At 44.6% G+C, this 144,179-nt stretch overlaps 1 protein-coding gene across 1 annotated transcript; it reads left to right on the forward strand.

Moving 5' to 3' along the window:
* The first annotated feature begins 50,875 nt into the window (after positions 1-50,875).
* KCNK12 (potassium two pore domain channel subfamily K member 12) lies at positions 50,876-106,874 on the forward strand. The gene is made up of 3 exons (XM_077335173.1): positions 50,876-51,220; positions 51,854-53,087; positions 105,652-106,874. The coding sequence occupies exons 2-3, from the start codon at positions 52,745-52,747 to the stop codon at positions 106,545-106,547; spliced, it is 1,239 nt and encodes a 412-aa protein (XP_077191288.1). The 5' UTR covers positions 50,876-51,220; positions 51,854-52,744; the 3' UTR covers positions 106,548-106,874.
* The last annotated feature ends 37,305 nt before the right edge of the window (positions 106,875-144,179 follow it).

Below are 144,179 nucleotides of genomic sequence, written 5' to 3' on the forward strand. Positions count from 1 at the left end.
ATGTCTGCTTCCTTACCACTCTGCACCACAAGAGGCTCTTATAGATGCAGAATAGTGTAATAGTAACAATGGTTCTTGAAGTCTAAGGGATAGAGTTCCTTTTTAGCAGCACACAGCCTCACAGACTTTCCCTTAAAAAAATAGGATGAGTTAGCTTCTACTCTTCCAGATAAATATGTCCCTGCAGAACTCTTTCATCAGGCAGTTTCACTACTGGCTTGGCCCTCTGTGCAACCCTCAGCTGAACTCGGCTTGACCATCAGCTCAATTTATACCCTGCAAAGAATAAATACTCAGGTATTGTTTGATGTACACTTGCTCTTTTGTAACATGTTATTCTGACTCTTACTCCTGTTAATGAGTTACTCTTATATGTTTATTATAAATTGTTACTAAATTGTTACTAATACTGATCTGTATGAAAGCTGAAAAAATTATTTGTAACAATTAGTTACAAAAAACTACAATAGTTTTCCCCCTTTACTTAATTTTCCCTGTGGGTTTTTGAAATCACTAACTTAAAAAAAATGTTGTTTATCATGTCCCTCTTATAGTTTGTCACTAAAGACCATATTTTTGAAAACGTATAATTACCGGTCTGCATTCTGGCATACTTGCATTTGGGGATAAAAGAGGACTTTATTGACTTCAGTCAGCTTCCTTGACTGTTGGTCTCCAGACTTCAGAGATCAGTCCCCTTGCAGCAAAAGGCACTCCCCTCCTCCCCAAACCCGGCTCTTCCCATGTGCCACTGTACAAGAATTTCTCAACATAAAGTTGGCAACCCAATCTACATATTACAAAAATGTTAAATGAAGGAAGAAAAACCAACAGGTTTTCAGACCCTTTGGCATCTTCAGGCCCTTTGGCATTAGTTGCTAACAGGCTCTCAGGTCCCAGTTTAATTGCTGAAGGTATTAGATGGCAGCACGTGTTTTGGGAAGAGGGAGCAAGCAACAGAAGGTCATCTCCTGTGAGAAAACAGCCCAGCAAAAACCTTGCCTCCTCTTAGCCACACGTTGCTCTCACTTTAGAGAAGTGAGGGTGTGGCAGGAGCAGGTAGCCTGGCTCTGCCTGCAGATGGAGGAACTGGCACTCTCCTGCCCTCTGCTCCTTGGGGTGTTTCCTTTGGTTTATGCCGTGCTGGTAGTGCTCTTACAAAAAAGGGGCCATGCACTGCCCTACACTAGTGAGGCAAGCAAAGTATATCACAGAATGTGCATAGAATGGCCTTTGACTTCTTCAGAGCTTAAAAAAAGAAGTTAGTAGTTGTAAAGCCCAGCACTCCTATTTACTCTGTTAACCCCCTTCCCCCTGTTGTTATGCCTGTGTTTCTTAAAAATCAGGCTTCTCTTTCTTCCCTTTCTACTAGCATTCCCAGCTCCCAGATGGGACAGTCCTGGAGATTTGGACAGGTGGAGCCTGAGGAAGATGGAGAGGAGAGGAGTGAGAGCGCATATAATGCCATGGGTAGAGTCTGTCCTTCAAAAGAGCCATCTTCTCCCAAGGAACTGATCTCTAGAGTCTGGAGATCAGTTACAATTTTGGGAGATCTCCAAACCCTGCCTGGAGGTTGGCAATCCTATCTTCTGCTGGGATCTTTCAGGAGCCTGGATACTGTTTTCTCTGTAACGTTAGAGAGGGTTTTCAGCAGAAATCAAAGCACATCCACTCAAAAGTAAGTTCCACAATGTTCAGTGGTGCTTCTGACTCCCACCCTGGGAAATAATGTGCATACGATTGTTTTGACATTTCACAACATTCCCATTATCTTTTTAGTTTGAATAGTATTAATTCTATATGATATATCAATTCTAGTTAAGAATATAATCCCTAATTAGAGGTTAGTGGCCCTGTTTTTACTTAACGAGTGAGGCTGCATTCTTCATGGATGTGTCTTTTTGGGTTACCGATGTATCTCTGCTTCCTCAAGGAGGGATGTGTCCAAAAGCACAATAAAAAATGATTTAACAGCCAATTAGTAGTAGTAGTAGTAAAAGAAGAGTTGGTTCTTATATGCCGCTATTCTCTACCCGAAGGAGGCTCAAAGTGGCTTACTATCACCTTCCCTTTCCTCTCCCCACAACAGACACGCTGTGAGGTGGGTGAGGCTGAGAGAGCCCTGATATCACTGCTCAGTAACAACAGCTTTATTAGCACCATGGCAAACCCAAGGTCACCCAACTGGCTGCCCGTCTTGCCAGATTAGAAGTCCACACTCCTAACCACTACACCAAAACAGACCTCCTGTATTCGCCTTACATACCAAAGTACTAATGGAACAGAGCATGCTTTGTCAGTTGTAAAAAGCTGTCAAAAGAGAGAGTTATAGTAGAAATTAGATTAGATTAGAGATAACACCCTTTTAGATTAGAGATAACACCCAATTAGATTAGAGATAACACCCTTTTCTTTATTCTTTGTCCAATTATTATTACTATATGCACATATAATGCACATTTAAGACTTTTATTCAGAGATCTGATTGGGACACACCTCAGGGATATTGTGAAAAAAAAGTTGGGCTATGTTAAGTAGGATGCCAAGTCACTTACTTTATACGTCTTTCATTTTTATTACATGCATACTCATCTGGGTAACATATGTTATTCCTTGTTGCTTAATTAAGAGTTAAATTAAAAGACTTAAGAAGTCGTTAACTGAATAAAGAACATGATCCTTATATTTTGTCCAAGGCCTCTCTAGACCCCTCATTGTTTGCTCTGAAACCTCCAGTATGCTGAGCACATGGCAACCATTACTTCCTCCTTGCTGCAGTGGACTCCTCTAGGCTTGAAAGATGGGCATAACACATGGTCGTTCCCGGCCCCAGGGAAGCACGCCTGGCCTTGACCAGGGCCAGGGCCTTTTCGGTCCTGGCCCCTACCTGGTGGAATGAGCTCCTGGGAGAGCTGCGGGCCCTGCAAGATCTTCCATCATTCCGCAGGGCCTGCAAGACGGAGCTCTTCCGCCAGGTTTACGGTTGAGGCCGAGGCTAACATCTATGCCCCCCCCCCCGGGGACCCGGGACCTGGGATTGAGATTGGGGATTAGTACCATCAGTATCCCCTCTCCACCTGCTTGTAGTAGGAGGGGGAGGTTGATTAGCCTATCTTGCCAGGTTAGCTTGCTAACCGATAATGTTATATTGTAATTGTTGTTGAGGGATTTTAATGGATTTTATTGGGGGGTTGAAAATGTTGTAACCCGCCACGAGCCATAAGGGAGTGGCGGGCAATAAATCGAAAGATAATAATAATAATAATGGCCGATGTGAGGTCTCAGCTAGGAGCTCCCAGATTCACAGCTTTCTCTCAGCTGCTCCAATGAGGGGTATGGACAAGGGCATACAAAACCAAGTACACAGTGAAGTGTGGGATGTCATCAGCCATCATCAGCCTTTTTCAACTTTTTTACCTGAAACGTTCTTCAGGCTTGCAGAAACCCCTAGAAGTGGCACAATCATGCAGAATATGATTGCGGAGCATAGCTGTGTACACACCCACCTGGGGACCTTCCCCTTCCTACCCCCTCTAGGCCCATCATTGGCCGTTTTGGGAGGGGGGAGATGGTCAACATGACCATATATGGTTATATCACCCAATAAATGTGTAGTAAATTTTTTAAAATATATTAAATATATTAAAATCAATTAATTCCTACCCAATTCCTAGGTCATCAAGAAACTCCAGGGTTTCACAAAGCCCTGGTTGAGAAAGCCTGGTTATCATAACCAACAACAAAATTGTCGGTATTCATACGGTGGATTCCCAGACTCTTGTCAGGCTTCCAGGTATAAATAATGGAATTGGAAAGGTCAACAAAGTAGCTTTACAGATTTATGGAGATTCCCTCTCGTACATCATTGAGAGGCAGCATGAAAAATTTTCAGCACTTTTCAGCCGACCGTGGATGCTCCATGTTTCTAAATATTTAATTTGTCTCTGCATGTTCAAGGCTCTTCCCTGTTGCTAGAGGCACAAATGATCTATTTTGAGAAATGCTCTTTTTGTCCACTGGATAAATTCACCCCCTCCCCATGATAAAATATTGATATGCCTAAAAATAGCAGGTGCAAAGAACTGGAAGCAAGTTTACCTCCCTCTTTGTAACTGCGTTGCCTGAAACTGGCGCTTCGGAAAGAGAAACCAGCTGGCAAGTCTGTGGGATCCAGAGAACAGGTGTGGCAGGGAAGCAGCCCATGCTGGCTCCAGCCAATCTCCCTTCTATGGACCGGCCACCTGCCATGACCAAAAGAATTAGGAAAGCCATGGGCATGTGATGATAAGAAAACTTGAACTCTATAAACACTTCCCAGGGAAAAGCAATATCGTATTCAGTTTATTCATTGCAGTTGCATTCCCCCCCCTCCCAGGATCCTGATGTTAACTGGATTATTTATGGTGCTCTGTAATTTCTAAACTACATTGAATTCGGGGGTCCTAACTGCAAAAAGACAGACTCAAAATCATAAGGTATTTTTTTAAAACCCCAGAAAAATATAACATTTTTATGGAATGCAACACGACTATTCTGTATGAAGGAAATAAACGCTGCCCCATGTAGACTTAAACCTTTCTGAACATATTTGCTTCAGTGGATATAAAAGGATGCAACTTTGTTTAGGATTGCACTGTAAATTACCATACGGCATGCAGGAATAGGCTGAGAGCTAGTCTTTAAAGCAGCAAAGATGGAGAGGTCAACATGGGGCAGTTGATTTTTTTTACTTTTTAAGCACCGATATTTACACGTAAAGCTGCAGTAATTTCCACCAATTATCTCCTTAGGCCTTGGGAGAAAGCCCACCACCACCAAAAGGAGCCCAAACTCAGTACTGGTAGGAGCCATCACATTGCTTTAGGATGCCTTGGGCTGATCCTGCGTTGAGCAGGGGGTTGGACTAGACGGCCTGTATGGCCCCTTCCAACTCTATGATTCTGTGATTCTGTGAAAAAAGCCCTACTAAAATTCCCCACTGACCTCCAAGCAGTGGTGGCTAGTGTGGGTGCAAATTCCCTGCTCCCACCAAGGGCTCAACAACCTTATATCACTCAAAAATTTAGTAAAGATTATTCAAGAACATCTGGGAGCCCTTCTCTTGATGAATGGTAACTTTATTAACTTTTTTGGATTTCCCTTCTTCTCAAATCTCCCCTTTTCTTCATCCTTTCCACAGGGCACGCAAATGTTACTTTGTCCTTTGCTTTTGTGAATGAGATCACACAGAGTTGCTTCTGATGAATGATGTCACCCTTCCCTGTTCAATTTGCCAAAGACATGGCAGGAATTCTAACACGATTTGCACTTACAAGTTCAGTAACACCGTGACTGCTGCCTGTAGCTGCTTGGTGACAGGCTGCGAAGCGGTTCCATCTGTCCCGGTTTGCTTCGGTACTCAGAAAGTAACACTCCCAAGAAGAGTCGGGTTGGGCGCTTTGGCGTCCAAAGCGGCTGTTCATGCCTGAAGCAACCAGCAGCAAACTCTCTGAAGAAGAAGAGCTGGTTATTTGGTACCCTGCTTTTAATTTTTTTTTTATTCCACTTCTATCCCACCACTCCAATGACCAGCTGGTGGCAGTTAACAATCTGGGTAAAACCACATTAAATCCCAAAATAAAACCTCTTAAAATAACAACATAATCCAAAAAAGCCAATCCAATAGGCCAGGGTCCCCAACCTTTTTCGGGCTGGGGACCAGGAGGGGGAAGAAAGGGAGGCCCGGGGACCGGGGGGGGGGAGAAGGAGGCATGGGTGCCACAAACCAGCAGGCGCACCTCCCCCCCCATGGCACGGGCTTGCTATGCCAGGAGCAATCGGCCGCCTCCCGGTGCAGCAAGCGCTGCGCTGCGGGGAGGGGAGGGGAGGGGAAGGCACCCGTAAATGCATAGGCATGGCAGGTCCACGCCAGCACGTTTGTGGGTGCCAGTGCACCTCCCCCCCCCACAGCGTGGCGCTCGCTGTGACGGGAGGGGGCGATACCGGTCCATGGCCCGGTGGTTGGGGAACACCACAACAGGTGACCTATAACTCTCCCTGTCCCCTTGCTCATACAGATAGATACATCTCGGGGGGGGGGCAGAGGAGCTGCCTAGATCTTAATCAATGATATAAGGAAAAATAAGGAGGGGATCCCAGATCTTATAGCCCCGGCCTCCACCAAAGACCTGGCAGAAGAGCTCTGTCTTGTAGGCCCCACAGAACTTTTGTTTACAATCACCTCCCCTTCCTTTCCCCACAATAGACACCCACTGAGGCAGTTGAGGCTGAGAGAGAAATCTGTAAGAGAACTGCTACTAGCCCAAGGTCACCCAGCTGGCTGCATGTGGAGGAATGGGGAATCAAACTCAGTTCTCCAGATTAGAGGCCACCACTCTAAACCATGACACCAAACTGGTTCCCAAAATTCCAATAGCACCTTAAAGTTCAAAGACATTTTCAAGAGTCAGGGGCTTTCCGCACTCCTCCAAAATTGCACAATGGTTACTAATTGAAAACGCTACAGTTTTGCCGTTATGCACAACGTCGTTGACAATCTGCATCACTCCTGAAACCGATCTGCAAAAAGCACTTCGCTGTAGCACTTTCAGGGAAATCCCAAAAAGTGGATTCACCCTCCGGAAAGCGCTACACTCCTGCAACCAATCTGCAACACTAGCGGGAAAATTCTGTCCGTTACCATTGTTGTGGTTTCTACAAAGTCCCACCCCCTGGCTCTCTCCTCTGATCTTCCGGCGAAGCGATCGCCATTTTTTTCTCCGAGCGAGCGGAGATCAACGCACCGGCGAGCCTCCGTTTAGCCAGTGAGGCTTCCCCGTCTGCAGTCCTTCTGTTTACAGTCACTAAGCACAAGCAACACAGAAGCCCGTTTGCTGATTTATTTTCCCTTTATTTTTCACACTGTTTTCGGCTGAAAATCACGCCCGTGAGGGGGGGAGATTTTTTTTCTCACTCGGGGGGAGCGTGGAAACGATGAAACGGCAGCTCAAACACCACCTGCTAGCTGGATGGGTCTCTCCGTTGCAACGCAGATTCGTTGCAACGGGTGTGTGTTGTTGTTGTTGTTTTTTTAACCTTCCTTAAAGGGAAAAGGGCTGTTTGGGAGCATGCTAACGGCCGCCCATTGGCTGCTTGACGGCCAGGGGCAGGACGAGCTTGGCAATAGCGCTTCCTGGCTAGCGATTTTTGCCGAGACCGGAAGCCTGTGGGAAACGATAGAAACGCAACTGGATTCCACTACAAAGGCAGGTATGCATAACGACAAATTCCACTATTTTAAATGGCGATTTTTCGTTCAGCAAACAATTTGCTACATGGATCTCGGTGCGGAAAGCCCCTCAAAGTTCCCTTTATCTGATGCTTTGACTCTCAAAAGCTTATGCCTCAAAATCTTGGTTGTCTTTAGGGTGCTATTGGCTCTCATTTTGTTCTTCTACTGAAGGCCAGCGGGATTGCCACCCTGAAACTTTTGCGCAAGCAGCCTTTGGCTATATGAAAACAGTCCTTCTCTTAAGGCCACTGTATAGTTTGCTAAATGAAGTTTGCTAAGTACTTGCTCTGTGGCCTTTGATGGGAATGACTAATAGCTAAGGTACAGGGACCTGATGCTTCACTCCAAGCATATGCATAAAAATATACCACTTTGCAATGTTGATTTTGCACTCTGTGAAATCAGAGGCAAGTGGTCAAATCAAAAGGTTGAAGAACATTTATTTTTATTGTCTTCTAAATTCAAGTCCACCAAGATAGCTATTCTTATGTTAAAAGATGCAGCCCAGAAGAACAAAGGATGGTCCAGATTTCCAAAATAGCTGCAGGTCAACAAAGGAGATTGAGCATTCTAACAAGAATCTGCCAACAAATATGAAAAATAAAACTCTGGGCCATGGACAGGAAATGGTCAATTTACGTTCCAGTTGTGAACAAAGAAGTAAAAGATGGAATCAATGATTGGAACATTACATTAATTTCTCATGCGAGTAAGATGCTCAGGCAGGGAGTTACCTATTTAGCTTATCTCTTAACAAGGAGATTTCCCAAGTTCCCCTGCTTCCAGGTTGGGTATGGAGTAAAGGTTGTTTAAATGAGGCATTTTTTAAATTGCAGTCCAATTCAGATGGTTTATGTCCTAAGGTATCTGCAGTTGCCCTCATTGCACTCCACAATCCTCCATGACTTTGTCAATATAGCACTCACAACTTCAAGAAACATCTTTTGGTAAGCTGGAAGGTACTGTTGCCGGGAGAATAATTTTAGGAGGAAATGCATCCACCAGTGCTTTCCATTGGCTCCAAGCCAAATCTGTGCTCTGTAAGATGTTTTGCCTCTTAGATATTCTAGTGTAAGAATGCGGATTCTTAAAAACGCAAGGTGCTGAAAAAGTCAGCAGGGCTGTTACTGATTTATTACTCCTTGGTATTTATAGTCATAAAAAACGCAACGACTTGGTTGATGAACTACTACAATAATTATGTCATGAGTCTAAAAATACTCATTGGCATGATTCACTGTGATCTATAAATTATCCCAATAAGATCTACCAGAAATTGTAGCCTGGCACTCCAGTCAAGCAGAGATTAATTTTTTCATACTCATTAGGGCAGTTGATCAGAAATGTGTCCCCAAGGACACATACAATGCCTCACCATTTATTTTGACAATGAGCTGAAAAATGTGGACACCCACCTCTCTGTAAAATAAAGGACAGATTGTAAATTCATAAGTCGATACATATCAGTACACCTTAAAATAAGGGACAATATACCAAAATAAGAGAAACAACATGAAGCAAACACTATTTTGTGATTCTTGAGGAAGGGACCAAGCCCTACGAAGACATTTAGCTGCACTGGATGAGTTCAAATCCCCTGGTCTGGATGAAATGCGCCCGAGAGTGCTCAAAGAACTTTCCGGAGAAATTGCACAGCGCTTGTCCATCATCTTCAGGACCTCTTTAAGGACTGGAGATGTCCCGGAGGACTGGAAGAGAGTAAACGTTATTCTGATCTTCAAAAAAGGGAGGAAGGATGACCCGGGAAACTACAGACCAGTGAGTCTGACCTCTATTGTGGGGAAGATAATGGAGCAGATATTAAAGGGAGCGATCTGCAAACATCTGCAGGACAATTTGGTGATCCATAGAAGTCAGCATGGGGACAGGGAGAGTTATTGGTCTTTATTAATTGCTAAAAAAGCAATGTGAAAGCAGAAAAGCCAGACCACCCACAAACAAGGAAGGGGTCATTGTACCAAAGAACCTGAATACTTGAGCAGATAGCTTAGAGCAGTGGTCACCAACCCCCGGTCCGGGGACCAGTACTGGTCTGTGGATCAGTCAGTACCGGGCTATAGCTCCTCCTCGTCCTCCTCCCTGGCTGCTGCCTTGGGGGCTGCCCTGCAACTCTGCTGCCAGCTCACGTTTGGTGCTCTCCAGTGGCCGCCATGGCTGGGGCTCTCCCTCAACGTGGCACTGAGCAGCTGCTGCTAGCAGTACCCCCCAGCAGGCAGCGGGAAGTCAGGGGCGCCGGCGGGAAAGCAAGCGGAGCAGGGGCTCTGGCAGTGGCGACGTTCCTCGGCAAAAGACTACCCCCCCCCCGGGCCTCAGTAAAATTGTCAAGCGTTGACCGGTCCCCAGCGATAAAAAGGTTGGAGACCACTGGCTTAGAGAATCTTGGAAAATGAGATTTTGAAAATAGGACCCTTCTGTTCACTGAAGCTACTGAAGCTAGCCCCTGGTTTCCCCTCTTCACAGCCACCATGGCGTGAGCTCTGGGGCTCCAGGCTTCAATAAGAGAGAAATGGGGGGGGGCACAAATTAATACTATATCTAACCTTAAGAAAGCTGCTTCCTTTTGAATAAGAGACTGGGGGGGGGGAGGAAAGCTAGCAATCAATCTTATCTTTGCATGTTTTCATCATTCTTTTGCAGTTATGTAGCCTTCTGCCTGTTTTCACTTGCAGCTCTAAACACAGCATATATTAGGAGGACCTAATGGCCTTATAAAACGGGAAGCAGAGCAACAACCAAGAGATTTATATACAAGAGTTATCTACTGAATTTCTTATTTTATTTATGGAGAACCAAAGCAGCTCACAAATATCCTTATCCATTGGGTCTCCTTAATAGTTGGAAAACTGCCTGGGGGGGTGGAGGGCGTCTGGCCCCTGGACAGTGTCCAGACTCGAAACCAGCCCAGTCAGGGTGCGGCTGGCCAAACAGCGAGTGGGCGGGAGGGTGGGGAAGTACAGCCATTGGAGGCCTGCTTCCTGAGCCCCCGATGGGGTGGCCATGAGCAGAAGCAGAAGCAGCTCTTCTTCTTTTCTCCCCTTCTTTGGGGGCGCAGGAGTGGTTGGGGCCCTTCCGAGCATGAAGCCCAAGGCAGCTGCTCCTGTTGTCCATTGGCTAAGACCATCCCTCCCATGCTTACAAATGCCTGCAGCAGGAAAGAGACAAACAGTTTATATATTCCAAGCTCGCAGGCTTGAGACTGGGGGCCCTTGTCATCAACTGGAAAGATACCAGATTTGTAGTCTAGCATGTAAAATAGTTCCCCTTAACTCGGTTACTCCAATGTGGATGCATTCCTATTTGCGGAATGGCATGGGAAAGTTGGAAGAAGAAGAATTTTTTTATACCCCACTTTTTATTACAGGGAGGTCAGGACCTTGGGATCCCCTAGTTTTACAGCTCATCTTCAAGCAACAGAGATCAGTTCACCTGGATAAAATAGGTGCTCTGGAGCAGGGGTAGTCAACCTGTGGTCCTCCAGATGTCCATGAACTACAATTCCCATGAGCCCCTGCCAGCATTTGCTGGCAGGGGCTCATAGGTATTGCAGTCCATGAACATCTGGGGGACCACAGGTTGACTACCCCTGCTCCGGAGGATGTATTCCATGGCATTATACTCTATTGAGGACTCTCCCCACCCCAAATTCTGCCCACTCCCAGTCCAACCCCCAAAGTCTCCAGTTGGGTATTTCCCATCTCATAGCTGGCCACCCATCTCATAGCTGGCCACCCAAAGGACTCCCAAAATGACTTATAAACAGCTTTCCCCTCCTTTCTCCATGACAGACATCCTATGAGGTAGATGGGGCTGAGAGAGCTCTAACAGAACTGGTCTGTAAAAACTGCTCTAATAGAACTGTGACTTACCCAAGGTCACCCAGAAGGCTGCATGTGGAGGAGTGGGGAATCAAACCTGTTCCTCCAGATTAGAGGTTGCTGCTCTTTAACTGCTACATCATGCTGGCTCGTTAGGGGATTACAGAAGGAAATCAGTGTAGTACTGAACATGTGTTTTGGGTGGATATTACAAGGTTAATAATATGAATAGGGTTGCCAGCTCCAGATTGGGAAAACCTGATGGCTTTGGGGGCAGAGTCTGCAGAAGGTGGGGTTTGAAAAGGGGAGGGACTTCAGGAGGGAATCCACCCTCTGAATGCTCATTTTCCATTTTTGCCTAGTGATGAGTTTTAGTTCCAGGGGATTCCCCGATCCTACCTGGAGCCTGGCATCCCTAAATATGAGGGTAATTTTTCTTTTTATATTCAGCTGGCTGCTTAAGATGCGGAAATGTTGGCAGTCAGCACTGGTTTTGTCCTTTTTATGAGTCCTTCATTTAGAATAATAAAACATAATGTAATTATGTTTAAAGATTATTTAACTGATTGGTTTTAATGGGAAGAGGAGATGAAATCTGTATTTGGACTGTTGCAGCCACTGACTCAGAATCCATTATAATAATAAACTGTTTCCCAAAAGCAGAACAGAAAAACCATGGTGAAATTCAGGTGGCTGCTGCCAAATGTCAGAAATACCAGCTCCATTTTCTTCAATTAGCGTTAGGAAATCAGGTGTGTCTTCAGCAAGTTGCCCCTTTGTGTTTTCCATGTGGCTTCACTTCAGCAAGACAGATCTGTGCACGGAAACAGGGTTTTGGACACAGAAGAGGAACACATGTAGGGCATTTCCACACATTGGTAAAAATAGCAATACGCTAGCTGAATGGCGTAAAGTTAAATATAATTGTGCCTCCTGGCCTCTCCTCACCTTTTTGATGTCTCGCTCTTCTCTGCCTTTTTGCGCTTCTCATCCTCCACAAGTGCTGCTGGAAACGGCGGAAGAGAACAGCGCGGTTTAACAGAGTTTTATCTGTAGGCATTTTCTTGGGCAGAAGGGATAACAGAGGTTTATTTTATTACAGTTCGGTTTAATTTAGAATTTCAGGCCACCCTGAGTCATAAGGCAGTATAAATGCTTTAATAAGTAAATTAACAGATTAGACAGATTTGTGGATAATAGGTTCCTGAACTGGCTTATATGACTGAGGTCAGAGCTGGCGTTTGTGTTTCTGGGAACTGACTGGCCACTGCCAGAAGTAGAACATTCACAAGATGGACCTTTTTTTCCTTATCCGGCATGGCAATCTTTATATTCCCGTCTTCACTCTGTACGTAAATGCGCACTTTGCTAAAAAGGGTAAGACAGCATTTGTAAGACTGATAGCACAACGATGCCTTTGCAGTTCTAGGGGCAAAAACACAGCAAAAGAGAGAGGTTGAAAGAGAGGTCTGTGATAACAATTGAGAATCCTATATCTGTTGAGAGAACAGACCCCGTACGGCTGCTTTATGCAATTTCTTTTCATTTCTCGTTAGGCTACAAGACTCTTCAGGAAGCAATCTGAAGCAGGTGGTCTCAGAAAGAAGTCCTCTTGAAACCAACAGGACTAAGATGTAAGAACATCAGATTATGTGATGGGAAGAGACACGCCTCTCGCTTCCAATATGAATATTAATTCTATTTGCCAAAACAGAGCAGGGCAGAGCATCAGCCCATTCCGGTGGCAGCATAATAAAAACAAAAAGAATGGCACTTCCACAGCCGGATGAAAGCTTCACGGCTCCCACTGCATTTCTGACCCTTTTATACAATGTCTTTAGCTAATAACTTCCCTCTCCAAAATTGCTGTATTGCATGATTTTTCTCAACGCCAAACCAAATGCTATATTATAGCCATGGCACATTGATGCTCTCTCTGTCCCATCTCCACTTTTTTCTCCTTCTTGTACAACTTTTAAAATTCTCCCCTTCCATGTCATTCCCTCCCCCTTTGCCAGATACGTTCCATTTGCTGATGGAGGCAGTAGAAGAGAGGAGCCCTAGCTCAGGGATTAAGTATCAGATTTGCATATGGAGGGCCCTAGCTTTATACCTGGTGTCTCCAGATAAAAGTGTCAAAAGCCTCCACTGGATTCCCTGAAGAGCTGTCATTGGTTAGCCTGCTAGACAACAGGCCATTGGCCTGACTCATTTACCTAATGCATGTATAGCCTGCCTTTCTCTCCAACTGATGCTCAAAGCCCCTTGCATCATTCCCCTCTCCTCCATCATATCCTCACAACAACCCTGTGAGGTAGGTTAGGCTGAGAGAGTGTGACTGGCCCAAGGTCATGCAACGTACTTTCCTGACACAAGTGGGAATTCAAAGCTGGGTCTCCCAGATCTGACACTCTTAACTGCTACACCACACTGGCTCTCAAGACTGACTCATTATACGGTGGCTTCGTGTGACCTGCCATTCATCCACCAGGTAACCTTGTATAAGACCAGGTTTTCTGGAACCATTTTTCCAGCCAATTCCTCTCTAGTGACAACACAATCCACCTCCCAGAATGCCAGCTGATGATAAAGACATCAGTCAAAAACAAACAACTCGGTTTGGCTTTCCTGTCTGTAGATAATTTACAGAGAAAAAACCTGCAGGTGCCATATTTTTACCAGCACAACAGGCAGAAATTGAACACATTACCTTTTTTTCATCAGGAAAACCTTCCCAACAGAGTTTCTGCCTGTTGTGAGGCTGCTACTGGCACTAGCTCTTAGGAACTAATTATCATAGAATAGAATAATAGAGTTGGAAGGGACCTCATGGGTCATCTAGTCCAACCCCCTGCACTACGCAGGACACTCACATCCCAATCGCTCATCTACTGTAATCTGCTACCCCCTTTAGTCTTCACTGAATCAGCCTCTCTGTCAAATGGCTATCTAGCCTCTGTTTAAAAATCTCCAAAGATGGAGAACCCACCACCTCCCGAGGAAGCCTGTTCCACTGAGAAACCACTCTAACTGTCAGGAACTTCTTCTGGATGTTTAGATGGAATTTCTTTTGAATTAATTTCATCCCATTCGTTCTGGTCTGTCCCTCTGGGGCAAGAGAAAACAATTCTGCTCCATCCTTCATATAGCACCCTTTTAAATACTTGAAGATGGTTATCAGATCCTCTCTCAGTAGTCTCCTCTCTAGGTTAAACAGATCAAGCTCCCCTAACCTTTCTTCATACGTCTTGTTCTCCAAACCCCTCACCATCTTTGTTGCCCTCCTCTGGACACGTTCCAGTTTGTCAACATCCCTCTTCAACTGGGGTGCCCAAAACTGAACAGAGTACTCCAAGTGAGGCCGAACCAGAGCAGAGTAAAGCGGTACCATCACCTCCCATGATCTGGACACGATACTACGTTTGATACAGCCCCAAATCCCATCTGCCTTTTTAGCCACTGAGTCACACTGCTGACTCATGTTCGATGTATGGTCTACTAAGACTCCTAGATCCTTTTCACACATGCTACTGCCAAGACAAGTCTCCCCCATCTTATATTGGTGTATTTGGTTTTTCCTACCTAAATGCAGAACTTTACATTTGTCCCTATTGAACTTCATTTTATTCAGTTTAGCCCACTTCTTGAGCCTATCAAGATCATCCTGTATTCTGTTGCTGTCTTCAGTCGTATTTGCTACCCCTCCCAGTTTAGTATCGTCTGCAAATTTAATAAGTATCCCCTCTAATCCCTCATCCAAATCATTTATAAATATGTTGAACAACACAGGCCCCGGGACAGATCCCTGGGGTACTCTACTTGTCACTCTTTTCCAAGAGGATGATGAACCAGTAACAAGTACCCTCTGGGTACGATTTGTCAACCAGTTATTGATCCACCTGACAGAATTAGGATCCATACCGCATTTTACCAACTTGTCAACAACAATTTCATGTGGAACCTTATCAAAAGCTTTACTGAAATCCAGATATGTCCACGACATTCCCCTGATCCAGATATGTCCACGACATTCCCCTGATCCAGCAAGGTAGTCACTTTCTCAAAAAAAGAGATAAGATTGGTCTGACATTACTTGTTCTTGCGAAACCCATGCTGAGTCTTAGAAATCACAGCTCTCAGTTCCAGCTGCTCAAGGACCAAGTGTTTGATTATTTGTTCCAAAATTTTGCCAGTTACAGATGTCAAGCTGATGGGTTGAAAATTACCCAGATCCTCCTTTTTTCCTTTCTTGAAGATGGGGACAACAATTGCCCACCTCCAATCATCTGGCACCTCACCTGTTCTCCAAGAAGTGTCAAAAATAATGGACTGAGGTTCAGAGATGACATCTGCAAGTTCTTTAGTACCCTTGGATGCAGTTCATCTGGCCCAGAAGACTTCCTCCCTGCTTGCCTCCTGAACAGGCAGAGTAAGTCAGAGTCTTAGGACTCTCTCTTCTCTCTTTCTAGGCAAAGTCGTTTCTCTTCAGAATAAAACTGTTTTATTCTTTTAAGCGGTTTGGCACTTGACTTCCCTTTGCATATTTCAACTCTGCCAATTCTTCCCTCCTATGATAGGCACTGATGGAATGGTTTTGATAGCAAGCAATAGGTATTTGTGGTGAAAAGACAAGGGAGCAGCCCACAAAAGGTTTTAGAAAAGAGTGAAAAGGGAGAGGCATGCTGATTCGAGAGCTAGGAGGGTATGAATGGGTAAAATTAGGATAGGCAATTGTCTGCTGAGGCACTCCTCAAAATCCCAGGGCTTCCTCTGAGGCCCTAACCATAGCTGCTAATCCCAAGCACATGCCCCATGTATTAGATTTCTCATCTGCTTTTTGATAACCTGATACATATACAAAGGGCCTTGACCAGAGGGAACAAAATCAGGGGCTTTAACAGAGTTCCTTTGTCCACTGATCCCTCCTGCTTTCAAACCAGGACAAATGCAAGCGGGACCAAGTGCTGAAGTGCACCCTTTGCAAGAGGAAAGCTGTCTGCAAAGCCTCCGTTGCTGTTCCTGGAGCAGTTAGGAACTCTTTGGCCAGCATCTCAACTCCCATGGACCAGTGTGCAGAGTCAAAGTGATGTATCCCTTTAGCCTTTGATTAGTTCAAAACAGCTCCCCTGTTTCAAATGCTTTGCCAGCTGAAGGAGCCAGAACAGGTTCTTGATCTCAGGTACCATTACACCCTGCTGTGTTGCCTTATGCCAATGTTGCAGCAAACTGGCACGACTAGGATGTGTAATCCAATAGCAAGATCACCAGCTTTGTTCTGGCAGAGCTCTCGCGCCTTTAATACCTGCCTGGCAATAGCTGTAGAAATTCATCAGGCCTCTAAAGGATGGCGGTAAAACTTCTCCCAATGCCTTTCTCCCTGCCCTGTGGCTGTTTATGACCATGGTAGGAAACAAACAGGCAGCCCTCCCCTCTCAGGACAGTGAGCAGCCATCCAAACAGGTTCAGCCCCATGAATTCGATGCAGTTTTTCCGGGAGGCAGGTGCAGACAACGAGCAGAGTTAAGAAATAGCTGCCTGAGAAACCTCAGTGTGGATTTGCAGCGTCAAATGCAAGCTCAATGTTTTCAGTAGATGGGAGGGGGCCAGTCTGCTGACAAGTACCTTGGTACCTTGAACGCATGATGGGAGAAGATCTTGTTAATGCTCCCCACTCATGCCCTCAGGGGGACGTTCCTCAGGCAGTTTCCTCTGAGCAAGAGAGGGGTATTTGCTTTTCCTACAAATGTACAAGCTGAACATGGGGGCCAAGGGGCACTCCAGCAAAGTGTATCCGGTCAACCAGGCACGTGCTGGGAGCCCCATGTGGAGAGTAAGTGCTGCCAAGTCACTTCGGACTATGAATTAATAACCTCTGAAACGTCCTACCTGTAAGAGCCTTGATCAGGGCTTGCAAACGGAGGGACTTAATTCCCAGGCAGGCAGAGGGCTGATTCAGATCGGCATCATGTCACATAAGGAAAGGGGACTTAAATCCCCCCCACACACACACACGCACACATGCACACCTAGTTTTCACTGCCCAGAATGACCCCACTTGCCTCACTGGGGATACTTACACCTAGCCCATCAATACACACAAGTTTAGCCAAGCAGCACATCCATGGGGCTATGGCAGGTGGGGCGGGGATTCCATCCGTAGACGTCCCACACAATGTATCATCTGGCCCTGCTCTTTTACTTCTTTGCTTGCTTTATTTTGCTTACCATGCAGCTCAAAGAATTTTATTGAACTCAAGGGCTTGCTCAACTCTTTCAGGATGCTTGCAGGATAAAGAGCACACGCCGTGGGAAATCCACAACTGGAACTCCTGACATTTCTTTCAGGTTCTGCAGGATTTGGGCCAGACCACCACATAGGGAGAGAGCAGTTTATTCTTTTCCTTTTCCTGGTGATTTTCCGACAACAATAAATCATGTGTCAGTTCTCCTTACTAATCGCAAGTCCAAGAAGCAATTGAGAGGAAAGGTAGGGAACCATCCAGATCAAGCCCCACATCTGCATTTTAAGGCAAAAGAGAAGCCTAGGGAATATTCCTAAGAAGATCTGACTGGAAGTAAATCCCAATTTATTCTAGGGAGCTTGCGGCCAGAAAAGAGTTCTTGGGATTGTATGAGTGGGTAATTTGACACTATGCTAATCTTGATAACGGAATCATGCAACTGTTACTTTGGGATTTTGTCAGTGTTGTGCTTAGTAACCAAAATGAAACCTGCCTGGATTTCCTCTTCCTTTCTAGATTAGATCAGTGGTTTGGGTCCTCAGGTGTCTCCCCCCTCCCCCAGTTTTTGCTCATTTAATTAGTGCAGTGCAATCCATTCAGGTGCCGCCGCCAATGTTCTTGCCAAAGATGACAGCGGGGACAGAGCCTCCCTATGCTGCCTGCCCGTGGTGTATTCCTGTCTGTTTCAGAGACGTTGTTGCATAACTGGAAGCTGCAGTGAATCTCTCCCTTGCCTCTCTCCAATATAAATTTTGGGTTTGTTTCTCAGTTGTCCATAGGCAAGCTTTTTATTGTTTCTTCTGCCTTCAGGGGATGTTTCTTTCTTCATTGATTTGTATTTTGCACTAGAAGCCATACTAGAGATGGGCTTGAGCCAACCCATGGGTCTCCTGTTTGGTGTAGTGGTGAGGAGTGCGGACTTCTAATCTGGCAAGCCGGGTTCGATTCTGCGCTTCCCCACATGCAGCCAGCTGGGTGACCTTGGGCTCCCTACGGCACTGATAACATTGTTCTGACCGAGCAGTGATATCAGGGCTCTCTCAGCCTCACCCACCCCACAGGGTGTCTGTTGTGGGGAGAGGAATGGGAAGGCGACTGTAAGCCACTTTGAGACTCCTTCGGGTAGAGAGAAGTGGCATATAAGAACCAACTCTTCTTCTTCTTTTGGGAAGTAGGGTGAAGGATCACAAATAGATCCTGATTTCTAGTTACTTTTGTACAAAATGCTTTTGGGAGGGTCTGGGTAAAAGCTGGATTTAGATGATTTCAAATGGATCCTCATGAATTCATATGATTTTTATAGTGAAATGAAATAAAACCATCTTCATTCTGTAGACCAGTGGTCCCCAACCCCTGGTCTGGGGACCGGTACCAGTTCGTGGATCAGTCAGTATTGGGCCACAGCTCCTGCTTGTCTTCTTCCCCAGCTGCTGCCTCGGGGGCTGCCCTGCTTCTCTGCTGCCAGCTCACCTTTGGTGCTCTCCAGCGGCCACCATGGCTGGGCTCCCCCTCGGTGTGGCACTGCATAGCTGCTGCTGCCAGCACCCCCCAGCAGGCCGCGGGAAGTCAGGGGTACCGGCGGGAAAGCAAGTGGAGCAGGGGCTCAGACGGCGGTGGCAACATCCCTCAGCAAAAGACTATCCCCCACCCCGGGCCTCAGTAAAATTGTCAAGTGTTGACCGGTCCCCAGTGATAAAAAGGTTGGGGACTGCTGTAGACCATGTCTTAGACTATAGGCAGCACCTCAAAAGTCATGCATCCACAGCATTGTGGTACCACAGTGGGGCAAAAATATAGTTAAAATACACGGATCCTCATGATTTTTGCACTGGTCCACCCCAAACTCACCATAAGGTCACTTCTTCTATCAATAGCCACAGTATACACCACAAAAATCACAGATCCACACCTTCATGGCAATGCCACAGGGCAGAAACAGGGTTCCAAAGCACGGATCCTTGGGGGTTTTGCATCCAGTCACCTCAAACTCACTCTAAGATTATCCTATCAGTCAAGATTATCCAATCAATACCCACAACAGACACCACAAAAATCAAGGATCCAAACCTTCAGGGCCATATAGGTATGGGGGGTTCATCGCCAGGAACAGCTAATTGCAGTCAAGATAAAGAACTGATTTAGTAATAAATACAGGTAAGATTAAGAGCCTCTTGTGCCGCAGAGTGGTAAGGCAGCAGACATGCAGTCTGAAGCTTTGCCCATGAGGGAGTTCAATCCCAGCAGCTGGCTCAAGGTTGACTCAGCCTTCCATCCTTCCAAGGTTGGTAAAATGAGTACCCAGCTTGCTGGGGGGGGGGGGGGTAAACGTTAATGGCACTGGCAAACCACCCCGTATTGAGTCTGCCATGAAAACGCTAGAGGGCGTCACCCCAAGGCTCAGACATGACTCGGTGCTTGCACAGGAGATACCTTTACCTTTACCTTTACAGGTAAGATTGGAATAAGACATTTAGTAAGATATTAAATAGGCATATATATATATAGTGTATGAATTAAAGACAAGGATGAAAACAAAGTTTGAGTCCAATAGCCTCTTTAAGACCAGCAAAGTTTAATTTCTTGGTTTAAGTGAGAACTGAGGAATTTAGCTTGTGTAGTGAGATAAAAACCAATATCTCTGTTAAGCCCAGAGGGTTTTGTTAAGCCCATTGTTCTGAGTGTTGTAATAACTTGTAATTCAGCAGTCTCCCACTCCAGTCTCCATTTTATGATTTCTGATGTCAGATTTGCACCCATGTATCCTTTAGAAGGCCAGATCCTGAAGATGAAACTCAAATACTTTGGCCACCTCATGAGAAGGAAGGACTCCCTGGAGAAGAGCCTAATGCTGGGAGCGATCGAGGGCAAAAGAAGAAGGGGACGACAGAGAATGAGGTGGCTGGATGGAGTCACTGAAGCAGTAGGTGCAAACTTAAATGGACTCCGGGGAATGGTAGAGGACAGGAAGGCCTGGAGGATCATTGTCCATGGGGTCGCGATGGGTCGGACACGACTTCGCACATAACAACAACAATCCTTTGGTGTAAGATTTGATCTGTTTGACCTATGTAGAGAACTGAAGGGCATTGTTAGCATTTAATGGCATATACAATGTTAGAACTTGAATAAATGAAAGAGCCTGAGATGGTGTCATTGATGTTGTTAGGTCTAGTGATTGTGTTTTCAGGATGTATGTAGGATTGGAACAGATGTGGTTGTAGTTTAGAACCTGGCTGTATACAATTGATCTTTTGGTATGTAGCTGGAGGCATGTAGGTGTATTTATCAGTCAGTAGGTTTCTGATATAAGATGGTGTCTATGAGTCTAAGTGTATTTTTTCTGCAGTGTCCTGAAAATATATTTTGCATAGATTGCTTCGTTGTCAGATTGATAATGGGGTGAAAGTTGTTGAATGCCTGCTGGAATACATCCAGGGTTCCTTTACCAAGTTCCAAACCATAAATATGTCATCAATGTGCTGCAGGTATAAGAGGTGTGAGTGGGTGGGAGTTTAGGATGTCTTGCTCCAAGTGTAAAGTCAATTATGCAAATGTGCATAATCTATACCAGTCATAGAATTCCTTCCTTCCTTCCTTCCTTCCTTCCTTCCTTCCTTCCTTCCTTCCTTCCTTCCTTCCTTCCTTCCTTCCTTCCTTCCTATAAAGGGGATGAATGTGAGGTATGGCCATGGTATGAAATCATTCTATTACAGCACACTCTGAATATATCTATACTCCTTACAACAACCCTGTAAAGTAGATAATCACCATTGTTGCCCAGTGCATTATTCCCATTCAACTGCAGGTAGATGTAGTGAAGGGGCATGGGGAATGATCCATCTAAAACCATCTAGTGAGTTCAAAGTGAAAGTATGGCTGGATATTGGGGCTCCTCTCTGTTTGGCACTCTCTAACATTCCTTTACCTTTACCTTTACCTTTACCTTTACCTTTACCTTTACCTTTACCTTTACCTTTACCTTTTAACATTCCCCAAGCATGCTTATTTTGAAGCAGTTTTCCATCTGTTTCAGGCACCATTGACACATGCTTATGGTGCCATGGGAGCTGTTATTGTGTGGTGTGATCCCAAACGGATACCGCATGTGTGTGTGCATGCAAGTATTGGAGTCATCATCATCCACCCTCCTGCTCGAGTGAGGGTTAACCAGGTTAACCAGGAAAGAGACTTTAATTGGCTCTGGCCTCTACACCACAGTCCTGAATTGCAATATGGGAAGGGGATTTTCTCCCACTTTTGAGGGCGTTCTGTGTGGGCGTGAATGGCCTCACTTTGCAGTGTACCTGAGCCTTCTGTGGTGTCTTTGACAAAGGAGAATGCCTATTGGATGTCAATAGTGCAGTGTTGTCTTTTTAGGGGTTTTGTTGGCGGCTCTTGTATTATTCATGTGAAGAAATAGCTGTGTGTCTTCTTTTTTTTCGCATTGTTTTTAATATCCGCTCTCCTGGGAGGCATGTAGGAAGGGAACAATCCAGGAATGAACACTGTCACTTGGTTTTTGAACTCCCTGGGTTTTACACAAAGCAGAATGTATGCTTCTTCCACTGTTACCATGAGCATGCTAGATTCATAAAAAGCCCTCTCTCTCTCTCTCTCTCTCTCTCTCTCTCTCTCTCTCTCTCTCTCTCTCTCTCTCTCTCCCCCCCCTCCCCAATCTATGACACACCAGGCAGAAGCTAAACGAGGAAAGCAGAAAATGCCAAGCTGACTATGGCTAAAAGTTCTACAATGGTTATTTTAGATGTACCAGAGTCAAAATGAGTCCCGGATTATATAACTCATTTATAACAATATAAAGCATCTTATTCAGTCACTCTAAATACTTTGAATAGACTCCTCATTCACGTAACAATTGTATTGGAAACAATATATTTTTACCTAATGATTTTCAAGGACCACAGTGATTCGAAATACAATCAAAGTTCGGGGATCGAGTGGTAAATAATACCTCCATTAGCAGCCCCATAATCCAGGGCAGAGTCTGCACTTACTTTTTTTATTCCATTGTCAATCCTGTTGAATTCAGATCGCTTTGAACTCGGGTCTTCCTCTTCCCCCCCTCCCCATTGAAACAGGAAAGTCTTCTGCACGTGGTTAGGGAGGCTCAGAAGAGGGGGGGAGGCAAATGGAGACTCTTTCTCTGTTTTCTTGAAGGGGGAGAGGATCCAAGAAGTCAGAGGAGGGAGGAAAAAATCCTTTCTTTTCTTGAAAGGGGGGGGGGGAAACGAAGAAGGCACAAGAAAAAATCCAAGGCCGACAGAGAGAAATTAGGGGCTTCTCCTTTGAGGCAGGCTTGTCACATGACCACCTGTAGCCAATCACGGGTCTTCTACCACGGAGGAGAGCCCCGATTCAAAACAATGCGATTTTATAATATATTCAGGCTTAAGAGCAGTCTGAGGTGTAAACTGTATGGAGCTTTTATTCCACTCCCAGGTCGATTCAGTCCCTCCCATCTGCACTGAAATTGATTTCCAGTTGGATTTCCATCAATGGAAATTTTCCATCTTCAACCGTCATGCCTTGACCTGCATTCACCATACCTTTGCCTCGGAATATCAGGGAGCGCTTATTTTCCGGAATATCCACCAATTCGCGCCGGATGCACCAAAGGATCCACGTGTAGATGTCCTCGGCACTCGGATTAACCGGCATTCCTCCCCCCGCTCCTTCCCAATGGTGACGTTACGGAACTGTCTTTTGCTGATTGGTCAACCAACCCCCGCGTTTCCAATGCTGACACTGTGTGGTTCTCTCTTGCTGATTGGTCGACAACCCCCTCCCCCCTTTCCAATGCTGACTGAACGTGTTTATCTCCTGCTGATTGGTCGACTTGCGGAGTCAAAAGAAAGGGGGAATAATTGTTTCACGGGTAAATACGCTGTCCAGCTCTGTTTTGAGAGCTTAGATTGTTTGAGACAGCACAGAAATGGAAAAGTGTACAAATACGGTAATAAAAAAAACATATCCAGGCGCACTCTGGTGGGAAGTACGTCAGAACATCAGGAATCGATTTAAACTAACGTGATGCAGATGACGCAAGTATGTTAAAGCTGTTTCGTTTCGGAAATAATGTTTGTTGCAGATCACTCATAATGCCCGAGCCCGAATCGGGTGGAGATCGGCAAGAATAAAAGCGGGAAAATCAAGAGATGCAGAATAGGCCCTGAGATATCGCACAATAAAGGTAGGGTCACTCCGGATCAATCCTTCTTGCTGCAGAAGGAAATTTTAAATCGCCCAAAATCCAAATGGAAATCGCATTCTGTGTAGAGGGCAGGGACTGAATCGACCTGGGGTTGGAATAAAAGCTCCGTGCAGTTTACACCTAGATCTTACCCCCAAAATGGACTGCCTTCTATTGTTTTTAGCACCCACCTTCTCTGTCTGAAGTGATGCATTAGTTGGCTCAGCTGAACATCCCCACCCCTCTCAGCTTTAATATATATATATATATTATGAATTATGTAATCTGATTTTACAATGTTTTCTTTTCATTTCTGCACCATCATCTATTTGGGGACATTCAGTAAGGCTGATTAGTTTGCAGTGCGAAATCCACAGCAGAAGGATTTGCATGGCGTAAAGAAGAACCTAACATCATCAAAGGAGTAATTTTGTCTCAGAAAGCACCGTCTTGCCTTTAGCCTCATTTAGAAAAGCCTACTCTGGGGTTGGAATAAAAGCTCCGTGCAGTTTACACCCAGGTCTTGTTTTGACTCTGGCACATCTAAAATAAACATTGTAGAACTTTCATTTTGTTTGTTTGTTTAGCTTTCCTCTGTGTCAGTCTGCCTTTCCTTGACAGAAGCTAAAGGAGGCCAGCTATATATTAGAACAGGCATGGTTGTTTCACGGGCAAACAGCAGCCTCCCAATCACTGCATCACCTGACTAGGAGAGAAGCAAGAGCTCTGGGGGCCACTGAAACATCCCCAGCAGTGAAGACTGCCTGCCTCTTTTTACTCGGCTTTTACTTTGATAACTGGGGCCAGTTGTTAAACTGTACTGTTTATAAGTGAAATTGTTCCAAGTTTCACAGTCCTGCTGGGGGTGAGAAGTCCAGGGGCACTGCTGCAGGGTCTCCCTCCCTTTGCACAGCTTGGCATGAGTCCCTTTCATACAGGCTCTTTAACCCACTTTAGCTTGTGAAGGCAAATAGGTGGTTCAAAAAGGTTTCACGTGGCTTGTGAGTAAAATGCAGACCTCCTGCAGTTAATGAAGCCTTAATGTGAGTTGTTCCTCCTGTTTTGATCGAATTTGTTTTTTGTTTTCTCCTGAGCTTTACCACATAGGTGTGAGAAACGTTTTTTAAAAATCTGTTTGGCTTCAGAAGCCAAAGTGTGTTTAAAGTACTCTTATGAAGCGAGCAATGTGTCTTTGTGATATCTGTTTCCTACCTGCACTCAAGAGGAGCTTGCTGGGAGAAGACAGTCTCCTACAGCAGTGGTCCCCAATCTTTTTATCACCGGGGACCAGTCAACGCTTGACAATTTTACTGAGGCCCAGGGGGGGGGTAGTCTTTTGCCGAGGGACGTCTCCGTGGCCACCTGAGCCCCTGCTCCACTTGCTTTCCCACTGGTGCCCCTGACTTCCCACCGCCCGGTGGGGGGCACTGCCAGCAGCAGCTGTGCAGTGCCACACTGATGGAGAGCCCCAGCCATGGTGGTCGCTGGAGAGCACCAAAGGTGAGCTGGTGGCAGAGTGGCAGGGCAGCCCCCAAGGCAGCAGCTGGGGAAGAGGACGAGGAGGAGCCATGGCCCAATACCGACTGATCCACAGACCGGTACTGATCTCTGGACCAGAGGTTGGGGACCACTGTCCTATAGTAGATGGCAAAAGTTATAAAACTGGAAAATATGGAATCAGAACTTTGATCTACTAGCTACTTTCCCTGGCTTTCTGAAGTATCAGGGCAGAAGTCCTGTGATCTGAAATTCTTTACTAGCCAGGGAATTGAGCTTGGGATTTTGCATGCAAAATTTGGTTCTGCTACTGCCGTATGGGTTTTTCTTGTGCACAACAGCTGATCCTGTCTCAGATAGCCTTTGCCTTGAGACAAGTCCCTCCCATCCTCTCCTTCTGTTTGTGTTTCAAATTCAGAGTTCAAAAACTCCTTTTGGCTGTCTCTAATATTTCATTCCAAAAATCATCAATGAGAATACATGTCTTTTGTTGAATTGATAAGCCATCAGACAGCTCTTGAAAGGAAAAGTAGAAGGACACGCAAATTCATGCTAATCGGGATATCAAAACTCCTCACATCTGATGCAGGGAACTCTGATTCATGAAAGCTTGTGCCATAATAAATTAATTAGCCTTTTTTTCTTATTTTGGCTGTATCAGCCTCTGAAACATGTTACTATTATGTTTCTTAACTAAATTTGGAGTTGTCATCTTTAGATAAGGTTTTCTGGGCAGGGGGAAAGGGCACAGCCAGGACAGAGAAGCCAAGAGGACTTCTTGGTGAGTTTAGAATCTTTATTGTTCACCCCTCCATATAATGGCCCAGAGAGGCTCACAAGGTTAAGAACCAAACACATAAAATGAAAACCATGAGCAATGATCAAAGCAGCAGTAGGACAATATAAAACCAGGAATAAAAGAAACACTAAAAAAGGCATAAAATTGTAAAAGTAATAGAAGGACACCCTGGAAATACCACTATATAACTTAATTTGTGTGTGTGTGTAGGACCAAGCCCTATGAAGATAGGTTGAGGGACTTGGGAATGTTCAGCCTGGAGAAAAGGAGGTTGAGAGGGGACATGATAGCCCTCTTTAAGTATTTGAAAGGTTGTCACTTGGAGGAGGGCAGGATGCTGTTCCCATTGGCTGCAGAGGAAAGGACACGCAGTAATGGGTTTAAACTACAAGTACAATGATATAGGCTAGATATCAGGAAAAAATTTTTCACAGTCAGAGTAGTTCAGCAGTGGAATAGGCTGCCTAAGGAGGTGGTGAGCTCCCCCTCACTGGCAGTCTTCAAGCAAAGGTTGGATACACACTTTTCTTGGATGCTTTAGGATGCTTAGGGCTGATCCTGCGTTGAGCAGGGGGTTGGACTAGATGGCCTGTATGGCCCCTTCCAACTCTATGATACTATGATTCTATTCTATGTGTAATTTGATTTTATACCTCCACTCTCTGCAAGCAGGCTTACAATAATAAAGGAATAAAAATATTGTTATAACAGTTTAAAACATAATTCAACTAATCCATCCCACCCCTCACTGCTATTTGTTTGTCTGTCTGTCTGTTTGTTTAAATATCTGAACAAACTGAGAATGGCACGAATGCCATCGCTCCATTGAGCCCTGTGAAGCCTTTCTGCAATTTAAGGGGTTCTCCAACAGAAAAGCCATTTAATTTGAAGGAAAGCCTAAGGACCTACATTCCTCTAGCTTAAGGTTAGAAATATGCCAATGGTTTGTTTGATGCTTAAAACTAGACACCAAATGAATTGCTACAGTCAACCCACTTTACAAATGACACACTTTGATAGAGAAACTCCAGGTCATGAAATTTAGGGACTCCAAGTGCTAAGCAGCCCTATGCCTTGTATTCTACCTTTCTGAGCTGTTAGGTGATTGTCAGGAACCAGGACTCTAGCGCAGGAGCAGTCCTCTCATAGACGAAATCCAGTACAACTCCACAGAGTGAAAAGGCATTCAGTCTTTATTGAGAAGAATAACACTGCAGATCAGAATTCGCAGGTACAAGCACGGAAACATTGATAGAGACAAAGAGTGGTGATCTTTGTAACCTTATATAGGGGCAGAGGTTCGGACGGAAAAACTGGTTCACACAAGAGGCTTTTGATCCATAAGGGCAAAGCTCTTCTACAAACAAGGACACTAAAAGATAAGACAAGGCTCCCAGTAGGGGGGGATGGGTCTGCAGACTAGTCTGCTGTAAACAACAGGATGAAAGAGAAAATAGGAATTTGGAAGAAGGGGGTGGGCTAAAAGTCAAGCTGAAGGATTTATACCATTAAGCCACCTTTCCAATGCAGACCAGGAGATGGGATATGACAGTGATGGAGTGAGCCAGGAAATATCTGCTGCTTTCCCATCGAAAGGTAGTAGCTCTAGCTAGAATTCATCCCTGATGATGGGGGATGGAGGGCACCCAAATTACATGATACTCCTGATACCCAACCCTACCTGTCCGTACCAGTCTCATGCTTCCTTTATGCCTTACTCAGTTCGCTTCACACTCCTCAACCCATGACCATCTTGAGTGGCCACTTATGTCCTTGCTAGGAGAAAATGTCCTGATGGGGTTCAACCAATTCTGTGCCAAAACCTGAGGAACATGGAATCAATAAAGTTGATGTGTGTCTGTGGGCCATTCCGCACCAGGATCTATATAGCAAATTGGTTGTGGAACGAAAAAAACGCCATTTTAAATAGTGGAATTCGTTGTTATGCATACCTGCCTTTGTAGTGGAATCCAGTTGCGTTTCTATAGTTTCCCACAGGTTTCTGGTCTCAGCAAAAATCGCTAGCCTGGAAGCGATATTGCCGAGCTTTGTCCCGCCCCTGGCCATCAATCAAACAAGTAGCCAATGGGCGGCCGTTATCATGCTCCCGAAAAGCCCCTTTCCCTTTAAGGCAGGTTAAAAAAACAACAACATACATTGCAACGAATCTGCGTTGATTCGTTGCAATGGAGAGACCAATCTAGCTAGCAGGTGGTGTTTGAGCTGCCGTTTCATCGTTGCCACGCTCCCCCCGAGTGAACCCCCCCCCCCACACGGGTGCGATTTTCAACCGAAAATAAAGTGAAAAATAAAGGGAAAATAAACCAGCAAACGGGGCTGTGTGGTGCTTGGTGCTTGGTGACTTAAAAGAGCTCTGTGGAGGGACGGCAGCTGGGGAAGCCTCGCTGGGTAAATGAAGGCTCGCCGGTGCATTGATCTCCACTTGCTCCGAGAAAAAAAAATGGCGATCGCTTCGCCGGAAGATCAGAGGAGAGAGCCAGGGGGAGGGACTTTGCAGAAACCGCAACAATGGTAACGCACAGAACTTTCCCGCTAGTGTTGCAGATTGGTTGCAAGAGTGTAGCGCTTTCCGGAGGGTGAATCCACTTTTTGGGATTTCCCTGAAAGCACTACAACGAAGCGCTTTTTGCAGATCGGTTTCAGGAGTGTGGCAGAATGTCAACGACGTTGTGCATAACTGCAAATTAGTAGCGATTTCAATTTGCAACCATTGTGCAATTTTGAACTAGTGCGGAATGGCCCTGTCATTTTACTCTCCCCCTCCATGGTAAGGTGACCAGATTTTAACTTTGGTAAAACGGGACACCATTTACCGGGGAGGTTCTTGATTAAAAATTTGGTCTATATGGAGCAACAAAAATTATCATAGAATGCATAGAACACAAAAATAGTATTGTAATATATATATTTTTACTTGCAACAAGTACAATTCGCCAGATGCCCCCAGATGTCCCTCCAAAAGTGGGACAATCTGGTCACCTTACTCCATGGGCTGGTGCCCACTCCAGGCACAACTGCAATTCTTTGTGCACTGGACAATGCTTTTAGAAATAGCGATACTTCCCATACATGGTGCTCAATAGGAATGGGTATGAATTGGCTCATGAGCCAAACTTTGGACTGAACTTAGATTAGCTCGGAGCTCAGGAACCAGTGTTCAACGAAGTTGCATTCCCCAAACATTTACTAGACTTGTGGTCAGTTCAGCTTTTTGGGGCCAACTATGTAAACTTAACAGCTGATCAGCGCGGGGTCTGCTATTCAGCTGTTAGGTTTAAATGGCTGGCAGCCATTTAACCCTTCGGTTTTGCTCCTTCGAATGGGGGGGAGCAAAACCAAAGGGTTAAATGAAGCCCCTTCCTGGGCGATCCCCACCCCCTTTCTCCTGACTCCAACAAGCTGTGGCTGGGGGTGTAAGGGGGAACTGAACTTGCCAGACTGGTTTGGTATGAATGGGTTCAATTTGGTTTGGGTTCTGCTCCAAACTGCCTTTTAAAGGTTTGTGTTCATCCTTAGTGCTCAATTTCTGGATCATTCTCCTATTCATTCCACTTGGAAACCAAGCTTCATTCATGGGTGAACTATGCTTTCAAATGCTCCTTTCAAAATGCCCTGTGGTTCTGAGGCTGAGGTAGGATCCCATTCAACAAGCTCTCCAGTTCTCTGTCACTTGCTGTTTCATTCCCTTTTGAAAGACCGGAGAGACGTGCCTTTGTCCTTGCAGTATAAATAAGTCCAAAGTCCTTGCAATATAAATAAAGGGTAACTTTTATCTGTGTGCTTTGTCCAACTGAATTTGTCCAGCTGTTGTTCTTCTGCCAGCTACACGCCCCCCCTCCCCCAACCTCACCTGCTTTTAACCAAATTCAAACTGTCAGCTTGGACAGACTTATGTGAAAGGGGCTCCTGACCCAAGTATTCTTAGCATTCAACCTTCATTGAAAGAGTCATCAGAAGCAAGAGGCAGAAGCAAAGAGTTAAGGAGCTTGCAAGTCTAGACAAATGACTTAGGTGGATCAGGATTTATGAATAGAGTGACATTCTCATCGAAATAAGTTGTAAAACGGAGTTCTAGGTGATCCAGTATTTATATCCAGGCAGAGAGCCATCACTCCCCTGCTGTTAAAGCTTTGCTGTCAGCAACATAAGTCAGAAAGAAGCAACGTCATCTGCATGTCGGGTTTTGTGCTTCCACAATTAAATCTGCCCCTTTCTTAGGAGAATGGAGCTCATTAAAAGAACCACCCTTCCAAGAAGCTAAGGAGTTATGTGTGTAACTTTCGATTAACTAAAAATTCTGCCAGTTTTTCTTGACAGTAGCTGGAGGACTGCCACTTTGAAACATGCTCAGAGCTGTCTTCCTATATCAGCCAATTTTACTGAATTACTACTCCATTTTGCTGAAGCCTGTGACCTTCAGTTTTGCCGAAACTTCTCAGTTACAGCTTCCTTGGAATTTAATTAATATTGCAAAATGATATTAATCTGCATCCCCATTCATGGCCAACTGTTCTGGAACCCCTTCTTTCCCTTGGCAAGACTGGAGGGCAGTCTGAATCACATTGGGCATGGCTGTAGGCCAATAGCAGCCAAGTTGTCTATCATTGCCTGTTGAGGATGAGCAGGGGTGGTATCCATACGGATACTGTTCTTTGAGTAAATCTTCTTCCTGCTGCAAATGAAGGAGAGCATCCGCACAGAATTTGTCACAGCACTTTCCTTGTTGTGGCTACCGTTCCCTTCCTTGCCACTCTCCTGCAACAGCTGGATCACTATAGCGTTTTGATGATTTGTTGCAATAATATATTATTTTCCATCTTTCATTTTTTTCAAGTAAACCTCTAGCCCTTTTTGTTTTTGGATTATAAGGGGCAAGGTACTGTATAATTTCTCAATGAAAATTAATTTTATATTTTAATTAGAGCTGGGAAATTGTGCATTATCTTCATATTACACGGGGAGAGGCTGAGAATGAGGGTTATAGCATAATAATTATTATATAGTATGGACTCAGTTGAACAAATCACACTCAATGGTTGCTCCAAATTTGTGTCAGGAGCTTCAATTACATTGCTGATTATATTGGTTTGTCCAGATGGGGGTAAAACCTGAGCCAGGATTTCTCAAAGAGAGTTAAAGGAAAGAATACTTTCTTCCTTGGTCTAGCAAGCACCGAGTCATGTCTGACCCTTGGGGTGACGCCCCTAGCATTTTCATGGCAGACTCAATATGGGGTGGTTTGCCAGTGCCTTCCCCAGTCATTACCGTTTACCCCCCAGCAAGCTGGGTACTCATTTTACCGACCTCGGAAGGATGGAAGGCTGAGTCAACCTTGAGCCGGCTGCAGGGATTGAACTCCCAGCCTCATGGGCAAAGCTTTCTGAGGGCTGCCTTACCACTCTGCGCCACAAGAGGCTCTATAATGCCATAGAGTATAATAAATATAATAAATAAGAATCCACCCTCCACATTAGCCATTTTCTCCTGGAGATGAGCTGCAAAACTGTGGGATCTCTAAGTCCCACCTGGGAACTGGCATCTCTAGTGACATCCTGCATCTGCACAATGCCAAAGAGTCCTTCCACCCAATTGTCCCCTTGCCAGTCTGTGAAGTGGCAGGTGGGGGCGGGGGTCAGTAATGCTGGGAGGAAACCACCCCCCAGATCTGACTACCAGATGGTCACACTCCTTATCGTAAAGCTTCCTCCTCTCTTCTTCCAAGGAGCTCAGCATGGGGTTCATGGGTGGCGGTCTCAGCCTCAGAGGTGGCCACTGCCCCACAGATCCTTCCCGAGCTCCATGGCTGAGTGAGGATGTGAACCTGCATCTTGCCAGTCCATTCCCCCCCTGGGAGAGCACAGCTGGTGCTGTTGTTTGTGCTGCAGAGATAGCCTGGAACTCTGGAAGCAACTGATACCTTCGCTTGGCTGAAAACATTTACTAGTATCATCCTGGAATAAATCTTTGTTGGTCTTAAAGTGCTACTGGACTCTGATCTTATTGTGCTACTTCAGACCAACATGGCTACCCACTTGAATCTATGGATAAACCGGTACTGCCTCCATCTGCCACAGGGCACAGGTTTCATATCACAGGTAATGTCTTGGCAAAAATGTTTGTTTATAAATGAGTGCCACTGAGGCATGGAAAAGGTAGTCTGAGTTGGTTCTTTTGCAGTAGCAGAGCTTCAGAAACTACATCCTGCTTCTGCAACTTGTTTGATAAATTACTTATGCAGAGAACTTTATGCTTGTTTTCATCCAGATCGTTAGCTGGGGAAATGAGTTTTTGATGCACTATAGACTTGTCAATACAAGTAGGGAGCCAGATATCAAAAGTGGGGGGGGGGAGGTTGGGGGGGGTGTCAGGATAGGGGAGAACAGCAAAAACTCATTCTTCTTCCAACCTACTTAGGGAGCACCTCTGATACTGTTTATCCAGAAATGTTAGCCATGGAAGTTTAAAGCTGCAATTGTACCGAGGGCTAAAAAAAGCATGGTGCTGAATGAATATGCATATTTTGTAGTGTGCATGATTTAACAGCAAGAGAAGAATACCCTGAAGGGGGCATCAGAGCAGATGTGTATTTAGCATAGTTAGATTAGAGAGCCAGTTTGGTGCAGTGGTTAAGAGCAGCAGGTTTGATTCCGCGCTCCCCCACATGCAGCCAGCTGGGTGATCTTGGGCTCGCTAGAGCCCTGATAAAGTTGCTCTGACCAGGCAATAATACCAGGGCTCTTTTAGCCTCACCTACATCACAGGGAGAGGAAAGGGAAGGCGACTGTAATCCGCTTTGAGACTCCCTCTGGTAGAGAAAAATGACATACGAGAACCAACTCTTCTTCATTAGGAATTTTTCAAATGATCTCCTCCAATTTCCTGATTGGGTCCCTGGACACTTCCTGCTCCTTTGAACATAGTCCCTTCCTGCTTGCCTCTAGTACCAACAAACTGAATGAACAACAAAACAGTTGGTTAGATCTCTCTCTTCTCCCTTTCTGCACAAGGTTGTTTCTCGTCTTAATAAAAACTGTTTTATTTTTTAAGCAGCCTGGTGCTTTGCTCCTTCACATATATACACTCTGCCAGCACTGAAAGGTCAATTGTGAACAGTTCCCAAGCTGTTGCCCGAGATCCCAGTTTGGATTAAGGGCAGAACAGGTTAGTAAAGAAGGGATCTAATAATTCAAGCTCCAGACCATTTCACTAATTAGGTTATTAGCCTCATGAAAGGAAAAAGAGGGGCAAAGAGAGAACACTTTTATTTCAGTTCCTGAATTTGTGCAGAAACAGAAGGGTCAAATTACACATCTCTCTAGGCCATAGATTTAATCAGAAAAGATTTAATCATATATGCTGAGAATCTTAATTTTAAATGCTGAGAAGAACCTGTGTGTTACTTCAACTGGACTCTGAGAAGTAGAAATTAGCTTTAAAAAGAGTTCTAGAAAGAAATAACACAGGATCGTGGGAAGCTCTTGGAGAATGGGGGAAGGAGCCTGGGAGGACAGGGACCTCAGTGGGCTACAATGCCGGAGAGTCCACCCTCCAAAGTGTCCGTTTTCTCCAGGGGAACTAATATCTGTAGTGTGGAGATGAAATGCAATTCCAGGGGAACCCCAGCCCCCCCCCCCGGGGACCAACAAGCTGATTATAGGGATGGAATGAGATGTAGAGCATAGTTCTGCCACTGTTTAGCATGCACAACCCCCCTCCACCCCCCCCCTCCGTTGGATGTATCGGCCTTGCAGTTTCTGAGAGAAAAGGAGATTTCAAAAATAAGGGGGAGGGAACTAAGCGTGTCACAGCCACATGGGGTGTGAAATCACCCAGATGCTTCCCTGTAGCGTGGGGGCTTTTTTCTTTCCACACAGGGGAAATCCTCATGTGGAAGCAGCCCAAGGCTGCCGGTGTACCACACTTAAAAGAGAAAATGCAGATTACCAATGCACGATTGCCACCGGGCTCAAAGACAGTGCTCCAGACTCCAGTGGCAGGGGAGGGCTGGGACAGAATGGAAAGTGGGGAAGTCTCCGTTTGCTGTCAAGGGCTACCATTTGATTTATGAATGACGATGCCCTTGCTGGGCTCTGTTGTTCCTTTGTTTATTAACAGGCACGACTGAAGTGTTCGGAATGCTTTGGGAGGCAGATGTGTGCATCTTGCTCTCACCGGGTTCCTCCCTGTGGGGATGCTGAGAGCTGTAAAGGAAAGGAACTCTGTGTTATGATACCGAGAGCCTGTTTGGTTGATCAGCAACAGCAACGTCTCAAGTTGTGTTTTCAGTTCATCTCAGCTCCCTGCTTGCCTCTTTGATCTTTTTTTGGGGGGAGGGGGGTCTGAGTGCTGGGACTTTGATCATACAAACACCTGAAGCATCTGTGAAGGGCACCCCGGAGGCCCAGAGTGCAGGCGTCAGCCTTCGGATAAGAGGAGTCCGCCTGGCTCTCACGTTGGAGGTTTTGTACCTGAATGCCCGCTGATGTTCTCTATCCCGCAGAAGACAAATGGGAGACATGACAGACAAAACGATGGATCAAATATTAATTTAGCTCCTTCATCGCTAAATCCCAACGGCTAATGCAATTTCTATTTGCTCATTGCTGCTAGAATGAAATTAGACGCTGCAGAGTGTCGGGAGCATTTTGTTAAAACATCTCAGCCATCTTCTCCACCCCCCTCACACACACAAACAGTGTAATTGCTAATAAGCTGAAAGGGCTCATGTCAATCACAGGACAGGAAGAAGGGGCAACATTCCCTAGACCTCTTAGAACAGGGGCGTCAAATGTCAGGTCCAAGGCCTGGAACTGGCCTGTCTAGGACTCTTTTCTGGCCAATGAGCAGCTGGTATGAGCAGCAGGAGGCTGCCTGTGGAGGGGCGGAGTGGGTGGAGCCGCTTCAAATGTCGCTTAAGCTCTACACAACGACCTCTTCTGCAGCACTCAAGCAGAACCTCTCCACTTCTGTGGCAGCCTTCGTGGAATACTCCGGAAGATAGAGACAGAGTTCAACGAGATCCAAACACAATGGAAAAATGGGCAAATGAGAACAAGATGCAATTTAATAAAGATAAGTGTAAAGTTCTGCATCTGGGTCAGAAAAATGAAAAGCATGCCTACTGGATGGGGGATACGCTTCTAGGCAACACTGTGTGTGAACGAGACCTTGGGGTACTTGTGGATTGTAAACTAAACATGAGCAGGCAGTGTGATGCAGCGGTAAAAAAGGCAAATGCCATTTTGAGCTGTATCAACAGGGGCATCACATCAAAATCACAAGATGTCATAGTCCCATTGTATACGGCACTGGTCAGACCTCACCTGGAGTACTGTGTGCAGTTCTGGAGGCCTCACTTCAAGAAGGACGTAGATAAAATTGAAAGGGTACAGAGGAGAGCCACGAGGATGATCTGGGGCCAATGGACCAAGCCCTATGAAGATAGGTTGAAGGACTTGGAAATGTTCAGCCTGGAGAAAAGGAGGTTGAGAGGGGACATGATAGCCCTCTTTAAGTATTTGAAAGGTTGTCACTTGGAGGTGGGCAGGATGCTGTTCCCATTGGCTGCAGAGGAAAGGACACGCAGTAATGGGTTTAAACTACAAGTACAACGATATAGGCTAGATATCAGGAAAAATTTTTTCACAGTCAGAGTAGTTCAGCAGTGGAATAGGCTGCCTAAGGAGATGGTGAGCTCCCCCTCACTGGCAGTCTTCAAGCAAAGGTTGGATACACACTTTTCTTGGATGCTTTAGGATGCTTTGGGCTGATCCTGCGTTGAGCAGGGAGTTGGACTAGATGGCCTGTATGGCCCCTTCCAACTCTATGATTCTATGATTCTATGATTCTATGAGTCTATGAGTCTATGATTCTATGATTCTATGATTCTATGATTGTTGGGGGGACCCACAATTGCATTTCTTCCTGCTCCAAGCTTGGAGGTGAGGTCACACATCTCTCTGCTTAGCCTGCAGCTCCAGGGATGCTGTTCAGCATGGCCGTGGGAATTGGCATTTGCATTTTGGGGGTGCAGAGGACCCTTATTGGGGCCTGCTGGCAGACAGTGCCACTACAATATTTCAAGTGTCCCGTGTGGCAGCTCTGCTTTGGCATATAGGTGATGGTGTACTTTGGCAATTTCTTCTACACATTGGGGGCCTAGTCCTGCCACCGAACATGCAGCCCAGTGGACGGGCCTCCCAGTCACTCAGCACACCTGGTGGCCTTCAGCCATGGGCAGCTGCTGCCTCAGGGGGGCTGGTGCTGCGACCTCCAGCTATATCGGTCACTGAGTGCTCTGAGATCTCTGCCTTATGAGTGCCCTTGTGCACCGAGTGCCCACTTCAGATGGGGTGGTGATAACGGGCAAATGAACCCTGTTTAGGCCACAGGCTGTCCTTGGCCTGGAACTGCTGCTGCCGCAGGGGGACAGCACAGCTTGCCCATGATCTCTAGCTTGAGCCCCCAGCATTGGCCTGCCATAGATCGCCTCCAGCCTTGTCCAGCTGTTGCTTAGTGGACTGTATGTGGCCTGGATTCCACCATGCATGTGGCCTTGCACCTGGGCCCCCTCCCCATTTCTGCAGGCAGGGAGGGCAGGGAGGAGCTTGCAACTCCCAGTTGCATGACGTTTTTACCTTGGGGCCCAGGCTCACAGCATTGGTGGTGGGGCTGGACTGAGGAAAGGGTTTGTCCCCCCTCCAGGCAGCATGGGGGTGTATTCAGACTGCATTGCTGGCTCTCTAGTCCACCCATGTGGGTTTTTCTCCACACGTAGGCATTCCAGTGAGGACACACCAACTCGGAGCTTACCACCTGCTGTCATTTATAAGATTTGTATCTCGGGTACCTGACATTACATTTCATGGTGCACACAGCTGGACCCAACAAAGAAACATTTATATCAGATCCAGCCCTCATAACAAATGAGTTCAACACCTCTGCCTTAGAAGCCTCAGAGCCTTCCAGGCAGATTTGCCTATCAGGATCTCTAAATAAAGGTTGCACAAGTCAATGAAGAAAGCTGTACTATACAGTTTAAGAGAGTTGCTGTGCAGTCTTAAGCAGAGCAATCCCCTACTAAATGCATTAACTTTTATGAACTTAATGATGGAATATGCAAGATCTGAAGGGTGCATGATTCAACAAAATATGGGGAATGTCCTGCAGGGGACATCAGATGAGATGTTTAGTTAGCATAGTGAGAATAGAAACTCTCAGATGTTTTTCAAATAATCTCCTCCAGTGTCCTGATTGGCTCCACTGTAGGCTTCCTGCTCCTTTGAGCTCATTTTCTCCCTGCTTGCCTCCAGAACAGACAGAATGAACAGAACAGTTAGACTGTTATGACTCTTTCTCTTCTCTTCTCTCTCTCTCTCTCTCTCTCTTAAAAATTGTTTCCCTTCTAAATAAAACTATTTTATTCTTTTAAGCATCTTGGTGCTTTACACCTTTACATGTTTAAACTCCACCAACACTTAGAATGGGGCGATTCCGTCAAGCCTTTCACGGGAGAGTTGTGATTGAGGAAGACTGCTGAAGTCTGTCCACAGCCAGGATGTTCACTGGGTGACCTTGAACCAGTCATTTTCTTTCAGCCTGACCTGCTTCACCGAACTGTTGTGATAATAAAGTTGAGGTGGGGGAAACTGTGTGTACTACTCAAAGGTCCTTGGAGGAAAAGACTAAAAAAGAGGTAGGCAGGAAAGAATAATACACTGTCTTCAAATGTTCTGAAGACTAATTTTAGCAGGCCCTGTGAAGGGAATGCTGTTCTCCTAATATTACCCTCGCCTTGGATATAAAAACTTGAAGATGATATCGGAGAGATTTCTCCATTTGCTCAAGATTGTTGATCAAAAGAGCTTTAATCAGATGAGAAGAAAGAAGCGTTGGCTCAGAGTACCTTGGGATGAATTTAGATCAATGTCTGCTGAGTTATATTACATTATATATTACATTATACATCTTCTGCCATTCCTCTTTTTTAAAAGAAGAAGACTGTTTACAAGTTTTAGTTAACATTCACAACAAAAGAACAATAAATCCTAAGAACCAAGGCAACAGGACCAACTCAGCCATGCTTCAAATACAGTCACCCAATACAAGTTAATTACTATTGACAGCTTGGTTGAAGAAGACAGATTTCGTGGGCATCTGGGCTGGCTCTGCACCCAAAGAATAGCTTGGAATGTCAAGTTGGTCTTACCTCGTGCTCCTGTGCCACCCGGCAGGGCTACAGTGAAGGTGGGCATCCTCCATGCCTCTGCCATGGCGGCTTTGCTGAGCTTTAGGGTAGGCCACAGCACTTGTGCTTCTGCAGCCCTCCTTGTACCCAGAAGGGGCACCATGGGAGGAGGACTCTTGGAGCGGTAAAATGCTCTAAACTGCCCATTTCAGTGATGGTACCAGGCAAATTTCTCTGGGGAAAAGTCCCGGTCCATCTGGTTTGCTGCTTTCTTGTCTTTATTTGAACTTGCCCAGCCTCAAAACCTGTTAGTTAAATTCAAGGACAAAGTTAGGGGCTTTCTGCACTCCTTCAAAATCGCACAATGGTTGCCAATTGAAAACGCTACTGATTTGCCATTATGCACAACGTTGTTGACAATCTGCCACACACCTGAAACCGATCTGCAAAAAGCGCTTTGTTGTAGCGCTTTCAGGGAAATCCCCAAAAGTGGATTCACCCTCCGGAAAGCGCTACACTCCTGCAACCAATCTGCAACACTAGCGGGAAAGTTCTGTGCGTTACCATTGTTGTGGTTTCTACAAAGTCCCTCCCCCTGGCTCTCTCCTCTGATCTTCCGGCGAAGCGATCGCCATTTTTTTTTCTCCGAGCGAGCGGGGATCAACGCACCGGCGAGCCTCCGTTTAGAGGCTTCCCCGGCTTCAGTCCCTCCCCAGAGCTGTTTAGTCACTAAGCACAAACAACAGAGAAGCCCGTTTGCTGATGTATTTTCCCTTTATTTTTCACACTGTTTTCGGCCGATAATCGCGCCCGTGAGGGGGGGGATTTTTTTTTTCACTTGGGGGGAGCGTGGCAACGATGAAACGGCAGCTCAAACACACTCGCTAGCTGGATGGCTCTCTCCGTTGCAACGAATCAACGCATATTCGTTGCAACGGGTGTATTTTTTTTAAAGCCTTTCTTAAAGGGAAAGGGGCTGTTTGGGAGCATGCTAACGGCCGCCCATTGGCTGCTTGACAGCCAGAGGCGGGACGAGCTTGGCAATAGCGCTTCCTTTCTAGCGATTTTTGCCGAGACCGGAAGCCTGTGGGAAACGATACAAAACGCAACTGGATTCCACTACAAAGGCAGGTATGCATAATGACGAATTCCACTATTTAAAATGGCGATTTTTTGTTCAGCAAACAATTTGCTACATGAATCCCGGTGCGGAAAGCCCCTTAGAGTTCAGTGGTACCTTTAAGACCAACGAAGTTTTATTCTGGGTGTAAGCTTTTGTATGCGGGCACTCTTCTTCAGATACATTGAAACAGAATTCACCCACCATTATGCATAGGTATAGGAGGATGTTGCCAGGGAGGGCCAGTTAGAGCTAAGTTTGAATTAAGGCAATTGGTAAACCTGCGAATAGCAGCAGATTAGCATGCAGGATAATAAAAGAGTTCACAAACAGATGTGAGAACTGAATTATATTAGCAAGTGTAGTGAAACAAGAAGTTGATATCTCTGTTAAGCCCCAGCGGTTCCATTGTCCTGAGGTGTTGTAATGACTCATAACTCAGGAATCTTTCATACTATTCTGTTTCTGAAATACTTTCCCCATAAAACATCTACTTAGAGGCCCCCCATAGAGTATCTTGGGAGGTTGACATGTTCTCCAGATTTCTCCGTTTGGTGGTTCTTGATGTCAGATTTGTGTCTGTTTATCCTTTGGCATAGAGTTAGACCTGATTGCCCTGTGTAAAGAATGGAAGGGCATTGTTGGTTTTTAATGGTATAGACAATGCTAAAATGCGAGCAAGTGAATGAGCCTGAGATGAGGTAGTTAATGTGATTACGTCCTAACGCTGCTGGGTTAGGTTAATTCAAGAAAAGCTAGATTAAGGTGACCAGATTTCAACATTGGTAAAGCGGGACACCATTGACTGGGGGGGGGGGGTCTTGATTAAAAATTTGGTCTATTTGGACCAACAAGAAGTTTCATAGAATGCATAGAATGCAAAAAATAGTATTGTAATGTGTATATATATTTTAATTTCAACGTAAGTACAATTTGCCAGGTACCTCCAGATGTCCCTCCAAAAATGGGACAATCTGGTCACTTTATACTAGATGTTCTGCTTTATTGACTTATTTGGGTTCCCTCATGCGTGGGGCATCAGTGGATGACTGCAACATTAACTGGGTGTCTTGCAGATGTGAAATCTCCATCACCATTTAACGGGATAGAGAGAACTCCCACATGGCCCAGTGCTTCCTCTCTCATAATAGAGCCCACTTAGCCATGTCTGTTCAGACATTTATGTTCATTATCCGGCATTTATGTATTTATTTTGCCTGCGGGGGTTGGGGAATCCTGACCTACGCATAAAGATCTGATGCTCAGAAATGAGCAGCTGAAGCTGATGTGACCTGATGATTGCTGCAAATCAAACTGATATTAAAGGGGTAATTACAGGGATCAGATGAAATGAGGGCCATTCAAGGTTATCTTCTCATAAAAGTTTGTAGTTTCTAAATACAGTCCCCCCCCCCTTGGTTAAGGTAAAAGCTCTGCCTAAACCAGATAAGAGTCCACCTCCTTGCATGTAAGGAAGGGAGCTTTGACACTTGAAGGTTTGTACCCCCAAAGTCTTGTTGACCTGTAAGATGGACTCCAGCTCTTTGGTTCCAGTCAAGGTCCCACTTTCCATACCATGCAAGCTCCTTTAATTTAAAAGGTGCATTTGAAACGCAGGAGGAAGCCAATTTACTTTGAGGTGGTTGTTTCTTCTGATTCACAACAATTAAATTTGCATTTCATGAACCCCTCGATTTCCAAAAGGAATGAGAACATAACTGTTGGGAATCAACCTCACCCTCATATTCCTTTATGAAATCTCTGGAGTAATTGGCCTTAATAGTCCCACCAGTGCTGGTTTGTCTGTCTGTCAAATAAGATTCTGCTACTTCGAAGTCTTCTCAGCACTGCAAGGCAATTTCAGCACCACACATGACTTGCTGTGTTTTACCCCCTTGCATAGAAATTCATAGGATTTAACCCTGCTTAACTGGGCAGAATCACACCCAATGTTCCTATTGGACAGAATAGAGCAACAATCCATTTGGGAGCTGGCAACTTGATCGATGCCATCCCACATTGCCATGTGTAAAATGGCGCAGCCATGTGATTACGTGCTATTGCTGAGGAAAGAGAGGGCCTTTCCCCTTCTCTCCTGTATGGATAACAGAGGGAATGAGTTGGGTAGCTAGAAGGTGTCTTTCAATGAGCCGTGATGGTTGGTGGCTCTTAGCGAATGGAAAACACACACTGGCTGCTGGTGTGGAAAGAAACAGTTTAGGATCCAGACAGGGAAAGAAAGAAATCTGTTTGACAAGAAGCAATCTGTGAGAGTGGCAAGGGAAAGGGGTTTGCTTTTGAGAAACCAAGTCTCCCTTGAGGGCTTGTTTTGCACCTCTGGGGGCCTTTTGCCACCTTGGGCCCAATATATATCGATTACAAAAATGCTATATGTCTGCTATAATTTCACAAGGGAACAAGCCCCGTGGCAATTGCCCTTGTATCTTCCTCCTGTCATTTATCTTACCATTCCTATGGAATGACCCCAAAATAATTCAACAGAGTTCCACATGTCATATCTTATACATTTCCATAGACTTAATGGTGCAGCAAGTCTGTCGCATATGTTACTTCATGCATAAAACATCTTTTCAGTGCTACAAAGGCTGGGGGGGGGGGAGAGATCCTTCTCTGGGGAAATATTATCTCCTTCTTTATAAAGGTAATTCTTACAATGCGCTCCTATAATTTAAGTGGTTCATCACAGCTGAAATTAGGGAGCTTTAAAGATACAGTTCTTTTTGCATTTAACCTCAGTGCCAGCATGTAAAAGGTTTTTTAAAAGACAGACACTAATATATATGTTTCTTTCTGCATCAACTCTGGGGTTGCCAATTTATTAGGATAAGGGCCATTGCCTTCTCCTGAACTGAGACCTCAACTGGCTGAGGCTGAAGAAGAAATTGAATGCAAATGTCAACTCAGTGGGCAGCAGGGGTGAAAGAGAGGCAACCTCCATGCTGGGGATCATTAGGAAAGAGATTAAAAATAAAGTGGCCGATGCCCTTGTGTGGAGTTACGAAGCGGCCTCATCTGGAATATGGTATCTGGTCACTGTGTCTCAACAAGGGATATTGCAGAGCTGGGAAAATGACAGATTATGGCTTCCAAGATGGTCAAAGGTTTGGGCCACTATGAGAAAAGGCTTGAAGAGGCTAGGACTTTTCTGTCATGAAAGAAAAAGGCTGAGGCAGGACATGATACAGATGCATAAATGTGTGGGGTGAAGCAAATGGATTGAAAGAGCCTTTCTTCCCTCTCCCATAATGCTGGAATTCAGGGGGTACTGAATGAAGCAGATGGACAGTAGATTCAGGAAGACAAAAGGTAATACAATAGGAGGTCCTTTAATAGCCATGGTGACTGAAGAGAACCTCCATATACAGAGGCAGCAAACCTACACATAGAAGACCTGGGAGTCAGCATCAGAGGAAAGTCTTGGGCTGCAAGCAACTAGTCATTACCTTTATTGGCCAGATGACATATTGTCCCAGGCAGTGGAAGCAGGAGGGTGGGCATCAGGAAGATACTTTAAGGACATACTGTTAAGATTCTTAATGTTTCAAGCACATATATATTTTGAGTTAAAAAAATAATATTGTTCCTGGGGTTTGCCTGTGTCTTTTACAACGATTAGATCGCCTGTAGCTACCATTACAAATTATGGCACAAATGGCCCACCCGGACAAAGTGACATTTATGTCAGGTCCAGCCCTCGCAAGGAATGAATTCAGCACCTTTGTGCTAGGCTTTGAAGCGTTTGGACTGTTTGCTGATGCTGCCACCGATCTGACATGGAAAGGAACGTCTATTCTGAGGGAACCAAATGAACAGAATGGGAGAAATCCCTATTGCTGCTTGGTGAGGGGACAGGAAGGAAAGCAAAGGGGGCAGTGGAGTCATGGGCACAGCCCTCCACAAAGGATGACACATATTTAAAATTTTCTTCTACACTCATGAGGACTAGAAAATTATTTGTATGTAAAGTGTGGCATCACCTCCATTGTGCTGGCAAAGAGGAGGCACTTGCATTCTCTATCAGGCTTCCAGCCTGGACTGCTGTTACTCGTTGCTTCATTGTAAGAAAATCAGAGGGATGATATTGAAACTGTTATGAATGATTGAGTTACTGTTGAAAAGAACGGGGGGAAGCAACATGGATTGCCTGGCAATTGTGGATCATGATTGGCCATTTGAAAGCAGTTGAAACAAAAGGAGAGGCAGAATTATTGTTGATAACTACAAGAACACTGACAGTGGAAGCCTGGAAGTCCAAACTGTCAGCTTCCAGATTAATTAGGCCTCACTAGAAACCTGGAGGGGATGCCACTGTATGTATCTGCACCCCCTCTACTTCTTTGCGCTAAGTAAACTCAATCTGTGACGTGCAGGTGGGACAATATGAAGTGTGCTCTCTTCGCAGAGCAGTTACAGGGGGAATAAAAAGTGAGGAGGCAGGAAGGGGCCTATGTAATCTCTATTGAAGCAGTAATTTATGGTAGCAAGGGCAAATTTATGCAAGATGAGGGTTCCCATCTATATATCTAATAGTGGCATGAGCCCCCCCTTGCAGATATCTAAATCTGTGGATTGGGGTCACACTGATGCTAAACAGGTTTTCCTGAAAATTTGGGGAACTCCCCAGGTTTTCAGAAAAATCTGAAATTAAAAAAATAGATATGGGAGAGGTATATCCCATCCCAAAGTCATTGCATTGTTTGTGTACATGCAGACGATGCACTTAGGGAGAAGGAGTCTCTTAGCTGCTGCAGGTCTGCACCGAGTAGAGGAGGAGGATGGCAGCTGGGCTCAGAGGGCGACATCAGCACTGCAAGCCAGGTCATTATTGTTATTCCAGCATATTGGAGATGAAAGCACTAGGCTCAGAGAAAGAAGCCTGCCTAAGATTCTTGTGACTGAGATAAGATTTTAACTTCTGGGACTTCCTGACTCCTAGCCTACCTTTTCCAATACTACACCACACAAGGGTTTTTGTGATTGGCGGGGGGGGGGGAACGGGGTAAGAGATTATTTATTTATTTGTTTATTTATTTATTTATTTATTTATTTATTTATTTATTTATTTATTTATTTATTTATTTATTTATTTATTTATTTATTTATTTATTTATTTATTTATTATTACATTTCTATGCCACCCCTCACAACAAATCATCTCAGGGCGGTTCACAACATAAAACCAATAAAATACAGCATCTATCAAAATTTCTAGCTCCTAGATAGCCTAAGATCCCAGAGCTATTTCCTATAAACAATAATCTAAAGTTGGGGGATGTCATTTTTTGTAGGCTGATTAATCAACTGGAGCTTTGAGTTGGTTAATCTGTATGAGACTACTGTAATCACAGTCAGATTGCCACACACTGAGTTTTTAAAAACAATTTCGGTTTAGGTGTTTTACTCCAACTCCATTATCTAGCCCAAATTGAAAGATCTCAGGCTCATGTAACAACTGTCAAAAATGCCTCACTGCTACATGCCCTTGCTGGCCCAAATGGATGTCTCTTTCATTAATCTTCCCTAATCACAGGGATGCTCCAGAAGAGCACATGTGCAGCTTATGAAAGTTATTTCACAGTTCTTCTTTATCAGCAAAAGCTGCTGACTAGGGAGGAAAAACTGAAAAATATCTGAAAAATAATACCTCTCTGTGCTAAAAGTAATTCCTGCTCCTAGCTAGCTAAGAAGGCTGGAAAATGCAATTTGTGGGTTCACTGGGGCACTGCTGATGAAGAAATCCTGCAGATACCTTTGGTGCACTGTGCCCGGGTTCCTCTGAGTGCGTGCTGAGATAGGAACTGTGGGGGAGGTATATTTCTAAGAGGCAAAAGGTTCTTTTCCACTGAGGGATTCAGAAGCAATAAACACACAAGTAGTGAAGGAAAACAGAACGTTTTATTGCAATCTCTCTGGTAATGTACAGAAAAGAAAACAACCAGCCATTAAAAAACAGAGAATATATCCTTATGCCCTTTCTGTTGATTGAGAACCCTAGGAACGACTGCAGGCAAACACCTACAAATGTGCCCAGGTCAGCCCCACAGTCCAGTATGAGCAGAGATGCAATAATAGAGTGGGTGCCAGGAAATTATATACTATTTAGGATTGCAGGCTTTTCACCTGTGTGCATGTGTGGGTGTTTGTCCCATAACTGACCTTGTAGAACTGATAAGCAGTGCGGGGCAGTAAGTGTCCAGTACAGATATTCTCTACTTTTCCATATCAGGTACAAGAGCTTAACATGAAAACAATCCACTCCCAAAAAGTACAATAGTAAAAGATGAATGAACATTTTTTAAGTATGTTTTTAAGAGAGAACATCTCAAGTTTCTGTATTCCTTTCAGATCTAGCTAACAGGATATCTTGAGTACAGATGGAGGAACTGTGGTTTACCACTAATTTCTTGAATTTACAATAGTCTCCCACAGGTGCCACCACAAGAAGAAGCAGGCTCTTAGTAAATTATAAAACACTCTGTTCTTCTGCATGTCTATCAAAATAATTGACTGGATTCACAGCTAAGGCCATGCAAGGACCATGAATAGTCGCATCTTTGCCCTCTTCCCCAAGCAGTCCTTTCCAACCCCAGGAAACTTTATTCTTGGAGTCACAGGATCATCATGGAGTCACAGCCTTGTAGTGGGGAAGGAGATGAGGACCCAGTGGTCTATGTGGCCAGCCCTACAGCTCTGGAAATAAAACTTTCCCCAGGTCAGAAACAATGTGGGGGTGGGAAGAGGTGGAAAATAGGAAAACCAGCAACTACCAGCGCCTTTGTTGAAGGATCATGGACTCCAGCTCAACATAACAATGGGTCTAATGAAAGTCTCTTTGTCAGTGAAATGTTAAGTTACTATTTTTAAAAGAACAAACCCAAATCCAATTTTATTTCTTTTGAAGCACGTGTTCTTCTGCAATAGGACCTGCTTTCAGATGGATGTCCTTGTGAATTACAAATGTGTTCGAGGGGTTTGATTGGCTGGTTTGGCAGAGAGTTATCATGTGGCTGTGTTTGGATGCTGTGACACAGTTTACTAATGTAACAAGATTAACTTTTGCTTATATATTCCTACTGTTATGATGGTCAGTTCTTAGTCTGATGAAGAGTGCTTGCACTCGAAAGCTCATGCCTTGAATAAATCTTTGTGGGTCTTAATGGTCCTACTGGACGCTGGTTTTATTCTGCTTTTCGATGGACAGCTTAGTTCCCTATTAAATGAGTGCATCTTCTTTCGTTTGTATCCATGTTTCTCCAAACCACCAAGCTAACACTATTAATTATTCTATTAGCAAAATAATTGCTTTCACCAACCCAGACCTCCTTCTTAAAAAAAATAGAAGGCCAATGCAACACACACAGGAAACCACGCTTCTGTTGTGCTCATATTTGCTCTCCAGTTAAAACATGTTTAAATAATAAGATGACTGATTAAAGAGGCAAGAAGAACTGAGCACCACACGATTAGCAAAAAAATACGGCCCTGCTAATTCTACATTATCTTGGGCTGTACACCTCATTTAGCAAAACGATCAGAAGAAACCACCAAAACATTTGATTACTCTTACCCAAAACTTCTTTATACCATCATCCTCCCAGAGATAAACTATCCATTGCCTCGCCAACCCTTAGATTTGCCTGCATTTGAAGTAAATTAAAAGGGAAGAGAAGAACCCTTGGGTAATCAGGGGGCATCCTTCACCTTGAGACAACTAAGAACATAAACAGATACAACTGAGAATACTCTGCAAAGTAGGAAAATCTGGGTCGAGATTGCATTTCATGGCAGATCCCCAAACTGGTCCCTAAATGACTCCAGCTAGTAGACAAAGGCCTTGGCTAGCATCTCTTTGAATTTTCAGCACCTTGATGGGATTGACTGTTCTTTTTCTTCCTGTTGCTTAACAACCTCCGCATTTGTGCATGCCTTTTGAAATGCCGTTCAGCCCCCTTCTCCTTGGAGGTGTGCCCAGATGTAAAACAGAAAGATAGTTCTAGATGTGCCTGCATCAGTTTTCCACAGTCATACAGGGATGTTGATTTACAACCATATTTCAACATGCCCATGCCATATGGTGCATGTGGGACTTCGATTTTTCTGTTTGTTTTCTTAACCAAGTACAAGCATGGAAAGTGACAAAATGGAGACATGAATTCAGTATTGTTTTGCAAAGGGTTAGAGCACCATAAGCCAGCTTGGGCTAGAATGAAAATATGTTAGTGTTGGAAACTTGGATTTCTGTTTAAGAGTTGGACAAAAGAAGACTGAAAAAAGGAGAAGACTTACCATGCAAGACTTAACATACAATATGAAGCAGAGCTAATGCCCTTGAAGTCTTAGGAGGGTTTAACTTGGAGGCTTAAGAGTTTAACTCTGCCTAGAACTTCCCTATTAGTAACTGTTTGCCTTCGCAAATGTGTTGCCAGCTGTACGTCTTCCCCACCAACTAGTTCAACCCTCACGTGGAAATCAGATCCTCCAAACTGCACTCCTTTGATTTCAACCCCTGAGGATCCTCCAGGACTGTACCGTGCTGGAATTATATCTTCATGTCAGGCTCAGGGATTTCAAGTGAGGTTATTCTCAAGTTGTCCTTTTAAGCCATGACTGGTGCCAGCAACTGGCAAAGCAATGCAGTGATCTAGATTGATGGACTCTCCAAGGGCCAGAGGGCCAAGTTTCTGATATGGAGCAGTCCCCCTTCTACTGTCTCAAACTGAAAATCAGCAGTGGGGGCTAAAGGATCATGTGAGTTGTGTATTCTCTCCAAGGTCTCTTTTCTGGAGAGGAGGAGTTACAAGGATATTTGTCATTCTCTTTATCTAAACTTTATCCACCTCCTTGATTCTAAGAAGAAGAGTTGGTTTTAATTCTCTACCAGAAGGAGTCTCAACATGGCTTACAATCACCTTCTCTTCCTCTCTCCCTAACAGACACCCGATGAGGCAGGTGAGGCTGAGAGAACTCTGACAGGACTGCTCTATGAGAGCAGCACTATCAGGGCTGTGATGTGCCCAAGGTCACCTAGCTGGCTGCATATAGAAGAGCAGGGAATCAAACCCAGATTGCCAGATAAGAAGCCACCAGTCTTAACCACCACACCAAGCTGGCTGGGTGGGATCCACTGCATTGACATCATTTCTGGGCTTTCCTAAGGAATCCCCTCACATTCTAAGACCTGGGCTACATCTGCATGGAGCTTTTATTCCCATCCCAGGTTAATTCAGCCCCTGCCGTCTACACTGAATACAGTTTCCATTTTGATTTTAGGCAAATTAAATTTTTCATCTACAACCAGCATGATTGATCCGGAGTGACCCTACCTTTTCCCCGCAATGTCCTGGAGTGGAGATAACCCTTGGTATTTGAAAATCGAGCCTCCGATGCTGTAGAAAAGTCCTGGTTCAAAGGGCTTTTCAGTTCAAAGGCTTCCTCATCCCCAGGTTGCAAGGCTTCCCTTAAAGGGGAAGCCCTAACTTCTTTCAGCAGAAGCTCCAGAAGCCATAACTTCTCTCAGCAGAGATTTGCCTCTTGGATTTATTCCTCCTCCTCTACACCAGTTTGGTGTAGTGGTTGGGAGTGTGGACTTCTACTCTGGCATGCCAGGTTCAATTCTGCACTCCCCCACATGCAGCCAGCTGGGTGACCTTGGGTTCGCTACAGCACTGATAAAGCTGTTCTGACCAAGCAGTGATATCAGGGCTCTCTCATCCTCACCCACTTCACAGGGTGTCTGTTGGGGGAGAGGAAAGGGAAGGTGACTGTAAGCCGCTTCGGGTAGAGAAAAGTGGCATATAAGAACCAACTCTTCTTCTTCTTCTTCTTCTTCTTCTTCTTCTTCTTCTTCTTCTTCTTCTTCTTCTTCTTCTTCTTCTTCTTCTTCTTCCTCTGCTGACTCCAATCCTCTTCCCCCACCCCTTCAAGAAAAGAAAGAAAGATGCTCCTGCTGCACTTGGCTCCCCCCCCTTCTCCCTAATCACATGTAGAACACTCTTCTGTTTCAATGGGGGGATAGAGGAAGACCTGAGTTCAAATCGATCTGAATTCAGCAGGATCCACAATGGAATAAACAAAGTAAGTGCAGATTACTTATCTACTCTCTCACCAGGCACTATCTATAACAGTTTTGCAGAGAAGAAGCAATGGTACAACTTTGGGCTCTCTCATCATTGAGATACTCTGGCAAGAAGAGCCACACCAGGCATGCTGCCCCCTACTGCACACCTGTTCAAGAACATAAGTGCCCTTCAAGGAGCTTCTGGTCTTACAACTTGCATTACCCTACCCTCAGCCTTCTTGAGCCATCAGGTATCTTCCAAGTAACTGCAAATTGGTAGGGGGAAGACAAGACTTGAAGAGGGAAAGTGGTGAGTGGGCAAAGAAGCGCTGAACCATTCCCTTTCCCACTTCTTTCCCCACCAACTTTGCACTCGCCACTGACTTTATTCACACGAGGGGTCCAGATCTCTGCTTGCCACATCTCAGGTGGGAAGGGGCTGGGACTCCACTGAGTGGATTTAGTTCCTGCCTGCCAACACTCTGGGGAAAAGTTAGAAAACATCTTTTTAATTTATTTTTGGGAGGTTACTGTTCTGCACAGCGTGTCTCATGGCACTTGGTGCATTGGTTTATTTTCATATCACCCATTGCACAATATTGCACACAAGTTCAGATGACAACAAAGACACAAGACACCATGTGCAGCAATGGACACGTATGCATTAGTAAAGGCATTGTTTGCAGATTAGGCTGATGATGAAAGCAATTAAGACCTTGCCCACACATAGAGACTGCCTGGATCAACCAGCCTCACTTTATTTATTTATTTATTTATTTAGCCCATTTAGACATTTCCCTGAGAAAGCAAGAATAATTAGTCAATTTTTTTTATATAAAAAGAGAGAGATGGAAGGAGCGTGATGGAAAGGCAATATCACCTTTGATATCTATCTACACATTTCTTTTGTTCCACTGTTGCCTTGTGTTAAATACGTCTTGCATGTTTTAAAACTACAGGAGCCTGCAAAACTTGTTTACCAGAGCAGACAGTGCATACGGAAAAGTGCAGCCAAATGAAGCCTTTTTCAGCTTACCAAAAATAACTACTGTCTGTCTGCAGCCCGAGCAGGAAAGTGGGTTGATGGGGGCGGGGGTGATGAAGTGGGTCTTTTTATTTCCTGGATAAAATGTGTTACACCGGCTTTTCTATTTGATACATTCTCCCCCCCCCCCCCCATAGATCCATTTCCACACCCGCAAGCTAGCTCATCTATCAAAATATCTCTGTGAGCCACATCAATATTGATTAGGTAAGATACAGGCACTCCGAATCAAGAGACGGCTTTAAAACTGTCCTGGAGTTTATATTCAGGTGAAAGTGATGCTTCTGATTCCTGTTGCACGATTGAAAGAAAACACGGGTCCCTTTTGCGGCTGGATCCTCACTGTTGCTTCTGGATATAATTCTGCCGCGGACCATCCTTCTCCACCCCAGAAAACCCCCGGCAGCAGTAGCATCGGAAGACGCCGCTCTAGCACAAACAGCAACCGAATAGCAAAAAGAGAAAAAGAAAGGGGGAAAAAAAAGGGGGGGGGGACCACCTCCCGGTTCTTCGGCAGGGCGGGCACAACCACCATTTTCCCCTTTGCTTCGGATTGGGCGCCCTGCGTGTTTTTCAGTCAACAGATCTGCCGCGAAATAAACGAGGAGGTGGAAGCGACCATTGCTCCGCTCGCAGCGCCGGAGCCCGAACAGCCCCGCAGCCCCCTCGGCTCAACTACAGGCGGGGACAGGCGGGAGTCGCGGCGGGCGCACGCGGAGCTGCAGTGCGCTATCCGCGGTGCTGAACAGCCGCACTCCCTTCCCCAGCGATCGCCGCCAGAGCCACAGCCAACAGCCCCCGGCCGCCAACTCGCTCCGGAGACGCAAGGGACCCTTGACGGGAAGCTGCTTCAGGGACGCCCGAGACTTAAAACTTGCACCTTCGGGGGGGTCAGATGTACTTTGAAAAACAACATGGTGTGTGTGTGCGTGTGTGTGTGTGTGTGTGTGTGTGTTTGCTCACGGTTCGATTAGAGGAAAGTCTTTTGTCAAAGGCTGGGGCGTAGGGGGTCAGAAAGGGGGCCACTTGACCACAAACTGAGTCGGAAGAGAGAGCTGTGCCTGAACTAAAAGAATGGCACTGGGGGGGGTGCTAGGGAGGGGGAGGACTCATCGGTAAAGTACATTTTGTTCACTCCCGTTCTTTGCTTTGGACACAGTCTGATTTGCATTGCGGGGAGGGATTCTGTGAGCAGGGAGGTGCTGGTGTTGGTTTAGGGAAGGGGTTGGACTGGATGACCTTCTGATTTCAGTCTGTTTTCTGCTTTAAACCATCTCCAGGTAAAAGCCCACGACCAGTTCATCATTTGTTTTGGTTTTGGAAGGGAATTTATTCTTTTCTCCTTGCAACCCCCTCCCCCCCAAAGCATGTTTCATTTCAGGGTGATACTTGTAAGCTAGTAAAAGAAAGTCAATTCTGATAGTTGGGGATGTTGTGTTAGGTATGCCAAAACTAGAGCAAAGGTCCATGTTGTGTGTTTAGATCTATGTAGATGTGTAAGATATTTACTAAGACCTCAATTAAGTTCTATTGATATTCCATTGGTCTAGGTTTTTCCAAGTCAAGGAGATAGCTGCAGAACCAAAGCAAATGAGAAACACAGAGGCTGGTTGGATGTACTGGTGTAACATAACTATGGCTGGCTGTTTCTCAGTAACAGTTCGACACATCTGCACTCCTACAACCTCAAAAGATTGTCTTGAATGCAACTGGCATCTGTTCTCCTACCCTTACTTCAGGTATCTTTCCAGGGATATCTAGTGAACAAGAAGGCAACTTGTATAAAGACTCTAGTCAACCCAACAAAGGAAAAAGATGTACTTTTGCAATGCTTAACCGAAGGAGTTTGTTTTCCAACTGTATTCACCTAAAAGGGGAGGGGGAATGACCAGAAGCTGTTTACACAGAGATGACTGAATTCACTGAAAATCGTTTAGGAGAAAAGCACAACAGATTCTGATGGCCTTGCCTGCCATAGCCCAGCACTACAGAAATAACTGGTTGAAATTTTCTGCAAGGTAGTAGGTGGCAAAAGAAGCAAAGTCCATATGCTTTTAATTTGGATAAAGGCTGAAATGCAAGAAATATGGCCCTGAGGAGCAATCTGGGACTGGAGAGTAAAGCCATGTTGTACAAGCAAATGACCACTGCACTCCAGAGCTCAGTGATGGGCTGGGGGCATCAAGGAACTCCCAATGTGGATTTAACGAAGTCCCTGTCCCTAGGCTAATGTGGGAGACCCCTATGGGACACAGGTTAGTGGAATTATGCACTGACATTAAGCATGATAAGCCAAGATCAATGACTCAGATGAGAAACCTTTCTGGTGAACTTGGAACCAAGTTTTCCTCTTGGACTCTTTAACTAGACGGTAGCTCCATGCCAGTGTCTCCAATGAGGTGTTGGTTGCTGTCCGTCACCTCTGTGGTGCTGAAATTTGGATGATGTCTATCAGGAGACCAAAGGGCTGCTGCTGCGTGTCGCATTTCAATGAGGACAATGGCAGGTTCATCCTCTTAGCAGTGCTCATTGTGGCATATCTGACCGCCGGAGCCACTATTTTCTCAGCCATTGAGAGCCCATCTGAAGCAGAAGCTCAGCATCGTTGGAACTGGACCCTTCAGAACTTCAGCCAGATCTTCAACATTAGCCTCCCCGAGTTGAGGGCCTTCTTACGAAATTATGAAGCAGCCATGGCAGCAGGTATCAGGGCAGATGCCCTCCGCCCAAGATGGGACTTCACAGGGGCTTTCTATTTTGTGGGCACAGTAGTGTCAACGATTGGTAAGTCTTACTCTTTCTTTGCCACATTCAGAGCCTACCTTATACCACCTACCTTCTTAACTGGTGCATGGTTTCAGTAATGATCTCCACCAAATCTTATAGAAACAGCATATGTGTGAAGAATTTGGGGGAGCCAATGAGAGTAGCACAACAGGGCTGAATGTTTTTCAAGCTGATGTCCTTCAATGAATAGTATAGTATGCATTATTTAAAACCTACCTACCTCTCTGTGCCAGCATCTGTGATTCCCTTTCCCTCGTTCTTTTGCCTTCTCCTTTTGTCACCTTTCTGTCTGTCGTCTCTATTTCTTGACTGAGCTGTGGCAAGACAGCAGTATTGCTAATGTGGATTTTTTTTTAAAGAGAGTAAGTTCAATATACATTCATATATAAGGATGACATTGGCTTGTGCTTAAAGCAATCTATAAAATAATAAATGTATAAGAAATATTCCATTCCATTTCCTTAATAACAGGCATGTGATATACAAATATTACATGAGATACTCAGATGGCCCTTTTGGGTGTCATGTGTGAAAATGTTGTTAATAAAAGCAATACAGTAGGGCATGCGTGAAAGAGGAGGATCCAGGAGCCAAAGCGATTCCGAGGGGTGCGGTGATATTTGGGGAGATCACATATATGCTATTTTGCAGGCGTTGCTTTTTTCCAAAGGGAAAGGGAAACCACAGACTGAGTAACATGCAAGCACCTCCTCCTTTAAAAAATCAGAACAAAAAATAAACAGCTGCTATGCTCTGATGAAGTAAGTTGGATGAGGTTCTCCACTGTGGAATGTTGTTTTTCTTTCTAGAAAGCTTTCTTAAGTTGCTATAGCAACAGGAGTTTGGAAAGTAGTTTGAAAGTAAAGATGCCTCTGAGAGGGAGGGAGGGAGGGAGGGAGGGAGGGAGGGAGAGGTGGTGTTCCCCTACTTTGAGCAACTGTCTGCAGTTTACATCCAGGGAGATTTTTTTTTGGGGGGGGGGAGTTAAATGCTAAAATTCCGGTATGTTTCCACCTTTATAAATCAGCCTTGTCAGTTCAATGGCCAAGTTCTCACTGAAACACTAAACTTGTGGCTGAGCTATACCACCTCAGGTTGCAAGAGGCTTAAATGATGAAATTCTCTGCCTGCAAAAGGAAAGATCATATCTCCCATCGGGAGAGTAGGCCAACCAACATGACACTTTATCTGTCGCTGCCCCAACATAAATCCGAATGTGAAATTCTTATTTCAAGCAAGACATAAATAAACAGTCCATCCTACAGAAGTGAGAGTCAGACAGATTTTGTATTTCTTTGGGATGTTAATATAAATTGGGTACAAGGGTTTTCCTTGTGGGGTAGGATTTCCAACACCAATGGCTCACAAAATAGGTACATAAAATGTGTGGTCCATTGCACAGCATAATTCAGTGGCAAAAATTAAATTTAAATTAGGATCTCACACTTGTCCATCATTTCTTTAGCATCTACCCTGGAATATAATAGGAACTGTGTTGGGCCAAGTGAAGAAATAATCTTCTTTAGGCTTTTGAATCGCTCACAGGGCAGAAAAATGATTATTTGGCCCTTTGATGACTGATAGCTACTATCTAGTGAGCATTCCTGTAGACAGTAGCCACCAGTCATCAAAGGGCCAAGGACTCACAATTTGGGGGGAGGAGTATGCTGATGTATGAAGAAGGCATGTGTCTTGCTTGGGGGGGGGGGAACTGGTACTACCTTGACAGCCAGCTTGTTGTGGTGGTTAAAAGCGGTGACCTTTAATCTAGGGAACTGGGTTTGATTCCCCAGTTCCTCACATGAAGCCACTTGGGTGACCTTGGGCCAGTCACAGTTCTCTCAGAGCTCTTTCAGCCTCACAGGGTGTCTGTTGTGGGGAAAGAAAGGAATTGTAAGCCACTTTGAGACTCCTTCAGGTTGTAGCCTTTCTTGATATTTGGGAACAAAATATGCAAAATATACCTAATAATGTAGTTATGATAAAACAGTATTACTCTGTTTCACTAAGAACCTGGAGTTAATTCTAAAAAAAACATTATCTAAAAATGCCACAATGCAAGAGGTTTGTACAGGAGCAGTCTATTGACAATTATTAGTTCATTCAGTTTAGATTGAAAAGTGGACAATAGATTGTTAATCAAAAAGGGAGTTCAGGGAGTTCAGGTAGTAAAAGGGAAGAGGGGTTTACAAAAACCCAGCTCTTTTTCTTCTTCTTCAAGTCTAACAGTATCTGTGCTGATACCTGTCTGTACCTCAATGCATAACCTGCATGCTGCTACAAAACAAAGGCACTTCAGGACCATCACTGCTCAGTCTTCATACAGAAGCTATCTATCTATAGCTTCTCAGCCCTGTCCTGGTGGAAGATTCTGCCACAAGACAATAGGCCCTTGTGGAACCTTAGACAGTACTGCGGGGCTGTAAAACAGCTGTTCTGCTGGGCCAATGGCTGACACTAGCCACTGACTACTCCACCTGTAGCCATCAGGCTATACCCTCCAAGTGAGGGCTAAATTACGTGGACCCCCCTTCCCATATAAGAACACTATTAAGGGCAATAGTAGCTGTCTAATTTTAAGATATTTTAACTATATTTAACTAATGTTAATTTTGGGGGTATTTTTTTAGAATGTATGTATTTCATTGACATTGTAATCCACCTTGAGTCTTTTTGAGAAAGGGCAGAATAAAAGTCAAAACATAAATCAATATAACAGCTAGGCCCTCTCTCATCTGAAACTTCCTTTTCAGGGAGCATTTCAGCGAAGAAACTGCATGTGGCACTGGAGTTGCCTGGTCACCTGTGCAAGAAACAGAGTACAAGCCCACAGAAGGGGGATGTAACCTTTTCCTCTGCTGTACTGGTTTTCCATTTGTTTTTTAACCTGGAAAAAGCTTTAAAGCTGGAACCTGCCAGCTGTATTCTGAAGAAGCCCAGACCAATCCACCACTTCAGGTCTCTGCCACCTCACGCTCCTTCATGTACGAATCCAACCTCGCTCTGGCCTTCTTCCCTTCTGACTGTTTAACTTTAGGGGCTGCTCGCTCAGCAGTAGCTGTATAACTGCACAGAGATGAGCACAGCATAAAATCATAAGAATTGACACACTGGGTCATCCTGATGTTCTCTCCAGCTGAGCATTCTGTCTGCTGGGAGTCAGCCGGCTGCCTCAGGGAGGTTCGCAAGGAGGCCAGGATGGCAGGACTCACCCTTTGTTCTTATTTCCTAGCAGTTACCTTTCAGTAACGCCAACATCTATTTAGGGCAGGATGAGTGTGTGCCTCCATCGTCTCCAGTGGGGCTGAAGGATGCAATTACAAAACATTTCTTCCTAACCCTTGGTACAACAACTGAGGATTTGGAGGGAATGCCTTCTGATTGCATCCTTTTATCCCGTTGAAGACTGTGAGGTGCATGCTGATCCGGTCCCAAATAATGTATGCTGGTGCTGAGTGTCACCTTAAACTTCTGCACAACATTAGAAGCTCACTGCCTGCAAAATCTTTTGTACTTCTCAGCTTCATTGACATCTCTCTAAGTAATCTGGACCAAGGGCTGATTACAAATGTAACAGATAGATTTTTCAGTGTAAGACTCAAAGTTTTGATCGTCATTCTCATATTTTATTTGGTTAATCAGACTGTGGGCAATTTTAATCCAGAAGGCTGAGGGTAAAAGGCAGGCATGTTTGGTTAAGGGGTTGCTGTAATTTTGGTGTCTTTCATGGGGTGTGGGGGGAGATATGGCATCTCTCTTAATCAGCTGACCCTTTTCTTTACCGGATTGCAAGCTATCTCACTCTTCCCTTAATTTCTCAGAAGGGCTCCTATGCTGAAGTTGCAGTAATATGGATATGTGATGGACTGTACTCTTAAAAGCTTAGAAGTGCTGTGTAAACAGATAAAGGACCGTGAAAGGTTAATTTGTCATAGAGCCAGAGAGCCCTGAGTGACAATATGTTGCAAGAGATCTGATCAGTTAACATCAGCTGAACAGACTTTTGAGCTGGATGCTGGGGAGAATTCAGTCTGATTTCAGCCCTGGCTGAGACTGTTTTCACACTAGCTATATTGTTTGGATTTGCCTTTTTAAAGAGCTGCAGTTTCCATCTCTTTCCACATTAATATCCACCTTTCCAGGTGCAGACCTTACCATGCGTTTTGGAAATTCTCAGTTATAACGATTTCATCAGTCGGCAATCTAATTCAGGGCTACCCAGTAAAGAAATACATGCTTCCGGGGTTTTCCCCATGGCTGCCATTCTGAGTCATTTGTGCATGCCCCTTTCCTCATCACCATCCTACCTCCCCCCTTTCTTTCTCCCACTCCCTTCCTCCATCTCAAAACATAAGCCTTTTTTTAAAAAGTGGATTATTGCATTACAATGCTGTTTCTAGCAGGAAACAGAGACAGTCTTCCACATTGCACTGCACTGGCATTGTAACATTAAAAATTCCACTTCTAGTATACTGGGGGGGAAGAGGGGAAGGCGATCAAGGGCACTCAATGGTGGAATTAAAGGGTGGAATTAAATGAAAGATTCAAGCGGGCACCATTTTGTAAAACAAACATTTTTGGGAAAGGGAGCAAAGCCTAGAGAAAGCCTAGAGTCAACTCACAGCATCCAAGGGAAACCCAAATCAAGGCTAAAATGAAGTATGTATCCTAATGCAGAAATGGTCTAAGAGCAGTTTAACACAGATGGAAGAATTGGGGGAAAGTTGTCAAGGAAGTTCGGGAAATAGATGAAGACTCTCATTTGGGCCAAAGAAAGAGGATAGTTCTTCTAGTGAGAGAAGAATTTCCCAACCTAGTCAAACAGTTAGCTCCCTACCCAGTTAGCTCCAAAGAAATCTGGTGTGGTTAGAAACTTCCTTTAGAGACCTTAAGAGTTAGTTGAAAACTTAAGACAAGTACTGGTGTTTCAAAAGAAGGGATTTGGGCACTAAAAAAATGTACCAGCCTTTTGGAATCCAAAAGAGTTAGAGAAGTGTTTGTACCTGAGGGATCGCCTCTTCACTTACACTTCCCAAAGAGCCTTACGCTCTAGAACTTCCAAATTCCTGGGGATCCCTGGCCCCAGGGAAGCTCGCTTGATCTCATCCAGGGCCAGAGCTTTCTCTGTTCTGGCCCCTGCCTGGTGGAATGAGCTACCACAGGAGCTCAGGGCCCTGTTCAGCAGGGCCTGCAAAAGGGAGCTCCTCCACCAGGGATTTGGTTGGGGTTGACCTGTACCACCACTTCCCAAAGGCCTTCCTCCTGAGCCTGCCTCCCATGGCACCCACCATAATTCCGCCCAACCCACTGGGCTATCAGTATGAGTTAATTTAATGTTTCCCACATTTTTCTACTGTTCCATGTTGCTTGTTGTTTCACTTTATTATTGTTAGCCTAAGTTATCTGTACCGTTCTGTTTTATGTGAACTGCCCTGAGCCTTTGGGGAGGGTAGTATATAAATATAACAAATAAATAATTTGGTGAAAACATTGAATCAAAAACCTCTCAAGAAAGATACAAGTCACTATGAAAAGCTTAAGAAACTCTCATTAGTCTGAAACATAATAACTAAAGTCTGTGCATGTACTGTTTTTATCTCAAAAATTTCCGCCCCTGATTTCACCTCTATCTCAAATAAAATATTTCATTACTTTTTAACTTTCAAAATGCCTCCAATGCTATTTAAGTTGTTTAAGTTAAAATGGGGTCCTGATCCTTCCCTCCGATTCCTGGGCAGAGCCAACAGCCAAATTCTCATACTGTGACAGGGTGAGACATACAGAGTTCTTCAACAAAGACGAAAACATATTACTAGGGTGGCTCAGTCATAGGTGGGAAAGAAAAACAGAGGAAAAATGTTTCCTCTGAGGGCTGGAAGTAGATGGGGCTGTCATGCCATGTTTATTTAAATTTAATAGATTAATTATTTTATTAGCCAATTAACTCTCAGCTGGCTAACAGACAAAAATCTTTAATCAACACCAGCCCAAATAACAAATACATTTTCTTTAACTTTTTTAGTTGCACCTCCTGCTAGGTAAGTGACATGCTGCTTTTCTCTTGCAGTTTACTCAGAAGCAACTGACAGCATTCAGGATTGTAGCCTTGGGATTCCAAGCTAGATTTATCAGTTTAAATCTATGGAGATGGATCCTCTGCAATTGCAGGGGTGGATGCTTCCTGCCTTCCCCCAGCAGCTTGTTTTGAGGAATGTCAGGGATTGGGATTCCCATATAGACTAAAATAGATGTCAAATGGATGGGTGCAATTGAAAAAAAATATTACCAAATTATGGATAGAGAAGGTAAGGGAAGTACTTTTCTCGCTCACAATACTAGAACTCATGAGCACTCAATGAAATTAATGAACAATAGAACTGATAAAAGGAAATACTTCTTCACCCAAAATGTACTTAATAGAAGTAATTCACTACTGGTGACGGCTACAGGCACAGACAAATTCAAAAGGGGACTGGATATCCATATGGAGCAGAGGTCGATGAGTGGCTATTAGCCACAACATATAGGTGGGATACAGAGGATGATGCTCTGTATTCTTGGTACTCGGTGTGTGTGTGTGGCACGCAGGCTTCTGGAGTTCTTGCCCTGCTGGTGAACTTCCTGAGGGCACCTTGGTTTTAACCACCATGTGACACCGAGTGTTGGCTGGATGGGCCATAGACATAAATCAATATGGCTTCCCTTCGGTTCTTTTTAAAATGTAGTTGTTGAATATGCCCCTCCTTTGTCAACAGAGCCTTTTCTACCGGTGGAAGACATCCTGTGCTGGAAGAAATGAGGCATTCAATCATAATCCTTTGCTTTTACTAGGTTGTAGCATGGCTAACTAAAGACATGAAAATGTTTTCTAGTACTAAGAGGACCAGAGAATATTATGGCTCACATTAAAATGATTGCCCCCGACCTTTGCATGGCCCTTTCCCAGGGGTTGCAGCGGTGGCCATGGCCACAGAGGTAGTGGAGGCTGAGGCGGAGGCTGTGGCGGCAGTGGAGGCTGCAGCGGCAGCATAGTGCTGGCCTCCTCTATGCTGCCTCGGAGCTTATCGAGACTGGGTGGAGGCCAGCACCACAGAAGTGGCCACAGCTGGGGCAGCAGCATGGCACTGGCCTCCTCCGCACCGCCTCAGAGCCACTTGACCTTTTAACTGGGGATGTCGGAGATTGAACCTGGGACCTTTTGCATGCTGAGCAGAGGCTCTTTTCCTGAGCTCCTCCCCTTGAGAGTTCAGTAGCATCATAAAGAAAAACAAGAGTTCCAAGGTATAGGCTTCCAATGGAGGTCCAGCTCTCTAAAGCTTATACCAGCCTTTCTCAACTTTTTTACTTTTGAGAAATCCCTGAAATGTTTTTCAGGCTTCAAAAAACCCCAGAAGTTCAGAATATGTTTGGGAAACATAGCTGTGTACATGCCCACCTGGTGTCTCCCCCTACAGTCCCATCATTGGCCATTTTTGGAGGGGGAAGGGTCAATATCACCCGATCAATGCTTAACAAATTAACTCTCACCAATTTGGGAAACCCTTCCAGTGCCATCAAGAAACCACAAGGTTTCACGAAACCTTGGTTGGGAAAGCCTGGCTTATACCCTGGGAATCTTGCTGGTCTTTAAGGATAAGAAATTATATGATAGTTTAATTTTGGATCTGGGATTGCTCCTTCACACAAACCCCAGGGGATAACAGAGTTATGAGCGATGAACATGGTTGTCCAAACCAGCCTACAGTACTCTTCCGAGGTACAAAAGGGTGACTAAGATCTGCAAGTTGCCCTCCTCTTCCTGGGCATTTGTATTCCAAGCACATACACAATTTGTATGCCGTTACGTATGTAACTTAAGACTCTGCAGTCATTTACTTAAAGCAACTGACAGCTCCCTGGGAGAACAATGGAAAATATACCTGAATGATGCCCTGTAATTCTCCCATATCACCAATAATACAAGAAAGAATCTGGCATATGCCTTCTTGCAGGCAGACAATGTTTTAATGGGCATACTTCTTTCCTCATCCGATATTAAAATGCACAGAGAAACAAAATGAACTTAAGGGAAGCTTCTCCCCAAATAATGGTGCCGTCTGTGATTCTAAAAAAGAATGCAAAGCTCAAGATAGGTTCCAATAAAAACAAAAGGCTCCAGCATATTCTGTGCTCCCTCAATAGATCATGGATTATAGTTAAAGATGTTTTGTCCACTTTTTCATTCAAGCAGTAATCTGAACAGAACAGCAGTTTTGACTAGGGGCAGGGGAGGTGTATTAGAAAACAGTACCACTTGAGGAAAATAAGTCAGAAGTTATGAAGATAGATCTGTGGCTATTTTGTGCAGTTTCATTCCATTTTTAATATTGTTTCATGCTACTCTCCTTCCCTGTCAGTGGAAGAATACGAATACAAAAATGGCCTTGCTGAATCAGACCAAATTTCCATCCAATTCAGCATTTTGTTTCCAGCACTGAGCAGCAAAATGTGTCTCAGCATTCAGAAAGAGGGCACAGTGGCAACGGCTCTCCTTTGTTCTTTCTCTTCGAACCACAGAATCGCCATTAAACTCTTGTGGCTAGGACTGAGTCAGATTCTTTCGAAAGCTCCGCTCCGCTAAGGGGCTTCCTTTGGTCATGCCGAAATTTAATGATCCCAGATTCTGCAGTTATTTCCTTCCCCTCATCTTCCCACATCATAATCAGTTTGATAAACCTCTTGTCACACCCTCTTCCTCCAGCACCTGTACTGTCTAAGAATGCTTTCCCCTTCCCTTGTGACAAAGGTGTTCCCTACCATCTCCTAAAAGGAAACGGGAAAACATTCTAGGCTGCTGGGGAAGGGCCGGCAGCTGCCCTTTGACAGGATCAGGTCCCCTGTGAGAGGAGAGTACTGGAGCCAGAGGACCACACTGGCAAGGCCCCTGGAAACAGCAGGAGCGGCTCATTCACACTGGCCTCTCATCACTGAAGGTTGCCGCTAGGAATCTCCAGAGCTTTGTCTGAGTGTGTTTTGTAAATAGTCACTGTGGGGAACCCCAGTTTGAATCAAGACCATGGCACAGTGGAGGGGGTTCACGACTTCTCCCTGCCTGGCAACCCAGCAAGTGTTCCTGGTAGAGTGAGGACTCAAACCCAGGTCTGACCCTCTCTTCACCATTCTTCTGCCCAAGAAGTACAGTCTGCCCTGTGCAGAAACATAGACCAAGAACCTGCTTCATAAAAATGTTTATTCTCACTTGAATGGCAGTGAGCAATATAGCCCAGGAGGAAATCTGAAACTCCCGCTCCCCCCCCCTTCTTCCTGCCACCGTCCTGATTCCTCATCCTTGACAGCTACTTTTAGCATTTAAGAAAAAATAGAAAATCAAATCACGGATCTCTTTCAGTCACTTCTAGTTTGCAGTCATATTGAATTAGATTTCTTGTAATCTGTTCACTGGGAAATATGTAAGTCGAGCAGAAGGGAAGCAGCCAGGCACACACGCAGATAGTGCTAGTTCCCCAATGCACCATTCTCCCTTCCCAACAGATGTATCTTAGCCAGAAGAAAAAAATCCAGACTACTGCTTCTCTGGTCAAATGCTAGTTGTAACATACTTTCTTTCTGCCCCGTTCAGACAGGTGGGAGGTGATATCGGTTCCAGCATCATCATGGCTCAGCCCCTTCATCTTCCTGGGCCATGAACTGATTGCTTTCTGCCAGCAAGCCATAGGAATGCCTAAAAAGGAGGCTGTTTTAGTGTCGGAAAAGCACACGCTTGCAGCAGTCCTTAAGGAATCCCACCAGATTTTTCAGTTAACAATATTATTCTCAAATCCACATCACGTCTCTAAGTTGCAAGATCATGTTTTGACAATTCTGTGAGGAAAAATGATAGCATGGGAGCTTCTGGAAGTGTTTCTACCAGTCAAGCAGTTAATCACTGAGAAACAAAAGAAAATTATGACTATGGCTGTATTAATATGGCAATGTTTCTTAACACTGAATAATGCATTAGTGCTTTCAAACGAGACACATTTGTACATTCTGGCAGTCTGAGGGCAACAACTAGAAGGCCATCTAGGCAGGGTATTAAAGGTCCACATAGAGCACCATCTGCCAAGGCCCAGAGTCTGGCAGAGGAGCCCCCACCAATTGGTACCACTTTGATTATCTGCTGCTACCAGGAACAGCAGATCACAGAGACTTTTGGACAATTTCCCATTACATGAAGAGAACAATGCCTGGAGGGGTGCCAAGCATGAGCCCTATCAAGCTTCTCTAGCCTTGCCCAGGATCAAAGCGATGAAAGATCATGTTCCCCCTCCACCTTCAAGGCCTTCCCTTGATCGCCTCCTGGCACTGGAATTCAGAGGTTTACTGCCTCCATATGTGGAGATTCCCTTTAGTCACCATGGCTAGGACCTATCCTCCGCATATCTGTCTGATTCCTTTTTGCTGCCTTCTATGCCCAGGCCAGTGCTACACCTCTGGCAACAAATTGTTTATTTTCATCATTTGTTGAGTAAAAATGTAATTCCTTGTGTCTGTCTTGAATCTACTGCCCATTTAACTTTGTCGGATATACTCAAGTTCTAATATTTTGGGAGGCAAAGTTCTCTCCTCTCCTTCCTAAATTGAAAAGTTCCAGGCTCTTTAACCTTTTCTCATGGGAAAGACACCCTGGCCCCTTAATTGTCTTGTATCTGATGAAGGGACTTTTTACTGTCAAAAACTGATACCTTGGAAATCTTGTTGGCCTGTGAAATCCTACTGGTCTAGCACTTAATCATCTTGGTTGCCTCCTTTTGTACTCTTTTTGGCTCTGCAATATCTTTTTGAAAATATGGTGCTCAGAATGGTATACAATATTCCAACTGAGATCTATCCAAGTTCACCTCCAGAACAGATTTCTGTAACTCGCTCTACGCGGGCCTTCCCTTGTCCTTGGTCCGGAAACTCCAGCTAGTGTAAAACGCAGCTGCCAGGGTCCTCACTGGTACACCTTGGAGGGCCCACATTCAGCCAGTGCTGAGGCAGCTGCACTGGTTGCCAATTGCTGCCCGGATCCGGTTCAAGGTTTTGGTTTTAACCTTCAAGGCTTTACGCGAGTTGGGACCCACATACCTGAGGGACCGCCTATCGCCCTATGCCCCCCGCAGAGCCTTACATTCTGCGGGAGAAAATCTGCTGGTCGTTCCCGGCCCCAAGGAAGCACGCCTGGCCTCGACCAGGGCCAGGGCCTTTTCGGTCCTGGCCCCTACCTGGTGGAATGAGCTCCCGGGAGAGCTGCAGGCCCTGCAAGATCTTCCATCATTCCGCAGGGCCTGCAAGACGGAGCTCTTCCGCCAGGTTTACGGTTGAGGCCGAGGCTAACATCTATGCCCCCCCCCCGGGGACCCGGGATTGAGATTGGGGATTAGTACCATCAGTATCCCCTCTCCACCTGCTTGTAGTAGGAGGGGGAGGTTGATTAGCCTATCTTGCCAGGTTAGCTTGCTAACCGATAATGTTATATTGTAATTGTTGTTGAGGGATTTTAATGGATTTTATTGGGGGTTTTAAAATGTTGTAACCCGCCACGAGCCGTAAGGGAGTGGTGGGCAATAAATCGAAAGATAATAATAATAATAATAATAATAATAATAATAATAATAATAATAATAATAATAATTATTATTATTATTATTATTATTATACTATTGGCAGTTTTACTTTCAGTTCCTGTCCCAATGATCCCTGAAGACTCAACAGACTTTTTCACTGCTGCAACACACTGGGCTGACATTTTTATTTATCTGTTCACTATGAGTACAAGATCTTGCTCCTCATTCTCAGCAGTTCCAAACCCCATTAGCATATACTTAGAGATTTTTTGTTGCAATGTGCATCACCTTACACTTATCAGCACTGAACTTCCTTTGCCACATTGTTGCCCAATTACCCAATTTGTGGAGCTCTTAGAGCTCTTCACAGTCAGCCTTGGTTTTCACCATCTTTAGCCAAGATATGTTTGGTTTGTATGTGGATGATTGACCCTCCATGGAGGGGGGGTGTCACCAATACAGAGAGGGCACTCCCCCACTGAGGACCAATCATGGGTCTTCTCTGCCCCCATCCTCCTCCTCCTTACTTCCCCTTCCAGGCACTTGGGAGGAGTAAGAGCCAGAAGAAGGTTGGCCAGGGAAGAAGCCAGCCACTCTGGGCCGCAGCACTCCTAGGCCCCCTGGCTACCAGAAAGCAGGGACAGCCACCGGCCATGCTGAAACCAACACAGTCCCTCACTTCCAGATAGACAGTAATAGACCTTGCTGGACATGGGGAGGGGAGTTGGTTATATATGTATTATCCGCCATCGTGATATTGTGTTTTAATTACATTTTAATGGGGTTTTATGGGATTTTATTGTTCTTATGAATTATGTAAACTGCCGCGAGACATTTGAGAGCGGTGGTATATAAACAAACAAACAAATAAATATGCTGTGGGTGCAATGTCGGCTATGGCAGCCCAGCCCCCATGGCTAGACCACCTCTTGCCTACCGGCAAGTGGGGGAAGCTGGACTGTAGTGGCCCAGCCCCCATGGCTGAGCCACCCCACTCCCAGGCCTCTTGCCAAGCGGCCACTGCACTCTGTGGGAGCCCTTCTGCCTGCCAGACAGTTTTAAAAACAGGCTTTGATACTAGTCCAGAATAATTCTGCGTCATCTGATAATGTGGCCACTATACCACCCACCCCAAGTTCCCAATCATTTATGAACAAATTAAACAGTGCAAGAACCCACTGCTTAATTCCCTCCATTTCCTATTTTCTGCTTCGCCAATTCTTAATCCATAAAAGGCCCTATTCTCTTATTTCATGTACACTAAATTTAGTCTGGAGTCTTTTGTGAGGTAACTTGTCAAAAGTATTTTGGAAGTCCAAGTATATAATGCCTGTTGGGTCACTATTCTCTACATGTTTGTACAATTCCCCCAAAACTTCAAGAGGTGAGTTGGCAGGACTTTCCATTGCAGAAGGCATTTTCCCTCAGGAGGCTTTGTTGCTCCATGTATCTAATAATTCTATCTTTGCTTACAGTTTCTACTAATTAAGTTGGGACAGACCTTAGGATAACTGACTTGTAATTTGTTGGTTCCTTTCTGGACCCTTTTTAAAATGACTGGTGTAATGTTTGCTACTCTCCTGCCTTCTGGTACAATGGCTGATTTCAGTGATAACTTACATATGCTTGTTAGCAGACCAACAGTTTCATTTTTGAGTTCCTTAAGAATTCTCGGGTGTATACCATCAGGACCTGCAGATGTAATGGTTTTTAATTTCCCCAGTAGATCTAGAATTTAATCTCTTCTAACCACAATTTAACTCTGTCCTTTAGACTTTGTTCTCAAGATAGTTTCTCTGACCTGGGTACATGACCCACACTTTCCATAGTGGAGACAGATACAAAGGATTCATTTAGCTTCTCTGCTATCTCCCCCTCTGACTTTAGCAATCCTATTATCTTTGGTCAAAGTCCCCAACTGCCTCTCTAGCCAGTTTCCTACTTCAAATATAGAAGAAGAAGAAGAAGAAGAAGAAGAAGAAGAAGAAGAAGAAGAAGAAGAAGAAGAAGAAGAAGAAGAAGAAGAAGAAGAAGAAGAAGAAAGAGGAGGAGGAGGAGGAGGAGGAGGAGGAGGGTCATATATGCCACTTTTTCTTTACCCGAAGGAGTCTCAAAACGGCTTACATTCGCCTTCCCTTTCCTCTCCCCACAACAGATACCCTGTGGGGTGGGTGAGGCTGAGACAACCCTGATATTACTGCTCGGTCAGAACAGCTTTATCAGTGCTGTGGCAAGCCCAAGGTCACCCAGCTGTTTGTATGTGGGGGATCGCAGTATCAAACCCAGCTTGCCAGATTAGAAGTTCGCACTCCTAACCACTACACCAAGCTGTCTTCTTGTTTATCAGTCTGCTCCTCAAACTCTGTTCTTGCTTGCCTAATTTTTAACTTACACTTATTTTGCCAGACCCTTCACTCCCTTCTGTTCACTTAATTAATCATTTCCACTTTAAAAATAAGCCTTTTTACCTTTTATGGCCTCTTTAAGTTGGGTCATTAACCTCACAGGGATCCTTTTAAACTTGACAGTACCTTTCCTAATCTGGGAAATGCATTCTATCTGAGCTTCAATTAGCATGGTCTTAGCATAGCTTCTAAACATCCTCTAAGAATCTGAATCTCTTGAGGCGCCCTTTCAGCTTCCTTCTCATTTGTCCCCCCATTTTCATAGAGTTTCCTTTTAAAAAATCAAATGTTACTGTTTTGGACTTTAGGAATAAGTTGTCATTGACAGGAATCCTGAACTCAATGTTCCCCTCTTTATTAATTTCTCCTCTGGAGGGCTTTGTGCTGTTTACTGTGTTTGTTTTTTAAGATAGGAGCTATATTGCCATAGTATTTTTTACATTATATTAATATAGTAAAGCCCTGACTTGGGTAGCCCAGACTAGTGCAGTCTCATAAGATCTCTGAAGTTAAGAAGGTCAGTATTTGGAAGGGTGACCACTAAAGACTACTAGGGCAGCAACATGGAGGTAGGCAATGGCAAATGACTTTTAAATGTCTCTGACCTTGAAAACCCATCAGGGTCACCATAAGTTGGCTGCAACAACAGAACCGCCCCAACCTGGTTAAAAAAAGTCCACCAGTGGCAGAGAGGGGGATGGCAGATATGAGGAGATCATGAGAAGAAATCACACCAATGTGGAGGGGAGGCCTGAAAATTCGCTTTCCCTTCCACATGTGGTTCAAAACTTCCCAGAAAGGTCACGCCAAAGTAAGTTTGAGAGAGCATGCTGTGTGGTAAAGGTTTGCATAATAATGTCCTATGGAAATTCATACAAAGGACACTGCTGTTTGAGGGGGGAGGGCAAGTCATAGGAAAATGTCCATGTGGGAGCAGTTTAAACTGACCACTAAAGTAGCCATACCACAGCGTGCTTCACCCATGTCTCCTTTCCAGCTATGCCCATATAATTTGTGTGTGTGAGTGAGTGAGGGAGTGAGAGAGAGAAAGAGAGAGAGCACGCATGCACATCCATTATGTATTTCTTGTCTAAGCTCTTCCTCTTTTGCTGACTGCATGTGGTATGCAGGACGACAGTCTCTCAAAAGTGGTTTGGGTTTTCTTTTCATTCTCTCACTGACTGACAGCTTCACCATGGAGTGTAATTGACCCTGGCAAGTAAAACAAGTTTATATTCTTTCCAGGCTCCCAGCAGGAATGTTCCTCATTTAACAATTTGTGAATATTCAGGCAGGTGCAGCCCTGCTTAGGGGCAGAGCTGTATTCTTTATATTCTTGAGTTCAACAAACAAGTGGCATCTTCCTTCTGCCGCAAGCTTTAAATCTTGAGAAAGCTGGTTTCCATTCTTAAAAGGAAGAAATGCATCTTTCTAGTCCTCAGTTTCAGAGAACAGCTTAAAATGTTAGTGGCAAATAGCACCTGGGACTTTAAGGGTACCAGAGCTGGCATCAGGAAATCCATTAGCTAAACTGTAAACACCCAACATATCTTTGTTGCTTCCTATATAACTTTACTCCCACGCTGTCTGGTCTATGTTCAGAAACTGTATCTTTTAACCTTGAAGCCCTACCTTTAACTCCAGGTACATGGAGGTTGATTTGGCTTCCTCCATGGCGAGAGAAGCACTCTGCACAAGCTTAGAAGCACTTTTTTCTCAACTAGGTAAAGCCTTATCCAAATTAAGTCATGTTCCAGCCAGTCTCATCTTATTCTCCTTCCAACCCCTTCCCTGTACAAATGTCTTACATGTAGGCTCAATCAATATCTGGAAGGGGAAGGAGGGGATGCGTGGGTGGGGGGAGAGCTAAATCATGCCCTTACCTCTTTACATTTCTTTCAGTATTTTCTCCAGCTCATCTGATTTTTGGTTTTGGATGCTGGCCAGGATATTCTTTTTTTTCAGACAGTGACATAGAGCATAGTTGGGTGGTGGGGTTTAGCTTCCCTCACCCACACATTGAATTTTGGGTTCAAAAGAGGCCCCTTCCTTGCTTTTCACCACCTGACATGTATATCAGGAGCCCCTATATAGCTCAATGGCCCCTATATAGCTCATTCAGGAGCCCCTATATAGCTTAAGTTCAATGAGGATGTGCCTCAGATCCAAACCGGCAGCAGCAGTCTTGTTGTCATCACTGATTTCTCTTCACTATCATGAGGGGAGAGCCCCTCTGTCCTGAGGTGCTGGCCATCCACTTGTTGTCAGAGGGGGCAAAGTTTTGTTCCTTTGTTTCTCCAACTCTGCTGCCTGCTTACCAGCATTTGCAAAGGTGTTATCTCTTGCCCAAGTTGCAGGTGGAGTTTGTTCCTCTCCAAAGAGTGGAAGGCCACCACTCCATCCTGCTTGATGGAACATGCAAGTGCCAGCAGGCCCCAGAGCATGCAACAAAAACAGGAGCCCCCTCCCCCCCCCTGCTTATACAGAATTAGAAAACCCTTCCAAAGAGAATGAGATGCTCCAATGGTTGGCAAAAAGTCATACTCCATACACAGAAATACCAGTCAGAACAGTCCTGTTTGGGAGGGAGGTTCACTCCCTGCTCCTTTTGCCTGATGTCCTTCTCAGGCACCTCTCTGCTGAGTCAGTCTCTCCCTTCGGTGGTACAGATGCTGAGAACCCAGAACCTGACAGCAAGCCATCAGAATCTCTTACAAATGTCAGAAATAATTCTGTTCAGTTGTTACAGGCCCTGTGCTTCTGTATTTGCACATCGGCATTTTTCAGACTGGATTTCAATTAGTAAAGGTTTGGGTGTGCAACCCTAATGGAACAGCCACTGCAGAGTGTAGTGCCATAGAAATCAATGTGGTAGCTTGGAGAGAAGGGTGAAATTATTGCCGTAAATCAAGAATGCGCATTGTGAAATGCTCATATCATTTGACACTGGGGAGGAGGAAAATCACTGCAATTATCCAGTCTAATTTGACAATATTCTTCTTCTCATACTGGAGAACTTGAGTCAATTAAGAACTCTGTTTCCCTCGTGACAGAGCTAAAGCTGACAGAAGAACTGCAGGTGTGAAAAGGGCCAACTGCCCCATGAAATAGCAACTGGCCCATTGAAATCTCTGGTTCATTTGCAATGGGTGTGTCTGTATCATCCTAGGACAAGCACCTGCACACAAGCCACATCATTCCTTTAAAGAGGAATGATACAAGCTGGCTCACTGGATGAGCTGAACAATTCATTTGATCCAGCATTCTGTTTCCAGCCCAATGTGTCTAGCTGCTCACAAGCAGGTTATGAAGTTGTTGGTTGCTTTCTGATGCTTCTGGAATCCAAAGGCACACAGCCCTTTTACACTGAAGTTTCAATTAGCAATGATGGGCTTGTAGTGGCCATTGAAAGTCTAATCCTAGGGCCATTCCACACGGCTTAACTGTAGCCGAAGTCCTACCTTTGGTAAACGCTTTTTTTTAACGTTCCGCATGATGTCGGCCACAAACTGCAAAACTTCCGCCGAACTCCTCCAACATACAGAATTTTGTAGCGCTTCTTGGGGAATCACAAAAAGTAGATTTCCCCCGAAAAAAGTGCATGACTTCTGAACATTATATGCAAAACATCGGCAAAATACATGTCCAATCAATTTCTACAGCAACGGAACTAAATATGTCTTAAGGTAGTGAATTCTATAGCTTTATGCTGTGGCAGATCATGGGCACCCCCAAAATATATAACAGTAGACTGGGTATGACACCACATGGTATATAAATCATAGAATCATAGAATCATAGGAGTTGGAAGGGGCCATACAGGCCATCTAGTCCAACCCCCTGCTCAACGCAGGACCAGCCCAAAGCATCCTAAAGCAATTTGTGAAGCAGACATGAGATTTCTTTATTGTAAAAGGGAAATACCCTAAAAAAGAAACCACATATTTGTTTCACAAATTTATATGCCACATGGTGTTGTACCAAGACTTGTCCAGGCTAGTGCACATAGAATCTGAAGCTACTCCAGATGCAGTGACAGCCACTAGCCTTTTTAGCTGTAGAATTACTTAAGTGACTTTGAATCTGCTACATTAATGATGGTTGCCACAATATGAAGCTTTGTGTGGGGTAGGACGTAATGGAGAGCGTGGGATCTTAATGTTACAGTGTAGACTGTTTTGCTGATTGTTCACTCTGAATTAATTTGCCATATATCTGTTCCCTTCCATCACTAAAGGATGTGGGTTCAGTGGCCCCCTGTTCTAGGACATTGTCTGAAGGTTCACCTTGTGTCGTGGAATTGGTTACTTTTGGGGAGCTGGCATGCATCTTCAGAACAATCTGTATGACATTGTTATGTCAAAAGTCAGTTGGTTCTAGTGGTTGGAATGGATTGATTTTGGTTTGGATTTGCTTTGCTTGAAGATCTGGTTATTGGTTTTTGTTGTTCCCCAGTCTGAAACTGTAATAATGATGTTTTATTAATTCTGTGTTATACATTCAAATGAGTAGCCATGTTGGTCTGAAATAGCACAATAAAATCAGAGTACAGTAGCACCTTTAAGACCAACAAAGATTTATTCAAGGTGTGAGCTTTCAAGTGCAAGGGGCAAAAAGGGTTATGGTGTTGATTTTTGGCAAAAGGAAATGAAGAGGTCAGACACAAGAAGAAAGGAGCTGTAATTGAGTTACAGAGGTAGGCAGTGAATACCGAATCAAATCAAATCTATTCAGTAAAGGTGTGAGTTGTCCCTAGTATAGCAGCCTCTGGAAATGAATAGGCACAGCAAGATCAGAAGCAAAAATAAAACACCCCAAAATGAGAACTATGAAACCCTTCCCCCTCTCTGCTCCTATAATTATAAACACTTTTCTTCCTGCCTTGGTCAGTAGGGGGTAGCAGGGTTTGACCCATTACGTACATGCTGAATTTTCTCTGTTAATAGATCCCACTATGTGCATTTCATGTGAACAGGAAGTTGTATGAATAAATGCATTTTTCCATTACATCCTGTTAGGCCCTTACCCATGGCATTCTGCTTCCAGAAATTCCAAATTGGTTCCTAGAAAAATTGGATTCTGAGAGCCATTCCACACAGCGTTAATCTTGCTGAAGTGTTACCATTGTGTAGCGCTATTTATTTTTCGTTATTCACAACATCGTACACAATCTGCAACACTCCTGCAACACTCCCACAAAAATCACTTTGTTGTAAAAAACAAAAAAAATGGTAGACTCCTGCAACACATCCGAAAAGACACGTGCGTTCTCAATACAGCGGTAGCAAGCATGTCCCTCCCTAATCTCTCGCACCCGATCTTCCATTTCCCCCCCCCCCTTAAACTGGCCAAAGCAATGAATAAGCGATGCTTCTTTGGCTGAAATCCCTACACAAGCAATTGTCTGTAAAGTTTCCAAGCACAATATAGCCCCCCGTTCAACACTACCGTAATTTCAGCCAGAAATAGCACGGGGGGGGGGGTTTACTTTCAGAGCATGTAAACGATTAAGCCAGCAAAAAAGGTCTGATACATCGAATGAACGAATATGCGTTGCTACGGGTGTTTTCGGGGTTTTAAAAAACAGTTCTTAAAGGGAAGCACGGACACAACAGTTAATTGGCTGTTCTGTTTGATTGACAGCCAGGGGCGGAAGGAAGCGTGGAAAAATATTGCCTCCTTTGTTGCGATTTTGGGGAGACCAGAAACTTGTGCATTACAAGAACAGCACTAGTGGGAGAGCCTTTTTTTCAATAGAAACGGCTGTATGCGTTACCGAGATCTGCCGCTTTTGCTTGCAGCGCTTTTCAATACCGCTCAGATTTAGCAACATTGCCCGTTGTGTGGAATGGCCCTGAACCTTATATAAATTATGCAGGAGGGGAATATTTGCAGAATTGTTCCCATAGTTATCATTTGGTCTAGAATTTTTTCAACTTGGCCTGATTACTTTACTTAATCATTAGAAGTTAATAGAAATAAGTTTTGTAGGATGGTAAGTTCCTTCTGCTTGGGCCTAAAAATCTATTGCACCTACTATTCTGGCTTCTAAAAATTTAACACTCATCAGTCAAATACAAATGTGAGCATAAGAGCAAAAAATCTTGCTTTTTAAATAATCTTAGATTATTCTAGAAGCTGAATTCTGTGCTCCCAAACACACAATCTTTATTATTTCTGAAATTCCACAAAACAAAGGCACATATACAGTCACAAGTTTGTTTTATCACTTCATTTGAAAATGTTTACATTTTCCCCTCAATTCTTCCCCATTTTTCCACCTTTCCCCTCAAAATGTTCTTGCTGTAATGCAAGCAATAATTTTAAAACAATAAAACCTGTAATTGGCCATATTAATAACCTAACCCCCCTTCAAGGATCGCTGCCTTGTTGTGGCAAGGGGGCTTGCGTAGTTCAGTGAAGCTATGAGCTATGCCGTGCAGGGCCACCCAAGACGGACAGGTCATAGCTGAGAGCTCTGACAAAAGGTGATCCACTGGAGAAGGAAATGGCAAACCACTCCAGTATCTTTGCCATGAAAACTCTATGGACAGTTCCAATAGGCATAACGATATGACGCCGGAAGATGAGCCCCTCAGGTCGGAAGGTGTCCAATATGCTACTGGGGATGAGCAGACGGCTAGTACAAGTAGCGCCAGAATGAATGAAGCGACTGGGCCAAAGCCGAAAGGATGCTCAGTTGTGGAAGTAACTGGTGGCGAAAAGACAGTCCGATGCTGTAAAGATTTTTAGTCCATAGGAACCTGGAACGTCAGATCCATGAATCAAGGTAAGTTGGACGTGGTCAAACAAGAAATGACAAGACTGAACATCGACATTTTAGGAATCAGTGAACTAAAATGGACAGGAATGGGTGAATTTAATTCAGATGACCATCAGGTATACTACTGTGGACAAGAATCTCGCAGAAGAAATGGAGTAGCCTTCATAATCAATAAGAGAGTAGGAAAAGCAGTCTTGGGATACAATCCCCAAAATGACAGAATGATCTCAGTTCGAATCCAAGGCAAACCATTCAACATCACAGTGATCCAGGTCTATGCCCCAACCACTGCTGCTGAAGAGGATGAAGTTGATCAGTTCTATGAAGCCCTACAACACCTTCTAGAAGCAACGCCAAAAAATGATGTGCTTATCATCATGGGGGATTGGAATTCTAAAGTAGGAAGCCAAAAGATAACCGGGATAACAGGCAAGTTTGGCCTTGGAGTACAAAATGAAGCAGGCCACAGGCTGGTAGAATTTTGTCAAGAGAATACAATGGTCATAGCAAACACTCTTTTCCAACAACCCAAGAGACGACTCTACACATAATATTGCTTTTAAAAAAGTAAAAATAACATAAAATATAAAAATATAGCAAATATAAAATATTATATATGATGTACAGTGCCCCAAGACCACAAAGTAAATAAATAAATATTAAATATTAAAGCAGCCCAAACGTATGGTTACTTTCCAAAGGCCAGCCTAAATAATTCAGCTTTGCATACCCTGCAGAAACAAAGCTAGTCCAGCAGGGCACAGGTGTGATCTGAGAGTGCATTCCATGACCATACTACTGTGGATACTTGTTTATCCAATGACAGTGCAGAATCCAGCCACACCCCTTTACAGAAATGGCTTCTTTCCAGTAGCCATCCATATAACCTCTAAAGATGGGGAGGCACCTGGATAGGGTAACCAACCTCTGGGTGGGGCCTGAAGATCTTATGGAATTAAAATTTATCTCTTGGTGACACAAATCTATTTCCCTGGAAAAAATGGCCATTTTAAACTGTTCTCTGGCATTATACTCCACTGAAATCCTGCCCCTCCCTCCACAGATGTCACTCTCAGAATCCCCAGATATTTCCCAACCCAGAGTTGGCAACACTACAACCTGGAGGAGGGCCTTATTGGATTGTCCCACTTGATAGACAGGTCAGCACAGGGGGGAAAGTCCTTCAGGTAATCTGGCTGTTGCTGGCTCTGGCATTGGTCCTGCTTCATTGGGGCTTGTTCGTGCCCCATCCCAATAACCTTTGAATGTGTTTATTAAGTCTGCAGGTTCAGTGATCACAGACTCCAATTCTTCAGAACAGCTCTTTTTATTTAGCAACTCCAGTAACAGACTCCAAATACTGAACAGAGAAAAACAGGCAACTCATGAACTTTTATACCTTTCAGGCAGCCAGCTGCTGCCTCTGATTGGCCCTAAGCAGAGCAATCCAATTGGCTCTCAGGTTCCTTTGATTGGTTAGTTCCTTGGCTGGCAGAAGCCGTCATTTGCATCAGTGGCCAAATGCCCACAGTCATAACAGTGTTCATTAATCAGTGAGCTTTAGTTTTATCCCCTTACCTTTGCAGAACATATATATAAACCTAATTCCCTCCAAAGTCAAGCAGCTGAGGATGGAACATGCATGCCTTGTAGCCATCGCAGAGAGAGCAGAGCTAACCTTCACATTTACCCTGGCGAGGCATTCTGTAGTATTGCCTTGCAGTTCAATAGGAGAAGGGGGTCCCTATAATATATCCATTGGGTTTGCTTTTTTTTCCTTGCAGGATCAACGGGATAACAGAGGATGAGCAGGGGTTGGGGCAACAGTGGTAGGATGTTGCTCAGGAAGAGGGGGCACCATTCCCACCGGTCCCCCTGCCACTTGCTGTTGCTGCTGTGGGGAGTGTTTCTGCACCCTCAAGTGGATGTAGCTTGGGGTTGCCAAGCTGCCACCTGGCATCACTGGATGTTTAAGGAGTGGGCCCAGAGGTGGAAATGACATTGTGCAATGTTTGCCATCATCTCCAGCCCAAAGCCCAGATATGACATATTTCCCATGGAATTCTGGATATCAGCCAGAGCAGTGCCCAGCCCTTTCACGTCACACCCTGGTTTCCAGCTGGACAGGACACCAGGTGTCAGACAATGTCTTTTCCACCTTCAGGCTTTCCTCCTGCCTGTCCAGCGAGGGCAAGTGGGAGGGTTTGACAGTCAGCAGGAGGCCTCTGACCTAAATGCCTCAGTTAGCATGCCAGAGGCCCTTAGCCCAGGCAGGTTTTGGACTGGCATGTTATTTGTGAATATTGGCAAGGCCCTGCAACTGGTGGGTGCTCAGTGCCACGTGCAAGCTCTTCCGCTTCACCACCAGCACTCCTTTTAAATCAGATCTTGGTTCACATGTCTTGGAGTCACACTGCATGCATTGGGAGTGAAGTGGCTGCTGTTTTGTTTGAGTTTTAAGATTCTGGCAGCTGGTCCGGAGGGAGAAAAAAGCAAACAGCTGGGCTGTTTAATTGGCTGGCAAATTTACAGTGGTTTGCTATTTGACATGCAGTTATATGCAGCTGTTAATGTTACCTGGGCATGCATGGAATGCCCAGGGAGTGTAATCGTTAAGCTTGGACTGGAGAAATCTGGATCCAAGTTCCCACTTAGACAGGAAGCTCACTGGGTGATCTTGGACCACCCTTGCAGGGTTTCGTTGAGGATAAAAAGAGGCCTTGTATGCACTGCCTGTCCCTTTAAAGAAAAGATGAACGAAAAATGTAATTTATTTATTTTAACATGGTCTAGGCTGCCTTGATCTTCCAACCCAGTGCTACAGAACCATTATGGGACAGGCCCTCATAATTTCTTCGTAATGAGGCATCAAACATTATGCCCTTTCTTAGTGAAAGAACAGCAGAGCCAGTCTGACATGATTACCATTGAATATTCTCAAAGATGGCACGGGAAAGCCACGCTCTCGGACAACATGATCATGTGCTTTTGTAGACAGCAGATCCAGACCGAAGAGCAATAGCCAACCCCAAATTTAATTCCGTTTGCTAATTATCAGTACTCGTTTCTTGGCGTGCTGGCTGCAAACCTTGGCATCGCTTGACGAAAGGGCCAGTCTGCCAGATGCTATTAGTCACAGATAATTTTGAAACTAAATCAAAACAAGAAGCCATTTACATCGGAGGACAAATTCGGCTGCTTCACTGAACGTGGCCCTGGTCCAGCTCTTGTTTGTGCTCATCTAGGTCACCCCAGCACCTCATGGCTCTAGGTGGGACTATGCCGTCCTGCTGGCATCAGAATCAACATATGCATGTCAGGCTTGTCCACTACCTCTGAGCTAAGGCAACTCCCTTAGTCCTGTGGTGCCTACTCTCAAGGAAGTATACAAGGGACTTCATCTTTTGAACCACATCTCCACTGCAAGTGTCTGCCTAAGAACTGCCTAAGCAAAACATCATCTCCATCCGTCTACAACATTCTGTGATGATCCAGCCAGAGCACTGCTTTATTTCAGAGATATTTTTTAATGCATTACAGAAGCACAGGTAGGATGTGTAAGTCTCTGGGTTCATTTCCTAGTCAGGAACTGCCAGCATTCATCGCTCATTTTAAAAGATTTCTCATCATTGCTATTCAGTTGCAGAGCCAGAAAAGAGTGATCATAGAAATCCAGACAATAAACAACTACCTCTCCTTGGCCTTAGTATGAGCCACAACAAACTTCAGAGACGCTCTGGCTCACCCCCTATGGTGAGCTTTTCAACAGAAGGCTCTCCCACTGAAATGACTGCAAACACGTCTTAATTCAATACAAACGGAGCAAGGATCTTCACGTTTAGCCTCGCACATAATGAAAGCTAGATAGCATCTTTCCAATTATTAATTCTAGGAAGGCGTTCCGTTCGATGAGCCTTTACATTCTAGGCCAGACACCCTTCTCCTACTCAATAGTTTAATGACAGGCCTGCAAATCCCAATGCTGTAATTGCTGTGTGCCGCAAATGCAGGGGCTGGTGGAAACAATGAAGGAAGGATCAGCCAGAGACAAAGATGTTTTCACCCACTCCCCAGCAAAAAGTTCTTCTCAGTTGCTCCCTCCCCCCTTGCTGGTGTTACCAGTCCCCCCCCCCATCCACCAATAAGCCCCATGCTTGAGAAGGGAGAAGTTGCGGGGGAGAGAAGAGGCAGGCATGGGAAAAGTTAAGCATCCCACGAGGCCCACTTATTCACCCCTGCAAACACCTTCTCCAGCCCCACAAGTTTCCGAAATGTGTACTAGGCTAAGGAATCTTTTGCTCTCTACATTGTTAGTTGGCAATATCTGCTTCCCTGACAAAAAGGGGCAGCACTTTCCTGGGTTGGTTCCCTCTGAAGGAGAGAGTACTGGATTCTTCTTGTGCGTGTGTGTGTGGTTCGCTTTATATTTCCAAATATAAAAACAGAACCCAAGAGATGCTTGGAAGTCAGCAGATCAGCTATCCCACATCAGTCTGAGAGAGAGAGAGAGAGAGAGAGAGAGAGAGAGAGAGAGAGAGAGAGAGAGAGAGAGAGAGAGAGAGAGAGAGAGAGAGATCCTGTAATTTAAATTTAGCTCACTCATGAGACCCTCCCAAGCATAAAGCTATGGCTGTCACAAAGTAATTCCAGCAGGGCATAAGTGTTACTGTGAAATCCAGGGACGCTGTGCAACAGTGGGGTGCTGCTGAGTGAGTGTGGGCCATTGTACCCTTCACACCTTCAAATTTCAGTCCATTTGTGATATTTTTTTTCTCAGCAGCACTTATATTTCTAGATTGACCAGTGACTTTATACGCACACACCTGAAAGCGATCGCCATTGAACTGAGTCCAAGACAGGCATAGAGGTATACTTCTTATAAACAGCTAAAGAGGATTTCAATCAAGGCATATAGCAAAGACACAGGGCCATTCTGCACCAGGATCTATGTGGCAAATTGGTTGCAGGACAAAAAAACGCCATTTTAAATAGTGGAATTCGTCGTTATGCATACCTGCCTTTGTACTGGAATCCAGTTGCGTTTCTATCGTTTCCCACCGGTTTCCGGTCTCTGCAAAAATCACTAGCCAGGAAGCGATATTGCCGAACTCGTCCCACCCCTGGCCGTCAAGCAGCCAATGGGCAGCCGTTATCATGATCCCCAAAAGTCCCTTTCCCTTTAAGGATGTTTAAAAAAAAACACATTGCAACGAATCTGCGTCGATTCGTTGCAACGGAGAGACCCATCTAGGTAGCAGGTGGTATTTTGAGCTGCCGTTTCATTGTTGCCACACTCCCCCTGAATGAAAAAAAAAATACCCCCCCCCGGCACGGGCGCGATTTTTGGCCGAAAATACAGTAAAAAATAAAGGGAAAATAAACCAGCAAACAGGGCTGTGTGTTGTTTCATGCTTAGTGACTTAAAACAGCTCTGCAGCCAGGGAAGCCTCGCTGGGTAAACAAAGGCTCACCGGTGCATTGATCTCCGCTTGCTCGGAGAAAAAAAAATGGCGATCGCTTCGCCGGAAGATCAGAGGAGAGAGCTAGGGGGCGGGACTTTGCAGAAACCACAACAATGGTAACGCACAGAACTTTTCCGCTAGTGTTGCTGATTGGTTGCAAGAGTGTAGCGCTTTCTGGAGGGTGAATCCACTTTTTGGGATTTCCCTGAAAGCGCTACAACGAAGCGCTTTTTGCGGATCGGTTTCAGGAGTGTTGCAGATTGTCAACGACGTTGTGCATAATGGCAAAACTGTAGCGATTTCAATTTGTAACCATTGTGCTATTTTGGACGAGTGAAGAATGGCCCACAAAGTTATGCTGGAAAGGGTTTGTTTGTTTTTAAGCTGGGTTGGAAGGACATAACATTGCCACGAGAAGCTTTCAAAAGGAAGGGGGGAGATAACAAATGTTTGTCACATCTACTCTTTTGATATAATTTAACCTGGAATATATCCAAGAGTTGATGTTTAATCCTTTCTGAACATTTTGCTTCAAAATGTAATCTTTTTATTTCTCTGAACTGCCAAATAGCCAAAGCTCACAAACAAACAAACTAAATGGCAAGACCTTCTCTTTTACTTATAATAGCAGATTTCTAGGTAGAGAGGCAGTGTTTGTTCATGCCTAGCCTTTCTTTGTAGTTCAAGGCAGTTTAGAATAATAGTTAAGAACATTTCTAGTTAAAACCAGGATAGAATGTTAGTGCCTGCTACTGCTTACCATTTATCCTTACATACATCCTCCCAGTATTTTTGGACTTCCAAATGATCTGATCTTATTTCGAAAGTGAGACTGGTGCAGCAGGATGCCTCTGCTATTCTGTTTGCTTTTCTTTTTGAGTGTTTTATACAATGCTCTGCATTCCCAGTTGGCCACGGCTGTCAGTTCATTCAGCTCATTAGTGTCTCCCCTCCCTTCTGTGCTAGGAATATGCCCATGCACATGGATACAACACTGCAAGATATGGGCATACATATTGTCTCAAGATTATTTTCATACAGTGTTCAATAAACACTACCCAGAAAATTTCTTATATAGCAACAAATGCATTTGCGACAACACATGCATGAGTAGCAGCATCAACCCGCAGGCACACCTCAGTAATACAGAGGGGAAGAAGGAGAAAAATGAGCCAAAGGGACTGAAATTTGTTACTGCACATAGTCCTATTTATGGAATTAATTTTAGTAAGACTTTGATTAACTGAAATTAAGAAGCAGTGAGATGCAGTACAGAGTGAAATTCCAGAATAATAAAGGATTGGAAGGGAGAAACCTCACTTATTTCTACCTTAAAGGCACAGTTTAAGGGCTGACTCAGAAGTCAGCAACCTGATTTCCCTTTTCCCAGTTGAAATTTTCAAAGTGCTGACATGAGAGAGAGAGAGAGAGAGAGAGAGAGAGAGAGAGGGTGTCTATGTGTATTGATTCTGACTGCTGAGCTCAGGGAGCCCATCCCCGGAACGTCACTTCAGCCTGCTCACAATGCACACCAGTAGCCAGAAGAAGAAGCAGGGGAGAAGCCCCTGCTCTAAATAGTCTGGTCTCTTATTTTTTTTCATTCAGCCACAAAATAATTTAGCAATGAACTGCCTTTGGTCATTGTCTCCCATTGGCCAGCATCTCAGACCAATCAGTGCAAAAGCAAACAGCGTTGTATGATTCCACAAAGGCTGCTATGACTTGCCAGTTCTCCGGCTGACACAGAGCAGGTGATGGGAAGTTATGAATTGTAGGGCTATAAAACTACTAGAAAGAATTGTAGGAAAGGGTTTGTGACATTGGCAAAAGGCTGAAATGGAGTGATAGCTTCGTCGGGAGCTCCCTTTTCCGCTCAGAAACATCTTCTCGGACAGAGTCAAGCAGTAAACCCCAATCAGGAGGCTGAGGGTGGGTGGAATTGGAGCATGGAAATCAAACACATTCAGTTTGCTTTATCCGTCCTCTTGTGCATCCTAATTTTATAATGTTCTGCCCAGTTGCAAAGTTCCTGCATTTCCAATAGCGGTACAAAAGAAGGACTTTGGGCAGGAGCAGCTTGGCATGTGATAGAAAAGAACAGATGGTTTTTTATATACCACTTTTCACTACCCAAAGGAGTCCCAAAGCAGTGCAGACGTGCAGAAGTAAAGTAAACTGAAAGCAGACTGGGCTGAATGAGGGATGATTCCAACTTCTTTGGGCCCTGGGAATTCTGTACCCTCAGCCCTGCCTCCATTAGTAGCCCTGCCTTTTCCAGGGGGTGTGGTTCAATAGTAAAGCATCAGCTTTGTGTGCAGAAAGTCTGAGGTTCAATCCCTGGCCTCTCCAGTAAAAAAGGATGAAGCATTAGATCATGTAAAATATCTCTGCCTGATTCTGTGGTGAGAATATGCCACTTTGACTGCCAAGACTGACCTTGTAGACCAGGGGTGGGAAAACTGTGACCCTCCAGATGTCCATGGACTACAATTCCCATGAGCCCCTGCTAGCATTCACTGGGAATTGTAGTCCATGGACATCTGGAGGGCCACAGTTTGCCCACCCCTGTTGTAGACCAATGATTTGATTCAGTACAAGGCAGCTTCACCATCAGGACTTGGATTCCAATTCCAGCTCAAGCTGGAAAACCTACACTGCAGTTGTGGATCTGGGAGGGAAGGACTGTGCCGCTAGGGGCACTGACAGGGCAGAACAGAGCAGGCCAGCAGCAAGCAAACCTCTTTAGTTAGTGCTTTGCAGCTCTTTCTGAGCAGCGATTTTTAAAAAAGAAAGCTCTCAGCAGCTACAAACATTTTATCCACAAGGCTGACAGAAACATCTTCCTAACATTGCTCTTAAGCCCATCAACTAAACTGGAGTGTCTTTATTTCTCTCTCCCACACAACCTAATCCTTCTCTCTTTGCCCCCCGCCCCACCCCTCCAGCCACCTTGCATTTCATCCCTGCCTTGATTGGGGAGTTAAAAATACTTAATAGCAGAACAGAAAAGCAATGTGTCAAGTTAATGTTTCCCAAGAGTCTATCCCCAATACCTACTTTGCACCGGCAGAACCGCGCTGGGCTGCCGCAGGGGGTTGCGATGGAACAGTTTGCCCCACCTCTTCCCAGGCCCAGATGGGGGAGCATTTTCCCCGCTAGACCTGGGTGTAAACTGCATGGAGCTTTTATTCCAACCCCAGGTCGATTCAGTCCCTGCCCTCTACACAGAATGCGATTTCCGTTTGGATTTTGGGCAATTTAAATTTTCCTTCTGCAGCAAGAAGGATTGATCCGGAGTGACCTTACCTTTATTGTGCGATATCTTCCAGTGCTTTTAATCCTCAATATCCAGATTGGGAAAGAAAGCTCCGTGGTAGAGAACCTCTGATAGGCTACACCTGGTCGTGTGACACGCTTGCCTTAAAGGAGAAGCCCCTAATTTCTCTCAACTTCTGTCAGTCCTGGATTTTTCCTCCCTCCTCTGCCTTTTTCGATCCTCTCCCCCACCCCTCCAAGAAAAGAAAGTGGCTCCCTGCTTGGCTCCCCTCCCCCCTTTAAAAAAAGAAAGAAAGAGGCTTGGCTCCCCCCCCCTTCTGAACTACCTTAACCACGTGCAGAAGACTTTCCTGTTTCAATGGGGGGGGGAGAGGAAGACCCGAGTTCAAAGCGATCTGAATTCAACAGGATTGACAATGGAATAAAGAAAGTAAGCGCAGACTCTGCCCTGGTCTGCCCCGGATTAGTGCCTCCAGATGAGGCAGCCAGGACGGAGAGGTGCAACGACGCAATCCCACCTTCTTTAATTTTTTTTTTAAATCCTGGTCAGCTCCACAGCGCTAGCCTACTGGGGCATTTTTTGTCCCTTCCAGGATGCTGTACTCAGGAGAGGAGCCACACCTTTACAGCCTGACTCTTCCCTTCCAGGCAGGCCTGGCCCAGCAATGGCGCCCGCAGCAAGGAAGGGATCGTGGAAGAATCTACATTTCCTTGCCACAAGGCAACCAAGGGCTTGAGTTGGGCCAGCCCCAGGACAACAGCAACATCACCTGGAAGTGGGGAAAAGCCCCGCAACCAGATGAGCCCTGGCCTGGGTTTTAATCATTGTGTGGAAAAGGTCTGAGTGACCATGTTGACTGAGGGGCATTTATACTCTTTCATATGAATGCTGTGGTATGAGTTTGTAAAGGCTGTTACCTTTATTCTCTGCTGATGGGATTCCCAGAAGCATTGGACTAGAGAAACCTCTGGTGTGATCTAATAAGCTTCTTATTTTATTCTTCTGAAAGGTACAGGGCATGTAGCTATCTTATCCTCATTTTTACAAAGGGCTTTAATGTTATTCCATGATCCCACTGCTTCCTCTGAATCTTTAAGTATGCTCCTGAAATATTAAAATGTGCAAGAACAAAGAAGGCTGCTATTTTTTTTATGCTGAGGGAAAGGTATTCAGGGCATGTCCAGAAGAGTTTTTCTTCCAGAATTCAGTCTGTGGTGAAAATAAACATTTTTAGATAACTCCTAGTGAGATCTTCGCACAAACTGAGTAAGTAAAAAAGACAAATTTTAGAGAGTTAGTCATATTAGTTTGTTGTGACAAAACCAAAAAGGGATCTCGTTCTACCATTTAAAAACATATTGCAGTTTCATCTTTCATGGTTAAACCTATTTCATCCAATCCATGAAGTAAACTCTCAGTCTGCAGATATTGCTATGCATCTGGGTAAATGTTAGTACAGAAGAAAAGTATTTGTAATTCCCTATTAAGATGCATGCTATGAAGCTATTATACCATGCAATTAATTCATATCATATATAAAAATATTAAAAACTCATGTACAAGGGAAATAGAGCCTCATTAGATGGGATTTCCCCCCTTAAGGATACGTGTTTAGGATTACTCCCCTTAAGATCTAGTCAGTTCTGTACCCTTTGATCTAATAAGGATCTGTACCTTCAAGCCTGATCTGAATTGGACCTCTCAGGAAAAACCTGGATTGGACCTCTCAGGAAATTATTTCCAGGGTAATTTCTGTTGTCCCGTCTGTCCTTATTATCTTGCTTTCTTTTTTTCCTCTTTAAGAAGTCAGCAGCAAGCAAAAAGGGAATGGAATGGAAGAGAAAAGGAAGAGAATAGCTGGGACTAGTTGGATTTCAGAACTAGGATCACGGTCCAAAGTTACTGCAGGTGCAGGAAAACACTACCAGGAGACTTAGCATACCTGTCTCTACTTCCTGGACAATGAAACCCACTTCTCACAAGTCTCCAATTATCCTCTCCCCCCCCCCCCCCGCATTAAACCTCTTGTGAATTTGGCTTCTTGCTTGTTTTGGGCTAGTAGAATTATGTTTGAAGTCTTTTTGCTGTTTAGTATGGTTTGAGAAAGACTGATGCCCCATTTAGTTCAATGGGTCTTATTCCCAGGTTACAATCCTTATTCTGTTCCTAGTAAAAGAAAGTCACGTGATATTTTCTTATGGTAGTTATTTTGGATCTGGGTCATGAGTGGGGCCGTGGCAGATTTTTTCTTTAGGGCCCCATTCTTAGCAGCCATGTTGAAAAGTACTTCTCTGTTATCTAACCAAGGGCAGAAGCTCAACTCTGGCTTCATGCTGCTTGCTAATTTCTGGGCCTGATGCAGTCCGAAGAAGGTGGCTCCTGAGCCCAGGACATTCCCTGAGGACAGTCCACATTCCCTGCTTAGAAGCATCCATCCGGGAGGCATAAAAGGCCTGGACACGACTTCGTTGCATTGCATTGATTTTTTTTCATTATTTGCTTGTCATTCTAGAAGGACCAGCTTTGTTTTTTGCTTGGGGAGGGGGGAAAGCTTGCTTACTTATTAATTCATTCCATAGATCTGCTGTTATTCATTCCTAAACAACCAGAGATCCTAAGATCCACTAGACACATTCTTCCCTTACCATTGGTTGTACTCTAGAAAGACATTTTGTTGGCTGACCTTCAGATCCTTCCAAATAACATTGTTTAGAGTTGCATGCTGGAACAGTTCAACATCACACAGGGCAGTTGCTGATGAAACCTGCATGGTTTCTTCCCCCGTCCCACAATGTGGTAGTGAAAACCGGGTGTGATGTTGCATGTGTGGAGAACCTTTGTTGGATCTCCTTTCCTACCAAGGCTGGAGTGAGTCCTTGAGCTAAGTAAAAGTGCAAGCATACATTCAAATGAGCATCCCAGAGCTGGCATTCAGTCCTCACTGCGTTGCTTGCAATTGAATGCATACTCAGGTGCAACCAAGACAAGACAGTGCACAGAGACCATTTGGAGCACATCCAAGTGCAAATGCTGGCTATCTGTACCAGGATTTCAGTGGGGCATATGCTTGGGTATGCATCCAAATGTGCTGCCCATTGACAATGCAGGATAGATATAGAGGACATCTGCACACATGTGCAAAGCAGTGCAAACAGATGTGCCCCCCAATATTGTAGCTGAATGTAGATGGTTGGATTCTCATGGCAATGCATTAAGAGGAGGGTGCACTGAGTGTGCATCCAGTGCAGATTGACAGAATCCATACCCTGATGCCCTTCCAAATGGTTTATTTGCATTATATTGCATTACATTCAAGTGTATATCCTACTGAAAGCCACACCAGGTGCATTCACTATCCATGCTGGGATACATCTGGGATACATGGCACAAGCCCAGTTCGATTGGAAAAAGAAACATGGGTTTTGTACTCTGAGAATGAATGCACAAGGCATGCCGTCCAAGGCCAATGTCCTTCCACCTCCACAGACTTTTAAGGGAAGGGCTGTCTTCTGTTAAGCTCTGTGGAACTGGTGGGCAGGGACACCTGGGGAGCTGCAGATATAGTTGATGCCAGCAAAGCAACTCTGTGTCTCCACCCTTGCCCTTTTTTTCTCAGCTGTTCGATGGAAGTAAGCCTAAAGGTCTGAATCTTCCATGGCCAGCTCCTTCCCATATTTTATAACAACCTGGACCAGCCTTTTTCAACTTTTTCACTGTAGAGGTACTGCTGAAATATTTTTAGGTTTTGAGGTACTAGAAACTGATGTCAGCTGGGCATGCTCTCAGAAGTGAGAGGAGCCTCAGCTTGAAAAGTTTTAAATGGCTGCCCCCACCCCTCTTTCCCACCTTCTCCAGACCCATCATTAGCCATCATTAGAAGAGGAGGGTCAAGCTCCCCAAATAAGTGTAGAAATTATTATTATTTAATTTTTTAAAAACCCTTTTCTTTCCTCTTCATTAGAACTGGAAACAATAGGTGCCAAGTTTCAAGGTTTGCAATCCAGATCTTCTTGAATGCTTCAAAGTGACAAGCCTCCATACAAGAGAGGCTTTTCATTCTGAAAGACATTCTAACTGTTTAATGGCAGAAAATGTTGATGTGATATTTCTAAAAAAATCTCTTGACATTTTGAAGTGCTCAATCTTATCCCCATCTGTATGAAACAAAACGTTTTGCTTTATGGTATCCTGTTGAGAGGAGAGATTAAAGATTGGAAATTTTCGATGGATGATAAATTCTAATGGTAGGAAAGCCCCCCATTCTCAGTGGGACATGCAAGAACACATCTGTCAGCTCTATGAAGTGCCATTTGTATTATCATTAATTCATACTGTTTTCCGCTTAGCAAAGCTTCAAAATAACAGCCCCAACAGTGTTTACCACTATAGGTAATCCCTATTTTCTGGTGCCTTTTTCCAATGGCTGTTTTGTGCCCATTGGGAATCTTTCATTGAACCTACAGCACTACAGATACTTTTCTTAGGGTCCGGTTGCTTTCCAAAATGGTCATACCATGTAAGAGGCTAACAGATCTGTGACCAGATCTTCACAGCATTTTGAAAACAGATTTAGAAATCATGTCAGGTCTCAGTTCAGCAGGGGTTGTTTGAGGAGGGGAGATGCCAGTACTATTTCTTCCCTCTCACTCTCACTGTCTCTTTGGGGAGGAACTGTGGCTCAGAGGTAGAGTATTGGCTTTGCATGTATGGTTCAGTTCTTACTGAGAACTGGGAAGAGCTGCTGCCAGTTTGAGCAGAGAATACTTACCTTGCTAGATCTATAACACAGTTTCATTTTCTTTTTAGACCTAACTACAGCATGTGGAGGAGGCTGAGTTTTGATTTGATGGCTGCATGTCTTCCACTTGAGTTAGGTTATGCTAATAGTTATGCCAAGGTCATTGAATGGGATTTTGAATTTAAAACTTCCCTGGCCCGAGATCAATATTCTAATGAGTGAAGCATTTACTACACTTTTCGTCCTCCAAAATATCAAATAACATTTAGTAAACGAGCACACTAAACCATATCATGGTCCAGTCCTGTGTCATGCAAGGTCAGGGGCTGAAAGCCAATGGCCAAGAGCTCTTTGGTTCACACCCATGGCTGCACCCTGGCTTAAATACTTGTAAACACCTTTAACCACTAGATCACACTGATTTGGAGAGGGTGGAGATTAGGATGGCCAGCTGGCTGGAGAAAAAAATGTCCTGTTCCTTTAATGGAGGCTTATTGCTTATAGGAGAATATTATTGGCAATATTGTTGCTATTGTTACCTCTATGTTACAAGAAGGTTCAGCTGCCCATTTCCACACATTAAGCTTCTGTTAAGGACATTTTTCTCCAGACCTGTTGGCAACCCCCAGACAGCATAATTAATTGCATCAAAAGTACATAGTGTCTGGGGTGTGACTAAAACCCAATGGTGAGGGCAATACAAAAGTTGAAATGCAATACACATCATCCATCAGGCTCTCTTACCCCTTTTGAAAACGTGTTCATAAATCTTCTCATTCTGCTTCTGTCTGCTATAAACACTCCTATAAATCTTTCTTTCTGATTCCTCACCACCTTGTGAAGGCCCCTATAAATCTCACAATGTCTTTGCTTCCCCCTGTGAGATGGCCACTCTGTGGCTTTAGCTGCGAGGGGGTTCATTTCTCATGCCAAGCAATAGGCATCTGCTTTACAAGTAGAACTTTATCAAATACCAATGTGAAAAGCCGTTCAAGAAATGGCTTTTAGCACCAAGATAAACCTCCAGCTGTGGGATCTGATCAGAGCTTGCCTTCAGTGAGCCATAAACAAATGAGCTTGACCTTGTTCACTGACGACTCAAGTAGGGCACCCAATCAACAGCCAGCACAACCTGCTGCTAGAACAAACTGAAGAGAATTCAACACAGTGTGTGGAGCTCAGGGCGAGGTAGTTAGACAAGTGGGACAGGTGACACAGGTATTTAGGAGCCAGCTTGGTGTAGTAGTTAGGAGTGTGGACTTCTAATCTGGCGAGTTGGGTTTGATTCCCCAGTCCTTCCCCACATGCAGACAGCTGGGTGACAGAACAGCGATATCAGAGCTCTCTCAGCCTCACCTTCCTCACAGGGTGTCTGTTGTGGGGAGAGGAAAGGGAAGGCGACTGTAAGCCACTTTGAGACTCTTTTGGGTAGAGAAAAGCAGCATATAAGAACCAAGTCTTCTTCAGTAATATCAGGGCTCTCTCAGCCTCACTTACCGCACAGGATGTCTGTTGTGGGAAGAGGGAAGGGAAGGTGACTGTAAGCTGTTTTGAGACTGCATTTGGTAGAGGGAAAGCAGCATATAAGAACCAACTGTTCTTCTTTGTCTTTCGCAGTGTAACTTAGGTGTGCTACACCTAAAAAATAAAGCTTACCTCACAGAATGAACAAAACCCTGAGCTCCATAAAATAAGGATGGGATGTAAATGTTGTAAATAACTTAGGAAAAATAGAAGTAACAATATTACCTTAAACCATTATTAAAATATATATTTGCTCTTCCGTGTGAATGGAGCAGTTTTCAATGAAGTGCCTTTTTCTCCATGGGAGGATAAAAATATTTCTAACAGGCATTGATGTTATTTCTGGAAAAATAAGAAACCCAATGGCATTGCAAAGATGAATAACATTTTTTTCAATATTTACTTTCCATACTTATTTCTTTTTCTGTTTGAAGTTTGTAATTAATAAAATTTGGAAAATATGAGCCTTTGTGAGTCATAGCTCACTTCCCAAGATACGTTTTTTCTGGATCATTCTCAGTACTGAGACAAGACATTTCATTCACAGAACAAAATGTTGCAATTTTTAATTGCAAGAACCTTGCCCACTTAAGTGCTTCAAGAGCAGCTATGTAAAACAAGATCTATCGTGTCTCATGGCAGGGCAAACTTATTGCAATACTTGCACTAATAAGAGAACACACCATTGAAATTTTTGTCAGCCTTTGGAAGAGAGCTAATAACTGATTAATAGACATCTTCATTCATTGATTGACTTTGGTTCTTTATAGCTCTTACTCTGGTGCTTTTATTGGCTGCTACACATATTTCATCTGTGTAATGAATTGGCCCTATATGGGCCAAAACGCATTAGGTCTTTTGGTTCATATAGTGCATAGCACATGGTTTTGCAATAGCCTATGGGTTGTAAATATGTTTTTAATTTTTAAAACGTTTTTTTTTAATTGCGCACAATAAAACTTATACAATTTTAACAGTAATACAGACATTCAACCTTATTTTTTGGCACACCAACTTTACTAGGGACAGCTCTAAGCTCAAGAATTATGTTTTTACTAGGAGAAAGCCTGCTGCAGGCTGAAATGTAGCAGGCACTAGCAGGAGGGCAGTTGGGGTGGAGACAGCGATGTTGAGGGGCAGAGAAGGCTGGTGCCCCCCTCGCACCTCCCCCTCCCAAGAAGTGGGGAGCGTGGGTTGGCCTTGGGGCTGGCGGTGGTGGCATGTCCTCCTGGCCACCATCTCCTCCTGGGCGCTGCCCGAGTGGAGCTGCAGGGCAGCGCAGATGCGTGGGCCCCGGCAATCAGGCTTGTCTACGGCCAGTCTGCCAGAGAGGCGACCAGCCGCCTAGGGAGGGCTGTCACTGTAGGGGCCGGCTCAATCAGCAAAGCTGGCCGCACCCTAGTTGGGCCGGATTCGAATCCAGACTGACTCAGCAGGCCAGACACGCTCCACCTACCTGGGTGTTTAATAAATATATAGAGGCACCATAGAGAGCCAGCTTGGTGTAGTGGTTAGGAGTGTGGACTTCTAATCTGGTGAGCTGGGTTTGAATCTGCGCTCCCCCATATGCAGCCAGCTGGGTGACCTTGGGCTCACCACAGCCCTGATAAACCTGTTCTGACTGAGCAGTGATATCAGGGCTCTCTCAGCCTCACCCACCTCACAGGGAGTCTGGTGTGGGGAGAGGAAAGGGAAGGCGACTGTAAGTATGGTTGGGTGCTTCAGCGTCTGAAGCGGTCGCTTGTGCCTGAAGCAGCCAGTGCAGCATCGCAAAGGGAGGTGTGGGCATTGACATGCCAGTCGGTGCGCACGCCTCCCCCCCCCCCCCCCCCGCAACGTGGCAATGGCTGCTTCGGGCACAAGCAGCCGCTTCAGATGCTAAAGCACCCAACCCTAATTGTAAGCTGCTTTGAGACTCCTTTGGGTAGAAAAAAGCAGCATATAAGAACCAACTCTTCTTCTTCTCTTCATAAGGATGGGAGCTATCTAGAACAGCACGTTTGTACCGGTGGTGTGTCAGCGGCTGCGCTTCCCTCTCCCCCCCCCTCCCGCAGCAAGAAGCTTGCCGGGCCGCCAGATAATCATCCCCTTTGGGCCGCGGACCGGGGATTGGGGACCACTGATCTAGAAGATCCAGAGCAAAATTCAGACTATTAATTCTTACCTTATTCCAGCTTCTTCTTCTTTTTTTAGCCTTTACATGAGAATAGCATACTGCTGAATCATAGTACTACAAAAATGCTGCTATGCTGCTTGAAGTTAATAATGCTGATGCTGACATGAAGAATTCTGCCATAAAGTGCACTGCAGGATTGGAGGAATCAGTAAATCACAACAGCTTTCTCTGCCACATGCATCATGTTTCAGGTCACATATTCTTCAGGAACACACATATCCTAGAGAACTTACTGTACACCTCGACTGACTGTGTCTATAAACATATATTTCTCATGTATGAACTATCTATGGTTTGCAATTTGATCCTGAATATAAAGAGCATGGTATATCTGAGATCCAGTCACCCTGGTCAATGGCATACGTAGCCTGTTTGCCATATGAGGCCAGCCAGTGGGTGGGGCTTGGTGACACAGGGGCAGGAGCAGGTAAGATTTGGTGATGCAGTGGTGGAAGGATGGGGATGGGGTCATGGGGCATCCTGCAGTCCCGGAGTCAGGGCCCTGGTTACCTCCATCCATTGCAGGCAAGCGCAGCCTGGCCCTCTGCTCCACCGATTCCCAAATATGCAGCGGGGCAAGAGAGCTGCTCCAACTAGGAAATACCCTGTGGTACTCCTCACTACCAGCATGGGGCCTTCCTCCTGGGAGCAACCAAAGAAAGGGTGACCAGAAGGGAAGGGATGGCCAGCCTGCAGAGCCCTGCTGGCCCAGAGAGCAGCCCCACGGTGGTGTCTCCACAGACTGTGCCTTGCAAGTAGGTGGTCTGGCCAGACTATTTGTGCTCCAGTCCATCTAAAGGCACCACAGACTCCGCACCACATGCCTGCCCCATCAGGAGAAAGAGTTGTGCTGTCACACACTGGGCAGGAAAGGGACCCCACAGACTGGCAACTCAGTGGCACCTCCAAGGAAGTGGAGCCCATGGCATGTGCCATGGTTGCCATACTTGAGGTATGTGCCTGAGCCTGGCTCTAAATCTGAAATGGCATCCTTTAGCAAAAGTGTGTCATTACACTTCTATGAATGGGCTATAGCTGAACCCTCTCTCCTATGGAGAGTACATTCAGCTGTTGTGCAGTACAGGCTCTAGTTTCCTATTTGACAGCAAGGTCAAGTTCCCATATATGTTTGTATGGGATAACATGATTGCAAATACAAGTTTCTATCCTGCTTGTTAAGAGCCTCTTGTGGTGTAGAGTGGTAAGTGGCAGAAATGCTGTCTGAAGCTGTTTGCCCACGAGGCTGGGAGTTCAATCCCAGCAGCTGGCTCAAGGTTGACTCAGCCTTCCATCCTTCCGAGATTGGTAAAATGAGTACCCAGCTTGCTGGGGGGTAAAACGGTAATGACTGGGGAAGGCACTGGCAAACCACCCTGCATTGAGTCTGCCATGAAAACTCTGGAGGGCGCCACCCCAAGGGTCAGACATGACTCAGGCCCATTCCGCACAGATTCATTGTAGCAGAAGTGTGGCAAATTATAATCGCTACTAAAATGCAGTTATGCACAACGTCGTACACAATCTGCCACACTCCTGAAACCGATCAGCAAAAAGCACTTCGTTGTAGCGCTTCCAGGGAAATCCCAAAAAGTGGATTCACCCTATGGAAAGCGCTACACACTTGCAACCAAACTGCAACAGTAGCGAAAAAGACCTGTGCGTTAACATTGTTGCGGTTTCAGCAAAGTCCCTCCCCCTGGCTCTCTCCTCTGATCTTCCGGCAAAGCGATCGCCATTTTTTTTTCTTGGAGCGAGCGCAGAACAACGAACTGGCGAGCCTTCATTCACCCAGTGAGGCTTCCCCGGCTGCAGTCCCTCCACAGAGCTGTTTTAAGTCACCAAGCACCACACAGCCCCATTTGCTGGTTCCCTTTATTTTTGGCCGAAAATCACGCCCGTGCACGGGGGGGGGATTTTTTTTTCACTCGGGGGAGCGTGGCAACGATGAAACAGCAGCTCACACACCACCTGCCAGCTAGATGGGTCTCTTCATTGCAACGAATCAACACAGATTCGTTGCAATGTGTGTGTTTTTTTTTAACCTGCCTTAAAGGGAAAGGGGCTTTTCGGGAGCATGATAATGGCCGCCCATTGGCTGCTCATTTGATTGATGGCTAGGGGCGGGACAAAGCTCGGCAAATATCGCTTCCTTCCTAGCAATTTTTGCCGAGACCGGAAACCTGTGGGAAACGATTGAAACGCAACTGGATTCCACTACAAAGGCAGGTATGCATAACGATGAATTCCACTATTTAAAATTGCGTTTTTTCTTTCTGAAACCAATTTGTCACATTGATCTTGGTGCGGAATGGGCCTCAGTGCTTGCACAGGGGATACCTTTACCTTTTACCTTTATCCTGCTTGTTAACATTTTTATCTTAAATTTTAATGTACATCTAAATATGTGAAACAGCCCTTTGAGCTATCCTTTCAGCAAAAATGACTGAACTGTTAATGCACATTCTTTCTCCTTCTTTCCCTCTCAAACTTTCATTCAAAGCTATGGCAGGGGGACTAGCCAGAAAAAGTCTCCAGATAAATCAGTGCCACTGCAAATCATCTTATGTTCAAATAAACTCAGGATCTTTTGCAGCATCACTTTCTAATTTTTGAAGAATGGGATTCATAGTCTACATTTTTTGTCTGAATTGAGAAGATGAAAAAAATCATCAGGTGCTTAACTGAGCAGCAACACTATTCTCTCATGGTCTTATATAAACTACTAGGTAAAGGTAAAGGTAAAGGTAAAGGTATCCCCTGTGCAAGCACTGAGTCATGTCTGACCCTTGGGGTGACACCCTCTAGCGTTTTCATGGCAGACTCAATACAGGGTGGTTTGCCAGTGCCTTCCCCAGTCATTACCGTTTACCCCCCAGCAAGCAAGCTGGGTACTCATTTTACCGACCTCGGAAGGATGGAAGGCTGAGTCAACCTTGAGCCGGCTGCTGGGATAGAACTCCCAGCCTCATGGGCAGAGCTTTCAGACAACATTTCTGCTGCCTTACCACTCTGTGCCACAAGAGGCTCTAAACTACTAGGACTCATGTCTAACAGGCTAATAGCAGTATGACATAAAATTCAACCCTAAAATACTCATAAATATGCACCTAGGACTTATAAAATGTTGTATGGCCTGCCTGGTCCTCTTTTCATGCCCTAAATCAGGATCACAGGTAACTCCTATAATGCTAAAGATTATACTTTTCACCCCTGAGCATGGATTTAACAGTAGTATTTAAAACATGGCATTTGCCAAGATCCATGCAGTAGCAAAAGGGTACCATGAACAATTATTTCTCTGTCATTGCATCCTTAATTACACTTGTAGCCTGGAACACAGCTTGCCTTAACCCATGTCACACCAGGCCAGCACTGGAGAGAATAAGGAAAGGGACTAAGGGGGAAATAAAATGGTGTTATGCTGTTCTTAGAGCTTGTGACACTTTGTTAGAAAGAGCATGTAAAATTTACTTGATGTCTTACTCAAAGCCATTGGACTTCAATAGTACTGCCTTATGAGAGAGCCAGCATGGTGTAGTGGTAAAGAGTGGCAGACCCTAATATGGAGAACCAGATCTGATTCTCCACCACTCCACCTGCAGCCAGTTGGATGACCTTGGGTCAGGGACTTCTTCAGGGAGTGAAAAGCAGGATATATATTTAAAAAAACAGCTCTTTTTCTTCTGTCCTGCCCCAAACTGATAACAGAATTCATTTGGCCAGGTCACAGATGGTTCAAGCCTTCCTATCTTTGCTTTATTAATTTGCTGTGACTCGTTTTTTTCCTCTGGGGTGTTCATTGGTTTATTTTGTCACCTGCTACCATTGCTGCCTCCTTTGAGTTTGATTCTTCCTACTTGGATCAAGCAGCACTCTCTTGAGAGCCAGCACCATCCTCTAGAGAAAACTTAAGCATAGTACTACCTTGTAAATTCACCTGCTGTTCAGAGATTGTTTGTTTGTTTGTTTGTTGATTTGATTTGATTTTTCTCCCACCACTCTCTGAAGACTCATGGCAGGTAACACTAGACAAATTAAAAACTGCAATTAAAATAAATCATAACTCCCAATACCATTAAACCACTAAAAAAACATAAAAACCCATAAAACAGCAGCATAATCCCCAATCCTTCCCAAATTTGCAGTGAAAAGGATGCTTGCTAACACTTTCAAAAGAGGCAATGTTGATGTATATGGTTGTTATGGAGATATTGTGTTTGCTTTGCTGTTATTGTAGAAAGAGCATGAAAGAGAGAACAGTGTTTCTTTATAATCCAGGAACTAGACACTGGGTGAAGTTCTGCAGATGGGAATCAAAGGCAAACAGCATATTTACTGCTACAATCCATCTGTTAACTGGGGGCAGTTGTAATTTAATAGTTGGAGGAGTTTACACAACTTCAGGCCAATATTTCTTTTCACAAGATCCTGCCTTTAGCATGATGCAGTCTTCCACTGCTAGATTGAGGGAATAGTCCAATTGTAAATAACATGAACAGATACAAAACTTCTAACAAATACTGAGATACTTAATGGCCCTTGCATCCCAAGAAAACTGATCTGTAAACCTTCACAGTGGAACAGGTTGCAGATTTATTTCTACTTGAGCCTCAAGGTTTTGCATCATATAAACTTCTGTAACATTTCTGTAACAATTTTAGAATTTACTGTCGCTTTCTCATCCAGGGTTTTGCAAAACCCTGGGGTTTCTTGACAGCCCTGGACGGGTTTCCTGAATGGGTGGGAGTTCATTAATGTTTGATATATTTTTAAAATTTGTTAAATATTTATTGGATTATATGACCATATATGATCATCCTGACCCCCCGCCCAAAATGGCCAATAAAGGCCAGACTAGTAGGGCGGTCATGTACACAGCTATGCTTCCCAACCCTATTCTGAATGATTGCACCATTTCTGGGGAATCCTGACACCTGAAGAATGTTTCAGGGGTTCTTGATGGTTAAAAAGTTGAGCAAGTTTATTAACTGGCTAGATATAGCAACAAACAACTGCATACTGATGTTTACAATGATCACCACAAAGTTAGAATGGAGATTAGGGAACCTTCTGAAATTTGCCTTTTCCTTTATGGTAAGCCAGGGCCATTCCACACCGGATAAATATAGTGAAATGCTTACCATATGTAGACGCCATATTTTTGGCGTATTGCGTGACATTGCCAACATCCAGCATCCAAGCAGCAAACCGGTAGCTACATCCTCCATTTTAAAGAGCTAGCTGTGGAATCACATAAGGTGGATTCCCCCAACTAAAAAATGTAAGCTAGAGGAGAGCAACCAGGAAGTCACATGCTATTCCCATCCTCGCCCTTCTCCCTCTCCCTTCTCCCAGGGACAGGGTTTTGTTTTGTTTTTTTAAGCAAGCTGCTTGGAGCAACGAATAGGCATAAATTGTTCAGGCAAAACAAAAAATAATTCTCTCCAGTTAAAACACAAAGCATGCCTCTCTAAAGTCCCCCTCCCAAATTGGGAACGAGATTAATTTTTAAAAGATTCATGGCTCGTGATTCCATAAGGGGTGGCATTATAAATGCATTTCAATAGAGTTTCAATGGAGAAGTTTTACTTTTAAAAAATTAGCTGCCATTGTGGGCCTTTTAAAACATGGAGAAAGGGTGATTGGCTGCCTGGAATGATTGACAAGCAGAGGAGAGTCGCGTGTAAAGTGCATTGCTCTCTTCCGCCATTTCAAGCGGGCATAAGGAGTGGTAAGAAGCACGAGAAGGCAGCAGATGAAAGCAAGAGAGCCAGAAGGTGAGGAATGCCTGGAGGCGTGTTATTTTTTAGCGTTATGCCATTGTGCTGGCCTAACACTATTTTGTTCAATGTGCGGAACTGCCCCCAATTTTGCGGTCTACAAAAGGGACCTACAGCTGATGGAATCCATAGCTCCTTTCTTGCTGGTTGCTCACCAATTCATGACCCCCCCCTTAAGGCTCTCACCACAAACAGGTTGCCAACTTGTTGGAGAGGAAGAAAAGTCTGGCCTTAATGTTATGTACTAGGCCATATTATTTACCTCAGACCTTTTCCGTGCAAGTATTATAGGCTGGGCCAGTGGTCATCTGGTAGCAGGGCTAATCCCTGATTCCACATGATGTCACTGCTGGCTTGGCCCCAGCCCTGGCCCAAATCAGGCCCCCCATTGCCCCAGAGTCCACTCTCTGAGAGGTATATATGCATGTGTCTGTTGCTGAAGCTTCCAGAGTCTCCTTTGTGCTATATGGATGGGTGGACGCCAGAGCAGCCATTTTTCCAGAACTGATCTCTGTTGTCTGGAGGTCAGCTGCAATTTCAGGAGATCTCCAGCCACCACATGGAGGCTGTTGTACAAAAGAAGAAAAACCACTGTGTAATGACAACACAACTAAATCAACATTTACACAATGTAGAAAAAGTTTATCCATGCTCGAAAGCATAAGCATAACATAGCAAATCTAAAAAAAAATTATATAACTCTAAATGCCACTGAGAATTCCGAATTCAAATAAGGAATGTGTAGAACCTGGGATTTGCTTGTGACTGCTTTCTCAGAAAACCCTGACAAAGTGAGCAGACAGCAATAGTGGCAAGGAGGGTAGGCCAGCTGTGAGAAGGGAGACCCACCGAGGGCATCTGCCTTGGCTAATGCACAGCAATTTAACTTGCTACAATGTTGCAGCGACTGGAAACGGAGCCAGATGTCACAAAGATGTCTGACTGAGGAGAAATGGTCGAGCCCAGCTTTCTTGCTAATGTGCTAGGTTCTCGCTGCAGGGAAGTTTTGTTTTTAAACATGGGGGAGCATTGGAACATGTGGGCCTTTGGCTTCTAGTACATGTGTCTCGTGTATTTTTGGACTGGTCTTGAACATTCCACTTGACCACTTCAGAATCAGGCGCAGCCTTACTAATTTTAGAAACTGCAAACACACTATGACAACATAAGCAATTTATAAGCGTGAAAAAAGCAGACCCATTAGCAGACCCCCTTGTTAGAACAATAGCACAGTAGATTAACCTTAATTGCTACATAGCCTCCAGGAGCAGGAGAAATAATGAGAGAATTTGGAGGCTGAGAGTGAACAATTCTACCTAGGAAATGAGCCTTATTTCTCCAGCAATATATTTTATTGCTAATAGTTTGCAAATACGTTCTCAGAGCCCCATGAGGGAGAGGGAGCCCCACATGGCAGTTCCGGGGTCTGTTCGTCCCTTATGCCATATCAGCATGGGCCCTTCCCTCCCTGCTATATGAGGAAGGTCTCAGTAAAGGCAGCAGTGCCTGGCTGTGCTTCAAGGCATCCTCAGGGACCAACTCCAGTGAATCTTCCCACTGCACTTCATGGAGGCAAGATGTCGGGGCTCCTGTGGATCTGGGGCTGGGAAATGGATGGGTGCCGCAGCAGAAGGCACTAAACATGCTCCCTGCCCTAAGCCAAATTTGTGACAACCACAAAATGCTGCCAAGGGGGATTCCTCTTACATGCACAACCCTTGCCCAGTTCTTCAGTGAGGCTCCATCTACACGTGACACAGTCTTACTGGAGAACAACACAAAGTCTTTGCCCTGCATGCATGCAGGCAATGGGGGTTTTGTGCCTCCCAGACCAGAGCAAGCAGGAAAAAACAGCTTTAGCTCCCCTACCACTGCTTTTGCATCCTCAAGCAGCCCAACAGAGTTGCTATTGTTTTCATTGTTAAAGCCACAGTTACTTATGTAGTTATAGACACGTTTCACAATAACAGCCAATACCGACTCCCAGGAGCTTAAGAGAAAAGGCACAAAATTCCCATTGCACATGTGAAGGCAAGCCATGTGGTTCCCCAAGAAACATGCAGACTTTGACATGTATTGCTAGAGCCTGATACACGTAGAGTTTTTGAATGCCTTTAAGGAGAAAACTCTAAGCACAAGTACATGAAGAAGAAGAAGAAGAGTTGGTTCTTATATGCCGCTTTTCCCTACCCGAAGGAGGCTCAAAGCAGCTTACAGTCACCTTCCCATTCCTCTCCTTGAAAGGGGTCTACTACATGGCCCTTTCAACACAATGAGAATCTATGTTGAATCTAGTCAATAATGTAATTTCCTTCTTTGTTTTTATTGCAGGTTTAGGGAGGATCAATGTTCCCGATGAGAGCCAGCTTGGTGTAGTGGTTAGAAGTGTGGACTTCTAATCTGGCGAGCTGGGCTTGATTCCCTGCTTCTCCACATGCAACCAGCTGGGTGACCTTGGGCTTGCCACAACACTGATAAAGCTGTTCTGACCGAGCAGTGATATCAGGACTCTCTCAGCCTCACCTCCCTCACAGGATGTCTGTTGTGGGGAGAGGAAAGGGAAGGCAATTGTAAGCTGCTTTGAGACTCCTTCGGGTAGAGAAGAGCAGCATATAAGAACCAACTCTTCTTCTTCTTAACAAATGAGGCCTGGTCCATTTTCCTACTCTACTATAGAACCTTAATTTGCAAAGGTTTAAATCAGAAAGTAAGAAGAAGCTTTAACTGGTGGTACCAACACTAAGCTGTCAAAGGAATGCCATGATTGTTCTGAAGTTAGGCATATTCTAAAATGTTTTATTGGATCTGATCAGTTTGAGGTCATAGTTAGGGTTGCCAGCTCTGGGTTGGGAAGTACCTGGAGGCTTCCCCCAAATACTAGAGGACATCCAATTAAAATGATGGGCAGAAGGTTCAAGACAGACAAAAGGAAATACCACTTTACAAAGAGAGTGATTATAATGTGGAAATCACTGCCAGATGATGTAGTGATGGACACAGGAACAAACAACTTTAAAAGGGGGTTAGGTAGATTCATGGAGGATAAGCCTGTCAATGACTAGTAGTTGTAGTGACTGAGGGGAACCTCCTAGAGCCAGGAGGCAACATCAGGGGAAGATCTCAGCCTTGATGGCCTGTTGTTGGTCCTCCAGAGAAACTGGTTGGCCACTGTCTCTGTTTCTACATGACCGATTAGGCTCTGATTTCCATTTGTTTGTATCCGTGTTTCCTTCCCCATTCCCCACAGAATTGGGCCCCTTCAGGGGTGGTCCCAGGGCTCTCCAGACTTGCCCTCTCAGTTGACACACATCAAGAGAACCCTTGGAAATCTGCGTTCCATTTTTTAACTCGGGATCCAATGGGGTTTATTTTTTAACTCGGGATCCAATGGGGTTTATATATCAGGGCTGGGACATGCGGAAGCAAGAAAACTCAGGCCGTCCCTAGCTGGGAGCATCCCCAACCATTGTTTCCACTCCGCCTGAACGTCACTTCTGTTACCTACCCTCACAACCTTCCCTGGACTTTAAAAACAAACAAGGAAACAAACATGGACTGTCACATTACAATGCAATTCCAATATAATGAAACAGCAAAACAAACAAACAAAATAAAGCAACCCTCACCCACTGCCATGTTTGTTTGGCACCTTTCCTTCTTTCTCTTTTTTCTTTAGGATTCAACTTCATACTTTGTTTTAGTGAGATCGGGGACAGTCTGAGTGAGTGTGTATAGGAATGGCACATTAAAACAGCCTACCTTTTTTGTATACTCTTGTTTGTGTTGTTATGGTTTTGCATTGTAACACAATTGTGGAATTTTTTTAATGATTTCAGACTTGGAGAGGGGTGGTCAAATGCAACAAAATGGCACAGGAAGATAATTGAGAGGTTTTGCCACTTGATGATTGATGAGTTAAAATCGCGGGAAGCTTTTACTTCCTGTCCCTTGGCTGTTGCCTGTGGACACAAATCTGTGAGCAAACAGGAAGGAAGGGGGCAAAGGCTCCCCCATGCAGACATGGGGAAAGCTCCATGGAGCCATCATGAGCCTAACATCTGAAATGGCCCTTGAAACACAGCGTAGCTACCTGTAACATGGAGTCTGAGAGCTGGTGTGGTATAGTGATCAGTTCTCAAGCTAGAATCTGGGAGGCTCTGGTTCAAATCCCCACGCTGTCATGAAGCTTGTTGGCTGACTTTGGGCCAGTCACTCTCTCTGAGATTGACCTACCACACAGGGTTATGGTTAAGGTTCCTTGGAGAAAGGGTACAATGAAAATGTATTAAATATCAATAATCATAAATGACACAGACAGACAGACAGACAGACAGACAGACAGACAGACAGACAGACAGACAGACAGACAGACAGACAGACAGACAGACAGACAGACAGACTGACTGAATGACTGACTGACGGCTCAGGGAGGTATACAAAATATAAACATAACATTAATTAAAACCATGCAATAAAATAGGTTTAGCTAACATTAAATTGTACATATAATATCAGCATCAACCAGATGGATGGTATATCACTCAACTCTCTTAGAACTAGATTACAGACTAGTGAAGGCTTTGATAGGGGTGGGGGGTGGAGCAGGGGAGAACGCTTACTGATGGCCCAGTGGGTGGGCAAGCAAGATTCCTGTGACTGACCTTGTGGTTTCTTCAACCGTCCAGCTGTAAGTTTTTAAGCTGTGGTTGTGTAGTTCATGGTTGTCTGTTTCCTTTCCTTGTATTCCTGTTTTGGGGATAAAGCCTGCTTTTGAAAACCTGCCCTGTGATTTACTGTTGACTGATCTGAAAGCGTAATTGGCAACATCCTATTTTTTAAAAATGTCCTTGAGTTGTTTAGATGCCACTGAAAAGAATTTGATTGGTGTGGAGGTCAAACAAGGGTGTAATTTCCCCCCCCCCCTGCAAGAGCTCTAAATCTCTACAGCTGTCTGACTCCGTGGTAGTATATTATCATACTTTAGCCTCCTGAATATGGGGATTTGCTGCACTTTTTAATTCATCCATCAACAGTGTTCTATTTAAGACTTCCCTCTCCTCCCCATGACCACCATACTCTAGTAAATAAGCTCTTGAATTAAGCCCTTGGTTTGTCACTGAGTAAAGTATGAGCAAGGTTGCTAGATAACAACTTCAATTGAAAGGGAGACTGCCAAAATGGATTGATTATTCCATAGACTTCCAAAGGGTGGCATATAATTCTGAAGGGCAGATCTTTGACGCAAGAACATCCCTTAAAATGGAAGGTTTCTGGTAACCCTGTGATGATACAAAGAACTCTGGGTTGTTTCTACATGCTTCTGCTAAAAAATTTAAATTCTTCCAGCTAGCTCAGAAGAGAAACTATGCGCATAACAGCCTAGGAAGTTCTGCCCCTTGAGTAAGCAATATGAAACAGTGGTATTTATGTATTTATTATATTAATATACCACCCTCCCTGAAGGCTCAGGGCGGTTTACATCAAACAGAAACAATAAACATAATAATACAATAATAACTATAACATTATGAACAGAACACTGGGGAGAACAATAAATCAGCGCTTACTGATGGCCCGGCGGATGGGCAAGTCTGCAATGATGGTTGTAGGAGGGAGACTGACGGATTTACATTTTTATTCCACCCTGTCTCAGCTGAATGAAAAGGAAGGGCTTCTTTGGGGCATTTTCCAGGCTGCAGCCACCTTCTTGGTTTTTGTCAGTGTTGTGGTGGTACCAATGATCACACTATCAAGTACATTCCTGGCCCAATACATCACACTTGAACATCATACCTGTCTCACTCCCTTTTGTTTCCCTGTTTTCCCACAATTGAGCATTCTCTCTCATTGACCCCCCCCCACACGTAACATTTTGAGTTCCTGACAAATGCTTGTTTCTTTCAGTTACATGGTTTCAGGGTAGCTCCACACATTGCCAAATGTATTTGACAATGGCGCCCAGGGGTGTGCTAAAATCTGCTCTTGAGTGTGAATGAAGGAATGGTAAGGAAGGTGATGATTGGCTGTTGGTGTCAGGCATCCCGATGGGACTGAACTTTTGTTTCCATGCAGGGACCCTTCAGCACTAAAATGCTGGCATGGAAATTTTTAAAAAGATTGCTGCCCAAGCCTGTTCTAGGTTTGGATAGCAAGACAGAAAAAAACTCTTCACATTTTGAGCAAGAGGTTATCTTACAAATTCATTCTGTAATGGTGGGGAAAGCACAGGAAAAAAACTAGTTTAGGAAAAACTGGGGGGCAGGAAAAACCAGGATGGCACAGGGATATTAACAAAGTTGTCTGGACACAAGGAAAAAAACAGCAATATAGAGGAATTAAAATGGAACATTGAGGCAACCTGGAAAATGCCTTAGCAATTTTGTGGAATCATTCTAAAAACTTCAGTGTTTAAGGTACTCCATGACTGGTCAGAATAACCCATTCCAACATTGCCCTCAATGTTGCCCATGCCAACATTGCAATCATCTTTGCTTGCTCTTAGTGACATTAGCACATGGCTAAATCTGATTGGCTATGTGACATTGTGATGTCCTCATATCAAGGATGTGATTGATTTAGATGAGTAGTCATATTGGTCTGAAGATGTATGTATACAAAAGCTTATCCTTATCCATGGTTCCTCTATATATTTGTGAAACAGCCTAGGGGGTGGAACAGGTCCAGCTGTCCAATTTGGAATAGGACCAATGACTGGCCCTGCCCCTGCAGCTCTCGCCCTCTGTTCCTGGACTGTAGCCTCTTTGCTATCAGAGGCACCTCAGTGCCAGGAGCCAGCAGCATGTAAGGGGAGAGGCCCTGGGCAAAGGGTCATGGTGGAGGACCTGATAATGAGGGCCTCCCAGGCTGGGCCTGCTAATGAGGGCCTCCTGACCTGCTAAGCAGGGCCTGCTGACGACGGCCTCCCAGCCTGCTGACTAAGTAGCTCTATCCTGGGCCTGCTAACAAGCTTGCCAGCCGCCACCCACCCCACTTGATCCAGTTGCAACCTGCAGCCCAAAGCCACCTTAAGCTGCCTGGCCAGGGGTGAGGGGAGGGGACCCTTTCAAGGCCTGTTCTTAGGAATGGGCTTTGAAGCTAGTACTTTGAATATAACTTTGTTCAGTGGTCTTAAAGCTGCCACTGAACTCAAACAGTGTTCTGTGACCCCTAACTGGCTGGGGTCTCTCAAGGAAAGATTAATCAGAGAGAAAAAATGAAGCAGCAGCAGAGGAGGAAAACAATGACAGGGAACACCTATAAACAGTTAAGAAAAAGGTAGATTAAAGCCTTTTTCATGGGGAGGAGTTCAGCCTCTCTTTCCATTAGTTATTGTACTTATCAATCAGCCTATTTATTTGGAATTTTTGGCTTAGATGGTTATTACTGAATCTGGTATTTCAATCCAGAGCTTTAAAAAATATCTGTTTATCCCATCCTCTAATCTAGTGATCCCCAACCTGTGGGCACATGTGGTCCTTCAACTAATTGGAGGTGGGCCTTTACTTCATCCCCCCCTGGCCCTTTACAACACACTTTGGGTGTCATTGTCTCCCATCACTCCCAGATGGGACTATCTCGTTGCAGAGAAACAAGCTCAGGGTTCCCATTGATTTGTCATTGTCATGAGTTAAAATTTCCATGAAAATAAAATGTTCCTTATGTTCATTGTTGTGGCATGTCTGTATCTTATTTTGAAGGGATGTTTAAACATTACCATAGCAACCAGAGTCAGAGAGTGTTAGGGCAGTGGGCCTCAGTAAAATTGTCAAGCGTTGAGTGGTCCCCGGTGATAAAAAGGTTGGGGACCACTGCTCTAATCAACCTGACTATACCTTGTAATTTACCAAAATCTGCAAGATTCCTCCTTCTGCCCTATGAAATCCCTCCACACACCAACCCCCAATCTATTGCCATACTCCATCCAAAATCAATCAAATACTACCAATTACCCACTAGATCCACTCCCCCGTCCCCACCAAGGTATTTTTAAAATCCTACATGGGCAACTTTATTTAGCGCATGAAGCCACCCATTTGCTATCCCCACTATAAACACCCAGCAGGAATGCTGCAGTCTTCTACTAGTTTGCATAAGAGGAAGGGCTACAGTTGACGACTGAGTCCAGACACCACCCCTGCCTAAATGTTGCCTTTTTGCTTCTCTGTTCAGAATCAACTAGAAGTAGCACAGAAAATGTGGTTGGCTGGTTTTGCGGGAAAGTCCTTTTGTGTGATGCAGGGAGAGCTGCAACTGAGTACTACTTGATAAAGTGGGACTCCTGATTAACTGAGCAACAGAATTTCTAAAAACAATATTTTTAGTATGAATATTTTTAGGTGCATGGATAGTGGGCATATTCTTAGAGAAAGTTTTCTTTCTTCTCCAAAACACCAGAAGAAATGCTTTGCCTGTGATGGTATCTGCTATGTGACATGCATACTTCATCTAAAAGCAAAAATGATGCATTTCCCTCCCCCACGGACTATTCTTATGTAAACAGATGCAGATTTAGTCAACTAATTAATGTATATGCTTAATGGGCTAGGGTCACTTTAATTGAGGAACAGGATACGGCTGTGGAATAAGACATAGCTTCAGAAAGAACTCTTCTGTTGTAAAAACCAAGGCCAATACTATCATTAAGTTAAGGTGGTCCACCTTAGCCAGAAGGTTTGGGGAAGCAATTAAAGAACAACAAAATTGCCTATTGCTTAGTTTATTCTTTTTTTCCACCTATGTGGCATCTGAACATTTTAGTTCGGGCACCAAAATTTCTCTGGCTATCTCTGATTCTCATGGTTTCCCTCTTGTCTTTCTGCCTTTCCAGGTTTTGGGATGTCCACCCCAGCAACAGTAGCTGGAAAAGCCTTCCTAATCATTTATGGTCTCTTTGGGTGTGCTGGAACCATCCTCTTCTTTAATCTCTTCCTGGAACGGATCATCTCTCTTCTGGCTTTGGTCATGAAGGCTTGCCATGAGAGGCAGCTGCGGAGAAGCGGTCTTCTACCTCCAACCTGCCGAAGGGGCTCGGCCATCTCTGACGCAGACAGCCTGATTGGGTGGAAGCCATCAGTCTATCATGTGATGCTGATTCTGGGAATCTTTGCCATTATTCTCTCTTGCTGTGCCTCAGCCATGTACACAGCCGTGGAGGGGTGGAATTACATCGACTCCTTGTACTACTGCTTTGTCACCTTCAGCACCATTGGATTTGGCGATCTGGTGAGCAGTCAAAATGCTGTGTACCGAAATCAGGGATTGTACAGATTTGGGAACTTCATGTTTATATTACTGGGGGTATGTTGCATATACTCTCTTTTTAATGTCATATCGATTGTAATCAAGCAGGTTTTAAACTGGATGCTAAGAAAGTTTCGATGCAGGTGTTGCCCTGATTGCCATAAGCCAACCACTCGTCTCGGGCGGCGCAATGCCATCACGCCGGGATCCCGCTTCCGCCGGCACAACATCTCCATGGAAACCGACGGACAATATGACAGCGATACCGAAGGGAGAAGGCTCTCGGGGGAAATGATCTCCATGAGGGATCTCACTGCCTCCAACAAAGTCTCTCTGGCACTTCTGCAAAAGCAGTTATCAGAGACAGCCAATGGCTACCCTAGGAATGTCTGTATAAACACTAGGCAAAATGGCTTTTCGGGAGGAGTGGGTGCTCTAGCCATCATGAATAACAGACTGGCAGAGACAAGCGATTCTAGGTAGAAATTTTGAAATAATCTTCTATAGGACAAAGACACTTTCTTATTCTTTAATTAATTAGTTAATAAAACAATATAAAAATGGTTCGGCTGATCTCAAGGGCAAGTTTATGGAAAGGTTTGTGAGGTGTTTTTTTTAAAAACATGCAATTTGTTTAAGAGAGTTTTTTTTTAAGTTCTCCAGATGCATCCATATTTCTCCCTCTTTTTAGAGTCTTACGCAGAAAATCATGATCAGTGCTTATAACAAAGAGGTGCATTATTGAATAATGACAGAGGCTCAGTTCAGACATCATGACTAACTGTGGTTTAATTAAATTAACCGTGAGTAGTAAGGTGACTGCCCAAATCCAGGCTATTCCAATAACTATTGCTAGTTACAGAACTTCAAACCAGATCTGAAACTGTGATTTAGAATTTGTTTATTCACCACAGTAATGGCTCACCTATCACTTCAGGTGACAAACAAACATGAATCTCTTTGCTCAGTCCTGATTTGTTCCCTGATTTGTCACACTGGGTTATGTTGGAACACCAACCAGGTCTCTGCAGGTGAGCTGGGGGAAGAACAAAAAAATGACAACACCTGTATTTGCCTAAGAAACTAAGATTCGAATGAGCATCTAGCAAGTTGCACCCTGGTTTCACTAATTAACCATAACTGCGCCGTGATTTTCCATTATGTCTAAACTGAAAGAGCATGACTGGTCAACATAATTTTAAGTTTAGGAATATTTTGATGTTTTAAAGGATTACGATGTCACAACGATGGTTCAAAATACTCTAGATCTGCTTACTTTTATGAAGAACTGATGAAAATGCTTAACTTGCTGTCTTTTTTCCCTATGTTGTTATTTACATTTATGTCCCACCTTCCTTCGGTGGAATTTATGGCAGCATACATGGGATTTTGAGGAGGTCTCCCATATAAACTCTGGCCAGACCCCACACTTGCATAGCTTCAGCAAGATTGCAGCAGCATGTGCCTTTGGATCATGACCGGAGACTCTGTCTATTTATGAATGTTATGAATATGTACTCAGATGTCAGGTGAAGCTTAGTGCTGCTTTTCACCCTTTTAAAATGTGCTGTTTCATTCCCAGAAAGCATATCCAAGTTTGGAGAAAAGTCTACGAACACCTAAATAAGAGAATTATAATGCTACTATCAGTTATGTAATATTTTTAACTCTGCAAAAATGCTTTCTAATTTTGTACAAGGCAGGTTATTGATATCCTTCCTACTTTATAGATAGGGAATTGCTGTTGAGAGAGAGTGGTTTGCACAATGCCACCAAATAATTCCACAGCAAAGGTAGCACTAGAACTCAGGTACCCCGGATTCACGTTCACTAGACCCACCCACCCCACATACACACATTGCAACCCTAGACAGTGTTACTTTCTTCTAAGTCTTGCTTATTTTATTTATTTATTTATTTTATTATTGCATTACTATACCACTGCTCCCAAAAACTGGCTTGCGGCGGTTCACAAACAGTATCAATAAAATTATCTCCCCAAACAGTAAAACAATATAAAATATAAATACAGATACAAGATGGCGGAATTTAAAAATTGCTCCCCATATTCCAGGCATCAATATTTATACGTAGCGGCCGGGAGATGGAAACAGGCCCCTGGCACAGTCTACCACCGCAGTAGGAGCCGGGGGTGGGGAGAACCAAATCTTATACCCCAGGGTTCCACCTGGCCCCAACCAAACGCCTGGTGGAAGAACTCCATTTTGTAAGCCCTGCAGAACTCAGAGAGTCCCGACAGAGCCCGCAGCTTGTCCGGGAGCTCATTCCACCAGGTAGGGGCCAGGGCCGAAAAGGTCCTGGCCCTGGTTGAGACCAGGCATGCTTCCCAAGGTCGCAGGGCCTTCATCAGATTCATACTCACAGAGCAAAGTGCTCTGCAGGGGGCATAAGGAGGCAGGCAGTCCTGAAGGTAAATAGGGCCCAAGACGCGTAAGGCCTGAAAGGTCAAAAACAGTACCTTGAACTGGATCCAGAAGCAAACTGGTAACCTATGAAGTTGTTTAAGTAGCAGCTGAACATGAGTCTTCCAGGAAGACTTCAATGAATTTAGAAGGATGGAAGTCTCTTTAGGATTGCACCAATAATCTCTGACATACAGATTGAACTCAAGTAGGGCTGAGCCGGAATTACTTGTTTAGTTTTTCTGCTTGTTTCTGTGTGTGACATCAAATGCCATTTTCAGCCATGATCGTAACATGCGATTCAGAGCTCTTTCATTGTTCTGGCTGCTTCTTCTTCCCAATGCTATTTTCCCCCTTCTTTGCCCTCATTGTTCTTAACTTCATTTGCCCCGCATACCACATAAATTCATTGGCTGTGGCAACTCACATGATTTAGTCCATGATTCCAGAAGACTAAGGAAGTAAAGCACACCATTGGGTCACAACTGACTCATAGTGACCCAATGAAGTTCTGTCTCAATGGACTTTCAAGGCAAGAGATGACCAGAGATGCTTTGCCACCCCTTTCCTCTGTAGAGCAACCCCAGTGGTCAGATTAAAAGCAGTGAGATCAAGGAGGATTAAGAATGTGAATGGATACTGGCACCACGAAGATGCAGCAGCACCCACGGAAACCAAAGGGTGCTGAATTCTATAGAAAGAAGAAGACTGTTGCTGATGATTATTTTTGTGATAATTAGTTTGGCAGCATCAAATATGCTCATATCAAAGGAAATATTGAAATCAGCAAACATTTGGTGCAGCCCACATTTTGAGCAATGTCGCCACCAAATGCTTTAGTGTGTCGGATGCACACTTGACCTCCAAAATCTGAGGTCTTCAGTTTGCACTGCTCGTCTGCCTATCCCTTCTGGCAGCTGAATACTCTTGTTGGGGCGTTTTGTGTGTTTCATGCTTTAGCGTTCCAAAATAAACAAATATAATCCCACATGTTCTTAATTTATTAAAGAGTTAGCTTTTTCTGGCATAAGATTTAGGGTGCTGCCTTACACTGCACCTGTGTAAGGATCAGATGGTTGTGGATGTGACAGACCTCTGGCTGAGATACTGCCAGTCAGAGCAGAAACCACTGATGTTGATAGGCCAACAGACTGGATCAACATAACGCAGTTTCCTGTGCTCATGATTTATTTATTTGTCAATTTTTAGACTGCCACTCTCAGCCACAGCCATCTCATGGCGGTTTACAAATATAAAACAATAAGTACCCCACAATATATCTAAAACAATATCAAATACATAAAACCTTAGTACAATAAATAGAAGATAGAAGGAAACGTGGCGGCCTAATCAGCTTCTTGACCCTCCCAATCCCAACCCTGCTGTAATTGGCCTTTGGTTCAATAAGATGACCCTGGGCAATGGTAGCCTGGGGGGTCCTGATCATTAGAAATTAGGGCGTGATCCTCAGACTGGCAACTCCGGGCTCTGCTCTGGCCTCACCTAAACGCCTGGAGGAATTGCTCCATCTTCCTGGCCCAGCAGAATCCAGAAGACTCCATCAGGGCCCTTAGCTCTTCCAGAAGTTCATTCCATCAGGTTGGGGCCTGATCAACTGATATTTGAGCTCTTTAAACCAGAGAGTCCAAAGAATGAACATGAGACTATATATGTATTCTAACTAGTCCCTGGTTCTCTGAGCGATGCTTCCTATTTGGGGTTTTCACTAGCGTAGAATTTGGAGATATAGATTTACTATCAAGGATATATTAGGCTGTGCTTGCTTGCAAAAAAAATAGTGGCAAGAAAATATTTTTTGTGCAATATTTGAACTACTTGTCCTAGTCTCAAAGAGACACAGAATAGGACATTGAGGGTCCATTGTCAGACTGCTGGAAATATTGCTCTGTACATTCATCGGGTCAGGATGTGTCAGACACGACTTCACAACTAACAACAACAACATTCTAGCAGTTTGTAAAATGTGCAGATGCTCACAAGTCCTATCTTTGCAGACCTAAGGACTAAGAATACAGTCTACAAGTTTTTTATTGTAAACTTATTTTAATCCCTATATTGAAATCAATGCCCAATTTGGCACACAGCTAGGGCCTGTGTAAAATCATGCCATGCACCCAGCAGTGAATGCGTATCAGCCTGGAATGACAGTTCTTTGCAATTTGCCCTCACTATTTGTGGGTATGGTACAGGAGGGTCATAATGAAAAAGTATCTTTTCCTCTTCCCCATAACTTTTCCCAGCTGAAAGGGATGGAAGCAGCCATGTGGCTTTGTTCTCAGAAGGATAGCAAAATAATTGGGTACCAAAACTAAAAGGTGCATGGTATTTAAGCTGCAGCTGCTGCTTATCGTATGCTTCCATCTTAGATATAAGCGGAAGAAGGGGGGGAAATGAATGAGGAGAGCAAAAAGAGTAGTGAATGGTAAGCTAGTGCAGGATAACAAATTTGTTGGTGACTGTATCAGTAAGCCTCTGGTGCTTCCAGTGATCTTGCATTGTTTGCACCTCATCTTTAAAGATGAACAAGCAATCCGCGTGATTGTTGCCAGGAGCTTCTCATATCTGCTTGGCGAGAGGGGTAGGAAGCCTCTTTCTGACCTTACTGATTTCAGTAAAGTTGCCAGGATTCAGGGTATTAAGATTCCTTTTAGCCTCTCCAGGGGAAGGAGTAACAACTTAGGAGAAGGGGCCAGAATCAAGAAGGCAGGATGTTTTTGGGTTTTGCTCAAATTCAGGTTTTATTTTGCCTGTTTGATCTATGCCCACTTCAGGTGCATCCTCAGGTTCCCTCCCTCCCACCCCACCAGGTGCCCTCAAGTTCCACCCCATCCCATTCACCACCCATACTCATGCACACAACGCTGCCTGCATCAGAACTGTCAGGTCAGGGTTGCCTATTTGGATTGACAGTGGCTCTCCAGCATCTCAGGCACTGGTCTTTCACATCACCTGTTGCCCTTTCCTTTTAACTGGAATGCCAAAGACTGAACCTGGGATTTTCTTCCAGAGGGTCTTCTACTGAGTCACAGCCACAAACCCTCATCTTGACTATCAGGTTCCACCTCCTGCCTGAGCCTCTGAAGGACGAGGCAACAGCATTATTTAAAGGGTGCTTCCGCCAGGCCACGTTCTGGAAACATGTTAGGGGGGAAATGGGAGGGCAAGAGATTTCTCCTTGCCTCCCCAGAATGATCCCTACAAGGAAGAATGTTTCTGTATATGGCAATGTAACATATTCCACCTACAAGGAAAGGGAGAGTTCTCCCCATGCTGATTTTCTGTATGGATTGGTTCACATTAGAGAGGAAGAAGAGCTGGGATTTTTGTACCCTGCTTTTTACTACCTAAAGTAGAGTTTCAAAGCTAGTTACAATCACCTGCCCTTTCTCTGTGAGGTAGGTGAGACTGAGAGAGCTCTGAGAGAACTGTGACTGGTCCAAGGTCACCCAGCTGGCTGCATGTGGAAGAGGAGTGGGGAATCAAATCCATTTCTCCTACTGTTCTTACAACTACACCAAGGGGCAAGCTTCGCCCCATGCAAGTCAGGTGAGCAGGTGTGGTGGCTGCTTACCCGGCTGATACCCCAATGTGGTGGGGGTGGGAAGACATGGCCACTGCCAAGCAAGATACCCAACAGCTGTAAGGAGTGAGCACAGTCGGTGGTGCTGGGAGTCTGCTCTTCCTTTCCTTTGCCCTCCATTAAAGGGGGAGGGGCCAAGAGCATTCACACACACCCAGCCTGAGCCTGGGGCACCTGCCTTGGATGCCCCATGGCTAAGGTTGCACTTTTCTCTGTGTCCGTAAATATTCTTAACCCCTCAATTTATATTTCTGATCAAGACTGGTCCATCCCAACTCCTTTCCAGCGTGTTCAGGGAAAGGTACTGAATCCCCATATCCTTTCACTGTGTGTGAAGAAGCATATGAGGACACAATTTTGAGTGGGCATTTCATTTGGGCATTTCATTGAGTGGACATTTCATTTGCCCACTAAATCTATTCCTGTCCCTGGTGTCTACAGATTTTGCAGAGTGTCCTACAAGTAACCCAAAATCAGATTGTCAAACCTTTTGCCAGGCTGGTGGAATGGATTAACACTATTAGAAGATATTTACGAACACATCTTTCATCTTCCTCCTGGTCACATAATTTTCTTTCTCATCCATTTTCCACTCTATTCATACTCTCAATATTGATGCTTTTATCTCATAATGTTCTTAGTTTCTTCTGTTCCACATACAGTCATGAAGATTTATGCCAGGGTTTCCATTGCCCTTGATAGCAGCCTCTCCACTGCCAGATTTGCTTTGGGACATCTCACTGGTTTTTCTCTACACTGAATCACTGCATCCCTCTGTACATGACACGAAAGGAGAAGTGGGCATGAGTGCACTGAGCACAATGTTCATGCCCACAGGAAGTCTGCAAGATGCAGGGAATAGAGCCTACATATATCTACTTCCTAGTCATGTAGGCTACGTGTTCCTGAGTCAGCAACTGCACATCAGCAGGAGGCAGGGCTAGCACACGCACCCCCAGTTCCTCTCTATGCACAATGATTTCAATTCATGTAGAGGGCTTCTAGATGGCAACAGAATGTGCGATAAGATTGCCAACCTTTATCTGGGATCTGAAGCTCTCCTGGATTGGCAACTGATCTCCAGACTACAGAGATCACTTCCCCTGGAGAAAATGGCTTCTATGGTTGGTTGACTCTATGGCATGACACCCTCCTGCAGTCCCTCCCCTCCCTAAACCGTGCCCTTCCCAGGCTGTAAACTCAAATTGCCAGCTTGGTGTAGTGGTTAGGAGTGCGGACTTCTAATTTGTTGAGCCGGGTTCAATTCCCTGCTCCCCCACATGCAACCAGCTGGGTAACCTTGGGCTCACCACAGCACTGATAAAGCTTTTCTGGTTGAGCAGTAACATCAGGGCTGTCTCAGCCTCACCTCCCGCAAAGGGTGTCTGTTGTGCGGAGAGGAAAGGGAAGGCGAATGCAAGCTGCTTTGAGACTCCTGGTAGAGAAATGCAGCATATAAAAAAACCAACTCTTCTTCTTCAGAGTTAAGAGCCCTAAAAGCATTGGCCACAATTCAGCATAAGGTTAGCCATTTTTAGGAGAAGATATTCTGACCCAAACAAAAGTCAAGAACCTAAAAATGTCAACATCAAGGAATATCAACTAAAGCCTATACAAGGTGGAACACAATTATAAAAATATAATACCAGTATTTATTAATCAAGATTAAAACCCCGGGCTTTAGCATAGCCTCAATAAAATCAGTACCTGTTCACTTTCCTTGGCATTGAGCTTTTTAGGTTCTTGGCCATTTGAAAGCCCATACTCACTGCTGGACAGTATTTATGGCTGATTCCAGGTTTTCAGGGACCCTAAACAGAAGCGTTAGGTGATGAGGAAGATTTCTACCCTGGAGAGCTGCAGCCAGTCTGACAACACTGATGATGGACCGATGATCTGATCCATTATAAAGCAGCTTCATGGCTGTTCACCCACTCATCCATGAATCGCACTGGGTAACTTCGGGCCAGTCACTCTCTCTACCAACCTAACCTACCTCACTGGGGTTGTTGTAAGGATCGAATAGACAAGACCTGTATGCTGCCCCAAGTTCTTCGAAGAAATGGTGAGATACTAATGTAATAAATAGCTATCAATAATGACAATATGGAATGGGTTTCAAAGAAACTGACTATGCATATTTACTTGGCTAAGGAGCAAACCCGTACCCAGATTTCAAACTACATGTGATTCCAGGTACAATGCCTATCTCACTGGTTAGCTCAGTAGCTCCATATATTGAATGGTTGTTTTTACAAGCAGTTACAATACACAAAACACATCAATGGACCTATGTGCCAGGCATGCATGCCAAAGAGAGAAACTCCTTTGCTTCAAGAGAATGAAAAAGGTGATTGTTTGTTTGTAACATTTTTATAGTTATCATGAAATACTTTTTTAAAAATCACAACAAATGCTCATGAAATGCTCTGCTTTTTCACAACTGAACCTAAATATATCCAGAAACAGGCCTTTGAATCCTTTTTGGTGTGACTCTTGTCTCCCTTCTACCTGAAATCCAAAATGGCTTTGGGACTTTAGGGTTGGGTACTTTGGCGTCCGAAGTGGCCGTCTGCGTCTGAAGCAGCCAGTGCCACACCGTGGGGGAGGGAGGCGTGGGCACCAGCACACCGGTGGGCGCGCCTCCCCTCCCACCTGCAGCGCAGTGTTGGCTGCTTCGGGCACGAACAGCTGCTTGGGACACCGAAGCTCCCAACCCCACTTGCAATTTCAGTCCAGATGATCAGACTGGAAGAGAACCGCTATCAATATGATCCCATGCCTCCACATGTCTTTTTCATGCTTCCTTTCCATAAGATAATGAGCTTTTCCAAAATGCCTTGAAGATTAACTTGCAAGAACCCTTCCTTCCCATGGTCCTGTGGATTTTGAATTGCTAGCTAAAATGACAGATCAATCCCCCTTTGGCTTCATTAAGTGGCCCTATTGGTGATATGGATTGTGATGGTTTTTGCTTTGACAGCCATGGGAAGTACAGTGCCTGAGGAACATTTCACACTTTGTATAAAGAACAAGGCACACAAAAAGAGCATGTTGGTGGTGACAGAACTGGGGACTAAAATTCATTTCATCAAACGGCATTTTCTTTTCATATAGCCCCCCAAAGTAGTAAATTGCTTCCAGAATAGCTGGAGACTCTGGTTTATTTAATTACTAGATTTAAAGCCTGCTGTAGTCCCAATACAGCGCTGTAGTCCCACGTCTTCGACGCGGCGTCCCTGCTCCTTTCCGGAGGGCTAGTGGAAGCCAGCCGGGCGACTAACCTTTGGGGAAGGCTTCTTCCTCGGAACAGCGACTTCCCGGCCGGCCCAGGCAAGGCCGGGCCAACCAGCCAATCGGGATTGGCCGCTTGGCCCTGGAGTGACACTCGGAGGGCCCAATCAGGAGCCCCTTTGCGGCTCCTGATTGGGCCCTCCGAGTTTTTATCCCGGACAGAGCCTGCCCTTTCTCCTCCTCTTTAGCCCTTACTCTTTTATTACTACCGCTCTGCAGGAGCAGTTACAGATTGGTTGTTAATGTTTCTTCTGTCCATTTTCCCGTCAAACCTGATTCCAGTTTCTGCAAGAATGTCCAAACACACATATTGCTTAATTATTAAAATAACCAACAGGAAAATAATTAAAAAGACAGAACTATATGCAGAAACATTTACTAGCAGCAAAGATCAGTGTTAAAAGATCAATTTACAAGGATCCCCAACTTCATCGAATCTACGGGCACTTTAGAAATTTATGACCACAAAATGGCTGCCATGGGGAACAAAACGCTGGAAGGTTCTAAACCAGCCATCCTCCTGCAGACCCAAAGGTGATGTCTCCCAAGCACTGCTGAAGAACCTCCTGCTCCAATGAGGTGAATGAAGAAGGTTGGCTCTTTCCTGTGAAGAACACATGATTTTAAAATAGAAGGGAGTAGGCATCAGGAACAGTACCGATTTATCTATGTAACACTTGTAGCACATGCTACAGGCCCTGTGGTTCAAGGGGCCCTGCCTCTGCCTTGCCAGCAAAGCCCTTGAATTGGGTGACAGAGAGCTTGCCCGAGAGAACACGGACAGAGAGTTTACATGTGTACTTCTGGCGCTTTTCTGCCCCACCAGCTTTGACTGAGGCAAGGAGTGTTACTGCCTGGCTCATCAAGCTGCAGAGGAAGTGATGGAGAGTAATTGTGCTAGAGAGGAGGACAAGGGGGGGGGGAGTCAGCTGGCCAGCACAGGGGCAGTTTTTAAACATTTTGAAGGGATTTGTTCATTGCAATGTTGCAGAAGATGGGCTTTGCGGCTTTCCTTTTGCAAGAAGTCCTCCCCCCCCCCCATCTTTAGGTGTTCCCCTTTTGCCTCAGCAGCACCTAGACTTGCAAAAGATACAAAACATCCATACTTCCAAAACGTGTCCAAGCCAGGCCTCTGCAGAAGCTGCGCCAGCTTCCAAATACAAAAGCATTGGGAGGGAGCCCTGCAGGAAAGCCTGGTTTCAACTAAGATCCCAGAAGAATCCCAGAGGTCCACTTTTGTAATCTGGGAGAGGGCAATACATCTACATACTCAGCTGCAGAACACAACTTCTTTATTGCAACCCAACTCCAACTAACATAGGAATTGAAAGCAAAGGAAAAAGAACTAATTCAGGGGGTGGAGTTTCCCTGCAATCCTAATCAGGTTTCAGTCAACTCTTTGCTATCCATTTTACTACATTCATGCACATTCACACACACAGGCACAAAGCACAACAAGAAAAAAGGGGAGGGGGTGCTCTGGCGTTTGTATGTGCAGCATTTGATGGTCTCCGCCACAGCTTGCCAAGTGCCAAGGTAACTCACCTCCAAAGAAACAGATTCCTCTGCAAGAAAACCCTTGAGGGGGATGCCGGAGCCGCCACCCCCCCATCTGGAATAGCCACAGAAGAGCAAAGTTAAGGCAGCATGGAGGGGGGGGCAGCTTGGATCTGCTGGTGCCAGCTGAGGCAGGAGGGGGCCCTCTGAACTGCAGTGAGCAGCTGGCACACATAAAAGGATCCCTGGGAGAGACATTAATGCTCCACAACTGGAATTACAGCCCTCAAAGAGGATCACAGTCCCTGAGTGTACTCAGGGTTGTTGTTTTCTTTTTTATGCTAAGGAAGTTTAGAGTTCAGGAAAATACTAGTAAATGTTTTCAGCAAAGTGAAGGTAGTTGCTTTCAAATTCCAAACTATCCCTGGGAAGGGAGCCCCTGCTAGAGCCCCGCTAGCTCTGCTGCTATGGACTCTGCAAATCCTTAAACTGGGCCTGATCAGGAGACATATTGGTGGGAACCATGGCACCCTGGGGATCACTGGATCAATTGACTCTAATCAGGGGGGAAATATAACCAAAGAACTTGAGATAAAACAAAGCATCTTTCAACAGTGCCGAACACTTACCTGGAATGGCATTAGGCAAATGATTGTAAGGAAGGAATTCCAAAATCCAGATGCACAACAAGAAAGACCCCATTTCGTGTAGCCACTCTATTACTTCTGAAAATGTGGATGCATGAACCCAAACCTCTGTCACAACCGTCAGGTTCACATGGGAGCAGGCTGTCCTTTAAGTATGCTGTTCCCATGCCACTTAGTGAACTGGCTGACAGTGTCACTCTTGCTAGATCAACAGGTTATTCCCAATGACTCTGGATCTTGCCACACAGCAAAGCCCCTTCTTAGCAGAAAGGGCTAGCATATCTCATTCCCATCCAGTTTACTGGCTAGAATGTTTTTACCCCTTAAAATTATATAAAAGTTAATAGACTGATTCTCTGCCCACTCACTGCTCATTCCTATTGGTGGGAGGATGGGTGAGGGCATGTTATTTCTAAATGTTCATGGATGAAAGGAGATCCTCAGAGACAATTATGCAGTTGCTGTTGGAGATTTTCAGCTTGCCAGGCATAAATTTTCTGTTCTGTTCAACTTCCTCAGGATAAATTGCACTGATAATTTCAGAATATGTACATTCCTCAATTGAAAGTTCTTATGACACTTGAGTGCAAAGTGAGGGCAGCAGCCAGAGGTAGCATGCAGCATGACCAGGCAGGAGGAGAAGGATGGGGCTGGAAGTGGCATGCCTGGGCTGGGGGGAGTGTGAAGGCCATTTGGCAAGCTGGGGAGTTTAAAGGCTGGTTGTGAGGAAGCAAGGAGGAGCTGCTGGAGTCACAGAAAGAGATGTGGCAAGAAGGCAGAGGGAGCACTGGGCAGGAATAACATCAAGAGTGCAGCTGCGGAGGGCTCACCAGAGCCACCATGAGGAAACCAAGTAGGACACATAGGAATTGCCTAACTGTTACCCAAATTAGATACTAGGAGTTTGGTTTGGAGAATTTAACAATGTGAGAAGGGTAACAACAGGATCTCTGTATATGTATACTGGGTTCTTTCCTTAAGAAACTCATAAGATGAGTCAGTCAGGAACAACTGGAAAGTTGTTTTATTACATAAAGGCAACTTATGAACAAACACACCAAAAAAATTTTAAACACACGTACAAGAAATTATACAAATGTAAGGCAGGATTGAATGGGAATAAGTTGAGGAAGTGGGGGAAGCTATAGTTACTGTCACAATGTGGAGAAAAAGTTTGTGGAATCAACAAAAACAACCAGCATCTCAGAGAAAATGGTATAGCCTACAGACAAGCAGGCAGTGTATGCAGGATGTCCAAAGACTACACACACACACACAAAATGGTTCTTGGTGTTCTACTTGTATCTTTGCACTATGCCTGTTTTGGTAGCCCCTAAAACAATGTTTGATGTGATTTCTTGTGTATGATACTAGAAGGCATGTGATGAGTTTGTTCAAAGTGAGGACAAAACCCAGAGTGGAACCTTGGCAGTTTCCCAGGAAAAAAACAATAACTATGGTTGCTCTGTCAGGCAGATCCAGAGATGTTAATGACCCCTAGACTATGGCTCAGGAAATTCCTAAAGTGGGACGTTCTTTTAGTGCTTGGTAATTGAGAACTGATTTTTGTAGGTGTGAAAGGGAAGGAGAGATTGGGAGTTGATGAGTTTAGCAGCACCTTTCCCAGAGATCCTATTGTCCCAAAGACATGCATTCCCTGCTTTGGGTGGGGAGAAAATGTCAATTGGTCATTCATTCATTCATTCAATTTATATACCGCCCTCCCTGGAGGCTCAGAGCAGTTCACATGAAACATAAGAACATGAACAATACAGAGAACTCAGTAACCACAAATAACAATATGACAATAATAAACTGAGAATACATAACCGTAACATATAATGAACATGTAATTGGTCATTTCAAGATATTGAAACTTATGGACACTGAGCCCACTGAACTTATCTAAAGATTCCAGGAGAGACCTGGAGACCTGACAGCTAATTGCTGTCCATGTTTTCTGTTAGGGAGAAGGCTCTGTACTTTTCGTGTTTGGATGCATTTGCCATTTATTCTAAAGTCAGGTTCTGCCAGACCATGCACTGCAAATGTCATATTAGAGGGGTTCTGGATAGGCATTTGTGCAGCCTTAAACTACCTCTCAGAGTGAGGAGGGGTATGGCTACTAACCTAACGATGTGTGGGAGAGGTCTGCAGACAGATGAAGCAGAGAGTGAGAAGACTGAGAAGAAAGAATAGGACTGGTATGGTAAAGGGAAATGGATTCAGCAGAAGACAAGAGAGGAATGGAAGCGGAATGGACTGATGAGAATATTGGGAGAGACACCTGCTCGAACACCCTATACAGGTAGTGCCCAGGAAGATCGTGCAAGAATCACTCCAACCTTTGTCCTGCAAAACTTTAGAACCAATATGGCAGGAAACTGAAGAAATGTTGAAGGTGGGGATGATTGAACCATCGACTAGTACATGGAGAAGCCCTAGGGTGCTGGTTCCAAAACCTCATGGCTCCTTTCATTTGTGCTTAAATTTAGAAGTCTAAACAAGATGCCAAGATTTGATTCCTATCCAATGCCACAGGTACCTCAGATGTTAGAGCAGTTACACAAATCCCACTATTTGACAACACTAGACATGACCAAAGGGTATCTAGCAAGTCTCATTAAGGGCTCCGGGCAAGGAGAAGATAGTGCTTGCAATACCCTGGGATCTTTTCACTTTGTTACATGAGATCAGCAATGTTTTAGATTGCCTTTTGGGACCACGTCAGGGTTATGTGGCTGCCTATATAGATGATGTGGTTATTTTCAGTCAGTCATGGGAAGATCATCTATGTCGGACTGGGTCTTAAGGTATTCAACAGACAGGGTTACATTTGAATGCTCATAAATGTGTTATAGCTCGGTAGCAAATCCGAAATCTAGGGCATCAAGTAGGAAAGAGAGAAATACATCCTGTGAAGAGCAGAATGGAGGCATTACAACGGCTGCCTGTGCCATGAACTAAGAGGCACATCCAGCAATTGCTGGGGCTTTCTGGTTATTGCAGACAGTCCATTCCACACTTTACATCTATTACAGCCCCATGATCAGTTGTATTAAAGGGACCTGATTTTATTAAATCCTTTAAGGTTTATACAGATGCCTTGGATGATGGCCTGGAAGAGGTACTACTCCACAAACACAACTGTTTTTCAGTTGAAAACCATTTACTCCAGAGCAAGCACATTCTACACTGGAAAAGGAAGCCCTGGTCATTACGTAGGCTCTAAGATGTCTAAGGTATTATTCAATGTGTAACCCTTTTGTTTTAGTTACAGACCATTCCAGCCTCTGAAGGATGAAAGATTAGAGACATCACAATGAAAGGGTCCACAATGAATGTTGGCCCTATAGCCCTAGGTCTTTTGGTTCAGCAAGGGCTGGGTGAGATCACGATAATGCAGACTTCTTTTCTCATTGGCATCTGCAGTTGAAGAGGTATGAGACACCTTTAAGGGAAGAGGTTTGTGACACATGAGTAGGCACTGCAAAGTCTGGGCAGCAGCCAGAGGTAGCATACAGTGTGACTGGAGAGGAAGAGGAGGAGGAGGAGGAGGAGGCAGCCGGAAGTGACGTGCCAGGAATGTGGGGAATACAGAGCCCAGCTGGCAATCCAAAGAGTTTAAAGTCCGGTTGTGAGGTGAGTGGGGCAGGGGGAGGCTGCTGGAGTTGCAGAAAGAAATGTGAAGAGTTGACAGAAGGAGCATTGGACACACAAAGTGCAGCTGCGGAGGGCACACTGCTGGTCCAGCAGGAATTGCCTAATGATGCATGGGAGAGGCCTGCAGAGAAATGAAGCAGGGAGTGAGAAGAAGAGTTAGTTCTTATATGCTGCTTTTCTCTACCAGAAGGAGTCTCAAAGCGGCTTACAGTTGCCTTCCCTTTCCTCTCCCCACAGCAGACACCCTGTGAGGTAAGTGGGGTTGAGAGAGCCCTGATGTTACTGCTTTGTGAGAACAGCACTATCAGGGCTGTGACAAGCCCAAGGTCACCCACCTGGCTGCATGTGGGGGAAGAGTGGGGAATCAAACATAGCTGTCTAGATTAGAAACTGCATCTCTTAACCATTACACCAAGCTGGCTGGCATGGTAAAGGAAATGGAGCGTGCATATGATGAGCAAGGACTGGGGGAAATGGACTGGCGAGAACACAGGGAGAGAGAAAAATGAAACATGGGGGTGTGGCACACAGCAGCAGGATGTATGTTATAAGCCAGCTGTAAAAAAAAGTTGAAAGGGAGGAGCAAAGCAGAATGTTATACCTGTACTAGAGAGACCAAGAAGGAACATGGGAGAGTGATCCTGCAAATTTGGCAGGCACCCTGGTCTGAGGCCACAGTCAAGGTCACAATGCTTTTTAATAAGTCGCATGGATGCAAAGGGCAGATTCTTGATCCCCATGACCCAAACAGGATTGGACATTGTTATGCTGCTCACTCTCTCCAACCTCCCCAATGGCCCCTTCTTCACTCACACTTTTCCTGTTCAAGCCCGTGCTAGGCAGCTGCATGAGGGCACTCACCATCTGCCTAAATGCTGCACTACTATGACATCCCAATATGTGCCCTGCATGAGTGCAATGCTGTGATTTGTGTGCAAACTGTTCTATTATTAGCACAAACTGCTCCTAGTCCACAATATTCATGCATTGCACGAAAGGGAAGGAATGAAGCCATCTGGTGGCGTCTCTTTAAACATTTATCAATCCGCCTTCTCTACTTCCCCCCCCCACCCCCCCATTATTTAGGTGTACTGCTTATTTGTTTAATTTTAAAGTGCAGTGGTTTTATTCCTTCAAGTGAATGTACAGTTATTTCCCTTCCACTATTAAAAAAAACAGAATCATTTTAAGCCATTGGAAATTACTGTGGAGAGAACATGGGTTAGTTACATCATGGGTTTCCTGCCAATCAGTCCAGGGTACAGCTGGCTTCTTTTACAGATGTCTATATTAGGTTTCAGAGCCTCTTGTGGCGCAGAGTGGTAAGGCAGCAGTCTGAAAGCTTTGCCCATGAGGCTGGGAGTTCGATCCCAGCAGCCGGCTCAAGGTTGACTCAGCCTTCCATCCTTCCGAGGTCGGTAAAATGAGTACCCAGCTTGCTGGGGGGTAAACGGTGATGACTGGGGAAGGCACTGGCAAACCACCCCGTATTGAGTCTGCCATGAAAACGCTGGAGGGCATCACCCCAAGGGTCAGACATGACCCAGTGCTTGCACAGGGGATACCTTTACCTTTATATTAGGTTTCATCTGAACTTAGTCCAGGGGAAAAGATGAGACATTTGATCCAATGCAGTGACAGTATTGGACCTGCTGTTCAAATTATGTCTGCCTGTCCAGTCCAGAAGCACTTCACAGGCACTATTTTAGAATTTGCATCTATCATACAAGGCTAGAATGAAACACACCCTTGCACATTGTTTGCATTAGTCCAGCGTTCCCCAACTTGTGGTCCAGAGACCGGGACCAGTCTGTGGATCAGTCAATATCAGGCAGCAGCTCCTCCTTGTACTCCTCCCTGGCTGCTGCCTCGGGGACTGCCCTGCCACTCTGCCGCCAATTCACCTTTGGTGCTCTCCAGCGGCCGCCATGGCCGGGGCTCCCCCTCGGCGTGGCACTGTGCAGCTGCTGCTGGCAGCACCCCCCAGCGGGCAGCAGGAAGTCAGGGGCACCAGCAGGAAAGCAAGTGGAGCAGGGGCTCAGCTGGCGGAGGCGATGTCCCTCAGCAAAAGACTATCCCCTCTGGGCCTCAGTAAAATTGTCAAGTGTTGACTGGGCCTCTGTGATAAAAAGGTTGGGGACCACTGCATTAGACAATTTGCCCATGCCAAAAAAAATCCCCCAAAACCCTTAGCCTGGCAAATAAACACTAGTGCTCACAGACTGCAATCCTGTTTCCTGCAAGTAAACCCCATTGAATAACATGAGATTTACTTCTGAGTAGACCTGCATGGGATTACAATCACATATCTATATTTGCTAGTTCTGGCCTAAGGAGGGGGGAGAAAGTAAAGAGGGGGAAGGACAACTTTTCTAATCCTTATTTCCCTGATTACTCAGAGGAAATTCTTAGGGCATTTCCGCACATTGCTAAAAATAGGTGAATGGCGTAGTGCTAAATATTATTGCTGTCTCACTGCAATCTGCCACCCTTTCATGTTTCTTCCCCTCCACAAGCACTGCTGGGAATGGTGGAAGAGAGCAACATGGTTTATACTCTCTTCTGCCTGTCAGTCAAGCCAGGCAGCCAATCCCCTTCCTTCCCTGACTAAAATGGGAATTTTGGCTTTTCTGCCTTTCCCGCCTTTCCAAGGGGTCCAAGAGGATGGGGCTATAATATAGGGATAGGAGCCTCTAGAAGCTAGACCCTTGGACCAATCCTTTTAAAATTTGATGGGGAGTCAGGAAAGAGCCTCCTGGAGCTACCCTGATATTTTGGACACTGTACCTCAGATCCCCACTCCTCCAGGCCCCAGGGAAGACGGAAAAGCCAAAATTCCCATTTTAGTCAATGGCACCATTGACTTACATGGGTGCTGCAGCCGAAGTGGCTGAATTGGGCCCTTGCACAAGCCTGCTGATTTTTTTTGAGGGGGGGGAGACTTTGGAGAAGGATTCTCGGTGTTTAAACTGTGGTGGGGGGGAAATATATATATATATTGCTTTAACTGCACAATTGAATGCCTATTCATTGTTCCAGGCCATTTGTTTAAAAAAAAGAAAAGAAACCCATCCCCTGGAGAAGGGAGAGGAAGGTGAGAGTGAGGGTGGGAATTGGAGGCAGAGATAGCACTGTTTCGTCTCTACACATTTCTTTTCCTGGTGTCCTGCTGGTTGCTCTCCTCTAGCTTGTGCTTTTTAGGTTGTGGAATCCACTTTATGTGATTCCCCAGCTAGCTCTTTAAAATGTAGCTAATGGTTTGCTGCTTAGACGCTGGATGTTGGCAACATCATGCAGAATGCCAAAAATGTAGTGTCTTCACCAGGTAAGCATTTCACTATATTTATGATGTGCAGAAAGGCCCTTAGTACTTTCCAGAAGCTATCAAGCAACACCTGTTTCATGGCCATAGTCAGTAGCATAACTGCAAGATTCTCCAGCCAGGCTGGCCCACAGCACTGTCTCTCCTAGAAACCTTTTCCCCATATGCCCCAATGTTGTGTAAAACAATGCCAGTGTTAGAACTACAGCTGAGAAGCAATTAAAGCTGGGTGCTGGGAAGCCAGACCTCCTGCAGGCTGACTCTGTGCTGGGGCAACAGTGTGCCTGCCCACAGAGAGGGCTCTGAGTGCTGCCTCTGGCATGCATGCCATAGGTTCGCCACCACTGTTCCAGGGGCTACAGCACCCAATTTTAGCCTCCAGAAATGCACCTGGCTATATAAGGCACATGCCAGAACCCCTCTGTGTGTGTGTCCTCAGGTACAATATGCACATCCCTACATGCTTGTAAGTTCTTCCTCCTTTCCAGAAGTGCAAGGCATTTCTTCTTGGACTTCCACATGATACGAAGGAAGCTATAAGTTTCCTTTCTTCCTTATATTCTGCTATGGCACCATCTCACCAATCTTTCTCTTGTGTGAATGATTAACTTAATGAGTATACAAGTGTGCTAGGTTTATTTTTATATTTTCAATAAAAAATTGGTTTTCATTTCCTTTCAAACTAGTCTCTGTGTGAGGGGAAAGACCCTAGTATGCACAGTGATCCCCAAATTACCTGCCTCTTACTAAGCCTTATAGAATTTCCCCATCCTAATTTGGATAATATATGTCCACATCCATATGAGGTTTTTCCGTGGCCATTCTTGTAAGGCTAAGTTGTACACTGGGCACTCAATCAGAAATCCTTAACACCACATATACCACCTTCAAAAAGGGGGCAGCCAAGAAACAGAAGCCGTTACTGATGACTCATTGCTAGACTGATTTTTATATTACCTTTTAAAAAATGGAGCAGGAAGGAGGACTTGCGTAGGGTTTTTATGATTCATACAGAAGCTGGTGAAAGTTAATGGGAATATCACAGAAACACAAATCTAAAATGCCCTGTCAAATGATATATATATGCACACAAACCTATAAACATACACAAGAATATCTGTCCTCCTTTCTCCTGCGGTCTCAACACTGAAGAGAGTTGGGACTAAACAGATGCTTTGTGGAAATTCAAAAGAAAGCATCTCTACTTTTACCAGTAGAAACTGGTCCACTAAAATGTCATGATATTTGTTACAGAGCAAAGCCAAGCCGGTGAACTCAAATTGATCTCTCTCTCCTCCATCTGGATCTGGGGTGAATGGTAATTTAATGCAGGTCAAAATTTACAGGCAACTGAGTTTCTTGGGATCCCTAAGTTTCAGGTTCAACTACCACCATATTCTATAGGTGATTCAGATCTCAGGTGTACAAACATGTCATTTATCTGTTGACAATGTAAAGACCAGCTGGCAAACCAGTAATCCACAGAGTGTTTCCCTCTGTCGTTGTCTTCTACCAGTGTTTGGCATATTCCCAAGAACTATTATTGGCCCTCCTCCCTGATTTTGGTCTTGTGTGTATTTATGTTTTTTGTTTAGAAAAAGAAAAAGAGTTGTTTTTATACCCAATGTTTCACTGCCTGAAGGAGTCTCAAAGCGACTTGTCATCACCTTCCCTTCCTTTCCCCACGAGGTAAGTGAGGCTGAGAGAGTTCTGACAGGGCTGCTCAGTCAGAACATCACTAACAGGACTGTGATGAACCCAAAGTCACCCAGCTGCTGCATGTGGAGGAGCGGGGAATCAAAACCGGCTTGCTAGATTAGAACTCAGTCTTAACCACTACACCATGCTTTTAAGTGTGTGGTGTGCCACCAGAGGCAGCCTATTTGGATGGAAAAGTGGCATCCAAATGTTTAAAATAACTAAATAATAAAAGACAAAGTATGCATGTGGAAGGGGCTTTTTAATTAGAAGAAGCAGAAAAATACAAATGCAAAAGAATTTTTAAAATCTGTCTCTAAATAATTAATACATCTTCCTGCCTCTAATATTAAAAGGTCAAATTACACATTAGATTTTTAAACAAGTTAGGACTGGGTTGTCTTAATGCAACTCACTTTTTCTGCAGCCACTGCAGGGAACTGTGGTGGAGCCAAGATGGTTACGGGGTTGGAGAAAGGGGAACCAAGATGGCTAGGGGGTTGGTGCACCAACTATAAGGAAAGGCTGAAGAGTCTGTGAGGAGAAAGATATTTATAAAATTCTGCAGGAGGTGGTATGCAGGAGGTGGACAGACGCATCTGAAATACTTGAATTCGAGAGCATCCAGAGAAGCTGGTGGGCAATAGATTCAGGACAGACAGTAGGAAATGCTTCTTTACGTAGTGAGTAATTGAAATGTGGAATTTGCTGCCAAAGAACGTAGTGATGGCCACAGCCTCTGACAGCTTTAAAGGGGGATTAAACACATTAATGGAGGATAGATCTATCAGTGGCTATTAGCCTTGGTATCAATTCAGAAGCACCACATGAAGTTTGACCTTCTCAAAGTAATAATAATTGGCACTTTTAGTAATAATTGGCACTTACATCATGCTTCTGAAGTATTCATTATCTTGTTGTGAGCCCTACTTTATGGTTGCTGTCCTCATAATACTGATGGGAGGTTGCCTAAAGTTCATTGCATAAGAAAGGTTCGAGCAAGGGTGAAAAGCAGACATTTTGTTTAACAGCAGTAAAACCCTGAATTGCAGGACCAGGAGGGAATATAAGGGGAAGGCCTCAGCTTCTGTGCTTCCTGGTTGGCCTTGCACAATAACTGATTGGCCGCTACGTCAGACAGGATGTTGGACTAGTTGGGCTCTTCTTACGTTCTTCTGTTTGGGGAACTCAGACCAGGCTCGTTAAGAAACACAATTTGTAGCTTGAGCTTAGGGGCCAACTCACAACCACTAAAACATTCTGTACCAACAAAGTTGTCATTGGGTACTTCTAGCCATCTACATTGTTATTAAGTGCCACATCATACTAAATTCAGGAGCAAAGGAAGTCCTTCAGGTTTATAAAGGAGGCTTTTGTCCTTGTTTTGGAGCTAAATTTGCTAGCTTTGAGCAACATCATGATGCTATTTGCCACTTTTCTAAAAAGACCTTAAAAGCCCTCCAAAGTACAGGGGGGAAGCAGCTGCTACAAGAAAGTAAACTAATCTCATGGATTGCACTATATTTCAATGGACCTGCCTCTGCCTTCACAGCAATGATGAATGCAAAATGGAGAAATCTTGCCATGTGAAAGCATGTATGTCTGACCTAACAGCAGCAATCAGCAATAGGGTTGCCAGCAACCTGGAAGATTTGGCTAAAAGTTTCAACATTGCAGAAAGGCAGGCTGGTGGGACTTCTCCTGCTCTGATTCTCTATTGCCTTCCCCATTCTCCAAACATCAGTCCAATTCCGAAGGCAGGATAAGTGTTTTAAAAACAAATATTAATATCTGCCCTACTGCAGGCAGAAATGACAGTGGACTGATGCAGGGATAGAGTAGAAGAAGCTGGGTTGGATCCAGCCAGCTTTCCTATTGAGTCTCTCTCAGTGCCTTTCCTTTGTACAACCCTAGTCACCCATGATGTTTGTCCATGCAGATCTCGATCTCTAGCACAGGGACTTTTGGGTGGGCAAAATGGACCCCTACTTCCTTTTTTCACCAGGGGTCGTGTTAATGATTCTGGGGCTCTGGGCAAAATGATTGAGGCCACTTTTTTCTCACTCAGCCTTCTCAGCTGTAACATAATGTTAGCTAGATTAATGATGTGTGTACATAATTTTTGGAAGGAAAAGAAACAATTGTGACTGACAAATAGTCCTAAGTGGATCAATCATCTGTAGATAGTGTTTTTAAAAAATCCCTCATGTGTGCAACTCAAATAGTTTATCTGTTGTTAGAAATTTTTTGCTATCAAAGAAAAAAAGCAACACATAGCAATCTAATTTTTCATTCTATATACTGAGTGATGCAACTGATGGGTTATTCGCTAGGTATATCGTATATAACCCCTGTTGGCCAACAGCTCCCCTTGCAGGGCCCTGGGCAATTGCCCAGGCTGCCTCATAGAAGAAGAAGAGCTGGGTTGTTTATATTTTCACTACCCAAAGGAGTCTCAAAGTGGCTTACAAAAACCCTTCTCCTTCCTCTTCCTACAATAGATACCTTGTGAGGCAGGTGGGGCTGAGAGAGCTCTAAAAGAATGGCTCTGTGAGAACAGCTCTAACAGGATTGTGACTAGCAAAAGATCACCTAGCTGGCTACATGTGGAAGAGTGTTAGCATGGTAGAAGGCCATTCTCCAGATTAGAAGCCGCCATTCTTTAACCACTACATTGGCTCTTGGCCAAATAAACCACATGTCTTTCACCAGTGGATAAGGTATATGGATACACACACAGGGCTCCATGGACCATCCTCCCTCACAGCCTAGTCATTTTTAAAACATTGCTACCTTGATCAGAGCCAGGATTGACACGGAAACTGGTTTTACAGCTTGCTGAACTGGTATCTTGGGGAAGGACCACAGTTATTGGGGGGAGGGGGTTGCAGCATGTCAGAAGGTGAAAAGCTGCACCTATCGAAGTTTCCTCTTCTAACAAGAGGGGTAACCAAAGCCAGATTTCACCTGAAACATAAAGACATCTAGAAGCCCCTAAAATAAACTGGTTTCTGTGATGTAGTGGGTATGGGTGGTGGGGGTGCCACTTAAACCAGGGTTAAGTGGTGTTGGTGGAGCCTAAGAAAATAAACATCATCTGAATTAAGGAAAGCAGACAATAGATTTTTCTTTTATCGAAACAATTTTTGCACACACAAAATATGATGGATGCAAATTATGGAAATGTTTTATACATAATTGCTATTCCTGTTGTTCCTGTGTTCCTTTTGTAATTGTTAACATTACTAACAAAAGTACAACAGTGTTTTGCAAGCAAAAAGTCTGAACAAAGTAACCTATTTCTTCAAGTAGGTTTTCAGCTTGCTATACACAATTCATTCCACCACTGAAGGACAGATTTTGAAAGAATTCAGATTTTCAAAAGCTGGGAGAATGGAGGGGGAGCTCTCTTTTTAAACTTGACAAGGTTCACAAATATCAGCACATCCCTCACAGCAGAAAGGTAAAGGGATGGTTTACTACCTTCTGTTTCAATAACAAAAAAGTGTCACCTTCAGAGCTATGAAAATGTAATTTCCCTGCAAGGCAAGTACTACTTTGAAGAAATTCAGGCCACCATTTCCTAAGAAAAGGCTGCATTCTTTGGGTGTGTGCTAAAAACAAACTAGTAGAAACAATTTTTCTTTTCAAAACCAACACTGCAACAAGTACCCCTTGAAGCATTTTCTTTTGCTTGAGAATTCTAAAGGGAAGGCATTAATGGGAGGCAGGGATGTACCCATGCCACTATTTGGCAGGCGGAGGGTGGGTGGGAAGCGACATGGTGGCTCAGACTGCCTGGGACTGTTGGGTGCACTGCCAGTTGCAGCGCGCCCGATACATGGGCAGGGCCAGGAGCGTCCGTGACAGACGCTGCCTGGGGCTTTCCTGCCTCTCTGCTAGGCCGCCGGGCAAGTCTCCCACCCTCCTGTTCCCTATTTGTACTTTTATTATTATATTTGTCTGTTTTTCGTCACAGCAGAGTATGCACATGGGAAGGAGCCAAATTCAATGGGAGCCGGTATGCGATCAGACTCCCCACAAGGGTTGGGACCTCCTTAAAGGGGTGGTAGCAAGCGGTTCAATACCCAGCGGGGTGGGGCAGTGCTGCTCGTCAATGACCGGACAACTCAAAAGATGAAGCCAAGGTGGTTTGCGCCCTTTGACTCTCTTCGCGAGTTGTCTCCCAAGTAGAGGATCACGTATTCCCAGCGGGGATCATGACGTGCTCCTTTACATTGTGGAAAAGGGGGGGGGGGGACAGCCAGCAGGCTGCTTATTATTGGCCCTTCCCGTGCTGAGCCAACCCTCCAGTGGAAGGTTTTTGTGTGATGTAATAAAAGCTGTGGTCAAAATTTAAGCCAAAGAGCCGGTAGCCGTGTCTTTCTTCTACCAACACTGGCCTCCTGCTTGCCAATGAAGAATATTTTGTTTTAGAGATTTAGATAACCATAGTGAACTAATTGAAAAAGCAAAGTATAAAACGTAAAATAATAAATACTGTCCTCTCTCCCTTGATAAATGCCTCCAGACTACAAATTATTGTTACTTGCAAGTTCTTCAGGAGCAACGGTAAGTCAGACACCTGCTATTGATTCTGAGCCAGCAAGCTAAGAGTCCCCGTCACGTCACCTCCTACTCAGTAAATACCGTTTCAGTGTTCTCAGCAATTCCCAGGATGCCTTTCAAGTCCCAATAAGCTCATGAAGCCAATTAGACTCAAGTGTTTAACATGTGCTACTGATTTCAGTTAAGATGCGCCAGGTTCCCATCAAGGCATGTGAAAACCAATGTGATGACCTCCCTCAGACTCTACTTCATTGGTCTTAGAAATTCTGTTCTAAAGTACACCAGAGCTGACGTGTTGAAGGTTGGTTTCAGAATGCAGTCTTGCCAGGCAGTGCTTGGCTGTTATCATGCCAACAGCATGTGTAATGCAGAATTCACTGGATTCTAAGGGATTCTGCGCATAGAAAAACTGTTTCCATACGGTGATATTAACAGTTTCCCTCTTGGTACTTCGGTATTGGCCCTGTCCAGTAGCAGTATCTCTAGCAGAAGCATAAGAAGCAGAGTTCGTTTTTATACCGCACTTTTTACCCCTGGAAGAAGTCTCAAAGCCTTCCCTTCCTTTCCCCACAACAGACACCATGTGAAGTAGGGGAGGCTGAGAGAGCTCTGAAAACTGGGACTGGCCTAAAGTTGAGTGGAAAGGGGAGACCAAAGGTAGAAATGTGTACTAATAGCTTATATAATGAAGCTGATAAATCTCAGCCTTTACCTGCTAAAGCAAGACTGCAAAAGCTAAAAAAAGTGACCCTTCCTGCTGGAACAGACCAGTGGTCCAACTGTTCCAGCATGTGACTCATCAAGGCTTGATGCTGCCTCCAGACCACAAGGACCTTTGTGCTGCCAGACTCGTTGTCAAGCTACAACACATGGCTGATGAGTTGGGTTCAGCTTGGGTTTAAACCTGCTCCCAAAAAAAGGTTGAGAAGGTAGAGGGATCAAGAGAGGTTCCAAAACTCTGTAGATGATGGGAACGGAGATGCCTTCCAAAACTGGACTTCCAACTGCGGGGTAAAATTCATATAGTGTAATGACACCCTTAAAAGAAATGAAATTACAAAATGAAGAAGAAGAGTTAGTTAGTTTTGCCTGAATTATTCCCAAAGTGTTATACGTCTGCAAAGGCCCAAACTGGGTCTGAACCTCAAATCCCATGCTCAGACATCTAAACATTCCATTTTCCAGGAGTTTTAATTAAAATGGCCATTAAGAAACATAGTTGTACATAAGTAGAAACCAGTCAAGCACTAGCTTTTGCAAAGCAAGAATGTGGTTTTTAATTTTTCTTTGGCTTGTAGAATTTTGGGAGTAAGTTACTTCAAACAGTAATGAGCTCTACACACACAGAAAGAGAGCATAGGGAGTGCTAAAGTAGATAACTTGTCAGTGTAAACACTTGAAGGACAGAAGTTCACCTCATGCACCATTAATATTGATGCTGCTAGAGATATAGCCAAGGGCAGGCCTAATCGGAGATGAACTGTCCATCATTGTAGATTGTAAACACTTTGAGGACAGATATGTGAGAAAAAGTATTAAAGGGTAGGGCCAAGAATCAAGCTCCAGTAGTCAGTTCATGTATTCATACAGTTTCTGGGTCTGTTTACTCAAAAGCTTCTCTTTAGCTTTTGTGTGGTTTTGCAGCTAATGGGTGAACAAGAGGTCCATCGCATCCATTTGAATGGACAGCTTACGTCTTCAGAGGAAGAAAAGACTGGCAGACTGATTTGTCCAGCCTGAACTTGAGACGTGGTCCAAATGGGGTTAAAATGTTCAAAAGCCATGGGTAGAAGCTGCAATAGTGCCGCTGTCCATGGAGATATTATACATGAAAGATGCTGCCTGATTGCAATCCAGACTATTAGTCTATCTACATTAGTGATAAGAATTATAGCAGCTCCCTAAGATTAGGTCAAAGGTGTTACTCTTCCCAACAGGAATCCACTTCCAAAGAAAGGAGTGATGGCCATAGACAGCATTAAAAGGTGATTAGACATTTTCATGGAGGATAGGCCTATCAATGGTATTAGCCATGGTGTCTAATGGGAATCTCAACATTCTAAGGAAGTAGAAGAAGAAGAAGAAGAATAGTTGGTTCTTATATGCCGCTTTTCCCTACCCGAAGGAGGCTCAAAGCGGCTTACAGTCGCCTTCCCATTCCTCTCCCCACAACAGACACCCTGTGGGGTGGGTGAGGCTGAGAGAGCCCTGATATTCCTGCTCGGTCAGAACAGTTTTATCAGTGCCGTGGCGAGCCCAAGGTCACCCAGCTGGCTGCATGTGGAGGAGTGCAGAATCGAACCTGGCATGCCAGATTAGAAGTCCGCACTCCTAACCACTACACCAAACTGGCTCTCAAGTAAACCTCTGGATCCCAGAACCAGGGAGCAGCATCAGGAGAAGACCTCAGACTCTATGCCCTGTTGTTAGTCCCCCAGAGGAACTGGTTGCCCACTGTGGGGCTGGTCTAATACAATGGGACTCTTTTGATTCACCTCACTTGCCCAAAACTCACTCAGAATTACAAACAATTCTGCAGTTTTGATTAGAAAGATGCACCAGCTAGTATGAATTTTCTCATCTCTTATTTAATTTATGTATTGTTTTATTTATTACCTGTGCTATGTTTCCATCCAATTCACAGTTCCCATGGTGGCATACATTAAAACATTTCAAACATTAAAAAGCACTTGAAATACAAAAACATATAAAATATGTAAAACAAATAATATACACAGCCATATCAAAATACACAGAGAGGGCTAAAATGAGTAAGTGAGGAATTACTGAGCAAAACAAAAGACTTCATCCAGTGGCAGAAGACTATGATAGAGGGAGACAGCTTGGTGTAGTGGTTAGGAGCATGGACTTCTAATCTGGAGAGCCGAGTTAGATTCCACGCTCCCTCACATGTAACTAGCTGGGTGAACTTGCAAGGAAGGGCCACAATGCAGCTGCTAGGGTCCCCACAGGAACACTGTGGAGGGCCCATATCCAGCCTGTGCTGAGGTTGCTGCATTGGTTGCCAGTTGTTCTCCGGATCAGATTCAAAGGGCCTTTTTGCACGGGGATCTTTGTTGCAAATTGGTCACTGAATGAAAAATCGCCATTTAAAATAGTGGAATTCGTCGTTATGCATACCTGCCTTTGTAGTGGAATCAGTTGCGTTTTTTAGCGTTTCCCACAGGCTTCCGGTCTCAGCAGAAATCGCTAGAAAGGAAGCGCTATTGCCAAGCTCGTCCCGCCCCTGGCCGTCAAGCAGCCAATGGGCAGCCGTTAGCATGCTCCCAAACAGCCCCTTTCCCTTTAAGGAAGGTTTAAAAAAAAAAAAAACAGACCCATTGTAACGAATCTGGGTAGATTCGTTGCAACGGAGAGACCCATCCAGCTGCCTGGGGTGTGTGAGCTGTCGTTTGATCGGTTGATCGTTAACACGCTGCCTCAGAGTGAAAAAAAAAATCCCCCCCCCCTCTCACGGGCCCGATTTTCGGCTGAATGGAATGTGTGAAATGTGTGTGCTTAGTGACTGAAGGGGAGGGACTGAAGCCGGGAAGCCTCTGTTTGAGCTGTCATTTGATCGTGGCCACGCTGCCTCCGAGTGGGAAAAAAAATCCCCCCTCCCCCCCCTCACGGGCGCGATTTTCAGCCGAAACAGTGTGAAAAATAAAGGGAAAATACATCAGCAAACGGGCTTCTGCGGGCTTCTTGTGCTTAGTGACTGTAAACAGCTCTGAGGAGGGACTGCAGCCTGCGAAGCCTCACTGGCTAAACGGAGGCTCGCCGGTGCGTTGATCTCCACTCGCTCGGGGGAAAAAAAATGGCGATCGCTTCGCCGGAAGTTTGGAGGACAGGCTCAGGAGGAGGGACTTTGAAGAAACCGCAACAATGGGAACGCACAGGTCTTTTTCGCTACTGTTGCAGATTGGTTGCAGGAGTGTATCGCTTTCCGGAGGGTGAATCCACTTTTTGGGATTCCCCTAAAAGCGCTACAACGAAGCGCTTTTTGCTGATTGGTTTCAGGAGTGTTGCAGATTGTCTACGACGTCGTGCGTTAAGGCAAATTAGTAGCGTTTTCAATTAGCAACCATTGTGCTGTTTTGAAGCCGTGCAAAAAGCCCCAAAATTTGGGTTATGACCTTTAAGGCCTTATGCGGTCTGGGCCCAGCATATTTGAGGGACCGCCTTTTGCCCTATGCCTCCCACAGAGGCTTATGCTCTGCGGGTAGTAATTTATTGGTCATTCCTGGCCCTAGAGAAGCTCACCTGGCCTCAATTAGGGCCAGGGCCTTTTCGGTCCTGGCCCCGACCTGGTGGAATGAGCTCCTGGAGGAGCTGCAGGCTCTGCGGGAGCTTTTGGCGTTCTGCAGGGCCTGCAAAACAGAGATCTTCCACCGGGTCTATAGTTGAGGCCAGGCGGTGAGGAAGATCATGGAGTGGCGGTAGCGAATACCATCGGTGTCCTCTTTGCCCCATTCCCCTCTGGAATTAGTTGGGAGTTCTGGGTCTGGGAAATTTTTTATGCTACTGCATCTTGTTGTAGGAAGTGGATGTTTTATTGTGTATTTTTATTGGTTATTGTTGGGGGTTTTATATATGCTGTAAACCACTTCGAGCCTTCAGGGGGAGGCAGTTAAGAAATTTCATCATCATCATCATCATCAAACAAGAGACAAACACTGACATATCCTTCCCTGCCCACCAACTCACAATCTGCCTAAGTTCATAAAATCAGCATTTCTGTCTGATGACTATCTAGCCTCTGCTTAAAAACACCTCCCAAGGAAGCCTGTTCCACTGAGGAACCGCTCTGTCAGGAAAAGTTCTTTTGAATTAATTTCAACCCATTGGTTCTTGTCTGACTCCCCGGGGCAACTCTGCTCCATCTTCTATATGATAGCCCTTCAAGTATTTGAAGATGGTTATTATATCACCTCTTAGTTGTCTTCTCTCCAGGCTAAACAGACTGTGTGTATATATATATATATTTAGCCTGCCCTTCCAAGCTGCTCAGTTGCTCAAGGCGGATAACAACATTTCATAAAAACATCATACAATATTTTTAAAACATTATTAATCTAGATCTAATTGCCTCCAACTAATTTTTTTTCCAGACATGGGATTTTTGGATTCAGATCTGATCCTTTTCTCTCCTCAGTGGTGATGCCAGCATTCACTGGTGGTTGTTACTTTAGGCCTCAACCATGGCTGAGTAAACATGGTTGCATTTTCTCTACCATGAGACATTGTTCTCTTCTTATGACTAAGTACGCTGTTACCAATAAGTTTGCTGTTACCAATTGATGCCAACATAGCTATGTTTCAGGGATTCACATTCTAAAATACTCCCCCCCCAAAAAAAAAAATAGCCCTTATTCTTTTCCATTTTTTGTTCTCCCTCTTCCTTGCAAAGCATTAGAGAGTACTGCTGACCTGACTCAGAGCAACTGATAGCAAAGGTGGACTGAACAAGTATTTGCGCTTTCTCATCCTGCCAGAATATTAGGAACCTGCAGATCTAGAGCAAACCCCTACAGAAAGGCCTTTGTTCTCAGCACAGAGGAAGGGGGGAACCTGGTGATCTCTAGCCCTGTTATAGAATTAGTGTTTCAAATGTGATTCAGTGGACAAGAAAAGCACAACGGGGACTCTCAGATGTTCTCAAAAGGAGCTTTATCAAAAGCAGAGCTTTCAGAAACCTGCTGCTGACCTCTGCTCCTCCCCCCAACTTTCATCCCCCTTGCTTGCAATGTGGGTTGCCTCTGGAAGGATTCAAAGCACTTAGTTAATTACTGGGTCAAGTCTGAAGGATATTATTAAATTACAACACAGTTTGTTTTTCAGGAGACTCTTCAGGAATATTCAAGTATTTTATATGGTCTAGATTACAGCAAGGGTAATAAAATTTTCTTTGACCTGAAGAGCATTACATTACATTAGCATTACAGACTGACTCTCATAGAAGTTTAACTGAAGTTAAACTGACTCTCAGTCTGTTTAATCCTACAGAGTTCAGGGAAATTTAGTTTGGTAAAGATACTGAACATTCATTTAGTAATCTCTAGCTGCTTCCTCTCATCCCACGATTCACAGAACTCCTAGGCTTCCAACAAGGGGTGAGAATGATCCTGTTTAAATAGGATTGGTACGGCATGAGAATCAGACTAGTAGTACCAGCCAGCCTGGGTCTGTTTTATCAGCAGTTGCACCTGTGGGGCAGGGTTAGCTAGGGTGGCCAGGTGGGGTTGCCCAAACTGTTCAAGATCTGAGGATGGGTCCTGGACAGGACAGGGACCTCAGTGGGTTATGATGCCAGAGTCCAACTTCCAAAGCAGGCATTTTCTCCAGGGGAACTGGTCTTTGTAGTCTAGAGGGGAGCTGTAATTCTGGGCAATCCCCAGGTCCCTCCTGGAGGCTGGCATTCCTAGAAATAGCACTCCTCCCTGGCAGGTATGTTTTGTTCTCAATTTTTAAAATCAGTCAATGGTTAAGCCTAAAGCACGAGAATTAGAGTTTTCAAGAAGTAGAATGGATTGGGCCATTTTTAATTGCCCTGGGATTTATTAATGAAGCACTACATGGGGGGAAAAATATCACTGTAGGCAGGAGTGAGCACAAAAGGGAGCAGGAAGGGCTAGAACTTTTCTCCTGATGTACTGGGGAAGGTTGGAGGATTGCATGCAGGGATTTTTAAAATTTTAATGCTTTGTAATGCTGACAATACGCACAAATAAGAAGCTTATGGTATTTGTCATGAGAATTTTCATAATTGTAGCAGAAGGGAATATTTGCTCACACTGGATCCTGGTTTGATACTCATGCTTTTAGTTACTTTATGATCTGTCATTCTTGTTGAGACTGAAGGCAGAGTGCAGAATTATAGAAACAATGCAAATAAAGACCACTAGAATACAAATTATAAACAGCGTGATAAAACAGCCTCATGCAATTAAAGCACAATGAAATGGGTTTAAACTACAAGTACAACGATATAGGCTAGATATCAGGGGAAAAAATTCACAGTCAGAATAGTTCAGCAGTGGAATAGGCTGCCTAAGGAGGTGGTGAGCTCCCCCTCACTGGAAGTCTTCAAGCAAAGGTTGGATACACACTTTTCTTGGATGCTTTAGGATGCTTAGGGCTGATCCTGCGTAGAGCAGGGGGCTGGACTAGATGGCCTGTATGGCCCCTTCCAACTCTATGATTCTATGATTCTATTCTATGATTCTATTATTCTAAATAAAATATGATACATGCACCAAACAATGCAGTGAACATCCCCTTTATTTTCTCATCACATTGTTTGTCTCATACAATCCACCTTGATTTTCAAGGCAGACTATGAATGAATGAACGAACGAATGAATAAACGAACAAATGAATACTTGTTCTAAACCCATGGCCAGTTTGGGTCATAGAGGGGAGGACTGTATTTGGATATGCCCCCCAAAGGAGAACCCAAAGGGTCTTCTTATAAGTACCACCAGACAAGCAATTTCCCAATATTACTTTCAAGTAGCTTAAGGCCACCTAGTTTCATTTGGAGGGGTGAGATATGATCAGAAATGAATTATCATTGAGCATTGTATCCAATTCTTTTAAAGTTAACTTGGATGTTTCTTTGGTATCAAAGCAAGCAGTGTACATTATCCATCAAGGTTTTAAGATGGCCAAAGAATGGGATGGAGAAACTGTGGAGACCTAATGAGGCAACGTGACTTCTGATTGAGATTTCCCATTATATAGGCTCTGTGTTCCGCGCTGAGTCCAAAGATAAAGGGTAGGTAATAAATACAATAAATAATTATATTGATACTGGCCAGTTTAAAGAGGGACTGTCAGGTTTAGTTTTGTAGTGATTATTTTGTGAAATGGAGGTTGTGACAGATTTTATTTTCCTGGGCTCCAAGATCACTGCAGATGGGGACTGCAGCAAAGAAATTAAAAGACGCTTGCTCCTGGGGAGGAAAGCTATGGCAAATCTAGACAGCATCCTAAAAAGCAGAGACATCACCCTGCCAACAAAAGAGTGTCTAGTCAAGGCTATGGTCTTCCCAGTTGCAATGTATGGCTGTGAAAATTGGACCATAAGGAAGGCTGAGCATCAAAGAATTGAGGCTTTTGAACTCTGGTGCTGGAGACAACTCTTGCGAGCCCCTTGGACTGCAAGGCGAACCAACCGGTCAGTCCTAGAGGAGATCAGCCCTGACTGCTCTTTAGAAGGCCATTTAAATACTTTGGCCATCTCATGAGAAGGAAGGACTCCGTGGAGAAGAGCCTAATGCTGGGAGCAATTGAGGGCAAAAGAAGAAGGGGACGACAGAGAATGAGGTGGCTGGATGGAGTCACTGAAGCAGTCGGTGCGAATTTAAATGGACTCCAGGGAATGGTAGAGGACAGGAAGGCCTGGAGGATCTTTGTCCATGGGGTCATGATGGGTTGGACACGACTTTGCAACTAACAACAACAACATTTTGTGAATGTATTTTCCTACTGATTGTTTAATTCTGCCATGAACCTAAAAGGAGAAGGATTCTCAAGCTAGCTTGTCACTCTGTTTTGAGGGGCAGCATCTGGAAACGGCTTGAACTCTGGACTGTACAAAAAGCAAGAGCTGTTTAAGTGATCACTTACCAGCATTTGGACAAACTCCTTGCCATAAGCATGCTATAGAGCTGGTGCAACTGAATATGTTCAACTGGCATACCCAATTAAAACATATTTTGAAGACTAGTATGTGCAAAATCCTTGATTAAGACCTTTTCTTTAGAGTATTTAATGTATGCCTAAAAAGAAAAGAGTCCTACTGAACACAAGGTCAGACTGACCCTCAAAGTGCTTATGAGCATTCAGCTAGTTACTGAATCATGGCCATCTCAAACAACTACCTCATTCTGCTATATTGTCAAATTAAATCTTATATCCAGGCAATGTGTTTAGGACTGTACATACTTACATACACACACACATACTTTTTTTTTTCATCATGCATTTGGATGGAGTACTTAATTTTAGACAACCAGCTTGCTATTTTGAACAGAGAACATCAGAAAATGGTTGCCAGTCCCCTAGCCATGGTGGTCCCTGCCTCTTGTTTCCTGCCACCATTCTGAGTGGTGGTGGTAGAAGAAAATTTTAAAATGGCTATTGGGCTGACATCATTATGTCACTTCTGGGGAAAAAAACTGGAAGTGATATCACATTTCTCTAGGAATTGCAGAAACCTCTAGGTTTTATCATAGAGTTTTCAGCTATTCGTAGAGAAGAGTGACATCATTTCTGTTTTCCCCATCACTTTCATCACACGATCACCAATCTTCCTTCATGTCCCCCTTGGTCTCTTGCTGGTTGGCAGGCTGAGCCTAGCAACCCTACTCAGAATAATATTACATTGGCAAGAATGTGTCACACAAGGTCTTTATAATGGAATACATCCTTATCCATGATTCCTCTATATATTTGTGAAGTGTTTGGGGGTGGAACGTGTTCGGCTGTCTGAGTTGGAATGGGGCCAATCAGGGTGCAGCCAGCAACACTGGATGCACCCTGATTGGCCCTGCCCCTACAGCTCCCTCCCTCCCTGGACGCTAGCCACGTTCCTCTCAGACATCCCAGAGACAGAGAGAGAGACACAGAGTCCTGCCAGACCACACACAAGCCCTCATTCCCTCCTATCGCTCCTGCTGTGAGGGAGGCACAGAGAGACGCACAGAGAGCTGCCCCAAGCTGCTGACAGAGACACAGAGATACTGGCTGCGACGGAGGGAGAGAGAGTGAGACAGAGAGAGCTACCCCAAACTGCACACCAGCCCTCCTTCCCTCCTACAAACCAGCCCTAATTACCTGCTATGCCTCCTGCTGCGAGGCACACCAAGAGCGGGAGCGGGAGAGAGAGACAGAGAGAGAGAGATCTGCACCTCTGCACCCAGTCTCCCCTGGGTCTTAGCGCCCATTTATTCCTGCTTGCAATGGGCTTTCCTGCTAGTGTTTTAATAAAAGAACTTTATTTACTGTGCCTTTACACATACCAGAATAGCTGTATATTTTGCTTTGACTCCCACAGCAAAATCTTATTAATTAAATAATACCACAATTACACAGATTCACACTTCTGTGTGAAGGGTTGTTCAACACCGAGGCGACACCAATGTCATCCTGAAAGCTTGTATGAGCAGCTTCATAGAAACTGAAGGACTGCAGTACTGTTCCAGGGACTAGGGATGTCAGTGGCATTAGATATTAGGTGCCTGGCACAGCTTGCATTTGAAGCTGAACATGCTAAAATCTGAATAACTATTTTCAGACTTTGACCTGGGACTAAAAACATGCTTGAAGGGAAGCAAAACCCTGTCAAGCCACCTACCTTACTCTTGAAATGCTTTGATTTTGATCCTAACCTTCCCTTTCTGCTATGTTTTCTCTATTTCCCCCACTCAATGCAGCTTTCTACTTATGTTTCAGGAAACAACTGTGAGGGAAGGTGAGAAGTTTATGTAGCTCAGCTCCATTTGTGCTGCACAAGTTTCAGGCCATTTTCTGCCTTTACCCAGATCAGTCACATGTAGCAGTGACCTCAGTTATTGACTCACTTGACACTCTTTGGCAATTAGCTATTTATTTATTAGATATTTATTGTTCTATATGTGAGCAAAGACACCCGCTTGAACAACATGCTAACGATGAATCGTAAACTAGCCAATCAATGACTGCACACAGATTGTGATAATGGACCAATTGTAGTGCTGTGTTAAGAAGTCAGGTTACTTGGCAGGCTGCCTGCATTGTATATAAGCTCAAGGGTTTCTCTTGTTTGCTCTTGGTATTATGGTTGGAGTTGGTGTTTAATAAAGAGCTGTTGGATTTGAGGAAACTGCTTTTGTGTCTTGCCAAACCCAGACTTAATATTTATATCCCTCTTTTCTCTCCAGTGGAGACCCAAAGTGGCTTACAAATTTTATCCCCTCCTCAACTTTATCCTCAGAACAGCCACCATGTGAACTGGTTAAACAATAGGGAGTGGCCCAAGGTCACTTAGGGCGATTCTGCACCAGGGGCCACTCCAGGGGGCCACATTTTTGTAGCAGAGCTGGTCCACTGCTTTTTGCGTCCCTGCGGGGGACACATTTTGGTAGCTGACCAAATAATCCCTATTTGGTAACAAATTCTTGTTATAATTACATACATAAATGACAGATCATGTGAACAAAAAAGATCTGAAAGTACTATTATTGAAGTTTTCCAAAATTGTATCAGAATACACAAGATAGTATTAGATACAGTTTAACAACAGCTGCTAGAATATGTATTTTTGTAAAATGTCCACTATCTCAGCATCAGTGATGGAATCTGAACTACAGCATAATTTTAAAAGTTATCCTATTACAAGAGGGAGAGAAAGAATAAGCAAACCGATAGATTTATAAAGACTGGATATTATTCATTGAATACTGGAATATGAAATGCATGGATAGCATACAACCTCATACATTATTTCCTCCGAAATAAAATTAATTTATAAAAATAAGTTGGGTCATGGTGTGATTTGCTTGAAAGTTTTATTTGTGCTTGAACCAGCATTAAATTCCAGGCTGGTAACTTTTTAATTAAGAGAGGCTGCTGAGGACAGCTAGATTCTCTGCCTTGGTTTTCCAAGGCTGTTGTTACTAAATGAGAACTCGGATGTATAGGTCCACATTTGCACAGTGTGCATCTCTGACTACCAAAACAGATCTGAAGGGATTGTTTTTGAGATGGAACTTTCAAACTTAAATTCCCCACACTGTTCCTGCACTGGGAACTTTGCTGCCCTGGCTCCCATGTGGGAGCACAAATCTGGGGTGGACCGGATCAAATGTACCCCCATGCGGGAGCAGGAAGAGGCAGGGCAACCTGCCCTGACTCAAACTCCAGCCTGCAGCCCAGTGCAGTAATGGACACACACACACAGTGGTACAGCCATAATACTTGGTGGTTCTTCATGAAACTTCTTGAACTGATCACTACAAGAGTGGTCGTTTTTTCAATGGTGCTTGTTTCTCATCTGACCTGTTAGCATTTGCCCAGATACAGTCAATATCCCAGGGCCTGCATTTCATGCAGAACACTGAGTTCCGAACATCCCATAAGATGACCAAGAAAAGTATGCACCATTGGTTTTTTAAATAAGAGTCAATCCCAAGAGAAGTTAATCCATCAACAGCTTCCTATCATGGAGCTCAAATGTTTGTTCCTACAAATATTCCTCTACAACACAGCCATCATTTAATTATAATTTTGAAAGCATCAGATATCGCCTTGCAAAGCAAAAGCAAAAAAAAATAACTTGCCATTTAAAGATAACACAAATTGGTACATACAGCTGCCTCGTGGATGCTTTAAAACATGATCTTTTTGATGTGTTCCATAATAGAATATTTATCATAACAGCAAATTAGCAGGATACGGGTCAATCCACAGGAGTCATCCATGGCCCCGGTCTAGAGATATCTGAGGACAGCAAAACCTTTACACCACGTGCAATGCTCAAACATTCTCCAATCCACCCTCTTGAAAAGAAGATAACTACCAAAGGCACTGGTGGCCAGGGGGTCTTAACCATCGGGGGGGGGGGACCTGATAGCGGGGGGAGGGCCGCTGGTTAAGTGCCAGTGGGTGCTCCTGCCTGCCCCAGCTGAGACAACCAGTTCAGCCACAGTAGCCACTTGCACCTACTCCTTCAAGGCACAGGCAGATGGATTCCACTGACAGCAGCAGCTCCGCCCCAACACATGAGGAGACGGCTGCTGGTGGCAAGTAAGCATGGTAGGGGGAACAGTAATTCTGAGGCCCACTTTTGGATTTTTGCCCAGGGACCTTGATTCACTAAGACCATCCCTGCTGGGGGTAGGATTGCCAGCTCTGGATTGGGAAATAACTGGAGTCTTTGGGTTTGGACCTGGGAGTGAGTGGGATCTAGGGTGAGAAGGGACCTCAATGGAGTAAAATGCTATGGAGTTTAGCCTCCAAAGCAACCATTTTCTCCAAGGGAGCTGATCTCTGTCACCTGGACATGAGCTCTAGAACCGGGGAATCCCCAGGTCATACCTGGAGACTGGCTTCCCTAGTTGGGGGCCATTGAGAAGGAAGCACTGTGACCAAGCCGCTGGTCACATATATAGAATCAGAGTTGAAAGGGCCCATACATGCCATCTAGTCCAACCCCCTGCTCAATGCAGGATCAGCCTAAAGCATCCAGGTTAAATATCTGTCCAACCTCTGCTTGATCCTCTGCCAGTGTGGGGGAGCTCACCACCTCCTTAGGCAGCCGATTCCACTGCTGAACTACTCTGCATATGAATTTTTCCCCTCCTGATATCTAGCCAATATCGTTTTCCATATAGTTTAAAGCCATTACTGGGCCAATAG

The sequence above is a fragment of the Paroedura picta genome, chromosome 1, assembly GCF_049243985.1.
Source record: "Paroedura picta isolate Pp20150507F chromosome 1, Ppicta_v3.0, whole genome shotgun sequence".
Classification (NCBI taxonomy): domain Eukaryota; kingdom Metazoa; phylum Chordata; class Lepidosauria; order Squamata; family Gekkonidae; genus Paroedura; species Paroedura picta.

Bases quoted from the DNA above. Each gene is read 5' to 3' on its own strand.
- KCNK12 (XM_077335173.1), top strand. From the start codon at position 52,745: ATGATGTCTATCAGGAGACCAAAGGGCTGCTGCTGCGTGTCGCATTTC. The intron at 53,088-105,651 runs GTAAGTCTTACT...CTGCCTTTCCAG, and splicing joins CACAGTAGTGTCAACGATTG to GTTTTGGGATGTCCACCCCA.